Source organism: Canis lupus, chromosome 8 (genome assembly GCF_011100685.1).
Source record: "Canis lupus familiaris isolate Mischka breed German Shepherd chromosome 8, alternate assembly UU_Cfam_GSD_1.0, whole genome shotgun sequence".
NCBI lineage: Eukaryota > Metazoa > Chordata > Mammalia > Carnivora > Canidae > Canis > Canis lupus.
Genome location: NC_049229.1, coordinates 4,493,387 through 4,632,416, shown reverse-complemented (window position 1 = coordinate 4,632,416; position 139,030 = coordinate 4,493,387). Strand labels below are relative to the sequence as shown.

The 139,030-nt window shown below is 47.9% G+C and overlaps 7 protein-coding genes, 1 non-coding gene and 1 pseudogene across 19 annotated transcripts; 6 read left to right on the top strand and 3 right to left on the bottom strand.

The window, feature by feature from the left end:
• The first annotated feature begins 12,177 nt into the window (after window positions 1-12,177).
• On the top strand, window positions 12,178-18,128 carry LOC490629 (granzyme H). 2 transcript variants are annotated; one of them, XM_038544355.1, is made up of 5 exons: window positions 12,178-12,584; window positions 13,661-13,820; window positions 14,494-14,629; window positions 14,832-15,089; window positions 15,506-15,667. In XM_038544355.1, the coding sequence occupies exons 1-5, from the start codon at window positions 12,530-12,532 to the stop codon at window positions 15,647-15,649; spliced, it is 753 nt and encodes a 250-aa protein (XP_038400283.1). In that variant the 5' UTR covers window positions 12,178-12,529; the 3' UTR covers window positions 15,650-15,667. The 2 variants fall into 2 exon arrangements, with proteins under 2 accessions (XP_038400283.1, XP_038400284.1); XM_038544356.1 differs by lacking the exon at window positions 15,506-15,667 and adding an exon at window positions 17,749-18,128 and having other exon boundaries at window positions 12,198-12,584.
• Window positions 18,129-20,610: 2,482 nt separating this feature from the next.
• CTSG (cathepsin G) lies at window positions 20,611-23,222 on the top strand. Its single transcript, XM_038544354.1, has 5 exons — window positions 20,611-20,729; window positions 21,524-21,674; window positions 22,039-22,174; window positions 22,304-22,558; window positions 22,972-23,222. The coding sequence occupies exons 1-5, from the start codon at window positions 20,675-20,677 to the stop codon at window positions 23,131-23,133; spliced, it is 759 nt and encodes a 252-aa protein (XP_038400282.1). The 5' UTR covers window positions 20,611-20,674; the 3' UTR covers window positions 23,134-23,222.
• Window positions 23,223-65,368: 42,146 nt separating this feature from the next.
• CMA1 (chymase 1) lies at window positions 65,369-68,314 on the top strand. Its single transcript, NM_001013424.1, is given in 5 exon segments — window positions 65,369-65,457; window positions 66,120-66,270; window positions 66,970-67,105; window positions 67,339-67,593; window positions 67,990-68,314. Coding segments are annotated over 5 exon segments (750 nt in total). The 5' UTR covers window positions 65,369-65,399; the 3' UTR covers window positions 68,140-68,314.
• Window positions 68,315-75,883: 7,569 nt separating this feature from the next.
• LOC100684143 lies at window positions 75,884-76,692 on the bottom strand (annotated as a pseudogene).
• A 13,242-nt stretch (window positions 76,693-89,934) lies between these two features.
• On the top strand, window positions 89,935-90,038 carry LOC119873058. Its single transcript, XR_005363860.1, has one exon. It is a non-coding gene; the product is annotated as a U6 spliceosomal RNA (small nuclear RNA).
• Window positions 90,039-90,571: 533 nt separating this feature from the next.
• On the top strand, window positions 90,572-93,597 carry SDR39U1 (short chain dehydrogenase/reductase family 39U member 1). Of its 4 annotated transcripts, none has more exons than XM_038544350.1 (6): window positions 90,572-90,674; window positions 90,956-91,062; window positions 91,147-91,229; window positions 91,593-91,714; window positions 92,482-92,625; window positions 92,902-93,597. In XM_038544350.1, exons 1-6 carry the CDS (start codon window positions 90,659-90,661, stop codon window positions 93,246-93,248), a joined length of 819 nt encoding a protein of 272 aa, XP_038400278.1. In that variant the 5' UTR covers window positions 90,572-90,658; the 3' UTR covers window positions 93,249-93,597. The 4 variants fall into 4 exon arrangements, with proteins under 4 accessions (XP_038400278.1, XP_038400277.1, XP_038400280.1 ...); XM_038544349.1 differs by having other exon boundaries at window positions 92,836-93,597; XM_038544351.1 differs by lacking the exons at window positions 90,572-90,674; window positions 90,956-91,062; window positions 91,147-91,229 and adding an exon at window positions 91,236-91,437 and having other exon boundaries at window positions 92,836-93,597.
• A 1,259-nt stretch (window positions 93,598-94,856) lies between these two features.
• KHNYN (KH and NYN domain containing) lies at window positions 94,857-114,592 on the bottom strand. 6 transcript variants are annotated; one of them, XM_038544343.1, is made up of 9 exons: window positions 114,416-114,592; window positions 111,182-111,384; window positions 102,827-103,047; window positions 100,871-101,985; window positions 100,611-100,741; window positions 100,429-100,525; window positions 97,019-97,126; window positions 96,712-96,813; window positions 94,857-96,202 (listed from the first exon to the last, which is right to left on the bottom strand). In XM_038544343.1, the coding sequence occupies exons 2-9, from the start codon at window positions 111,288-111,290 to the stop codon at window positions 95,947-95,949; spliced, it is 2,139 nt and encodes a 712-aa protein (XP_038400271.1). In that variant the 5' UTR covers window positions 111,291-111,384; window positions 114,416-114,592; the 3' UTR covers window positions 94,857-95,946. The 6 variants fall into 6 exon arrangements, with proteins under 6 accessions (XP_038400271.1, XP_038400276.1, XP_038400272.1 ...); XM_038544348.1 differs by lacking the exons at window positions 111,182-111,384; window positions 114,416-114,592 and adding an exon at window positions 103,665-103,820; XM_038544344.1 differs by lacking the exons at window positions 111,182-111,384; window positions 114,416-114,592 and adding an exon at window positions 103,665-103,772 and having other exon boundaries at window positions 102,827-103,403.
• On the top strand, window positions 104,073-107,361 carry CBLN3 (cerebellin 3 precursor). The gene is made up of 3 exons (XM_038544353.1): window positions 104,073-105,117; window positions 105,422-105,541; window positions 105,878-107,361. The coding sequence occupies exons 1-3, from the start codon at window positions 104,818-104,820 to the stop codon at window positions 106,073-106,075; spliced, it is 618 nt and encodes a 205-aa protein (XP_038400281.1). The 5' UTR covers window positions 104,073-104,817; the 3' UTR covers window positions 106,076-107,361.
• Window positions 114,593-116,879: 2,287 nt separating the features above from the next.
• Window positions 116,880-137,574, bottom strand: NYNRIN (NYN domain and retroviral integrase containing). Of its 3 annotated transcripts, XM_038544341.1 has the most exons (9): window positions 137,317-137,435; window positions 136,977-137,077; window positions 127,655-128,322; window positions 125,937-127,535; window positions 124,929-125,059; window positions 124,687-124,783; window positions 122,920-123,021; window positions 122,595-122,696; window positions 116,880-121,463 (listed from the first exon to the last, which is right to left on the bottom strand). In XM_038544341.1, exons 3-9 carry the CDS (start codon window positions 128,164-128,166, stop codon window positions 118,610-118,612), a joined length of 5,397 nt encoding a protein of 1,798 aa, XP_038400269.1. In that variant the 5' UTR covers window positions 128,167-128,322; window positions 136,977-137,077; window positions 137,317-137,435; the 3' UTR covers window positions 116,880-118,609. The 3 variants fall into 3 exon arrangements, with proteins under 3 accessions (XP_038400269.1, XP_038400268.1, XP_038400270.1); XM_038544340.1 differs by lacking the exon at window positions 136,977-137,077 and having other exon boundaries at window positions 137,317-137,574; XM_038544342.1 differs by lacking the exons at window positions 136,977-137,077; window positions 137,317-137,435 and adding an exon at window positions 136,796-136,931.
• Window positions 137,575-139,030: the final 1,456 nt, after the last annotated feature.

Sequence of the window (139,030 nt, the reverse complement as noted above, 5' to 3'; positions counted from 1 at the left end):
TCTACATTGGACTCTAAACACCCATCCAGTCACACAACCCAGAAACATTCTCTGTTATGACCACAAGGTCCCACCTGTGCAGACTCGAATGAGAACCAGACAGGCTCACATGGTCTGGAAAGATGGAGAATCGCCTCTGCTCTTCAGGCCAGCATGGTCACTCTTGCGTTCACAAAGCCCAACACTGCCTGGACTCTTCAACATTAAGAAGTCCATGGCTTGGAGGAAACACAGAGAGGATGTGATTTTCTGCTAACCAAGGATCTCCTTGTGTTGGGCTCCCCTCCACAGAAACTCTCAGCAGCCATATCTCCAAGGTTCAGACACTAGTACAGGCGGGTGCTGCCTGGAATCTGAGCCTGAGTTCCAGCTCTGGGCTAAGGCCCTCCTGCACCCAGTACACACCACACCACACACTGTGTGACATAGAGTAAATCATCTGGGGTCGTGTAAGCCTCAAAGTCATGCCCCTTCATATCTCATGCCCAAAGCCTGAAGCAACACAATCTCTTAAGGACCTTAGGCACTTGTCCAAGGGAAGAGCAATGAGGTTACACAGCTTCTGCTTTGGAGCTGAAAAAAAAAGAAAACTCTGTGCATCTAAGGCATACTAAAGCCCTGGTTCCTTGATTGAAAAAAAGACAAAAAGGAAAATGCAGAAAGCAAAATTTAAAATACTATTTTTTAAAGTTGTCCAGCCACATGCATTTTCAGTTTAGGTGTGACCTTTACTTCGAGGAAATGGTTCTGTGGTTTAAAACAAGTTTGAGAACACTCACTGCAGTCTCTCCTCCTTTGAGAGAGAGATGAGGGGGAGACAAAATCCCAGAAAGGCAGAGTAACTGACTGAAGGTACCAGAGTTAGGACAGAGCCTGGACTGAGCCCCGGCCTCCCGACAGCCAAGCCAGCAAGAAGGCTAACACTTTCCTAATGCCCACTCTGTGGTGATCTTCTGCTCAGACACCTCCCTGGAGAGAAATCCTCTAGGCTCCTGTGGCAGCCATACTGTGACAAGTATTCAGAAAAACTTCCTTAGCAAGCTGAAGTCAACTTAAGCCAATTCCTTCAAATCTCCTTTGTCTGGGGGGACATCCAGCAACCCCCCCCCCCCACTTTGAGGAAAATTTCTTCTTTTGCTTAAAAATCTGTCGTGAAAACTAAGAAACGAAACAAAATAAAATATCTCTGTCGTGACCTCAAGGAATTGCCTCTCCTCCCCCCAAGATCTGCTTCTTCCCCTACCTGTCCTCTCCTCAGACTCACTGGAAGAGACAGGTCACTCTGTGACTAGAGAGAGAAATGTAAAGCCAGCTCCTGGTGGGGGGTGGGCCCAAAGGAATGCCACATCTCCTAATTTGTCTCAGGAACGTGTATTGGGATGGCTCTGCCTTCCAGTACCACTCTGTGGAGAACTTACAGGGTTTATTACCTATCTGTATCCCACATGACACTGCTTTTGACCATGAAAGAACTGCAGTTCTGGGTTCCTTTTTTCATAGGCCTGTTGCTAGATGACATTTCTCATCCACAGAGGCAGGAAGCTCAGTGACCCTCAGGTGGAGCACAGAAAGCCACATCTAAGTACACAATAGTCAAATTGGCATTTGATAAAGACAAAAAGTTGAGAGTTGAGGGAAAAGACACATTACTTTAAGGGAAACAACAGTAACAATGAAAAAAAGTGTTTTACCGTAAAAATTATAATAAGAATACTAATAATAACCAGCTTCTCACCAGAAACAGCAGAGTTTTGAAGACACTTAAATGACATTTTTACTCTTTTCAAAGATTTATTTATTTATTTTAGAGAGACAGAGCATGTAAGCCAGGTACCAGGACGCCTCATTGGCTCAGTGTCTGACCATCTGCCTTCAGCTTAAGGGCATGGTCCTGGAATCCCAGGATCAAGGCTCACACTGGGGTCCTTGCAGGGAGCCTGCTTCTCCCTCTGCCTATATCTCTGCCTCTCTCTGTGTGTCTCTCATGAATAAATAAATAAAATCTTTTAAAAAATAAAAAAAGAGTTTGGTACCAGCATAAGAGTAGGCATATAGATGAACAGAGAGCCCAGAAATAAACTCAAATATCTATGGCAAATTGATTTTTGCCAAGGGTGCCAAGACCATTTAGTGGAGAAACAATAATATCTTCAATGAATATAGCTGGGGACAACCAGATATCTATGTGAAAAGACCTGAGCCAAAGGCATGTGCTTAACCAACTGAGCCACACAGGCACCCCTAAGATAGCTATAATAAAAAATTGAAAAATAACAAGTATTGACAAGGATGTGCAGAAATAATGACCCTCGTAAAGAAGCCAGACAAAACAGGTCACATATTGCATGATCATTTGATATGAAATATCCAAAATAAGCAAATCCATGGAGACAGAAGATTAGTTGTTGCCAGTGGACCAGGCAGAGGTGGGGAAGAGAGAATGGAAATTTACTAAGTACCCATTAAGTTGTGGATGGGATGGATGGATATCTTGGAGTGATGAAAAAGTTTTGTAACTAGAAAGAGGTGGTAGTTCCACAACATTTCAAATGTACTAAATGCCACTGAATTGTACAGTTAGTGAATTGTATGTTACGTGAATTTCACATTACATCTCAATGTGTATTTGGATCATAGCCTTACTTTGAGCACAATCCTTTTTTTAATTTTAAAAAATGCAGATATATAAGAGGGAAGAATATGTTAGATCATACTTCGAGACATTAAAGATGATATCAGTGAATGATGAGAAATCAGATCATTTTTTAAGTAGGTTCCACACCCAGTGAGGAACCCAAAATGGGGTTGAATTCTCAACCCTGAGATCAGCACCTGAGTTGAGATCAAGAGTCAGAGTCAGAAATCAGATAATTTTAGGGGCCCTTGGGTGGTGCCATCAATTAAGCAGGGGATCCTCTGTTTTGTTCAGGTCATGACATGAGGGTTGTGAGGTCAAGTGCCACATCCACTCAGCACAGAGTCTGCTTAAGACTCTTTCCCTCTCCCTTTGATCCTCCCCTCTGCTTTCTCTTTCTCTCTAATAAAAATAGAATAAATCTTTAAAAAGAAAGAAATTAGATCATTTTCATTTTCTCTTTGCTTATATTAGTTTTCAAATTTTCCAACAATTGTAGGAAGTAATTGCATGCTAAATTTTTCACTAACTAGGAAGGAGAGACTAGTAGGTTCTTAAGAGCATGAAGAAAATACTTAAGTTATAGGATTAAGGGATTGTAATACTTAGCCGTTCTTTGAACTGAATGGGGCCTGGCTGTTTAGAAACCACGGCCCCTCACATCCAATGGTAGTGAGATCAGCAGCAGAGTTGGCTTAACAAATGTGAGACTAGTATGTGGCAAACCTGCTATCTCAGAAGTGTGGCTCTCTGGACAGACAACTGACAATACTCAAAGGACAACTCTTGGTTTTGGTTGCCCAGCATACTTTTCCACTTCATGTTATTGGTGATCTAGTCATCTGAACTTCTTTTGGGGAACCAACCTTTCCCCAATCTTAGTTGACTTGTCTTGGGGGGCTTGGCTGTGACTGCCCCCAGTCTTCACAAAGGAGGAATGACGTGGCCTTCAGTCAGTTGATTCAATCTCTAGGGTTATGGTGGTTCATTAACTGAAGCCAATTAGTGTCAAGTATAGGACTTTGGTTAAAAACATTGACAAGAGAGGTGGACTCTATTACTCTGAGTGTTTGTCATTTAAAAACAGTAGATAAAAATCCCTAGAATGGGGTGAGGAGTCCAAGATGGCGGAGGAGTAGGAGACTTTAGTTTTCTCTGATCCCAGGAATCCAGCCAGGTAGCTATTAAAGCATTCTGAACACCTGCAAACTCAACTGGAGATCTAAGAAAAGAATAGCTGCAACTCTACAAAAAGAAAAGTGACAGGGCAGCCTGGGTGGCTCAGGGGTTTAGCACTGCCTTCAGCCCAGGGCCTGATCCTGGAGACCCAGGATCGAGTCCCACGTCAGGCTCCCTGCATAGAGCCTGCTTCTCCCTCTGCCTGTGTCTCTGCCTCTGTGTGTGTGTGTGTGTGTGTGTGTCTCATGAATAAATAAATAAAATCTTTAAAAAGGGATCCCTGGATGGCGCAGTGGTTTAGAGCCTGCCTTTAGCCCAGGGCGTGATCCTGGAGACCCGGGATCGAATCCCACATCAGGCTTCCGGTGCATGGAGCCTGCTTCTCCCTCGGCCCATGTCTCTGCCTCCCTCTCTCTGTATGTGACTATCATAAATAAATAAAAATTAAAAAAAAAAACTTAAAATCTTTAAAAAAGAAAAAGAACTACTTTCTCCAAGGTAGGTGGTACAGAAAAGTGAATCCAAGTGATATATGGGAAGATAAACTGTGGGGGGTGGAGTGGGGGATAGGGAGCTTCTTCAGCCAGCAGGAAAGTGATAGAGCAGTGGATCACAAAATCAGAACTTTAAGAAGTCTGCTCTGGAGAGGGACATCACTGGCTGAAAGGTGCTCAGGCTGCAAAGCAGTGGTGAAATCCTAGGTGGGACAGTGTGGTCCCAGGATCCTCAGGGTCACAGGGAGATGGGAAGTGGGGGAGGCTGAGTGAGGCAGAGTTCCCAGGGATCAAGGCAGGGAAGCCAGCTGTAATCAGCAAGCCCAGGAGTAGGCTCTCAGCTCAGGGTTGCCATAAACACAGTCAGGCAACCACTCTCTTAGCGGGGGTCCAGCAAGCAGCAGAACCACTGAGACCCCCCTTCCTCCAGGAGGGGCTGCATGGGGCATGTCACATAAATCTACAGGGTTCAGGGACTCCAAACAGGGTGTGTGCCTGAGATAGAAATGCTCAGTCACAGGCTGGGTGACCACAGAGTCCAGGGACACACAAGTGATTGACTGCTTTTCCCTGCTTTTCAGGGTGCACTGAGCTCTCAGCTCCCAAGCTAGAGATTGGAAGGCCGCCATTTTAACTCCCATCCTCTAAAGATGCAGAAAGCCCTCAGGGAGAAAAAGCCTCATAGAGAAATCGGGAGCAGGTTACTTGACTTGGCCCCCTGACCAGGGTGGTGCAATTCCACCCGGGGCAAAGACACCCGAGAATCAATACAACAGCCCTCTCCCCCTGAAGGTAAGCAAGAACACCCAGCTAAGACCAAGTTTACCGATCACACAGAAATGCAACACTCCAGCACTATAGGGGAATATAAGATACAGAATTCATGTTTTTTTCCCCATGATTCTTTAGTATTTTAATTTTTTCTCTTTCCTTTTTCTTTTCCTTTTTTAAAGATTTTATTTATTTATTCATGAGAGAGACTGAGAGTCAGAGACACACAGACAGAGAGGGACTCAGTCCCAGGACCCCAGGATCACAACCTGAGACAAAAGCAGATCCTCAACCACCTGAACCACCCGGGTGCCCCTCTCTTTCCTTTTTCAACCAATTTCTTATTTTATCACCTCTTTTTTAAGTCTTTTTTTAGTTATCATTTTTACAGTTACATTCTCTTCTTTCAACATATCTAAATATATTTTGGTATATATATATATATATATATATATATATATACACACACATATATACCATATATATATATATATATATATATATATATATATATAAAACTATATATATATATATAGTTTTCTTTCTTTACAATTTTGGTATGTAGTTTCTTCCCACAAACTGACCAAAATACACACAGGATATAGTGTATTTCTCTGTTCTGTTGACCTGTCTATTTATATTCCTTCTCTTTTGTTTGTTTTTTGTCCTTTAATTTTCATTTTTGAAATTACATTCTATCCTCTCATTGTATTTAATTTTATTTTTGTTAGTATATAAGGTTTTATTTCTCTACGGTATGTGATCCAGTGTATTTTTTTGTTCTGTTCACGTGTCTAATTATGTTCTCTTTTTTTTTTTCTTTTTCTTTCTTTTTTTTTTTTTCAGTTTCAGGTCTCTTTGGATTTGTTTAGTGTCTATTTCTCAGGGTCTTTGTTGCCCCATTGTAGTATTTTGTTCTCATGTTCACTATTCTTCTCTAGACAGAATGACAGGATGGTAGTACCTCAAAAAAGAGAACAAGAGGTAGTACTGACTGCCAGAGACATAATCAGCATGGGCATAAGTAAGATGTCAGAACTAGACTTCAGAATAATAATTATAAAGATCCTAGCTGGGCTTGGGGAAAAAAGCATAGAAGACACTAGAGAATCCCTTCCTGGAGAAATAAAAGAACTAAAATCTAATCAAGTCAAAATTTTAAAAAGGCTATTAATGAGATGCAGTAAAAAAAAAAAAAAAAAAAAAAAAAACGATGCTCTAGGGACGCCAGGATGGCTCAATGGTTGAGTGCCTTCAGCTCAGGGCATGATCCCGGGTCTGAGGATCGAATCCTGCATCGGGCTCTTTACGAGCCCATTTCTCCCTCTGACTATGTCTCTGCTTCTCTATCTGTGTCTCTCATGATTAAATAAATAAAATCTTTTTTTAAAAAATGGATACTCTAAATTCTAGGATAAATGAGGCCGAAGGGAGAATTAGTGATATACAAGACAAAATGATGGAGAATAAAGAAGCTAAGAAGAAGACAGAGAAACAACTACTGGATCACAGGGGGAGAATTTAAGAAAGAAATGATACCATAAAGTGAAACAATATTAGAATAAGTGGAACCCAAAGGAGAGGAAAGAAAGTGGGGGGCAGAAGGTATATATTGGAGTAAATTATAGCAGAGAAATTCCCTAATCTGGGGAAGGAGAGAGCCATCCAAGTCCAGGAGGCACAGAGACCCACGCACCCTCACAATCAATAAAAATAAGTCAACACTTTGACATATATAATAGTGAAACTTGTAAATCTCAGAAACAAAGAGAATATCCTGAAAGCAGCCTTATATAAGAGGTCCATAACCTACAAGGGTAGAAATATTAGACTGGCAGCTGACCTATCCACAGAGAACTGGCAGGCCAGAAAGAACTGCATTATATATTCAGGGTGCTAAATAAGAAAAGTATGCTACCAAGAACACTTTATCCAGCATGGCTGTCATTCAAAATAGAAGGAGAGATTAAAAGCTTCCAAGACAAACAGAAACTATAAGAATTTGTGATCACTAAACCAGCCCTGCAAGAAATATTAAAGGGGATCCTTTATGCAAAGAGAGACACCAAAAGTAACAGACCAGGAAGGAACAAAGACAATATACAGAAACAATGTCTTTACATGCAATACACTCACAATAAATTCATATTTTTCAATAGTTATTCTGAAAGTATTTGGGCTAATGCCAATATAAGACACAGGGTATCAGATTGGATAAAAGAAACAAGACCCATCGACATGCTGTCTGCAAGAGACTCATTTTAGACCCAAAGACACCTCCAGATTTAAAGTGAGGGGGTAGAAAACCATTTAATATACTAATGGACATCAGAAGAAAGCTAGGGTAGCAATCCTTATATCAGGTAAATATACTTTTAAAACAAAGACTGAAAAAAAAAACAAAGACTGTAAGAAGAGATGAGGAAGGAACAATACCATGCATAAAGGTTCTATCCAACAAGAAGATCTAACCATTGTAAATATTTATGCACCTAACACAGGAGCAGCCAGTTATATACAATAATTAATAACAAAATTAAGAAACACATCAGTAATAATACAATAATAATAAGAGACTTTAACACTCCACTCACTGCAATGGACAGATAATCAACGCAGAAGATTAGCAAGAAAACATGGGCTTTGAATGACACACTGGACCACATGGACTTCACAGATCTATTTAGGACTTTCCATCCTAAAGCAACAGAATACACTTTCTTCTCAAATGCGCATAGAACATTCTCCAGAATAGATCACATCCTGGGTCACAAACAGGCCGCAACTGGTACCAAAAGATTGGGATCATTCCCTGCATATTTTCAGACCACAATGCTTTGAGACTAGAACTCAATCACAAGAGGAGGTTTGGAAAGAGCTCAAATACATGGAGGCTAAAGAGCATCCTACTAAAGAATGAATGGGCCAATCAGGAAATTAGAGAAGAACTAAAGAAAATTCATGGAGACAAATGAAAATGAAAGCATGACTGTGCTTTGGGATGCAGCAAAGGCGGTCCTAAGAGGGAAGTATATAGGAATATAAGCCTTTCTCAAGAAGCAAGAAAGGTCTTAAATACACAAGCTAACCTTACACCTGAAGAAGCTGGAGGAAGAACAGCAAAGAAAGCCTAAACCCAGCTGGAGAAGAGAAATAATACAATTTAGAGCAAAAATCAGTGAAACAGAAACCAAAAGAAGAGAAGAGCAGATCAATGAAACTAAGAGCTGATTCTTTGAAAGAATTAATAAGATAGATAAACCCCTGGCCAGACTCATCAAAAAGAAAAGAGAAAGGACCCATATAAATAAAATCATGAATGAAAGAGGAGAGATCACAACTAACACTGAAGAAATACACACAATTATAAGAACAACTTATGAGCACCCAAATGCCAACAAATTAGGCAATCTGGAAGAAATGGATGTACTCCTAGAGAGACGGATAAACTACCAAAACTGGAACAGGAAGAAATAGAAAATCTGAGCAGACCCATAATCAGCAAGGAGATGGAAGCTCTAATCAAAACCTCCCAACCAACTAGAGTCCAGGGCTGGATGGTTTCCCAGGGGAATCCTACCAAACATTTAAAGAAGAATTAATACCTACCTATTCTTCTGACATTCTTTCAAAAAACAGAAATGGAAGGAAAATTTCCAAACACTTCTATGAGGCAAGCTTTACTTTGATTCCCAAACCAGACAAGACCTCACCAAAGAGAGGAATTGCAGACCAATATCCCTGATGAACATAGGTGCAAAATTTCTCACCAAGATACCAGCCAATAGGATCCAACAGTACATTAAAAGGATTACTCACCCCAGCCAAGTGGGATTTATTCCTGGACTGCCAGGATGGTTCAACGTCTACAAATCAATGTGATATACTACATTAATGAAGGAAAGGACAAGAACCATATGATCCTCTCAATAGATGCAGAAAAAGCATTTGACAAAGTAAGAGCCTTTCTTCATTAAAACTCTTCAGAGTGTAGTGATAGAGGGAACATACCTCGATATCATAAAAGCTGTATATGAAAGGCCCACGGTGAATATCATTCTCAATGGGGAAAAACTGAGAGCTTTGTCCCTAAGGTCAGCAACAAGGTAAAGATGTCCACTATCACCATGGTGTTCAACATGGTACTAGATGGAATTCCTAGCCTCCATTTTAACCTCATATTCCAAACATTACAAAAAAGGAGCAGTTCAGTAATGTCTGGGAAACACAGGGGGAGAGAGGACCCACATACTATCAGGGAAAGGATCTTCCAGGATCTATGGGGACTTCACTGCTTATGCCAAATGCAAATTCTGTCCGCCACCATATGGGTCTGCAGCAGGAATTAAGGAACAAGGACTGTTCTTCTCTCTTTTAGAAGGAGAATCTTAGTCTTGTGGGTCTTTTGGCAAAAGAGGAATGCCATCCAAGGAGCCCTTCTTGGTTGCTGCTGACGCCTACAGACCTTGCTCTCAGCCACCCCAACTCCTTCCCACCTGCTCCCATTTATATCTATCTCCCCTTCTCCAGCCTTTGGCGCCATGAGCACAGCAGGCAGGGTAATATTTTTCTTTCAGGGAAAATAATCAGGGGCCATGAGGCCAAGCCTCATTCTCATCCCTCATGGCATTTCTCCGGTTCCAGGATCCAAATAAGACCTGTGGAGGTTTCCTTGTATATGAGAAGTTTGTGCTAACAGTAGCTCGCTGCCGGGGAAGGTGAGAAGCAGCGCCTGGAAGCCCGCCCTTCTGTTAACAACTCATGGGAAATCCTCTTCCAAGAACTGCTACCCAGCCTGGGCTGCCAAGAAGCAGAAGGTACAGAGATCCTCAGCCCTTGGGCCCTGTCCCCTGTGATTCCTCCCCATTCCAGTCCTGCCCTGCCCTGAGCTGTCCTGTTTCCTCCACGGCTTTTGGGCTGCACCTCCTGTGATCCCACCTCTCACTCTGTTCCCTGTGCAGCTCCATCAAAGTCGTCCTGGGCACCCACAACATCAAGAAGCAGGAGAGGACCCAGCAGGTCATTTCAGTGAAAAAAGCCATCCTCCACCCAGTCTATAATCCTAAATGCATCTTCAATGACATCTGTTACTGCTAGTAGAACCCTCGCTCCACTGGTTCTTGCACACTTTATTCCTGGGGGTTCTGCTTCCCCTGTGACCTCATTTCTGTGCCTCCTTCCCTGTATGACATTTTCATTTGTCCTGGGCTGTGAGGAAAGCAACCTCATGACTGTCCCTGTGAGTCTTTGTGAGCCATCACTAGATTAAAATTCCTCTCCTCTGCATTCAGCTAAAAAGGAAGGTCCACCTGATTGCCAATGTGAGCCCCCTCGGCTGCCCAAGAAGAGTGCACAGGTGAGGCCAGGGGTGTTATGCCGCGTAACCAGCTGGGGGCTCCTCAGCAGGAACAGCACCTCTAGGGTGAGGAAACTGCAGGAGGTAGAGCTTGAAGTCCAGAAGGACAAGCAGTGCATCTCATCTGTAAAGACCTCTACAACAGCACCACTCAAACGTGCATGGAGAGCCCAAAAAAGAAGAAGTCTTCTTTTAAGATGAGATTCCCCAGCATAATCCATGCCCAGTCTTGGGACAGCTAAGCTTTGAGGAGAATGGACAGTGAGAACTAGCTGTATCTCTATGTCCTCAGCCTTTCCATCCAATCCAGTCTCTGGTCCTGTCTCCCTGGGGGAGACCACCCTACTCCCACTGGTGGCAGGGAGGACAGCAGGCCCAGCTCAGTCCTTCCTCCTTCTGTCCACAGGGAGACTCCAGGAGCCTCCTCGTGTGTAATGACGTGGCCCAGGGCATTGTCTCCTTTGGAAAAAAGGTTGGGGAATTTCCACGTGTCTCCACCAGGATCTTGAGCTTTTTGCACTAGATAGAAAGAACAATGAGATGCTTCACCCTGCAGGGCCCAGACTGAAACACCCCCAGGATCAGTCTGTCCACCTTCTCTGAGGCAGAGGCCAGAACTGCACTGGGAAAGAGGGTGGAGAGGAGGCTGCCAGGGGCTTAATAAACTTCCTTCTCTGGAGTGGAAATTAGATTCCTCCTTTATTCACCAAAACAACAGTCGTTAGTTACCTACTGCCTGTCCCCCAACCATCTGTTCACATAGCCCTAGAATAAAAATCCTGCTGCTCTGATACCCAGCTCCTTCCAAATACATCTCCCAGCGCCCCCTCCCACTGACAGGCTGAATGTAAGCTCCAGAAGGAAAAGGGAGACACTGCCCCAAGAAAAATGACCCTCTTTAGGGGACCCTCTTTTCTCATCTGCATTGCCCTCCTACCTTATCCCACACCTACACCCCCACCTCATCCTACCCCAGTAAGGCAACATGAAGGAATCCACATTTGGAAGGAGGATCACCTAAGAAGCTCTGATATAGGGAGCCACTTCATCCTAATAGAAATGGGCAAGAAGATTCTAGAAAGCTGTAGCTCACCCCATGCAGTATTCCTTCCCCAAATCAGAGTGGCAGCTTGGGGGTCTAGGGGTTACAAGAGGGCCCTTAAGTATCCCCAGGCCTAGCCCAAGTGCCAGTCACAGCCTTGCTGTGGTCCCAAATCCCAGCACTGCCTCTGGTGTCCTGCCACCCATCTTCCAGCAACCCCAAATGACGTTGAGGGTGCTTTTCTATCTTGGTCTGATCCAGCCTCTTCCCACCTCATGCTATTTCCATGTGTGTGTGCATACATGTGTGTGTATGTGTGTGTGTGTCTCTAAAGGAAACTCATTACAATAAAAAGTTGTATTTCAAAGGTATCCTACGGTTTCAAAGATGTCTTATAGCCCATAGTTGAGTAAATTTTTTCTGCCATTTTTCAACAATTTCTAAGCCTCTTATATAAGAATGTATTCATAGAAGTAATCTCATTTTTAAAACATCCACCTTAGAGAAGGCAGGCTGAAAAGAAAAAGTGGTTTGCTGTCTGCCACTGATGAGTGTGCTTCAACTATGGGGAAATGTACACTCACCACAGAGTTTTAGTCTGCTCCAGACAACCATCAGCATCTCAAGGGCAAGAGCTATGTCTCTCTAACTCTGGACCTAGACAGCTAAATAAGTATTCACGATTTCCTCAGAATGGAAAAAGAGCCAAGAGCCAAGAAATGGAAACATTCTTGATTCAGTCATTGAGGGGTTCTGAGGTACCAGCCCTCCTGCTGGTTGTAGCCACAGCCTTCACTTTCTTGTTCTTTCTTCTTGCTTTCCCCTTATGACTCAGGAGTGGGGGTGCAAGTGTTGTGGCTGCACCATTCTCACCCAACCCAAGCTAGAGAACTTCGACAAACCATCTTATATGATAACATCCAGCTGTAGAGGAGCACAAGTTGAAGAGGCCTAGAAGATCAGTGAGCCACCCCTCCATTGTTCCCCTCAGGGCTTTGTATCTGGAAGGAAGAAAGACCAGCTTCTCTGACCTGGGCAGGCCTTCAGGGAAGATGCATCCACTCCTCCTTTTGTTGGCCCTTCTTCTGCCTGTTGGGGCTGAGACAGGTGAGTGACTGTCCCTATTCCAGAGACCTGAGCCCATTCCACAAACCCCCTGTACTCTTCTTGACCCTTCAGCCCAGCACAGTCAGGGATTGTCCTCAATTTGAGCCTGGGGACTTTCTGAAGCCCAGTTCTACCCCAAACCCAGACTAACAGGTCTGATGCTGGACAGATGCTCACCAAGGAAGGCCGGCAGCCAGGGTGCTCACTAAAAGGGTTGATAGGGGTTAGCCTCCCTCTTATCATTTGGAAAGTGAGTTGTTTGGAGAAAGGCATTTGGCAGAAGATATGAAGCTATGAAAGACAGGCAATCAAAAGCCCGCATTCCAACCCAGGAAAGGTAAGCTCAGGCAGACCAGTTGCAGTAACGGGATTTGTCACTGAACCCAGCATAAAGAGCCAGTTAAATTTCTCAGTACTTGTTTCTAGCCACTCAGTCCTGCCCGGGAGAGGAGCCCGGGGCGCCATTGACCTCAGCAGCAGCTAGATGACTACACCCAAAGCTCTGCCCCGCCCTGTGCAGCCCGTTGTCGGCATCACCTCCCCCTGCCTGCCCTGGCCCGTGGCTGCTCCACTGTCTCCAGCAGTGCCGTCTTCCATTCTTGTGGCATCGAATCCCACCAGCACTGTCTCCACCCAACCTCAGCCAGAAACTCATTGAAGGCCATCCCTTTGTGCAACCTAAAAATGTGTACTGGGACCCTCGGATGCTAGGCCCTAGAACATGGGGATATTCGAAAATCCAACTCCATAACTCATAGGTAGCTTATTAGAAAATGGCATCCATTGGGTAGTGAGCAGAGGCTCAGAGAGTCCTGTCCAGGATCCTCTGGGACTCCATCATCTTAAAGATAGATCTTATCTCCACCAAACATGTATCTGAAGTGGGATGTAGAGAACAGGCCCTGCCCCCTTCTCTGTGGGGTTCTGAGGCTTGAGGCTCAAGAAAGGTCATCCTGCTACAAGAACCGGGGATCCACAGGGCACTATAGACCCCACCCTCGATCACTACCTTCCTGAGCTTTCTCTCCTGACCACAGCCACCCCCAGGTACCCCATCTCCCAGTTTTTTCTTTCAGAGAAGATCATCGGGGGCCATGAGGCCAAGCCCCACTCCCGGCCCTACATGGCATTTGTTCAGTTTCTGGATAAGGACAATAAGAAGGACAGTAAGAAGAGGTGTGGTGGTGTCCTCGTGCACAAGGACTTTGTTCTGACGGCTGCTCACTGCTGGGGAAGGTGAGGGGCAGCAGCCAGCCCACACATCTGAGACACCTACAGGGATCCCTGTCGGATTCCCAAGGGCTACAGCCCAGGGAAGCACCTGGGGCTCCTGGGAACTAGCTGAGAGCATGGCTGGGGCAATGAAAGGCTGAGAGGTAGCTGGTAAGCTTTGGGGTCAGAAGGTCAGATGTGAGAGTAAGCGGCAAGGTTGAGAAGGGAGGAACCATACCAGGCAAATAGAGCAGCGATGGAGGATGCAAGCATGCCTTAGAGCCAAAGTGCAAACTCAGAGTGATTTCATGATATTGCCTGAGGGCAAAGGAAGCTGCCAAAAGCCCTACCTTCAGTGTCATTGAAAATAAAAAAGGATCCAGGACCCATCAGCCACTTTTTTTTTTTTTTAAGATTTTATTTATTTATTCCTGAGGGGGGGGTGGAGGCAGAGACACCGGCAGAGGGAGAAGCAGGCTCCATGCGGGGATCCTGACGTGGGACTCGATCCCAGGTCTCCAGGATCAGGCCCTGGGGCTGAAGGTGGCGCTAAACTGCTGAGCCACCCGGGCTGCCTCCCATCTATCACCTTGATTTCCCTCTCAGCTGCCCTGCCCTGGCTGCCACCTGCCCTCTCGACTCCCAGGCTGTACCCTGTGACTCCACACCCCCACACCCCACTCTGCTCTCTGTGCAGCTCCATCAAAGTCACCCTGGGCGCCCACAACATCAAGGAACAGGAGAAGACCCAGCAGGTCATCCCCGTGAGAAGAGCCATCCCCCACCCAGACTATAGTCCAAAGAACTACTCCAATGACATCATGTTACTGCTGGTAAGGAGACCTCCCTGCAGCTCTTGCCCTCCTGGGTCCAGACTGTTTCCCTCCCACTGGGACCTGTCCCTGCCATCCTTCCCATGCTGGCCACCTGTCCAGTCCCAGAGGCTCACGGGAGAGAGAAGACACTGCCGCCTCATCGGAGTGTCAGGCCCAGAAGCCACTGGCTGAGCTGGACTCTCTTACCTCTTCCCATCAGCTGGAGAGGAAGGCCAAGTTGACTGCGGCTGTGAAGACTCTCCCCCTGCCCAGGGGCAAGGCCCGGGTGAGGCCAGGACAGGTGTGCAGCGTGGCCGGCTGGGGCCGGATCTCAATGGACACCTTAGCAACCACCCTGCAGGAGGTGTCACTGGAAGTGCAGACAGATTGGGAGTGCAGATCCATCTTCCGCGACTATTATATCGGAGCCACCCATATTTGTGTAGGAGACCCAAAGAAGATGAAGACCGGCTTCAAGGTCAGGCTTCCAGCGTCCATCTAGACGGGCCCCAGGAGGGAGGAACCTGGAGAGGTCGGGGGTTGAGAGTGGCCATATATTCGTTCCTCAGCCTAGAGCTTAGGCAGCTAGGTCCACAAATCCAGTCTTCAGTTTTTCCCCAAGGGGGTCGGGCTGGGAGTAGGGGGAGGATCAGTCATCCCACAGCAGCATTACCACCTGAGGTTCCCTGGGGATTTGAGAGAGAGGTTTGGCCTGGGTGGCATTGGAAAGAGCAGTCAGTGCCAAGCTAGAGCCCAGGGACTGAGAGAGGGGACAGGGCCTGCCCTGGGCCCAATCACCCATGCAGCCCCCTAACACAGACCACTCATCCCCAGGGTAGTGGGGAGGGCAGGACCACCAGAAGCCAGCTCAGTCCTTCCTCCTTCTGCCCACAGGGGGACTCTGGGGGCCCCCTCGTGTGTAACAACGTGGTCCAGGGGATTTTCTCCTATGGAAAAAATGATGGGACACCTCCAGGGGTCTTCATGAAGGTCTCACACTTCCTGCCCTGGATAAAGAGAACAATAAAGCACCTCTAACAGCAGGCATGAGATTGACCTCCCTCTGTGCTTGGCCATCTTTTCTGGGGCAGAGGCAAGAATCCCTTGGGACTGGGGGGTCGGGGGTAGGGATTGCAGGGCCATAGTAAATGGATCTCTAGAGAGAATATGACTAAGATCTTACTGATTCACTGAACTACCTCGAGTATGCAGCAACATCGCTCCAGATAATCTTCTGCTGCCAATTCCAGGCTTTCCTGCCTCCTCCAGCCCTCCGCCCTCCCTAAACCCTATGATGTCCAGTTTCTCATCAGTTTCTCAATAACACCTCTTTGGTGCTTAGCCCTCTACAAAGGTTCAGCCTAAACACTACTATAGACGGACAATCCTCTGTCCCCAAAAAGTATCCTCTCTGGGACTTAGAAATTTCTCAACTTCTCTACGCCAACCACCATCACCAATCCAACAATTTGGTCAGTAACTCCAGGGATCCAGAAGGCCAGAGGGCCATGCCACAGGCACTCGGTGTCTTGTTTCCAGGGGCTCTCTCTCTCAGCAGTGGGGAAGGGGGGTGGGGGCACGCAGGTTTCTCCTACAGGCAGGACTGTGTGCAGGTTAGGAGGCTGAGAAACCAGCCTCACCCTGGTTTCCCTTCCATGCCTTGCCCAGGGGTCAGCACTGAATTTAGTCAAGCTCCTCCCTGGCTGGCCATCCCACAACAGCCTCTATTTTCTATCCTGGCACATCTGAGCTGCCAGCCTGCCAGATGCCTATCAGAGGAGCCAATACCCACCTCCCAAAGGGTAGGACCAGCTGAGCCCCTCAGTCCAAACCAGCATCCCCACCCCCAGGGGCTTATAGTGACCCTGCTATAGCCTGTGGAGTCACTCAATAGCCTCAGCCCCTTTCAGCCTGGCCTTGTCTCAGGACCACAAGTCTCCCTGCTGGCAGCCTGGGTTATGGCAGCTTTGTGAGCTAGAGCCTCCAGGCTCTGGGCCTGTAAAGTACCACATGCCATCCGTCAGCAGATCAAATGTCAGATCTCTGTTTTTGTGCCGGGCACAAGATGGGCTCTGTCCCTGCCATTGGGAAACTTAGTAAGAAATGTCTCCTAAATTCCCCTGGTTCTTCTCTTCCCACCAAGCAGTTCAGGTTTGGCACAAAGGATCTATATTTAGAATCTGTGAAAAAACTTGTCCTGAAAATAACTAAAATCTCTGAATTTTATCTGTATCACCCACTACAGTTTCACATGCATGATTTTGTTTGGTTCCAAAAGGGCAATGAGAAATTGGAAAAAAAGTTAGAGACTCACAGGTCCTGAGGTTTCCAATCTATGCATGGTAGAGGCCATGTCCTGAGACGAGGATAGGAGGGAGGAGTAGCAAAAGATGAAAAAGCAGACTTCCCACTGAGCAGGGAGCCCCATGCGAAGCTTGATCCAGGACCCCGGGACCATGACCTGAGGCAAAGGCAGACGCCACCACCCAGGCACCCTAATACGAATGAGATTTTAAAACAATATTCATCAACATATATTTAATAAAATGAGGGAGATGTTTATGTTGGATAATTTAAACTATGGGATTCAAAACCAATACATTGGGGATCCCTGGGTGGCTCAGAGTTGGATGGTCTAAGCATTTGGAGAAGAGAGTCTCAGGGAATATGCTCACCTCCACCTCTTATCTTACATTTACCCAGGGCCCCAGGGTCAGCTACTCAGCTCAAAGTAAGCTTTTCTGCCAGGAAATACTGAGGGCCTTGAACCTCTTTTCAAAGTTTTCTCTGCCACATTCAGGGTTTCTGGGTCCCTCTATCCCCTTCACTTACTCTGATGGGGAGATTGTATGCAGATCCCATAGAATTTCCTTTGTCACCTACTCCTTCCTGCTGGAGCACACAGCACAAGCCACTCCTTGGCAAGAAAGTATCTCACTCACAGCAGACATGTCTGTGTTTGTGTGTGTGTGTGTGTGTGCGTGTGTGTAGACAATAGAGAAGACACGGGCTTCTTTCCACACTGGCACTCCAGAAAAATATCACAAGCTCATCAGTAGACCTCCCAAGGAGCTTCCATCTGTCCTTCTTTTTTTTTTTTTTTTTTTTCCATCTGTCCTTCTAAATGTGATGTTAAGGCAGCACTGAGAATGTCCGGAATGGCCCAGTAGTACAACGGTCTCCCACAATGCCAAAAGCACCCAGATTGGTTTCTGACCAGAGCAGTATCAAAGGGAGGGAGAGAGGGAAGTGGCCCAGCCTCAGCAGGCAACTAACTGCCTGCCCAGAAGATTTGCATTTTGGCTGTATGCACAAGGGGGCCCCCCCAAGAGGAGGTGGGAAACATCCTACTTTCATGTCCCAACCTCCCAAAGGAGAAAAATATTGTAACTGACGGAAATGTAATAAAACAGTCAAAAGTAAATGTAACCACCTATGAATATTGTGAAATGTATCACAGTCTTACTTGTTCCAATATCACAATTTTTATTAAAGTAGAAAATAAAAACATTAAGAATATATGTGCCCATATTTATTCTCCCACATTCCATTCTCTGTCCAAATGTTCTCTCTAATCCCCAACCCTGGCAAACAGATTTCTAAAAAAATTTTTATTGCAAAATATACACACATGTAAAGTGAACAAAATTCAAACGATGGCCAAATTTCAGAAACTACCCTCTATGTGTCTCCTCCCAATCAAAATACCCTCTCTGCCCTTCAACCCCAGATTTAACTTACCATTGTGACTTTTTGGTTGTGGTTGTTTTAAGATTTATTTATTTATTTCTGAGAGAGAGTGTGTGTGTATTTGTGTACATGGCAGGGGAGGGGTAGACGGAGAGGGAGAGAGAAACTTTAGCAGACTCCCCTCACCCTGCTGAGCCCCTCCTACCCACCTCCTCTCACACACGCTCTCTCTCTCTCTCTCTCTCTTTCAAATAAATAAATAAAATCTTTTAAAAAAAAAAAAGTTAGGGATGCCTGGGTGGCTCAGTAGTTGAGCTTCTGCCTTTGGCTCAGGGCTTGATCCCGGGGTCCTGGGATCAAGTCCCACATCAGGCTCCCCACAGGGACCCTGCTTCTCCCTCTGCCTATGTCTCTGCCTCTCTCTGTGTGTCTCTCATGAATAAATAAAATTTTTAAAGTTTTTTTTAATTTTTAAAAAGTTAGATTAATGGTTTTAAAACAAAGTGTTGAAAAAGTTAAGTAACAATAATTTAAAATCACCTCTAATGCTAGGGCATTAATAAGGCATTATAATATTTTCTCTTTTTTCAGATGCATAAAGAAATTTCATGAGGTTGCAATCATTAAGCATGCATCAGAAAAGGGATTAAGTTCTTTGTAGCTGTGAAAATCATGTGTATTTATATGTAAGGAGAGGATCCTTAATTTTCATAAGCTTTTCAAGTGGAGCTCTCACATTCCATAAAGGTTTAAGAATTGTATTAGGATCCCTGGGTGGCACGGTGGTTTGGCGCCTGCCTTTGGCCCAGGGCGTGATCCTGAAGGCCCAGGATCGAATCCCACGTCGGGCTCCTGGTGCATGGAGCCTGCTTCTCCCTCTGCCTATGTCTCTGCCTCTCTCTCTCTCTCTGTGACTATCATAAATAAATAAAAATTAAAAAAAAGAATTGTATTAAATTTTAATTGAAATTTTTGCAAAAATTATACTGTATTACAATGTTTTTCTGTGCATCCACAGAACCTTCTGAATATTTTTGAGGGTGTCTGTGTTACTCTGCCATGATCTGCAAACGCCTTCCTCCTGATGTGGAGTGAGGGTTCTCTACGTATTACCAACAGCACAGCAGGCATGCATTTCCTTCCCAGAAGCCCCTGGGGCAGAGCATGGATGGGGATTATGTTAATTGGACTTCTAACTCCGATGAAAAGGAGTTTTTCTTTAGTTGTTTTTCTTCCAGCTACGGTCTGACAGTTCTCAACAAAAGCAAGTCTCTAGGCTTTTTCTGTATGCAAGATACCTTCTGGCACACAGAGGTCCTCACCTTGAGTAGGAAGCCAGAAAACAGACATCTTCCACTGTGTCATCATTTTCACTGAGAGTTTGTTGGGGCTCAAGCGTCCTGAGAAAGTAATTAGCAGCAGCACAGCCTTGTTCTTCCCTCTTCCTTCCCTGGGAATGCCCTGCGCCCACTCAGGAGAGCTAGTCAGTCTTCCTTGACACCTTCCAGAAAGAAGTGGGAGCAGCATGGGACACCTGGGTGGCTCAGTAGTTGAGCTTCTGCCTTCAGCTCAGGGCATGATCCCAGGGTCTTGGGATCAAGTCCCACATCAAGTTCCCTGCAGGGAGCCTGCTTCCCCTTCTGCTTGTCTCTGCCTCTCTCTCTTTGTCTCTCATGAATAAATAAATAAATCCTTAAAAAAAAAAAAAAAGAATAAGAAGAAGTGGGAGCAGCAAAGATAGCAGCGGAGTAGGGGGGAGGTGTCCAGGGGCCAAAGGGTAAAGACAGGCAGGCTTCCTCATCCCTCTTTTGCTTCCTCCAACTTACTCCAGGTGCCCTCACCGCATTCCACCACCATCCACACCCATCTGTCATTCACCCATGTCCACACCTTACCAAGGTATAAATTAAGTAATCTAGGAAATGTGCATTTATTAAGAGAAACTCTGAAGTTCCAAAGGACTAAGGCTCTAATCCTAGAGAGTTTGGAAACCGAGGAGATAGGCAGCTACTGGATTTCATACATTGTTAAGGTATTATTGAATTTGGTGGGTTTAGGGTTCTGGGACACAGCACCCCAAGTCCCCTTCTCTGTCGCCCCAGGTTCCCATTTGTGCTGCCAGCACTGACCTAGCAGCTGTGCAGGAGACTGTGGTGTTGACCTAGACTACACTCTTCCCTAGGTCACTGGCAGTTGGTGGGCCAGCCTCCTGGGCAGCCTTGGATGATGAAACCTATCACACCAGCAGGAGAATGGGACCGTTCTCGAGCCCCACCCCCACCCCCGCCCCGACTTCCTTCCTCTCTCAGGGGCTACAAGTCTGGCAGGAGAGAGCACCCCACAGCACCTGACTGGGGCAGCCTTCCCAAGAAGATGCCACTGTTCCTGTTCCTGGTGGCCTTTCTTCTACCCCCTGGGGCTGGGGCAGGTGAGTGACCATCCCCAATCTCAGGCCTGACCCTTCTCCGGGACCCTCAAGCCAGACTGCCTAGATAGCTCCTAACTCTGTATCATTGGGCAAGTTGTTTGAATTCACAGCGCCTCGGATTCCTCGTTTATAAATTAGAATACCAGTGCATACCTCCTAGAGTTCTATGAGGATTAAGTCAGTGTACATAAAAAAAAAAAAAAAAAAAAAAAAAAAACTCTTGGAATTGCCCCAGCAATTCCACCTACATATATGCTATGTGCAGTGTAAATCCATTCTGCAGTCCACCTGTCTGAGCGTAGGCAATAAGAATGCACAATAACTACCACTGGCTCATGTCTAGATTCTGAAAACTCAGACTGGTGCTGGTCATGAGCGGGCCCTGAGCAGGTCTCAGAGGGACCCGGGAATCTCCCTGAGGAAGAAAGTACCAAGGAACTTGGGGAGAAGCCTCTCCAAAGGGCTCCTGACTTGCCACCCTGCAGCAGAGCATCTCTCCTCACCATGGGAGCCCAAGGCTGACCCTGCCTGGAGCCGGGGCTGGGCTGCTCTCCTGGGAGCCGGGAGGAAGCCGAATTTCGGGATGGGAGCCAGCAGTGTTTCCTGCAGAACCCACGAGCCCTGTCCCAACGTGCGCTGCCCTGCAGACCCAGCTCTCACCACCATTCCTCCTTCCCAGTAGCTGTATCATCTCTCCCGCCTCCCCATCTGCCGGCCTTTCTGGAGCTGCCCTCCTGGTGCCCGCACTGCGGGTTCGGAGAGCACAGAGGTAAGTGCCCCACGCTTCCTTCCAGGGGACATCATCGGAGGCCGAGAGGCCAGGCCTCATTCCCGCCCCTACATGGCGTATCTCCAAATCCGGTCTCCAAACGGCGGCTCCAGTGCTTGCGGGGGTTTCCTGGTGAGAGAAGACTTTGTGCTGACCGCAGCTCACTGCTGGGGAAGGTGAGCGGCGCAGGGGTTCCCGCCGGGCCACCACCGCCGGCGCTGCAGAGCCCAGACGCACGAGCGAGCGCGGCGCGGTGAACGAGGGGAAAGGAGGGCGTGATCAAAAGAGCACGAGGGGGAGATGCAGACACATGCTGGGGTTCAAAATAGGAATTCAAGCTATTTCGCAGCTTATTCAAGGGGAAGCAAACCCCGGCCCCCACCACCCTCAGCTCAGAGCTGGGCCCCTGGGCCCCTCCTGTCCCCCCAATTGCCTCAGCCGCGGCCTTGCCGCCCTGGGCCGTCCACCTGCCCCGCGAGCCGGCGGGCGGAGCTCCTGGGGCTCACACCTACCGCTAGGCCGGCCACCTGTCCTCCGCAGCCGGATCGCCGTGACCCTGGGAGCCCACGATGTCGGGAGGCGGGAAAGAGTCCAGCAGCGCACCACTGCACGCAGGGCCATCCGACACCCCAGATACAATCCCCAGACCACAGCGAACGACATCATGCTACTGCAGGTACCGCCCCAGCCAGGCGGCTCCCGGCGCCGGGGGAGGGGGCTTCGGCGTCCTGGGAGCTGGGGCGGAGGAGGCCGCGGAGGGGGGCGGGCGGCGGGGCCGGGGTGCTGAGCGCTGCCCCCTCCCCAGCTGGCCGACAGAATGAGGCGCACGCGCCAGGTGAGGCCGGTGCCGCTGCCTCGGGCGCAGGCCGGGGTGAGACCCGGGGCCACGTGCACGGTGGCGGGCTGGGGCCGGTTGGGCCTCAACAGGAGAACGAACAAACTCCATGAGGTGCAGCTGACCGTGCAGAACAATTCGAGGTGCTCCCGTCGCTTCAATTTCTTCAACGGCCAAACGCAGATTTGTGTGGGAAACCCAAGGGCCGGGAAGTCCGCCTTCTTGGTAAGGCCGAGGGCACAGGGCCCCGGGCAGGCTGGGCAGTAGCTACATCCCCGAGGCCCCGGTGTGGTGCGGGCAGAGCGGAGTGCGGCGGGGGCTTAGCCATGGATCGGGTCCCTGGGGCGAAGGGAGGGGCACTGCCGTGCATCCTAAACATGTGCAGGGTTTTCCTGCAGAAGGTGAAGGCACTTTGACTTGGGCTAGAGGCGGTAACTGTAGCCAGGCTTGAAGCCCAGCCATGGAAAGATCCAGAAGGTTGACTTCCATACCTCCAGCGCCCTCCCATTTCAAAACCCACCACCCCCTACCCCGCACCACCACCGCCAGCAGCAGCAGCTTTCTCTGAGAGCCAGGCCTTAGGGCAGCAGGAGTCGGGGTAAGCCTGGCTTAGGGTCTCTTCCTCTCCATGCCCGCAGGGCGACTCCGGAGGCCCCCTGGTGTGTAACGGCGTGGCCCAGGGCATTGTCTCCTATGGAGATAGGAGGGGGACTCCTCCAGCAGTCTTCACCAGGATTTCGGCCTTCATGCCCTGGGTAAGGAGAACAATGAGACGCTTCCAACAGCAGTGCCAGCCCTAGACCCAGCTGTGACTGACTGCTCTGGGGCGGCTGCCGGGGTGGGTGCCAGAGCCTTAATAAATGTCCATGTCTAGGATGGAAATAACTGATTTCTCATGTGTTCATTAAACATCGTTCAGTACACAACAAACGCATCCTAGAACAGTCTGAGCTCCTCTAGGAAATGGGGTTCTTGAGCCGCCTGGGTGGCTCAGCGGTTGGAGGTCCACCTTTGGCTCAGGGCATGATCCTGGAGTCCTAGGATCGAGTCCCGCATAGGGCCTCCTGCATGGAGCCTGTTTCTCCCTCTGCCTGTGTTCCTGCCTCTCTGTGTGTGTCTCTCGTGAATAAATAAATGAAACCTTAAAGAAAAAAACAAAACAAAACAGAAAATGGAATTCTACCCCAGGACAAATTAACCCCTCACACCATCATGAGGATCAGGATGAGCTTCTTCCCCTGCTCCAAGCCAACCATTCCCCCATTTCTCTTGCCCACCCCCCACCATCATCACCATCACCTTGGAGAAGGTGGAAAGATGCATCTCCCCCCTGGGCAAAGCTCTCTACTCTCCACCCTACCAGAGAGTTCCCTACAAGATATTAAAATAGACTAAAACTGTATGCCAGTGCTATGTGTAGGACAAGCAGACCAAAGGGGCAGAATTGAAATTCCATACAAGACTCAATTTAATATTTGATAAAGGTAGCAAATCTCTAGGAAATGATTTTATGGGGAAAAAAGGTAAAATTGGACCCATTCCTCCCACTATAAGCCAAAATAAACCTCAAATACCTTAGATATCTGGATGCAAAAAAATTGGGTGCCTGGGTGGCTCAGTTGATTAAATGTCTGCCTTCAGCTTGGGTCATGATCTCGGGGTCTCGGGATGGTGCCTGGGGTTGGGCTTCCTGCTCAGTGGAGAATCTGCTTCTTCCTCTCCCTCTGCCCCTCCCTCCCCCTGCTCATGCTCTCTCTCTCTCTCTCAAATAAATAAAATCATAAATAAATAAATAAATAAATAAATAAATAAATAAATAAATAAATGCCAAAAAAAATTAAGCCATACATGTACTAGAAGGAAGAAAAAAATAAAGATTTGCTCACTTAAAATAGCTACCAAACACATTTATAGCATTGCTATTCACAATGGCCAGGAGATGCAAACAACCCAAGTGCCTATGGACAGCCAATGTTCTTCTCTTAAACCCTTAAGCCACATCAACCCCCACTGAATTACAGACCACTGCTCTCATTTTCTAATTTTCATATCTAAACCTATACCAAACTCCACACAAAATGTTGACTTGTACCCTAAAAATTAGCACATGACTGTCTATATCTATTATATTCCAATAAAACCTTACGAGGGCAGCCCCGGTGGTGCAGCGGTTTAGCGCCGCCTGCAGCCCGGGGTGTGATCCTGAAGACCCTGGATCGAGTCCCACGTTGGGCTCTCTGCATGGAGCCTGCTTCTCCCTCTGCCTGTGTCTCTGCCTCTCATTCTCTCTGTGTCTCTATGAATAAATAAATAAATGAAATATTAAAAAAAAACTTATGAAAATCACATACTTTAAGCCATACTCTAAACATCTTAAGATAACTGTACAGAATAAGTTGGGAGGGGGGCACCCAGATAGCTCAGTGGTTGAGCATCTGCCTTTGGCTCAGGTTGTGATCCCAGGGTCTTGGGATCAAGTCCCACAGCAGGCTCTCCTGCTTTTCCCTCTACCTATGTCTCTTCCTCTCTCTGTGTGTCTCTCATTAATAAATAAATAAATTTTTTTAAAAGAATAAGCTGGGAAGTTTTTTTCACATCCATCAGAATATTATAATTACTCCTTGCGGTGTAACGCTTACCATCTGAACTTTTGCAGTTTCCATAATCTTAAATGAAATAATCACTGAACACATATTTCATCAAGTCTAACTGGCTAGCTCCAAAAATACTTTGGTAAATTTAATCATTATTGTATGGCTATATTTTTATCAGAAAGTCATTTGCCTATAATATTCAGTGTAAGCCATGTATCAACAAAATTTTAATCAACATTGCATCTTTGACAATACTCAGGCACTCTCTATATTTGCTACCATCTACCCACAGGAATCATCTATTATTTGCTTGCTCTGGGGAATAATAGTCTCATTATTAAGCGTTTGCCCTGGCAAATAGAAAGGATATTTGGAGGTTGGGAAGGGGGAGGGGTGATGCAAAAGTCCATTCAGCTCTCCCTCTCTGTGACATTACTTAGAGCCCCAGAGCCTCACTTGGACTCAGTGCCAAGTAAACATCAGGGCAGACTCATCTCCATGTCTTTCTCTGCCAGTCAGCACTTCCAAGGCAGCTCTCTACCTCCAGCTGCCCTACTGGGAAGGTTTCTACAGACCTCACAGTGCTCATCTCAGGAAGACAATTCCCATCATGATCATCCCAGAAGCCAAGTGCATCCCCCACCCCTCCATAGGTCTGTACTCTTCCCTATTAAGTAAACCTTAGCAGCAGAACTTTAGTAAGAAAGTATTTTGCACACAAAACTAGTACAAGAGGACTCAGTCCACCCCACTTTCTTTCTTCAATGTAGATTCTGTGTTACAGGCCCTCCTGATTTGACCGAAAAGTCATAAAACCATGACAAGCTCACACGCAGAAACGTCACCAGGAACTTCTCTCCCAAACTAATAGCTCCAGCAGACTTGCTGCTTACAGAGACACCTGTGCCTCTGCCCCAGGGGACAGAGTCAGGAGAAACCAGACACTGGCAATTCATCATAACTATAGCAGAGTCACAGAGGTGAGGGCTGGTGACCTTGACAATGATGTCCCAGTTCGTTTAGGGGAAAGGAGGGTGCCCCAAGAGCAAGTTGGACAGGTACAGAGTGTTAGAGGATAGGGATTTGAGGGCTGGGGTTCTTTGAGTAGCATGGTCTCTGTCACCTCTGCAGGGGACCACAGGACAGCCCTGACCTTGAGTCAACAGAGATGCTGAAGAAATGGGACCAGAATGCGAAGGACCTGGGACCTCATCCCAGCCTGGAGAGAAAGTGCAATTCACCTCCAGACAGCTGCTCCAAAGAGCAGGGGTGCTGAGAGGTCGAAAACACCGAAGATGGGAGCACTAGGGCCACCCCATCTCTGCCCATCCAAACCCCACCATTTGCACTTGCACTTCTGCCCACCCAGGGTGGTGTGTTCTGCATCCTTCCCTGCCAACCCAGTCTTAGGAGAAACATTATGTTGCCCCCTCCAAACAGGTACAGAAGGTTAAAATTCACCCTAGTATATTTCTCCCAGGGACACTAGTTTTCAGAATGCTAACTGGGGACTTAGTCAAAATAGACAATGAAAAGCAAAACATAATAATATACGTAATAATTACACATATTTAAGTTACTTCTTTAAGATTGAACGTTTACCTAGGTGTTTTTGAAAATTTATTTTATTCTTTATTATATAATTTTCTCTTATCATATGCTATTTTTAAACTAATCCACAATAGGAGCATTTACTGTGGCCACTAGTAACTAATTTTTTTAAGAGATTTTATGTATTTATTCATGAGAGACACAGAGAGAGAGAGGCACAGAGACACAGGCAGAGGGAGAAGCAGGCTTCATGCAGGGAGCCCAACGTGATCCCAGGTCTCTGGGATCACGCCCTGGGCCAAAGGCAGTGCTAAACTACTGAGCCACCTGGGCTGCCCACTAGTAACTACTTTTAATATGAATTAAACCATTAACATGTATGATAAAAATATACTATCTTAAACAATTTTTTTCATCTTGTCCTAGAGATTTACATTTTGTTGGATATCTTATTGTGTTGTTTTAATATACAAAAAACTGTATATCATTATGTATATTAATGCTCTAAGGAACATTAAATACATGAAGACTAAGTAGACAGGGCCCACATATAATTAAAATAGCAATGCTGTGTTATCTCTGTCTTATGATAGAGTAAAATCTTGTCATGTTACTTGTTCCCTTTCACAGTGATACTAAATGATCTGCCTGCCTCTTTTTTTTTAATTATTTATTTATTTATGATAGTCACAGAGAGAGAGAGAGAGAGAGAGAGAGAGAGAGAGGCAGAGACACAGATCTGCCTGCCTCTTGAGAACATTCTTCTCTCTTTTGCATAGGAACAGAATGAATTATATTCAAGCATCATATTCATTTTGACTTGCAGCTCTACTCTTACAAGCCCACACTACACTGATTCCCGATTTCATCAAGCTAAACATCCTCTTGACAAACACCTGCATGCCACCAACTACTTTGATAGTGGGGCCTCTTAAACCTTTGAGATGTCAGGAAGTTGAGAACAACATTAGCTTCATCTGGGCAAGCTGGGACCACACCATGAACTCAAGTGTGTTGGTCTGTCAAACCCCTCCTCAAACTTTCCAACTCTGTCATTACCTTATCTTCCCAGAATTCTTGTCAACACTCCATCTCCACTTCATCCTCATTCTCTGGTCATCAGTCTCAGCACCAACACTTTGAAATTTTGCCTGAAACTACCCAAAAGTTGATGGACGACTAGGCTCCCGACTAGTGTGTTTTAGGAGAGACCGATGCTTGATACTCTTGGTTTATACCAAAAAACAAACAGACAAATGAAAAGCACTCAAACTATCAAAAAATGAAGCTCTACAAAGAGTAGGTTTGGGTAGATGCATGCTCTTTTAGGAAGTGCAACACTTACCTACTCACAAATCCAAGGCCTGAGTGGGTCCTCCTCTTGGAGGATCTGACTTAGGGAAAGAGAATACCATTTCTGGCTAATACCAAAACTCCTTCCTTCATTCAGAAAGTCTAGGGTTTTCTCCTGTGAATACGGTCTTCCTATCAACAAGAAATGTGGTTCCTGCCACAACTTCACCATAAAGACCTGTCTGTGTGAGGGAAGAGGGATATGGTGGAGGCTCATCTCTTGAGAATCAAAGAACCAGGAGGAAATTGGTGGCCACTGAGCCTGCCCCTTTCTACTCCACCTCTAGGATTGAAAAGCCTGGGAAAAGAAAACACACACCACTTCAGACCGAAATGGTCTGCTTTGGAGAAGATGCTGCTGTTCTTGTTCTTATTGGCAAATCCTGTTCTGGTTACCCTCCAGAAAGTTAAGTGACCACCCTGTCAAAAGAAAACCATAGGACTTCAAAATGGCTTCACTTAGATCGAGTCCCTAAATCAGCACTTGATACCTAACCCAGCTGCAGTTTCAACCTCCCCCAGAAATGTAGTCCTAAATAGTCAGGAATTTTTCAATCAATGCCAATAAATCTGCCTCGTGGGCCCTCTCCATGGAAGGTCCTTACCCCTAAGGAAGATGAGGTAATCTAAATGATAAGACCCTTTGCTTTTTCCCTAAGGAAAAGCCACCTTGTGGCTTGGAACAATCCTCTTCTTTTGCTTTCTTGTCCTACCCTCCTTCTAGAAAAACCCTCCATTTTGTGTGTCTCCACAGAGCTGCCTGATTCATGAATCATTTAGTAAAGCCAATTAGATCTTTAAAATTTACTCAGCTGAATGTTATACAACAATCCCTATCCTCAGAGGCCTGGCTTATTCCAGCAGTGACACTTCCACAGGGTCCCGGTGAGGTTATCTCTATGATCCTTTCTTGCCTCAATCCGCACCCCCATAAATTTGCCGAACCCCAAATCTATTGCTGGATATACAGAGTACAGAAATTACAAAGTAGAAAACTGCTCCCAGAGAGACCTGAGGGTCCTCTCCCTTCCATAGGTCACTCCCTGTTACCCAAAAAGTGACTGATTATTAGGATACAGGTGGCAGAGGAAAGCTGAAAACGAAGGCTGGAACTTCCCATTCTCCAAAGCTAAAAGTAGTTATCTGTCCCAGGAGCTATTGTCAGAAAGCCCTTGAAGTGAAAACAAGTAACCCCAAAACATCATAAAGTCTTAGAAAAGACAAAACTGTTTTTGACAATATGAAAGTTGTCAAATAGGGATCATTCGGTTATGGGGCCACAAAACCCCAGAGTCTAACAGCATTGAACTGGCAGCATCCAACCCAACTTAATACAACTAGCAAGACCCTAAAGTTAAGAGTCACTGAGAAGATCCTGACAGAGTGGTTCTCAGCCCTGGCTACACATCGTTAGCTACCTGAGGAGCTAAAAAAACTTCCAGTGTTGGGACTTCCAGATGCCAGTTCTGCATGTAAGGAGTTTGGAAGTTGACAAACCATCCAAATGACAACTCAAAAGTTGAAGAGACTAAAAAAAAAAAAAAAAAAAAAAAAAAATCAACTCTTCTTGAGACCATAAGAGATAGGAGGGACATGGGACAAATCACTACCCCCAGGATTGGAGAGACTGACAAGCAAATACAGGGAGTCATGGCTCACTGGAGGGCAGACTCAGGAGCAGAAACCACTGTGGGAACTAGTGCTGGTATAGGTAAACCTGAGCTATCCTTGACAAATTGCTCGAGGCTCAGTATAGACAGCCTGAGAGTTAAAAACTCCAGGAGGACTAGTCATAGGGGGACCTCACACTTCTGTGAGATTTACCTCCTAGAGCTTAACTAGGTTTTCACAGTAAATACTAGAGAAAAAATCCCCTCATGCTTCTGGCAGAGAGAGGAGAAAAACAAGCCACTCTGAAATAAAACAGAACACTCTGCTCTTCACAACAAGGCCTGCCCTCAGGAGAAACTAATTTCTCCTAAGCCTAACCTACTGGGGTACTATCGGACCTAACTGAACTGGGGAAAAGGAAATATCCAACTCCAGACCCTCTAGCTATCCTGTCCCACCTGAGGGACAACTGAGGAGCACATGTGAAGGTCACGGTCCAGAGGCATTGTCTTATGACAAGATGAAGGTGGAATCATAGGACAGTAGAACACTTCTCCTCCCCCAACACCTCACTGCCACATTATTAAAGGCCTAATTATAGTTTTTCCCTTAACCCAGTACATCATGTCCAGTTATCAAGAGAAAAATGACAAGGCATACTGAAAGGCAAATATTAAATTTTAAGGGATGCCTGGGTGGCTCAGCAGTTAAGCCTCTGCCTTTTGCTCAGGGAGCCATCCTGAAGTCCCAGGATCGAGTCTCATATCGGGCTCCTGCATGGAGCCTACTTCTCCCTCTGCCTATGTCTCTGCCTCTCTCTGTGTGTGTCTCTCATGAATAAATAAATAAAATCTTTTTAAAAACTTAAATTTTGGCCAGCGCCGGTGGCGCAGCAGTTTAGCGCCGCCTACAGCCCGGGGTTTGATCCTGGGGATCCTGGATCGAGTCCCACGTCGGGCTCCCTGCATGGAGCCTGCTTGTGCCTCTGCCCTTCTCTCTCTCTCTCTCTCTCTCTCTCTCTCTCTGTCTCTATGAATAAATAAAATAAATAAAATCTTTTTTAAAAAAACTTAAATTTTAAGAGACAGAGCAAGCATCAAAACTAGATATGGCAAGGATGTTAGAATTATCAGACCAAGAATTTAAAATAACCATGATTTATATGCTAAGGGCTCTTTGGATAAGTAGGCAGGGTGTAAGAACAGATGGGCCATGTAAGCAGAGGTGAAAAAGCCAAGAGAGAACCAAAAAGACAAGCTAAAGATTAAAATACTTCCATAGAAATGAAGAATGCCTTGATGAGCTTATTTGTAAATTGACACTAGGGAAAGGTTCTCAAAAAAAGCCCTTGGGAAAAAAAAAAAGGAAAAAAAAAAGCCCTTGGAAATGGAAAGAGATATACAGAATTTAAAAAGAATTGACCAAGGGATCCCTGGGTGGCGCAGCGGTTTAGCGCCTGCCTTTGGCCCAGGGCGCGATCTGGAGACCCGGGATCGAATCCCACGTCGGGCTCCCGGTGCATGGAGCCTGCTTCTCCCTCTGCCTGTGTCTCTGTGTCTCTCTCTCTCTCTCTGTGACTATCATAAATAATAAAAATTCAAAAAGATAAAAAGAACTGACCAAAAAAACACAAAAAAACCTTCAGCTGGAACTAAGAACCTTAAAACAAGGTTGCTGGGTACAAGGTTAGTAAACAAAAATCAATCGCTTTTCTGTATACCAGCAATAAACAAGTGGAATTTGAAATAAAAAACACAGCATCATTTGTATTAGCACCAAAAAAAATGAAATACTTTAGTATAAATTTAATGAAATATACATATGATCTGTATAAGGAAAACCACAAAACTCTGATGAGTGGCATCAAAGAAAAACTAAATAAATGAAGAGGTATTCCATGATCATAGATAGAAATACTCAAAACTGTCACAATTTCAGTTCTTTAGCTCATTGGTCCTAGAAATCTGTTCTATTGCACTAGAATGGTAGGTTGTCTGTGTATTTATCATTTTGTTCTACGGCTTTTGAGCTGCTCTGTGAAGCCCTTGGAGATGGAAAGGAAGGTAATGAATGAAATAATCTCAGGTCCTAGTCCCTGACTTCAACCAGAAGAGCATATCCCTAATTCTTCTGGGGACAGACATAAGTATAAAATTTTCCTTCAAAAAAGATAATACTGGGCAGCCCGGGTGGCTCAGAGGTTTAGCGCCACCTTCAGCCCAGGGCCTGATCCTGGAGACCTGGGATCGAGTCCCACATCCGGGTCCCTGCATGGAGTCTGCTTCTCTCTCTGCCTGTGTCTCTGCCTCTCTCTCTGTGTCTCTCATGAATAAATAAATAAAATCTTTTTTTAAAAAAATGCAATAAGATACTGATACACAGTGTTCATGGCAGATCTATTGCCAATAGCTTAAACTCTAGAAATTCCAATATCCAGTAGAATGGATATATAAATTGTAGAATAATCATAATAGAATACAAATCATGTAGGAGAACAAAGGAACACCATTCTAAACAATCTATATGGATGAGTCTTTTAAAAATGTAATGTTGAATAAAAGAAGCCACACACAAAAGAATACATACTAATTGATTCTAATTACATAAAGTTTAAAAACAAATAAGCAAAATTAATCTAAGGTGATAAAAGGATAAAAGTTACATTTAGGAAAAAGATAGCGATTGAGAAGAGCAGAGAGGAGCTTCTGGGCTGCTAACAGAGATCTCTTTTCTGATCTAGGTTGTAGTTTCATCATGAGTGTGTCACTATGTGACAGTTTATTGGGAATATATATATATATATTTTTTTTTTAACTAAAATAGTTGACATTTGGGGTTTCTGGGTGGTTCAGTTAGTTAAGCATCTGCCTTTGGCTCAGGTCATGATCCCAAGGTCCTGGGATGGAGCCCCACATGGGAGGGCTCTCTGCTCAGTGAGTAGTCTGCTTCTCCCTCTACCCGTCCCTCATCTCATGTTCTCTCTTACACATGTTTTCTCTCTCAAATCAATAAAATCTTCAAAAAATAGTTGACATCTTCTTCAGGGAATATAAGGGAAGGGAGAAGAAATGTGTGGGAAATATCAGAAAGGGAGACAGAACGTAAAGACTGCTAACTCTGGGAAACGAACTAGGGGTGGTAGAAGGGGAGAAGGGCGGGGGGTGGGAGTGAATGGGTGACGGGCACTGGGGGGTTATTCTGTATGTTAGTAAATTGAACACAAATAAAAAATAAATTTAAAAAAAAAAAGAAAATGTATATTCAGTTCCTCCACTCATTTTTAAACCAGATTGTTTTGGTTTTTGCTGTTGAGTCGTATGAGTTCCTTATATATTTTGGGTATTAACCCCTTATCTGATATATGTTTAAATTTATTCCTAAGTATTTTATTGTTTTTGGTATTATTATGAGTAGGATAGCTTTCCTTATTTCTTTGTCAGGTATTATGTTGTTAGTTGTTAGTATATTATCGACAAATAACAATTCTGCTTCTTCCTTTCTAATTTGGATGCCTTTTATGTCTTTGTCTTGCCTAATTACTCTACCTAGGACTTCCAGCACAAGATTTATATACTTTGATACGTTTGTGTCATTCTCCAATAAAAAATTTACTTTAAGAATATCTGGTGGCACCTAGGTGGCTCAGCAGTTGAGCATCTGCCTTCGGCTCAGGTCATGATCTCAGAGTTCTGGGATCAGATCAAGTCCCACATCGGGCTCCCTGCAGGGAACCTGCTTCTCCTCTGCCCATGTCTCTGCCTCTCTCTGTGTGTCTCTCATGAATAAATAAATAAAATCTTTTTTTTAAAATCTAAACATGCTATATGTTAGTGCAGATATAGAGCAAAGAGGAGTCCTGTAAGCTGCTGGTGAGAGCATAAACTGGTACAATGATTCTGGAAACAGTTTGGCATTTCCTAGTAAAGTTGAAGGTATGCATATGCTTTGACCCAACGATTGCATCCCTAGTTACAGCCATAAAAAAACTCATGTAAAGGGATCCCTGGGTGGCGCAGCGGTTTAGCGCCTGCCTTTGGCTCAGGGCGTGATCCTAGAGACCCGGGATCGAATCCCACGTCAGGCTCCCGGTGCATGGAGCCTGCTTCTCCCTCTGCCTGTGTCTCTGCCTCTCTCTGTGTGTGTCTACCATAAATAAATAAATAAATAGATAGATAGATAAATAAATAAATATTTTAAAAAATAAAATAAAAAATAAAAATACATACATAACATCCCATTTACATAAAGTTCAAAAAAAGTTCAACTAAATTCTATTGTCTAGAGGTACATACATAGGCAGTAAAATATGTTTATTCTTGTCCAAACTTAGGAAACAAGTAGATACAGGGGGGAAAAAAAGAATAATTATCCCAGAAGTCAGGTTAGTGGTTACCTCTAGTGGGACTGGAAGGTTGTTATCAGCACACAGAGATTTTGGGTGCTGGCTATGTTCTATTTTTTTTTAAGATTTATTTATTTATTTATTCATGAGAGACACACAGAGAGGCAGAGACACAGGCAGAGGGAGAAGCAGGCTCCATGCAGGGAGCCCGACGTGGGACTCGATCCCAGGACTCCAGGACCACGCCCTGAGCCAAAGGCAGGCGCCAAACCGCTGAGCCACCCAGGCTTCCCTATGTTCTATTTTTTAATCTGGGTAATAGTTACATGAGCATCTGCTCTATAATTGTTCACTAAGTCATACATGTAAGTTATAAGCGCTACATGTCTAGGTGATCAATTTCACAGTTAAAAAACAAAGAACAATCCAATAAGTGGAAGCAACTGAAATGTCCACTGTAGATGAATAGATAAAGAAAACAGGATAAATACATACAGTGAATATTATTTAGCTCCCAAAAAAGAAGGGAATCCTGTTTCTTTTTTAATTTTATTTATTTATGATAGTCACACAGAGAGAGAGAGAGGCAGAGACATAGGCAGAGGGAGAAGCAGGCTCCATGCAGGGAGCCCGACGTGGGATTCGATCCCGGGTCTCCAGGATCACGCCCTGGGCTGAAGGTAGGCGCTAAACCGCTGAGCCACCCAGGGTCCCCTCTTTCTTGCTTTTTAAAGATTTTATTTATTCGTGAGAGACACAAAGAGAGAGGCAGAGACATAGGCAGAGGGAGAAGCAGGCTCCACGCAGGGAGCCCGACGTGACTCAATCCCGGGACTCCAAGATCGCACCCTGGGCCAAAGGCAGGCGCTAAACCGCTGAGCCACCCAGGGATCCCCGGGAATCCTGTTGTATGTTACAACATGGCTGAACCTGAGTGAAATAAGCTGGTCTCCAAAAGACAAATACTTCACTTATATGCACTTATATGAAGTATCTAAAGTAGTCAAACTCTTAGAGACAAATAGATTAGTGATAGCCAGAAGCTGCGGGAAGGAGGAGAGAGGGCAGTTGTTGTTCAATGGGTGTGAAGTTTCTGTTTTGCAAAAGGAGAAATTCCTAGTGAATATTGCACAATAATCTGCATATGATTAACATCACTGCTCTGGGACACCTGGGTAGTTCAGTGGTTGAGCATCTGCCTTCAGCTCAGGTCATGATCCTGGGGTCCTGGGATCAAGTCCTGCATCAGGTTCCCAACAGGGAGCCTGCTTCTCCCTCTGCCTGTGTCTCTGCCTCTCTCTGTGTGTCTCTCATGAACAAATAAACAAAATCTCAAAAAAAAAAACACTGTTCTCCACACTTATAAATGGTGGAGATGGGTAAGTTTGGCATTAATGTGCTTCTGACCACAATATTTTAACTGCTGACCTAGAGACAAACTCCACACTTGTGTGGCAGACGACCCATTTCTAAACTGGCCCCTATCCAGCCTCCTCTTCCACCATTCCAGCTGTTTTTCCATTAACCTTATGCTTCAGAAATACTGAGTGACTTGTAGTTCCCCCAGTCATCCAACCTTTTCTCTGGCCCTTTTTGGACATGTTGCTAGCTCTGCTCAGAAAGCCCTGCCTCCAGGATGCCTGGGTAGCTCAGAGGTTGAGCATCTGCCTTTGGCTCAGGGCATGATCCTGGGGTCCAGGATCGAGTCCCACATCAGACTCCCTACAGGGAACCTACTTCTCTCTCTGCCTCTCTCTGTGTGTCTCTCATAAATAAATAAAATCTTAAATAAATAAATAAATAAATAAATAAATAAATAAATAAATAAATAAATAAATAGAAAGCCCTGTCTCAATTTGTCCAGTGACAAAATGTATCCTATCCTTGAGTTCCCAGGTGGAATGCAGCTGTCGCTACCTTCCCAGGATAGACTGGAGAGCTTCTCTTCCCATCGCACCACACTCCCTCTCTCCATTGCAGCACTTTGCTATTTGTGCTGTAATTATGAGACTACAGACTCATCTTGTATCACCAGGGTCTGGCATTTACCAAATGTCCATCAAACCATTTTTTGACTGATAAAGTGAGTGAGTAAATGGCATTTTATTTAGAAACCCAGAGCCTGAGAGAAATGGAGAATTTTGATATCCAGACAGAAACAAATATCATCACTGAAAGAGCTCACATGTTAGTAAGAGAAAATGAAGTTGGGATGAGAAAGATAGTGCCCATCATGTGTCATGTGATTATCAAGGGAGTAAGACTGGATAGAAAAGGCCATGAAATCAGAAAGGAGGGGCAACGGAGTGGCTCACTCAGTTGAGCATCTGCCTTTGGCTCAGGTCATGACCCAAGGGTCTGGGCTTGGAGCCCTGAGTAGGGCTCCCTGCTCAATGGAGTCTGCTTCTCCCTTGCCCTCCGCCTACCTCTCCCCCTGCTTGTTCCCTCCCTCCTTCTTTCTTTCTGTCTTTCTTTCTTTCTTTCTTTCTCTCTCTCTCTCTTTCTCTTTCTCTCTCTCTCTCTGTCAAATAAATGAATAAAATCTTTTAAAAAAATAAATCAGGAAGAAGTTGAGCAACTTGAAGAACCCACAGAAATAATAGCACATGAGTTCCCAGAACATAAAATGAAGATGCAACCAACTGTCCCAGCACTCAGCTCCCACAGCAGTGCACAGACAAGAGGATAACATTCTCATGGGGCTGCGATACCCCAGAGCACAGAACCACCAGTCCTGTGAGAATCACCAGTCCTCTAGGCTGGTGGAGACTCTGTGGAGGGTGCCAGAATTGCTCAGACATTATAATAGGATTGGGGCAGGTAGGATACTGCTCCCAAGTGCTCAAAGGTGTTTTTTATTTCCATTGGCTTTTTAGAGTCCTAGCACAACTTAAAAGAAGACAATTCTGGTTCACAAAATCTTCGAAGAGGCATGTGATCTTAACCATCCTAATACTATTAATAACTAACTTTGGGTACTTACTGTACCTGATAGTTTACCCAAATAAACTCTCTTATTTCATCCTCACCATTCTTATGCCCATTTACAGATGAATTGCTGAGTGTGAGAGGCTAAGAGAGATGAAAAAACATGTCCAAAATCACAAAGCTAGTAAAGGGTACTATGAGGATTCCACACAGTCTCTTTCCAGAACTCTTAACTATGTACCTACTCCACCTAGCTCCCAAATGCATGGTCTGAATAAGGTTTCTATAAGAAAAGGATAACCTGGGGCACCTGGGTGGCTCAGTTGGTTAAGTGTCTGCCTTCAGCTTAGGTCATGATCTTGAAGTCCAGGGATCAAGCCCCATGTCAGGCTCCTTGCTCGAAGGGGATTCTGCTTCTCCCTCTCCCTCTGCTCCTCCTCCTACTTGTGCTCTCTTGCATGTGCTCTCTCTCTCTCTCTCTCTCAAATAAATAAATAAAATATTTAAAGAAAAAGAAAAGGATAACTCTTTCCCAAGCCTTCATAGTGAGATCTTTGCATTTAAATGAAAGATGTTTGCCCTAAGAGATGCACTCCTCTCTTCTTATTTTTTTTTAAGATTTTGTTAATTTATTTAACAGAGAGGGAGGGAGGGAGAGAGAGCAAGCACAATCAGGGAGAGTGGCAGAGGGAGAGGGAGAAGCAGGTTCCCCACTGAGCAGGGAGCTCAATTTAGGGCTCAATCTCAGGACCCTGTGATCATGATCTGAGCCAAAGGCGGATGCTTAACCAACTGAGCCACCCAGGTGCCCCCTATCTTCTCCTTATGACAATCCTTTTTGAAGCACTAAAAAATCTGTCCTTCACAGGAGACGTTGATGCTTAGGTCCCTCCACCATGGCGGTTTCAATATGCCAGCCAAATGTTCAAAATTATATCGATCATATATGGCACCTAGAGAACAAATGAAGTTATACCTGGATGATTCTGTAAAGAGATAAAGAAATGCAAGAAGAAGGAGCAACCAAAAGGAAGAGTGAGTACATAGGAAAACATCCTGGAAGGTTAAATGAAGAGCCCTGAGTAGCACCCCTTCAGTTAATCAAATCCACAAGTGGGAGAGCATAAAAGATACCTTGAAGCTATGTTCCTGTCCCTTGATCCTGTGATGGCTCAGAGCAGTTGCCCCACCCCATTCTTGGCAGCAACCACAAATCAAACTTCAAGTAGGCACGTGAAAAGGACAGTTAGTACAAATAGATCTCCAACAGCCATCAGATATGAGAAGACTGCCATTGATAGACTTGATTCTAAGATGCAAAGAGCTATCTCTTGCCAGTCTAGCCAGTGCTGATTGCTGATAGACCGGCAGCATTATAAGGTTTATGAAACAAACATCCCAGATTTAAGGGACTACCCAAGCCCTTGGGAAGGGGATGGCTTGAGGACTGCCTAGCATGACTGCCGGATAAATTTAGAGGCTATTGAAAGGAGATGAGGGATGCCTGGGTGGCTCAGCGGTTTGGCTCAGAGCCTGATCGCATAGTCCTGGGATCGAGTCCCATATATCGAGTCCCACATCGGGCTCCCTGCGTGGAACCTGCTTCTCTCTCTGCCTCTCTCTGTGTCTCTCATGAATAAATAAATAAAATCTTTTTAAAAAGAAGAAAGAAAGGTGATGAGACAGAGCAGAAAACAACACAAAGCCAACGGTTCTCAGGTCTGCAGTGAGCCTACAACAGAGGTGAGAAAGTAAAACAAAAAGCTCTCCTGCCATCTCTTACCCTAGAGGGTAAATTCTCCCCATGAGAAATTACAATCCACCTCCCCCTCAACCTTTTACTTCCCTGGCTACTTTGTTCTCTAACACCTTCAAGCACCAGCACAATTTAAAAAACAAAAACGGGAGTTCCTCATACATAAGACAGAAAGCCCGGAACCCCTTTAACTAAAGACCAAATAGACCAAACAAGTGATCCACATGGAGGTGTGGTAGGAATCATCACTCCTGCATCCTTCTATAATTTGGTGATTGCACTAATCTCTGATGTCTCTAGGAACATAATATTGCTCTTAGTTTGCTATCTTTGTAGGTAAAGACAATTCTGGTGGCTCCACTAGGTCTTGTCTACCATAATAGCTCTTACTCCGTGAATCAGGCAACCATTTTTCTGCCACATTTTAATACATCTATTCTGCCTCTGCATTCTGGCACTTGGGAATTAGTCAAAGGTTGATTTGGGAAGCCATTGGGCCCACTATGAGCTGGACACATGCTGCAAAGTTGTTGATCACTCCATAAACCCCTCCTCTGACTGGTGATTCACATGGGCATTTTGGGTCTTTGAGAATTCATATCAGTTCAGAGCTAGGGCCCAGTAACAAAACACAAATAAACAAAGGCATGATTAAGACTCAGTTTTTTTTTTTTTCCTAATTCAGTCACTGGTGATATATGGAAAGGCTGCGTGAGTGAAGTCAAACAGATATGTGTTTGACACCTAGTTCTGATATTTATTGGCTTTGATATCTTGTCAAGTGACTCAAATTCTGCAAGCCTCATTTTCCTCATTCATAAAGTGAAAATAATAATACTTTTCAGGGTTGTTGTAAGAGCGAATGGGACACTTGTAATATATCATATTTCATTGATTCCATTTGCAAAATGCACAGTATTTTACTTTTTAACTTCTTTACAACACAAATGAATCTTGTAACCAATGGCATGTTATTATTTAATTAAGAACATTTTCCTTTCTCAAGGCACATAAAAGAACAAGAGCCCAGATTAATATCTCAAATGACAAGGGCAGATATCATTTGTCATAAGTGTGACTCTCAATGCCCAAGAGAAAAACCCCAACACTCCCTAGAGAACACAACTATCCTCATTTATGCATTCTATTCCTTTCTGTAATTATTGGACTAACCCTTCATCCCACATCCCTCATCACTCAGATTAGTGGAATGGAAAAAGTACAAGTTTCAGAATCTGACACACTAAATTTTGGATCTTGCTGCCTGTGATATCCTGAGCTTTGGTTAAGTGCCCCATAATTGTGTATAATGATACTTACCCAGAAGGACTATTACAAATAAGATGATGCATGTAAAGTCATATCAGTGCCAAACATATTGTGGGTAATCAGTAAATTCTCCATTTTTCTTTTCTTTCACTGCCACATTCTGTTGTTCTATTGATTATTTAGAATGAAGGAAGGGCTGATCTTCTGTTGGCAAACTATGGCCCTCAAGCCATATCAGCCCACCACCTGTTTTTATAAGTAAAGTTTTGTTGGAACACAGTCATACCTACTTGTTTACATCTATAGCTGTTTTGTACTACAACAGAGTTGAATAGTTTACCACAGAGACAGTATGACTTGCAAAGCTGAAAACACTCACTACGCTGCTATTCACAGAAAAGGTTGGTGATCCTTATTCCAGATTCCTACATCACCTAAACGAACCACTCGTTGGCAAGGGTATGGAGAAAAGGGAACCCTCATGCACTGTTGGTAGGAATGTAAACCACTGTGGGGAAGAGAATGGAGTTTCCTCAAAAAATTAAAAATACAAAAATCATATGATCCAGTAATTCCATCATTGGGTGTTTACCCAAAGAAAATGAAAACACTAATTGAAAAAGATACATGCACCCCTATGTTTATTGCAGCAATATTTACAATAGCCAAGATTTGGAAGCAACTCAAGTGTTCATTGATAGATGAATGGATAAAGAAGCTGCAGTAGACACACACACACACATGCATGTGCAATGGACTATTACACATCCATTAAAAAAGAATGACATCTTGCCATTTGCAAACACATGGATGAACTTAGAGAGCATTATACTAAGTGAAATAAGTAATACAGATATAGACACCATCTGATTTCACTTATGTGTGAAATCTAAAAAAAAAAAACAAATAAACAAACAAAAAACAAATTCCTATATACAGAGAACAAACTGGCAGTTGCCAGAAGGAAAATAGGTAGGGGAGTGGGCAAAATAGGTGAAGGGAATTAAGAAGTATAAACTTCCGGAGGGGAGGGGCAGGATGGCGGAGGAGTAGGGTCTCCAAATCACCTGTCCCCACCAAATTACCTAGAAAGCCTTCTAATTATCCTGAAAATCTTTGAATTCGGCCTGAGAATTAAAGAGAGACCAGCTGGAATGCTACAGTGAGAAGAGTTCGCGCTTCTATCAAGGTAGGAAGACGGGGAAAAAGAAATAAAGAAACAAAAGGCCTCCAGGGGGAGGGGCCCCGCGAGGAGCCGGGCTGAGGCCGGGGCGAGTGTCCCCAGGACAGGAGAGCCCCGTCCCGGAGGAGCAGGAGCTGCACCGACCTTCCCGGGCGGAAAGGGGCTCGCGGGGAGTTGGAGCAGGACCCAGGAGGGCGGGGATGCCCTCGGGCTCCCGGGGACAGTAACAGAGCAACTGCGCGCCCAGGAGAGTGCGCCGAGCTCCCTAAGGGCTGCAGCGCGCACGGCGGGACCCGGAGCAGCTCGGGGGGGCTCGAGGGCGGCTCCGCGGAGGGGGCTGCGGGGCGGGAGCAGCTCGGGGGGCTCGGGGGCGGCTCCGCAGAGGGGGTTGCGGGGCGGGAGCAGCTCGGGGGGCTCGGGTGGCGGCTCCGCGGAGGGGGCTTCGGGGCGGGAGCGCGAATCCAACAGCGCAGGCCCCGGAGCACAGGGCGCCGGGACACAGCCCAGGATCCGGCCTCCCCCGGGACAGGCAGAGGCCGGGAGGGCCCAGGACAGCGAGGACGCTCCTGCCCCAGCTGAGCAGATCAGCGGCCCCGCCCCGGAGCCTCCAGGCCCTGCAGACTGAGAGCTCTGGAGTTACTGCGGGGGCTGAATCCAGGGCTACAGAGCTGGCCCCGCCACTGGGGCTGTTCCTCCTGGGGCCTCACGGGGTAAACAACCCCCACTGAGCCCTGCACCAGGCAGGGGCAGAGCAGCTCCCCCAAGTGCTAACACCTGAAAATCAGCACAACAGGCCCCTCCCCCAGAACACCAGCTAGACGGACAAGGTCCAGGGGAAGTCAAGGGACTTAACGTATACAGAATCAGAAGATACTCCCCCGTGGTTTTTTTTTTTTTTTCCTGTTTTGTTTTGTTTTGCTTTGCTTTTTTATTTGTTTCCTTCCCCCACCCCTTTTTTTCCTTTCTTTCTTTTTCTTTCTCTTTTTCTTCTTTTTTTTTTTTTCTTTTTTTTCTTCCTTTTTTTTTCTCTTTCTCTTTTCTTTCCTTCTTTCTCTCCTCTCTTTTTCTCCTTTTCTCAATACAACTTGCTTTTGGCCACTCTGCACTGAGCAAAATGACTAGAAGGAAAACCTCTCAGCTCAAAAGAAAGAATCAGAAACAGTCCTCTCTCCCACAGAGTTACAAAATCTGGATTACAATTCAATGTCAGAAAGCCAATTCAGAAGCACTATTATACAGCTACTGGTGGCTCTAGAAAAAAGCATAAAGGACTCAGGAGACTTCATGACTGCAGAATTTAGAGCTAATCAGGCAGAAATTAACATCAATTGAATGAGATGCAATCCAAACTAGAAGTCCTAACGACGAGGGTTAACGAGGTGGAAGAACGAGTGAGTGACATAGAAGACAAGTTGATGGCAAAGAGGGAAACTGAGGAAAAAAGAGACAAACAATTAAAAGACCATGAAGATAGATTAAGGGAAATAAACGACAGCCTGAGGAAGAAAAACCTACGTTTAATTGGGGTTCCTGAGGGCGCCAAAAGGGACAGAGGGACAGAATATGTATTTGAACAAATTTTAGCTGAAAACTTTCCTAATCTGGGACGGGAAACAGGCATTCAGATCCAGGAAATAGAGAGATCCCCCCCTAAAATCAATAAAAACCGTTCAACACCTCGACATTTAATAGTGAAGCTTGCAAATGCCAAAGATAAAGAGAAGATCCTTAAAGCAGCAAGAGACAAGAAATCCCTGACTTTTATGGGGAGGAGTATTAGGGTAACAGCAGACCTCTCCACAGAGACCTGGCAGGCCAGAAAGGGCTGGCAGGATATATTCAGGGTCCTAAATGAGAAGAACATGCAACCAAGAATACTTTATCCAGCAAGGCTCTCATTCAAAATGGAAGGAGAGATAAAGAGCTTCCAAGACAGGCAGCAACTGAAAGAATATGTGACCTCCAAACCAGCTCTGCAAGAAATTTTAAAGGGGACTCTTAAAATTCCCCTTTAAGAAGAAGTTCAGTGGAACAATCCACAAAAACAAGAACTGAATAGATATCATGATGACACTAAACTCATATCTGTCAAAAGTAACTCTGAACGTGAACGGGCTTAATGACCCCATCAAAAGGCGCAGGGTTTCAGACTGGATAAAAAAGCAGGAACCATCTATTTGCTGTCTACAAGAGACTCATTTTAGACAGAAGGACACCTACAGCCTGAAAATAAAAGGTTGGAAAACCATTTACCATTCGAATGGTCCTCAAAAGAAAGCAGGGGTAGCCATCCTTATATCAGATAAACTAAAATTTACCCCAAAGACTGTAGTGAGAGATGAAGAGGGACACTATATCATACTTAAAGGATCTATCCAACAAGAGGATTTAAAAATCCTCAATATATATGCCCCGAATGTGGGAGCTGCCAAATATATAAATCAATTAATAACCAAAGTGAAGAAATACTTAGATAATAATACACTTATACTTGGTGACTTCAATCTAGCTCTTTCTATACTCGATAGGTCTTCTAAGCACAACATCTCCAAAGAAACAAGAGCTTTAAATGATACACTGGACCAGATGGATTTCACAGATATCTACAGAACTTTACATCCAAACTCAACTGAATACACATTCTTCTCAAGTGCACATAGAACTTTCTCCAAAATAGACCACATACTGGGTCACAAATCGGGTCTAACTGATACCAAAAGATTGGGATTGTCCCCTGCATATTCTCAGACCATAATGCCTTGAAATTAGAACTAAATCACAACAAGAAGTTTGGAAGGACCTCAAACACGTGGAGGTTAAGGACCATCCTGCTAAAAGATGAAAGGGTCAACCAGGAAATTAAGGAAGAATTAAAAAGATTCATGGAAACTAATGAGAATGAAGATACAACCGTTCAAAATCTTTGGGATGCAGCAAAAGCAGTCCTAAGGGGGAAATACATCGCAATACAAGCATCCATTCAAAAACTGGAAAGAACTCAAATACAAAAGCTAACCTTACACATAAAGGAGCTAGAGAAAAAACAGCAGATAGATCCTACACCCAGGGATCCCTGGGTGGCGCAGCGGTTTGGCGCCTGCCTTTGGCCCAGGGCGTGATCCTGGAGACCCTGGATCGAATCCCACGTCGGGCTCCCGGTGCATGGAACCTGCTTCTCCCTCTGCCTGTGTCTCTGCCCCTCTCTCTCTCTCTCTCTCTCTCTCTCTCTCTCTGTGACTATCATAAATAAATAAAAATTAAAAAAAAAAAAAGATTTAGATCCTACACCCAGCAGAAGAAGAGAGTTAATAAAGATTCGAGCAGAACTCAACGAAATCGAGACCAGAAAAACTGTGGAACAGATCAACAGAACCAGGAGTTGGTTCTTTGAAAGAATTAATCAGATAGATAGACCATTAGCCAGCCTTATTAAAAAGAAGAGAGAGAAGACTCAAATTAATAAAATCATGAATGAGAAAGGAGAGATCACTACCAACACCGAGGAAATACAAGCGATTTTAAAAACATATTATGAACAGCTATATGCCAGTAAATTAGACAATCTAGAAGAAATGGACGCATTCCTGGAAAGCCACAAACTACCAAAACTGGAACAGGAAGAAATAGAAAACCTGAACAGGCCAATAACCAGGGAGGAAATTGAGGCAGTCATCAAAAACCTCCCAAGACACAAGAGTCCAGGGCCAGATGGCTTCCCAGGGGAATTCTATCAAACGTTTAAAGAAGAAACCATACCTATTCTACTAAAGGTGTTTGGAAAGATAGAAAGAGATGGAGTACTTCCAAATTCGTTCTATGAGGCCAGCATCACCTTAATTCCAAAACCAGACAAAGACCCAACCAAAAAGGAGAATTACAGACCAATATCCCTGATGAACATGGATGCAAAAATTCTCAACAAGATACTGGCCAATAGGATCCAACAATACATTAAGAAAATTATTCACCATGACCAAGTAGGATTTATCCCTGGGACACAAGGCTGGTTCAACACCCGTAAAACAACCAATGTGATTCATCATATCAGCAAGAGAAAAACCAAGAACCATATGATCCTCTCATTAGATGCAGAGAAAGCATTTGACAAAATACAGCATCCATTTCTGATCAAAACTCTTCAGAGTGTAGGGATAGAGGGAACATTCCTCAACATCTTAAAAGCCATCTACGAAAAGCCCATGGCAAATATCATTCTCAATGGGGAAGCACTGGGAGCCTTTCCCCTAAGATCAGGAACAAGACAGGGATGTCCACTCTCACCACTGCTGTTCAACATAGTACTGGAAGTCCTAGCCTCAGCAATCAGACAACAAAAAGACATTAAAGGCATTCAAATTGGCAAAGAAGAAGTCAAACTCTCCCTCTTCGCCGATGACATGATACTCTACATAGAAAACCCAAAAGTCTCCACCCCAAGATTGCTAGAACTCATACAGCAATTTGGTAGTGTGGCAGGATACAAAATCAATGCCCAGAAATCAATGGCATTTCTATACACTAACAATGAGACTGAAGAAAGAGAAATTACATTTACAATTGCACCCAAAAGCCTAAGATACCTAGGAATAAACCTAACCAAAGAGGTAAAGGATCTATACCCTAAAAACTATAGAACACTTCTGAAAGAAATTGAGGAAGACACAAAGAGATGGAAAAATATTCCATGCTCATGGATTGGCAGAATTAATATTGTGAAAATGTCAATGTTACCCAGAGCAACTTACACGTTTAATGCAATCCCTATCAAAATACCATGGACTTTCTTCAGAGAATTAGAACAAATTATTTTAAGATTTCTGTGGAATCAGAAAAGACCCCGAATAGCCAGGGGAATTTTAAAAAAGAAAACCATATCTGGGGCCATCACAATGCCAGATTTCAGGTTGTACTACAAAGCTGTGGTCATCAAGACAGTGTGGTACTGGCACAAAAACAGACACATAGATCAATGGAACAGAATAGAGAACCCAGAAGTGGACCCTAAACTTTATGGTCAACTAATATTCGATAAAGGAGGAAAGACTATCCACTGGAAGAAAGACAGTCTCTTCAATAAATGGTGCTGGGAAAATTGGACATCCACATGCAGAAGAATGAAACTAGACCACTCTCTTGCACCATACACAAAGATAAACTCAAAATGGATGAAAGATCTAAATGTGAGACAAGAGTCCATCAAAATCCTAGAGGAGAACACAGGCAACACCCTTCTTGAACTCGGCCACAGTAACTTCTTGCAAGATACATCCACGAAGGCAAAAGAAACAAAAGCAAAAATGAACTATTGGGACTTCATCAAGAGAAGAAGCTTTTGCACAGCAAAGGATACAGTCAACAAAATAAAAGACAACCTACAGAATGGGAGAACATAGTTGAAAATGATGTATCAGATAAAGGGCTAGTTTCCAAGATCTATAAAGAACTTATTAAACTCAACACCAAAGAAACAAACAATCCAATCATGAAATGGGCAAAAGACATGAAGAGAAATCTCACAGAGGAAGACATAGACATGGCCAACATGCACACGAGAAAATGCTTCGCATCACTTGCCATCAGGGAAATACAAATCAAAACCACAATGAGATCCCACCTCACACCAGGGAGAATGGGGAAAATTAACAAGGCAGGAAACCACAAATGTTGGAGAGGATGAGGAGAAAGGGGAACCCTCTTGCACTGTTGGTGGGAATGTGATCTGGTGCAGCCACTCTGGAAAACTGTGTGGAGGTTCCTCAAAGAGTTAAGAATAGACCTGCCCTACGACCCAGCAATTGCACTGCTGGGGATTTACCCCAAAGATTCAGATGCATTGAAACGCCGGGACACCTGCACCCCGATGTTTCTAGCAGCAATGGCCACGATAGCCAAACTGTGGAAGGAGCCTCGGTGTCCATCGAAAGATGAATGGATCACGAAGATGTGGTCTATGTATACAATGGAATATTCCTCAGCTATTAGAAATGACAAATACCCACCATCTGCTTCAACGTGGATGGAACTGGAAGGTATTATGCTGAGTGAAGTAAGTCAGTCGGAGAAGGACAAACATTGTATGTTCTCATTCATGTGGGGAATATAAATAATAGTGAAAGGGAATAGAAGGGAAGGGAGAAGAAATGTGTGGGAAATATCAGAAAGGGAGACAGAACGTAAAGACTCCTAACTCTGGGAAACGAACTAGGGGTGGTGGAGGTGGAGGAGGGTGGGGGTGGGGGTGAATGGGTGATGGGCACTGGGGGTTATTCTGTATGTTGGTAAATTGAACACCAATAAAAAATAAATTTTAAAAAAAGGAAGTATAAACTTCCTTATTTGGGAATCCCTGTGTGGCTCAGTGGTTTAGCGCCTGCCTTCAGCCCAGGGGCATGATCCTGGAGACCCAGGATCAAGTCCCACATCAGGATCCTTGCATGGAACCTGCTTCTCCCTCTGCCTGTGTCTCTGCCTCTCTCTCTCCTCTGTATATTTCATGAATAAATAAAATAAAATCTTTAAAAAATAAAAAAATAAAAATAAACTTCCTTATTTATAAAATTTATATTTATATTTTATAGTTATATCTTGTTTTTATATCCTTATATTTTATAAATATTTTCTATTTATACATCCCTATATTTCATAAATATATTTTACATATATTTATATATTCTTATTCATATTTTATAAAATAAATAAGTCATGAAATAGAAAGTACAGCATAGGGAAACTAGTCAATAATATTATAAGGGGGGATCCCTGGGTGGCGCAGCGGTTTGGCGCCTGCCTTTGGCCCAGGGCGCGATCGTGGAGACCTGGGATCGAATCCCACGTCGGGCTCCCGGTGCATGGAGCCTGCTTCTCCCTCTGCCTGTGTCTCTGCCTCTCTCTCTCTCTCTCTCTCTCTCTCTCTGTGACTGTCATAAATAAATTAAAAAAAAGAAAAAAAAGATTCTCTTTAAAAAAAAAATTAATAATAATAATAATATTATTATAAGGGATCCCTGGGTGACGCAGCAGTTTGGCGCCTGCCTTTGGCCCAGGGCGCAATCCTGGAGACCCGGGATCGAATCCCACGTCGGGCTCCCTGCGTGGAGCCTGCTTCTCCCTCTGCCTGTGTCTGCCTCTCTCTCTCTCTGTGTGACTATCATAAGTTAAAAAAAAAAAAATGATGAGTTGAGAGGATCCCTGGGTGCCTTCAGCCCAGGGCGTGATCCTGGAGTCCCCGGATCAAGTCCCACATTGGGGTCCTTGCATGTGGAGCCTCCCTCTGCTTCTCTCTGTGTGTGTGTCTCTTGTGAATGAATAAATAAAATCTTTAAAAAATTTTTTAAAAATTAAAAATAAATAAATAAAAACATTGTATGGTGATGGATGGTGAGTAATCATGGGGAGCACTAAGCAATGTATAGAATTGCTGAATCACTGCATTGTACACTTGAAACTAATGTAAGATGGTATGTAAACTATAATTCAATAATAAAAAATAAAGGGCCACCTGGGTGGCTCAGTTGGTTGAATGTCTGATTCCTGATTTTGGCTCAGGTCATGATCTTAGATTCCTGGGATCAAGTCCCACCTCTGGCTCCACACTCAGTGGCGAGTCTGCTTAAGGATTTCTGTCTCTCCTTCTGCCCTTCCCCTGCTCACTCTCTCTCTTACTCCCTCTCTCTCTCTCTCAAAGAATCTTTTAAAAAATCAAAAATTAAATTTAAAAAAAATTAAAATATATGCCCCAACTGTGTTACTATTCTGTCTGCCTCAAGAGGGCTACATCAGATGAGAAAGGTGCATGCCTTGTCCTAGTAAACAGGATTCTTGAGATCTAACCACAGCCTCAACATTAGCAGAGAAGACAGGAGGGTTGCAAGAATTTCTGATGAGGAAGATAGCCAGGCCAAAGTGAAAGACAAAGATGTGACTAGGTTGTTTCTGTGGTTTCCAGCCCTCCCTCTCTTCTACTTTTGGGGTTATAAAAGCAGGGGCAAGGGAGGGCAGAGACAGAAGAAGTTCACCATGGACACCATCACTGGGAAAATGCAAGCCCTACTTCTTTTATTGGCCTGTCTCTTGCCTCCTGAACCTGGAGCTGGTGAGTCTAGGGTGTAACTCCCTGTCAAAGAAGACTTCAAGTGAGGGTACAAGATCCCATTGCAAGCATTCTAGGAGGGTATTTCTAACTGGAAGAGTCAGACTTTATCCCTTTAATTGATGATAGTTTTCCTGGGATGAGAAGTCTTGGGTGGAGAAAGAATCAGAAAACTGGCTTTAGAAGCTCCTCCTAACCTGCTTTCTTCAAAATAGCCACCCTCTGGTTCACAGTTCTTGGTGCTTACTCTCAGGCAGAGGAAATCAGGACAGATACATGAAGAGAAGTTTAGGGGTACGTGGGTGGCTCAGTCTGTTAAGTGTCTATCTGCCTTTGGCTCAGGTCATGATCTGAGGATTCTAGGATAAGCCCTGAGTCTGGCTCTGTGCTCAGCAGGGAGTCTGCTTCTCCCTCTCTCTCTGCCTTTCCCCATGCTCAGGCACACTCTCTCTTATTCTCTCTCAAATAAATAAATAAAATCTTTAAGAAAAATAAAGAAAAGGGACACCTGGGTGGCTCAGTGGTTGAGAGTCTGTCTGCCTTTGGCTCAGGGCATGATCCTGGAGTCCCGAGATCGAGTCCCACATCGGGCTCTCCATATAGAGCCTGCTTCTCCCTCTGCCTGTGTCTCTGCCTCTGTGTGTATGTGTGTGTGTGTGTGTGTGTCTTTCATGAATAAATAAATAAAATCTTTAAAACAAAATAAAGAAGAAAGAAAGAAAGAAAGAAAGAAAGAAAGAAAGAAAGAAAGACCTAAATGACAGCTCAGAATCAAGACTAACTATTGAGTTCTGAAGGGAGGCTGAGAGTTGGTTAACCAGGTGGATTGGGGTTCTGAAGACTCATGGAGAACTGAGCTCCATTAGAAGTAAGAGAGAAGCTCTGTGGGCCCTCCGCTTCCACCTCCTTTTCCTCATCCAGTACTCTGTCTGAAGGCAAGTGAGCCTGTGTTTAGGGACCTGAGATTCTATTTCAGTGGAAATTACCAGTGGCATTGAGTCCAAGCCACACTCCCGCCCCTACGTGGTCTATCTGGAAATCGTCACTAACGAGGGTTATATTGCCAGCTGTGGCGGGTTTCTCATAAGTCAAGAATTTGTGATGACAGCTGCTCATTGTAAAGGAAGGTAAGAAAACTTTGACTTACTCTCTTTTCATGTGAGGAGCTATAGGAACCAGAGTTGTACACAACTTCAAAGTAGCCTGAGGAGAGATTCTTGTGCCCTATTCATCTCAAGATGGTCAACAATGTATATTGGAAGGAACCAGTCCATTTTCATTTGCCATCTCCACCTCTAGAGCCCACAACTTTATCCAGGGCAGCCAGGTCACAGCAGGCCAACCCTTCCCCTCTCGTCCTGGTGCCAGCTGAGCTCTCTCGGCCCCCTGTAGCTGCCAGGGCCTGACCCTTGCTGAATTGGCTATGATCCCTGGGGAAACTTCTGTCCTGAGTAAGACCTGAGTTCTTCAGGTGGCCCTGCATTGGGGAAGAAGAGAGCTTAGTGTCTCCTTGCTCAGAATGGACCCTTTCCAGGAAACTAGCATCCTTTCCTGCTTTTCTCCTCCTTCTCAACAGGAAAATTACTGTCACCCTGGGAGCTCATGACATGAAACAGGAAGAATCCACATGGCAGAAGCTAGAAGTCTCAGAACAAATCATTCACCCAAATTATAACACTTACACCAAACTCAACGACATCATGTTACTGAAGGTGCCATTAACTTCCCAGGACATCTCCATCCCCCCTTCATGAAGACCTGTGCATTTCTCATTCTCTCTCTTCCAAACCATTTTCTTGGGACCCCCCTCCCACTCTGTGTCATCACCACCCCACTGGGGAGCAACTCTTGGCGCTGCCCAGGGCGCATCTACCACAACACACCCCCACTTTCCCTGGGATGAGAGGTCCATCTACTGTCCCTCCCTCACAGCTACAAACGAAAGCCAAGCTGACCCACGCCGTGGGAACAATCCCCCTGCCACCTGGTCTACCTTTATCCCACCTGGGAGAATCTGCAGGGCTGCTGGCTGGGGAAAAACAGGAGTGATGGAGCTGGTGTCAGATACGCTGAGGGAGGTCAAGTTGAGACTCATGGACGCCGCGGCCTGCAACCACTATTCGTTTTACAACCATAACTTACAAAGCCGTGTGGGCAATCCCAGGAAGACAAGATCAGCATACAAGGTGACTGCACATCTACACTTCCTCCTCACAATTGAGTCCCTGGGAGACAGCATCCTCCTGGGAGGGGGAGGGGTCAGGAAATCCCTGAGGATAGTGACTGGTGTCTGAGTTTGTGGGTTTCTAGCAACATGGAAACTAAATCCTGCCTCTGGGTTCCATCCTCACATACTCAAGCCCTGCCTCTAACCCTCCCTTCTAGTCAGCTGAACAGGGCTCCAGGAGAGAAAGGAAGAAATGGAAGGGACAAGATCTAGAGTTGTGGTTCTACGCCAGAGAGGAATAAGACAATCCCCTAACTTTGGACCCCATGAGGAGCCAGGATTCCTGATTTGACTCTGGGGTATCTTAGAGCTGGCTGGGGTGCTGAGAGATGAGGATGAGGCAACAGCTGGGAGAGGACATTCTATGCTCATGATCTGCTTTCTCTAACCCACAGGGGGATTCTGGGGGCCCCCTGTTGTGTGCAGATGTGGCCCAGGGCATTGTTTCTTATGGACGTGGAGATGCAAAGCCTCTTGCTGTCTTCACTTGAATCTCCCCATATGTGCCCTGGATTAATAAAATCTTAAAGAATATATAGCCACAGAAGGCTGGCCAGCCTGTGTGAGAAGCCCAAAGCCAGAGGCTTCCCTGGGCCGACCCCCGTTCCACAGAGCCTGGCCCCAGCCGGAGCCCCAAGGAGGCTGTTGGAGGCACACAAAACCCCTGCTGACTGTATCCCCAGCAAACTTCAATAAAGACGCTGCCTTCAGCATGTGTGTGTCAGACTCCCTTCTCCCACGGAGCTGGTCTGCTCTAACAGAGGAACTCCCCGTGACTGTTTCTAGAAATGGCCCCAGGCCTGGGCTGTTGTTATCTTGTGTCCTTACACCAACTTCTATCTTATCTTATCATCCCCCTCAATACTGGCTTTGCAGCCAGGGGAGCATGTGCCAAAGGGGAAGGAAGAAACCTTCCCAAGCAGCTCAGGAAGGAGAGGGGAGGAATGCCTCCTCCAAGTCCTCAGGATGAGTCTGTGTGTTGCAGCAGTAGAATCGAGCCACATGTGGGGCAAGGCCATTCTAGCTGAGGGGAGAGCCCCAAGATTATCAGTGTCAGCCTAGCCTGTCAACTACATCAGAGCCATTCAAATTCAACTGTCATTTTCCTCCAGAAATGACACAGGGTCTCAGGCCTTCCAGAAGAAGAATATCTGAGTTAGGCCAAGTTCTCCAAAGTTTCCTTCTCCAAGTTATCTGCAACACTCTGAACCCTATACCTCCCAGCATCTGATCTGGGTGAGCACACCATAACCACACCTGCCTGAACACAAGGAAACAGGGCATGAACTCCACCTAACTCTCAGGAGCCTGCAGTTCAAGGGCCTCCTAACAGGTCCCATCACAGTTCCCTAAATACCTAAGAAGATAGTCCGGGCCCGAGGCAGGAAAGAGCTACCATTGCTGGACACAGGGAACCCAGCACATCCATCTTCCCCACTGCCTGACCCACAAAGCAAGGCTTCCAGCTTTGCCATGATGAGACAGATGTAAAATAAAGCAAACATAATATATAAAACTGATAATAAATTCTATGTGTAAAACAGGCATAAGTGGGTAAATTGATACAGCCACTGCAGAAAAGAGTACAGAGGTTCTTCAGAAAATTAAAAATAGGGATCCCTGGGTGGCGCAGAGTTTTGGCGCCTGCCTTTGGCCCAGGGCGCGATCCTGGAGACCCGGGATTGAATCCCACGTCAGGCTCCTGGTGCATGGAGCCTGCTTCTCCCTCTGCCTGTGTCTGCCTCTCTCTCTCTCTCTCTCTCTCTGTGTGTGTGTGTGTGTGTGTGTGTGTGTGTGACTATCATAAATAAATAAAAATTTTTTAAAAAAAGAAAATTAAAAATAGAAATACTGGGGGATCCCTGGGTGGCTCAGCGGTTTGGCACCTGCCCTCAGCCCAGGGTGTAATCCTGGAGACTCGGGATTGAGTCCCATGTCAGGCTTCCCGCATGAAACCTGCTTCTCCCTCTGCCTGTGTCTCTGCCTCTCTCTCTGTGTCTGTCATGAATGAATAAATAAAATCTTTTTTAATTAATTAATTATTTAATTAATTAAATTTAAAAATAAAAATAGAAATACCATATGATCCAGTAATTCCACCATTGGGTTTTTACCCAAAAAACCAAAAACACTAATTTGAAAAGACACATGCACCCTTATGTTTATTGCAGCATTATTTACAATAGCCAAGATATGGAAACAACCCAAATGTCCATCGATGGATGAATGGATAAAGAAGATATAGTATATATGCACACACACACACACTAGAATATTACTCAGCCATAAAATAGAATGAGATCTTTCCATTTACAGCAACGTGGATGGACCTAGAGTATATTATGCTAAGGGTAATAAGTCAGACAAAGACAAATACCATATGATTTCACTTATATGTGGAATCTAAAAAAACAATAATAAATGAACAAAAGAAAGCAGAAACAGACTCAAACACAGAAACCAAACTGACAGTTGCCAAAGGGGAGGCTGGTAGGGGGATGGGTGAAATAGGGGAAAGGCAGTGCAAGACACAGGCTTCCAGTTACAGAATGAATAAGTCATGAGGATGAAAGGCACAACCCAAGGAAGATAGTCAATGGTACTGTAATTGCCTTGCATGGCAACAGTTGGCAGCTACACTTGTGAGCCTAGCATAATGTATAGACTTGTCAGTTCACTCTATTATCCATCTGAAATGAATGTAGCATTATGTGTTAATTATACTTCAATTTTTTAAAAATCTGTAAATATAAAAAAAAACCTAGATGAAGCTCTTTTTTTTTTTTTTAGATGAAGCTCTTGAAGGCTAAAATGAAAAGACAATAGACAGAAACTTGAAGAAATAAAAAGCACTGGTGAAAAGCACTCTAAATACAAAATTTAAAAGCAATAGCAAATATTATAGTTTTTATGATTTTAAAAAAATTCATAAAAATAATAATAGATCTATGTTAATGGTCACACAACATATAAAATATAATTGTGATATATATTTGTGGTATGAATAAAACATGATTGTGAAAAAAATAATTTAATTACCTCTTAAAAAAAAAAAAAAACAGGGGCACCTGGGTAGCTAGGTTGGTTAAGTGGCCTACTCTTGGTTTCAGCTCAGGTCATGATCTCAGGGTCATGAGACCAAGCCCCAAGTCAGGCTCCACATGGAATCTGCTTAAGATTCTCTCTCTCCCTGTCTCTCTGCACTTCCCCAGGGCACTTGCTCATGCATGTGCTTTCTCTAGATATATAATAAATAAATAAATTTTTTTAAAAAGAAAATAAAGGAAAAAAACATGTAAATATCTCAAAAATAAAAGAACTTATGCTGAGAATGGTAATTAAAAGATGTGGTTTGGGGGGCACCCAGGTGGCTTAGTCGGTTAAGCATCTGACTCTTGATTTTGGCTCAGGTCATAATCTCAGGATTGGGAGACTGAGTACCTCCACTCCTCCTGTGAGCCCCTGTGGGACTCTGCACTCAGCACAGTCTCCTTGAGATTCGCTCTCTCTCTCTCTGCCCCTCCCCACCACTCGTGTGCTCTCTCTTTCTGCCTCTAAATAAACGAAATCTTTTTGAAAAGATGTGTTTTTTCTTTTAGCCCTAAATCTCCCTTTATATTTGTATAATTAGGGATCCCTGGGTGGCGCAGTGGTTTGGCGCCTGCCTTTGGCCCAGGGCGTGATCCTGGAGACCCGGGATCGAATCCCACGTCGGGCTCCCGGTGCATGGAGCCTGCTTCTCCCTCTGCCTATGTCTCTGCCTCTCTCTCTCTCTCTGTGACTATCATAAATAAATAAATAAAAATTTTTAAAAAATTTTATATTTGTATAATTAAATAATAGTTTTAAAATATGAAAGATAAGGAACAGGGACTTTATACATAATGTTTGCTTAGGAGACCAGAGCACAAACTGAATCAGTGCTAAGGCCCCACCCACTCCTGACCCCTTAGGACAGCACGTTTTCAGGGCAGCTTTTCTTCCCGGGAAGCTGGACCACTGGAGAGGTGGAGAGTGTAGACACTCTATCCTCAGCCTGGCCTCCAAGAAGCACTGGGGCCTGTTAAGACCACAGGCAGCTGGACTGAGTCTGCAGGCTGAATCGGACCCCCAGGGGTTGCCAGGCACTGACTCTGAGCACGGCCACCACACAGACCAAACAAGCTGCTACCAGAGCGCTTGGTGGCCCAGCCACACCCGAAGTTAAGCACATGGTCATCCCTGCAGCATCAGTTCCACAGTAGGGATGATAGTGTCCAAGGAAGGAGCCTCCCTGGCTGCCACTGAGAGCCATAAGAGAGTCCCAGCCTCACAGGGTTAACAGGAGAAACCATCCAGATAAAATGGCCTTGCCCAAACACATGGGAAGAGGGCCTCTGGAAAGCTGAGGATGGCACACAGGGAAATGCTGAGGAACCAGATCCTCCAGGGCCACAGTTGTTGGGGCCCAGGTCCAAATGACCAGCAGGAAAATATTTGCCCCTCCGCCCCCACACCAGTGTTACGCCCTCCCCTGAGAACCTGGGAATTGTCTCTCCTACACCCACAGTTCCTCTGGCACCTCTCACCCTCACGCAGTCATGCACAGGGTCATGGGCTGCCATGTGCACACACTGACACAGTTGTTACTGCACACGTAGTTCATGAAGAGGAGGCCATGCAGAACTCAGGTGAGCCCTTCATCCAATATGGCCCAAGTGCTCATGGCAGCAAAGACCCACATACAGGGAGAAGACCATGTGAAAACACAGACTGAACGAGGTATCTGCGGACAAAGCGACGCCAAGGACTGCCAGCTAGCGCCACAGCTAGGGAGAGGCACAGGGCAGATTGTCCCTCACAGCCCTCGCAAGAACTCCACACTGCCCACACCTTCGTCTCAGACTTCTAGCCTCCACAACTGAGTGGATACGTTTCTATTGTTTTTTTAAGCCACCTAGTTCATGGTACTTTGTTATAGTAACTCTAGAAAATTAATGCAAGAGTTAAGGCAGAGTTTTAGGAATTTGAAATTTTGCCAAAAGATCACCATTTACTTTATTTTTTTTCATGTTTTATCTAAATTCAGTTTAATTAATATATACTGTATTCTTAATTTCAGGGGTAGAATTTAGTGATTCATCAGTTGCATATAACACAGAGTGCTCATGACTTCAAGGGCCCTCCTTAATGCCCATCACCCAGTTACCCCGTCCCTACTATTTAATAGACATCTTATATTAGGAGTGGGCATTAAATTCATAAAAAGCTTTGCCATTCAAACATAGCAAGGAAAGACTCTACAGTGAGCAGTATAAAGAGCTTGTTAAAACCACATTTATAGAATGTAGCTCCAGCCTGCTTCAGAAAATTCTTTTTTTCAGTTTTATGTTTGTTGTGGGATTTTTTACAGTAATTAGAATACCAGGCCCAACACTTCACTCCCATCTTGTCCCCACAATCTACTGTTCCCTGCTCCTGAGCCCACCCCATGGGCTGCTCTATCTTTCAGGCCTTTCCCTGCAAGATGCTGCCACCCTGCAGGAGGCCTGCCTCAGAGTGAGGCAAGAAAATCACCTGGCTGAGAAGCTTAAGGAGATAGTTGCATAGGAAGGCACTTGCAGGACTCTGAGAGTGAGCATCACCTCCATAGTGTACCTTATGTGCCTCTCTTGCTGCACCCTAGTCTGAGTCCTGGCCACCACATTTGAAAGTAGTCATGGCTCCTGGTTGGCCTCCTCTTGGCCTCTACATAGTTCAAATGAATTTTGACTCAAGGTCACTGTCATAAGGGACATTTTTTTTTTAAGATTTTATTTTATTTGAGAAAGAAAGCTAGTGAGAAAGAGCATGAGTGGGGGGAGGGACAGAAGGAGAAGCAGGCTCCCTGCTGAGTGGGGAGCCAGACACTAGGCTCCATTCCAGAAACCCAAGATCATGACCTGAGCTGAAATCAAATGCTCAACCAACTGAGCCACCCAGGCACCCCAAGGACATTTCTATTCCTCAATACCAAGGTGAGTGAGAGCCACAGTTACAGATGGAGGAAAATCTAGATCCTAAGGAAATACATTTATAAAAAGCTGGCAATGGGTGAAAGTTGATAACCATTCTGTGGACTTGTAATTCACCCAGAAGATCCAATAGAAATGTAAGGTGAGCTGTACCTCTGTCCTTGTAGGTCCACAGTCTCTAGGAGTCAGCACCATATCCATGAAGAGGTCATTTTTCCCAAGGCCAAACAAAATTCAAAGGCAAAAACTAACTTCTATTGCTATTGTTTTACCTGCTTTTCTTCATTTAATTCTCATGACGCCATATGCAAAAAGAAAATCACAAACAAAAACCCCACCTCAATCTAAGTATCATACCTTATACAAAAATTAACTCAAAATGGATCATTTTATGATAAATAAATGTAAATGTAAATGTACCATAATGTAAACATAAATGTAAAACTATGAAACTGTTAGGAAAAAAATAGAGAATCTTCATGATCTGGAGTTAAGCAAAAAATTCTAAGGCATGACACCAGAAGCACAATCCATAAAAGAAGGTATCGACTTCTTTTGGACTCATCGATATTTAGAAACTTTTGCACTACGGAAGGTATCTGTTAAGAGAATGAAACGACAAGCTACAGACTGAAAGAAAATATCTGGAAATCACAAGGCTGACAAATGACTGGTATCCAGAATGTAAAAAGTACTGACAAAACTCACCAGGAGGAAAACAAAAACCCAGTTAGAATATGGGCAAAAGGCATGAGCACACTTCACCCAAGAGGATTTATGGGTGGCAAATAAACACTTGAAAATGCTCAACTTCATTAGCCATCAGAAAAATGCAAATTAGAAACACAATAACACACTGCTACACACCTATTAAAATGGCTAAAATTAAAAATACTGAGGGTGCCTGGGTGGCTCAGTAGGTTAAGTGTCTGCCTTCAGTTCAGGTCATGATCTCAGGTCCTGGGATGGAGCCCCAGTTTGGGCTCCTTGCTCAGCAGGGAGTCTGCTTCTCCCTCTCCCTCTGCCTCTTCCCCCTCCCCACTCATGTGCATGTGCTCTCTCTCTCTCTCTAATAAATAGCCTTTTTAAAAATACTGAATACCCAGGGCTTGCACAGATGTGGCCCAACATGAGCTCTCATCCATTGCTGGGGAGTGCAAAATGGTATGGCCACTTTAGAATATAGTTCAACAGTTTCATAGAAAATTAAATATACACTTATTATATGATCCAGAATCCTATGCCTGGCTATTTACCTTACAGAAATGAAAAGTTAAGTTCACATAAAAACCTGTCCACAAAAGTTTATAGCAACTCTATTCATAATTACAAAAACCTGGAAACAACCCAAACATCTTTCGGCAGAAACACCAGTGAAAACTCTCGGTGACACCTGGAGGGCTGGTCCTCCCCGGAGCCACCGGGGCTGTACACCACCTGTCTTTAGTCTCACAAAACTTCCCTTCACGCCTCCCCCAGTAGCCTCACCAGAATCTGCCTGTAGCTGGGCAGCATTTGCCACTCAAAGAAAAAAGGAGGGGCACCTGGGTGGCTCAGTCGGTTAAGCATCTGCCTTCGGCTCAAGTCATGATCCCCAGGTCTGGGATGGAGCCTCTCATCGGGCTCCCAGCTCAGTGAGAAGTCTGCTTCTCCCTCTCCCTCTGTCAGCCCCTCCCCCTGCTTCTGTGCGCTCTCTCTCTCTCTCTCTCTCCCCCTGTCAAATAAATAAATAAAATCTTTTCAAAAAATTAAATTAATGAAAGGAACTAAAGGAATCTCCTTGCAACTAAGAACATAGGATGTAGAGAAAAAACAAGACAAATGAGACATCCTCAACATAGAATGGCAATCCCGGTAGAAGGAGGATAGCAGGCCACTCTAGGACTATCAGAAGACAGTCACTCCGAATCCAGGAATGATACCCCAACAGCATGGCCCACAGGAAGCAGCAGTAGAGACTGTGCAGAGCCTGGCGGAGTGTGGCTGAGCCTCTAGGTTCTGACTCCCCCATCGGCAACAACCACAGAGCAAATGAGCATCATGTGGACCCCTGGAATGGAAATAACTATTGTTGCCAGTCTCTCCCACAGCTCAACCAGAAAAGGTAAGGCCAGCAGAGCCACAGTGTTAATTTGGAGATGCAGAAGACGATGGCCTACATGACCGATGCTGAGAGCGATGGGGGAGTGGTAGCATCACAGGGACCAGGAAAAACTGGCAGGGAAAAGGGGTTGCCCAAACTCATGAGAAGGGGCACTTCTCAAACCCCAGTCTGTCGCTAAAATGGTAAATGGAAAAGAGGCACAGCAGAAGGAAATCCAGAAAAGAAGCAACCTTGAGTGGGGAGTGGTTCTTGCTGAAGAGCCTGTATGAGGCCATGAGACATATTCTGGCAAATCCAAACCTTAGGGTCACCTCCCAGGACCTCTCCATTCATCATTCTCTGTCCACTAAAAAAGGTCATGATCATTCAAAAAGGAAGTAGCATGTTAGAGGAGTCGAGGTCAGGGTATAGTAGACTAAATCAGCTTATATCCTTGCAAATTACTTTGCAGATATTGAATGTAGGCTAGCAGCAGTTAAATTCAGAAAACCTTGGTTATTTGGAAACATCACCTAGAGAAGGAGGTAGGGCTTATTGCCAGAGCAAGTGCAGTGAGCTCCAGCCTGCTTCAAGAAAATGTGGCCATGCTGTAAAGGATATACTACTTTTCCTGTCCCATGGCACTGCTAGTCAGTTGGATGCAAGATGGCACAAGCCCGTACAATCAGTTGTCCCTCTCCATAGTATTTCTTATAAAATACATCAACAGGTGTGAAAATTTACAGCCCTTGTATCCCTTCCTGGCAACTGGAGGGTTAAAACCACTCTTGGTCACATGCTCAATCAAGACAGACACAGCTAACACTCAAAGAACAAGGTTAAGAAACAACCTGGCAGGGGTCCCTGGGTGGCTCAGCGGTTTAGCGCCTGCCTTGGGCCTAGGGTGTGATCCTGGGGTCCCGGGATCGAGTCCCCACATCGGGCTCCCTGCATGGAGCCTGCTTCTCCCTCTGCCTGTGCCTCTGCCTCTTTCTCTCTGTGTCTCTCACGAATAAATAAATAAGTAAAAACTTTAAAAAAAAAGAAAGAAAGAAAGAAAGAAAGAAAGAAAGAAAGAAAGAAAGAAAGAAAGAAAGAAAGAAAGAAAGAAAGAAAGGAAAGAAAAAGAAACAACCTGGCAGGGGCACCCAGGTGGCTCAGTGGTTGAGCATTTGCCTTTGGCTAGGTCGTGATCCTGAGGTCCTGGGATGGGGTCCAGCATCAGGCTCTCCAGAGGGAGCCTGCTTCTACCTCAGCCTGTGTCTCTGCCTCTCTGTGTCTCTCGTGAATAAATAAAATTTAAAAAAAAAAAAAAAAGAAAGAACGTGGCAGCTGAAAGTTCAAAGAATAAAACAAGACTATACAAAGCAGGATGTGACTGAAGTCTGGTAAATCTGATTAACCTGTACTATGTTTAGGGGGATTTAGAGGAAAAGATAAATAGCCTCCATGAGGACATTCGCACCACCTACCCATCAAATGGCTACACGGCAGCACAAGATAATATAACACAAAGGGACAAAAATCAATGTTTCTTAAGGACCAACCATGTGGCATTTTTCATTTAACACCATATTTAATTCTCCCAAAACCCTGTTTCACATCATTCTTCATATTTTACAGGAGAATTTGCTAAGTCTGAGAACTCCAGGAACTTTCCTAAGGTCAGACAGACACTTAAGTGGCAGAAGCTGGATTCAAGCTCTCCCATCGAACTGCAAAGCTGGTTGCATGCCTTGAATGTCAAAACGAATAATGGCACAGGTGATCAATGCTTCAGGAACTCAGAGAAGAGATGATCCCTCGGCCTCATAGTGGCTAAGGAACACTGCCATCATTAAATGCCAGTGCTTTTATATCATCCCCAACGCCTTCCCTCCCACTAACCGTGAATCTTAAGCAAGACTGTCCAACTTCTACTTTATTATCCTTAGCAATGGGGAAATCACTTAATTCCAGTGCCCACACATTCATGTTGTAACAACAGATTATTAGCAAATTCTTCCTTATATAAAGTCAACATTTTCCTCAGATGCTGTGGAATCAGATATGGAGTCCACATTGCCAGAAACAATGGCAAACCACACCACAGGATTGTTCAAGAGAGGCCTCCCAGTCCATTGGCTTGACCCAGACCCTGTAGGCAGCACCAGACACATGAACCATAACTAATTTTTCCCCAAAAATCAAACCCTCGGCCACTCACACTCATTAGAAAAATTAATTCCAATGGTGCCTGCTCCCCCAGTTTACACCTTTATAAATCAAATTGTATACCTACTCATCTGATTGACAGAGTCTCAGTCACAAGATTGGGGCCTACATGCAAGAGAAAGGAAGTTTACGGAATCCACCTTAGTTAGGAAAGCAAGAATCATAGTTGGGAGTTCCCTAACATAAGAAGGATGTTCAAGACACTAAGGATCCACTACATACATGGCAAATGTCTGCTACACTCCATCACTTGGCTGCCCAACATGAATGCACACTCCTTCTCCATGCTTCACCTTCCTAAAACAAAAGTGCTCCCATTGAACGTAATCCTATCTCTTGTACAAAGGAAAATGAGGTCAACTTCCCCCAGAACTGAAATAATCCAGTCTCAGCACCTACTGCTTTCAGCTCCAACTATAGGATCTCCAGATGATACCCATTCCCCCTCTATTTAGTCAGCTCCTCCCACCAAATTGATATTCTATAGACCATGGGCTAACCCGAAGGTTCACCACCAACAGCATACTATATGTAAAATAGCAGGAGGAAGGTAGAGGAAGGAGAAAAAGGAAATTGGTTCAAATATTCAAATACACACAGGACAGAGCAAGGAAGAAAATATGGACAGAGAGTGGCCTCATTATTTCTGAAATTGGCCCTTGACCGGAGCTATACCTATTCCAGTCTCTTGCCCTCAGCCAATACAGGTGAAACAGAAGTTGAATGTTAGTGAACCTGAGCCTTGGGAACACCGTGGAACTATCACACTAGCCTCTCAAATTCTAACTCCAAGAGTGAAAACTAGAAATGCTTCATTTATTTACTCCTCTGATTTTGGGTGCAACTGATACAGGACTTCTCCAGGTCCAGATTCTCCTCTGTTCTGCTGATGGTAGAATGCCCAGAGTAAGGTTGCCATCTTTAGCAAATAAAAATGCAGGACTCCCAGATAAATCTGAATTTCAGATAAACAATTTATCTTATTTTGTCTCATTTAATATTGAGATATACTTATACCAAAATAAATAGTTTCTTGTTCATCTGAAATACAAATTTAACTGGGTATTCTGTATTTTTTAAAAGATTTTTATTTATTTGTTTGTTTGTTTGTTTGATAGAGACAGAGAACACAAGCAAAAGGAGTGGCAGTCAGGACAGGGAGAAGCAGCTTGATGTGCGGGGAACCCAACACAGGGCTGAATCCTGGGATCATGACATGAGCCGAAGGCAGATGCTCAACCACTGAGCCACCAGGTGCCCTTTTGTATTTTTTTAAAGATTCATTTATTTATTTGAGAGAGAGAGAACGTGAGTGTGAGCAGGGGAAGGGGCAGAGGGAGAGAGAGAGAAAGTGAGAGAGAGAGAATCCTCAAGCAGACTTCCTGCTGAGCACAGAGCCTGATGCAGGGCTCTATTTCAGGACCTTTAGATCATGACCCAAGCAGAAACCAAGAGTCAGGGATCCCTGGGTGGCTCAATGGTTGAGCATCTGCCTTTGGCTCAGGGTGTGATCCCAGTCCGGGGATCAAGTCCCACATGGGGCTCCCTGTGAGGAGCCTGCTTCTCCCTATATCTGTGTCTCTGCCTCTCTCTGTGTCTTTCATGAATAAATAAATAAAATCTTTAAAAAAAAAAGAAAGAAAGAAAGAAAGAAAGAAAGAAAGAAAGAAAGAAAGAAAGAAAGAAAGAAAGAAACCAAGAGTCAGCCCCTCAACCAACTGAGCCACCCAGGCACCCCTGGGCATTCTGTATTTTATCTGGCAGATAAAGAGAATGAAAAATTAGTACAGGGATTCATCAGACATTACAGATAGGTGTAAATATAACTATCCTACAGAGAATCAGAGCTTGGGGCAACTGAGTACCTAACCAATACTTACTAAGGAACAGATTCCCCCAGTCACAAGCTCAAGCTAAGACCAAGGGCATGGTAGGATGATTTAGGGAAGGTATGTTTTCCCTGTGATTCCTTATCTCTGAATTAAATGGCTTCTGAATCTCCAAAAGAGTGGCGCCTGGGTGGCTCAGTCAGTTAAGCATCTGCCTTTGACTCAGGTCATGATCCTGGGGTTCTGGGAGAAAGCTCCATGTCAGGCTCCTTGTCAGCATGGAATCTGCTTCTCCCTCTTCCTCTGCAGCTCCTCGTGATTGTTTCTCTCTCTCTCTCTCTCTCTCTCTCTCTCTCTCTCTGTCAAATAAATAAATAAAATATAATAAATCTTCAAGAGAAACGACACTCTGCCTGTTATCCATCTCTTCCCTGGACTCACTGTTCCTCCAACCTGGGGAAAACAACAGATATGTACTTGAAACCTAGTTACAACAGTTATGAGTTATATGATCTTGTTCATGTTAATGTATCTGAGCCTCAATCCTACATTTGTAAAGTGACAGTAATGGTACTTCTTGGCGGGGGGGGGATCCCTGGGTGGCTCAGCGGTTTAGCCCCTGCCTTTGGCCCAGGGCGTGATCCTGGAGACCTGGGATCGAGTCCCACGTCAGGCTCCCTGCATGGAGCCTGCTTCTCCCTCTGCCTGTGTCTCTGCCTCTTTCTCTCTTTCTGTGTCTCTCATGAATAAATAAATAAAATCTTAAAAAAAAAAAGAAAGGTACTTCTTGGGGTTATTGTGGAATAAAAGAGTAAAACCTCAGATACTGACATCTGTATACATTCTATTTCAGAAAAATAAGTTTGAATTATAATATGGGAGTAGAAAAGCCCAGGATCCCAGAGCAAACCACTCTTCTACATGTACATCCCCACTAGCGGGACTCTGTTTCTCTTAGGTGGTAGAGCAGAGAGGGCTCTGGATTTGGAATCAGGAAAACCTATTTCTGAACATAATACTCCATAAAACCGAGCTAATAATATCCACTTCACAGAGTCATTATGTAAATATATCTAAGAGTTGGGACAATAAATGATGCATAGGCTCTCAAAAAATGCTAATTCCAAGCCATTTACTCTTGTGATGATGTGTGTAAAGTCCTACCATAGGTTACGTTCCCTTCCTTCATCTACTCTCCAAGGATCTTTCTTATGCCAGTGAACATTGGTTCAGAGGAAGCAAGAGATCCAGATCAATGTTTTTCAAATTGCAGGCAATCATCCTTTAAGTGGGGTGCTGTTCATATTTTAACGTGGAGTGGGATGGAATGAAATAGAAACTGAAAGCACCGCACCTGACAAGGATAAATATTGTTTCCTGAAACTTGATTCATTTGTATGTGTGTACGTTTGTGCTCATGTACTCACACAAACATATAAATGGACATTGGGTCCTTCTTCAAAATGCATTTCCTACTCTCGGCCATAAAAGTGCATGTTTCGGGGCACCTGGGTGGCTCAGTGGTTGAACATCTGCCTTTGGCTCAGGTCGTGATCCTGGAATCCTGGGATCGAGTCCCACATCTGGCTTCCTCTGAGAAGCCTACCTTTCCCTCTGTCTATGTCTCTGCCTCTCTCTGTGCGTCTCTCATGAATAAATAAAATCTTTTTTAAAAAGTGCATATATTTCTGGATGCTCCACATAAGGACTCTCCCTACCCATATTTCTAAAGAGTCTTTAACAAAGTGCCCTAACTGGGAAAGACATGATCCTTCCACCCCCTACGTCCCAGATAAGGCACCATGGTTGAAAGCTCATCCTGGAAGCCAGAACTTCGGGGTCAGGACTCCACTTCACCTCCAGCAAAACAGAGCATAACTTGGAAGAAACATCTGATCAGAAAGATAGCCTAATATGGGAGAAGAAAAACATGACCACATAGTTCCTGTGGTTACCAGCCCAGCCCTTGGCTCATTGCTGGAGTTATAAAACCCAAGACCAGAAAATAGAAGCAGCATCTGCCCAGGGCAGCCTCACTGAGAAGATGCATTGTCTTCCTCTCACCCTGCTGCTCCTTCTCCTATGTTCCAGAGCAGAAGCTGGTGAGTCTTGGGATCCTTCCCCCTGGAAACGGCAGGATCAGCACCCCAAAACCAAGTTTAGTCTGAATATAGCTGACTCATAAGCAAGGTGGCAGGATCTCTCTGTAGGAGTCCAGAGTGAAGTTCCAATTGGGATATACCCACCCAATCTCTGTAGCCTGTGGTAATTCCCAGGGACAAGGAACCCCACTGACTAGGGGAAAGCCCAGAACAGGTGAAAGGAAGAGGGATATCTTCTCACTGTGAGATACTGTGTAGAAGGCCCTAAGTTCTCTTTATCTTCTGAGCTTCGGGGCTACACTTTATCTGTGGCCATTCTGTGACGCTGCTCACACAACCTGTGGAGAAGGTCAAGACAAGAACCTGGGGAGCTTGCCCTACACGGTGACAAAGGAGCATTAAGGCCTGGGCAATTTTGGAGTAGGAGAAATCTGAGGTAGAAAATGCCTGAATGGTAACAGAGGCCAGATTGGCTGTTGTACCCAGAAGAAGGAATGAGAATTTATATGGGAGGTTGTGGGTGGGGAGACCAGATACTAGAGCCTCCTGAGGGGGATGATGGGCCGAGCACAGGGTGAGGATGAGATTCAAAAGAAGCCCTTCCCAACTCCAGCCCAGTCTACGCATTCTCTGTATTCAGGCCCAGGGGCTCTCTGTTCCAGAGGAGATCATCGGGGGCACAGAGTCCAAGCCACACTCCCGCCCTTACATGGCCCACCTGGAAATCCTCACTCTACGGAATCACCTGGCGTCTTGTGGTGGTTTCCTGATAAGGCGGAACTTCGTACTGACAGCTGCTCACTGTGCAGGAAGGTGACACAACAGGGTCCTGTTTATCTCCAAAAGGGGGATAGGGTAGCAGGGTAGCAGTGAGGGATGCACACTTAGGCAGCCTGAGGAGGGGCTCCTGGGACTGGGAGAGGCAAGACTTGAATTTAAGGGAATTGGTCCCATAATTGATGGATGCCCTGATCTTCAATCACTGTGAGCTCGGCAACCCTTCAAAGGAAAAGGAGCCCCTAACCAAGTGTCCCTCCTCTAAAAGTAACTCCCTTCTCCTCGACCCCAACATATGAGACATGTGACTTTCAGGCCACTTCCTCTCTGCCCTTTCCAAGAACGCTGGCCTTTAGTTCTCAGGGACTTGACCCATCCTTTCCATGGGAAGCAGAGAACAGGGTCTACCAGGGAAACCCCACCACCTCCCCCTTTCCTCTGATATCTCTCAGAGGGCTGGCCCTCACATAAGGCCCCCTGAATTAGGAAGCACTAACCCTGCCTCTGGATCCCCCATGGCCGACTCGGTTCCCAGCAATTCCTGAGGGTCCTGGATATTGTCACCATTTCCCTAGTGAAACCTAACCCCCCAAATGCCACATGTGGCCCAGGGAAAGGAGGGGTGGGTAGAGTCCAGTAACCCCTGTGATAGACTCCAGTCCTCAGTGGGCAGATCCCAGGAGGAACCCTAGACCATCACTGTTTCTCCTTGTCCTTCCTTCTCTCTCTCAACAGGTTCATAATGGTCACCCTGGGAGCCCATAACATACAAAAGAAAGAAGACACGTGGCAGAAGCTTGAGGTCATAAAACAATTCCCTCACCCAAAATATGATGACCTTACTCTTCGCCATGACATCATGCTACTGAAGGTGATGACTTCTTTCTCCCCCTCCTCCACTTCCCATTCTCTTAGTTTTCTCTTTCAGGTCCCCAGTGCCCTGAAATTTCCTCAACCTGCCTATGGACTCCAACCCCACCAAGTCCCACCCCACCCCCGGGGGGCTAGTTTTAATGTGAAACAGTTTGCCCTGTCCTCCCCTGATTTCCTCCACCTACCCCATCAGCCCTTTCTGGCACTGACAGCCCCTCCTGCCCTTCACAGTTGAAGGAGAAGGCCAACCTGACCCTGGCCGTGGGGACCCTCCCCCTCTCACCCCAGTTCAACTTCGTCCCACCTGGGAGAATGTGCCGGGTGGCTGGCTGGGGAAAAAGACAAGTCAATGGATCAGGCTCTGACACTCTGCAAGAGGTGAAGCTGAGGCTCATGGACCCCCAGGCCTGTAGACACTACATGGCTTTTGACCACAACCTCCAGCTGTGTGTTGGCAATCCCAGGAAGACAAAATCTGCATTTAAGGTAATCCTCCAACAAGGGTTCTTTTCCATAAATCACTGTTTGTTTGGGGTCCAGAATGTCTCCTGGAAGAAGAGGGGGTGGGTAGACTGTCAGGTGGCCACAGGGTTTCAGATCATAGGCCTAAGGAACTGGAATCACCCCTCTCCAGATCTATCCCCCCACCCATACAGTCTCTAACCATCCCTCCAGGCTGCGGCACAGGGCACACAGGGTGGCAAGAAGGAAAGGGAGAAGGGGCATCACACTGAGACATATAACCCCATGAGGAGCCAGGGCTGCTGGGTCTGACCTGAGGTCTCACTGTGACTCGGAATTGGAACCCACAGGCAGAAGTGGATGACTTCTCTGCTGACCTTCTGTGCGCTCTCTCTCCCTCTTTCTCTCTCTGCCCCACAGGGAGATTCAGGGGGCCCTCTTCTGTGTGCTGGGGTAGCCCAGGGAATTGTGTCCTATGGGCAGAATGATGCAAAGCCCCCTGCTGTCTTCACCCGAATCTCCCACTACCGGCCCTGGATCAATAAGGTTCTGAAGCAGAATAAAGCCTGAATGGAGCCTGGGCAAGCCTGAGGGGAAATCTGGAACCAGACCTGAGCAGGCTCTCTGCCACTTACTCTGGAGCTGCCTCTAGTCTCTACTGAGGCCCCACTACATCCCTCAGACCCAAGAGGGCTCCTCCAGGTCACAGAGTCCTCAGTAAACCTCAATAAAGATCCAGCTTCCAGACTTGAGTGTGTGTCCTCTCTCTGACATTCCTTTCTCCTGGCACAAAGCAACCGGCCCCCAGCCTAAAGCAGCCTACAAGTTTGGAAGGAGTGGGAGTGGGGGTGGGTGGGGAATGTGAGAGACACAGAAACAGAGAGAAAACAATGAAGAAAAATTAGGGAAAGAGAGAGGGAATCCCTGAGGAGGCAGGATCCATATTTTCAACTTAAACAAGACATTACACCAGATCCTTGCTATAATCATCAACTTTATACTAATTCGGATTTATCTCTAGTAAGAGTCAGAATCACTAAGGTCAATGTGAATCATAAGCAAAGATATTAGATGTTTAGAGCAGCCCTGACCTCTCCACACTAGGTACCAGGAGTAGCACCTCTCTGCACTAAGTTACGCCAACCAGAAGTGTCTCAAGGCATCACCAAGTATTCCCTAAGGGCGCAGGGGAGCAGGAATCATCCTCAGTGAGAACCACTGGTTTATTTTATTTTATTTTATTTTATTTTATTTTATTTTATTTTATTTTAGAGGGAGAGCATGAGTAGGGGTTGGGGAGGGACACAGGGAGAGGAAAGAAGCAGGCTCCCCACTGAGCAGGGAGCCCAGTGTGGGGCTGGATCCCTGACTGAGATCGTGACCCAAGCCAAAGGCAGATGCTTAACCAAATAAGCCACCCAGGAGCTCCAATACACGATAATGTTTAAATATGCGATATTGGGAAGGCAGTTGGTGCCGCATAGAGCCCTCCTCACAGTCCATCTCGATACGAGAAGATCTACCATCTGTGGAGCTTTGATCTGAGATGCAAAGATTGTCTCTCACTCCCTGCTGCAAAACAGAGAGCTAGAGCAGATAAGATGAGGGACAGCATCACTAGTTCTGCATAAGCAACACCCAGCCCCAAGGGCTGCACCCAAACCAGTAGGAAGTCAAAAGCCTAGAGTCTACTCAGCACAAAGGCTTCCCTTTTGAGGGACTGGCTGGAGGAAAGAAACCAGGGCAGGAGGACAGGGATGGGTACAACAGAAGCTTGAGGCTGACAGCAGTCCTGGCCTCTGAGGGTCTAGTTAGTCCCTGCCCAAAGTGAGTTCTCTCTAGCAATCCGTCTTTAAGACATAATCAGAGATAATGTCTTATACAAAAATTAATGAATAAAGATTTTAATCTCAGCATTGTTAATTATTGAAAAATTAGAATCCTGGCTGTGGGACAAAGTTTAAATGGTAAATTCATATGATTGCATATTTTTAATTCATTAAAAATTTGTCTTCAAAAACAATCATGTGGGAAAATTCCAAACTTCAGTGTAATGTAATGCAGGATTTGTTTTTCCTGGGAAGACCCCAGACTTTTCCTCTTCTCACTGTAAAATATCCCTTGACTGAACATCCCTCTACCAGGCCAAGAGAGATTAAGAGGAAGCTAACAGATCTCTGCCTGAAATATGTGATTTGTGACTGGGGCCATTATTTACTGAGTCTACATTTTGTCTGCTTTTCTGTTTGTTTAAGATTGATTTATTTAGGGACACCTGGGTAGCTCAATGGTTAAGCCTCTAGCTTCAGCTCAAGCCGTGACCCTGGAGTCCCAGGATCGAGTCCCATATCGGGCTCCCTGCGTGGAGCCTGCTTCTCCCTCTGCCTATGTCTCTGCCTCTCTCTCTCTCTGTGTCTCTCATGAATAAATAAATAAAATCTTTTTAAAAAGAAAAAAAGATTTATTTATTTGAGAAAATGAGCAAGGGAGGGGCAGAGGGAGAGGAAGAACCTCATGCACACTCCCCACTGAGCATGGGCACCCCGTCCTGCTCCCCAACTCGGGGCTCAATCCCAAGACCCTGATATCATGACCTGAGCCCAAACCAAGAGTCAGACGTTTATCAACTAAGCCACACAGACGCCCCTACTGAGTCTATGTTTTTGATTAAATGATGAAAGGCTTCTGTCCTTACTCAACCTTTCAATACTTTCAATTTATTTGGATACTTTAAGCCTTTGGAGTTTTGTGTTTTTGTTTCTCCTACATGACTTTAGGGCTATGAAACACCATGGCTCCCCAGAAGAGTTGGCTACATTACCGTTAAGTTCATTTCATCACTTAGGAAATGTTGCAGGAGTAGCAACCAAAAAACTGAGATCTTTGCTAGTGTTCATGATGGTTTTCCTGATGCCAATCGTCTCCGATATTCATCTCACACATGAGCTTATCTAGGTTGGGCTTGCGGGCTCTGAAAAGTGCAACATGACCAACTGCAAGTTTTCCACTGCTGGCCCCACCTCTGGGCTGTGAAACAGCCACATCAACGTGTTCTTTTGGCCTTTATCCTCAAAGGGTCTGTCTGTCTGGTCCCAGCAGTAACAGATGGCACGGTCACCCAGGGTAATTTAGGAAAAGTTCAATGACACCTCTATGTGCGAAGTGAATAGGAAACCAATAGGGGATGGTTACACACCCCAGGGTTGGCAACGGTACGAAGCCACCAGTATCCCTGTGGCATGAAGGGGGCTGGGGGAGGAGTGGTTACTGGAACACAGGAGAGCTGAAGCTCCATCTCCACTAGCTGGATCTGGAGCTTCGGGGCAGGAGCTATGGGCTGCAGAAGGGCCCACAACCAACCAATTCGAAGTGGATTCCCATGGAAGGACTGTGTGAAAAACTTCTACCATTTCACTCTACTTCTGCTCCCCAATTCCTGCCAGGGCTCCCATTGGCCAATCCCAACTGAAGGACAGAGGACAAGGGGGCTTTTGAAGTAGCCCACAAAGGTTTGCTCCAGAACAGGATGGAGAGTAAATCTAATAGATCAGAGAGGATCTGCACAATCCCGAAAGGAAGCTTCCATCGAGTCCTTTGACCTCTTCCCTGTCCCATGTCTTTGGTTGAAAGTTCTAAAGCCATCCCCCATTCTATTCACAGCAGCCTCCTTAACTCTTCCTCTCCAGAAACAGAAGGAAAAGCCAAAGGTCACATTACCAAACCAAAAGTAGCTTTCAATGCCAGAGAGCAGCAGGCCCAGGAGGGACACTGCTATGATTCAATTCTATGTGAGACGCAGGAACTGCGAGTTTTTTAAGGCAAACCCTCAAGAGACTTCTGGTCCCTAGGTGACAGAAGGCCACCAATGGGGTCAGAGCTGTTGTAGGAGACAAAAAGACATCTTTTGATTACTGGATGACAATGAATTGCCAACAATGGCTCCTAGAAACAGGGATACAACCTGGATCCCACCATTCCATCCCAGAGAGGGGATACACTCCTGTGCTAGGAAACATAAGCAGTCCTCCCACCACCCTTGATCTGACTTTAAGATGTTCCTCTAATCCTTGGCCAATGGAACCCACAAAATATCCAGCACTTCTTTTTTAAGATTTTATCTATTTATTCATGAGAGACACAGAGAAAGAGAGGCAGAGACACAAGCAGAGGAAGAAGCAGGCTCCATGCAGGGAGCCTGATGTGAGATTCAATCCCAGAACTCCAGGATCACGACCTGAGCCAAAGGCAAACATTCAACCGCTGAGCTACCCAGGCATCCCAATATCCAGCACTTTTGAGGTCTCTTGCATTATAGAATATGGCTGAGAGTAATACTTGGGAACCCAATATGCAATCATGGCCCATCTATTAGAGTTGAGAGCTACATGCCAAGTGACAAATGAGGTACTCATCCATGTCCATCTCACAGTAGGTCATTTGAGTTCTTGACCTCACCCTGTGGTCAACTCTTTGGTCTCTGAACTCTTTGGTCTCTTGGAATGTATATATGGCACTTAGAAGTGGACAGAACTTTCATAATGATACCCTGATTTATGAAATAAGGTTCATTTTGGTAAGAAAGGCTAAAAGGAAGCCTGTATAGCTGCCTCCCCACCTCTAGCCAGAATGATAAATCAGAAACATTACAACATCCCAGATGAAATGGCATAGTGTAATGGCACTCTTTTTGCTTGTTTGTTTTGAGAGAGAGAGAGACCATGTGAGCCAGTGGAAGTGGTACAGGAGAGAGAGGGAGAGAGAGAGAATCTTAAGCAGGCTCCATGCTCACTCTGATCTCACAACCCAAAGATCATGACTTAAGCTGAAATCAAGAGTGCTTAACCGACTGAGCCACCCAGGTGTCCCTGTGGTGACACTCTTAAAGACTTAAAGGATGGAGGAGATAGTATCCTGGAAAGCCAGATATACCATGGCACATGGCAATGGACTCCCATAAACTTCAAGTGGTAGCCCCACTGCTGCTGCTATTTTGCATATGTCATATCTTTGCTAGAATAGTTTAACACAGACTCTAGCATTTTACATGTGACCTTGGATCAGGCAAATGTGTTCTCTCAGTCCACATCAGGAAGAAGGATTGCAACAGTCCACACTCACCTGAGGAGGAAAGTGGTCTGCATTCACTATCTTGCCTCAGGATTATGTTAACTCTTCAGTTCTCTCAGGATACCCCAAAGGGGCCTTTATGTCTGGACATTGCACGGAACATCAAACAAGCCCACTATACTAAAGGCATAGAGCACTAAGAGGAGCAGAGCTTGGTAGGCCTCTTTGGATTTGGGAGATAGCATATAAACACTTGGGAATACTGCTCTGGCTCATTTACTGGGTGTCTCAGAGAGCTGATGACAGTGTTGAGAGAAAGTATCCCAAAGCCAGAGAGGAATCTGCTGCAGGTTCAGGCCCAAAGAATCCCAACTGACCCATGGGTGTTATAAGCTTTCCTGATAGATAAGAGTGAGCATTTATGAAGTGACTGACAAGGCCTGACTGGTGAATTACAGCCCAGCCCTCTAAGCCTCCCTGTCGTGAAGCTGCACCTTCTGAAGCAGAGAGTTATTTACCATATGACAAGTAACCCCTGGAAAGCTATTGGGCCCTAATAGTCACAGAGTATCTTATCTTGGGACGTGAGTGACTGCGATCAGACCAACTGAATTAAAAACCCTGGTTCCCAGGCATTAACTGGAGGATTAGTCCACCAGGACTGAGGACATAGTAAGGGCTTCACTAGTTACGGCTGCCAGCTGTCACGTCAAGCTTGTCTCGATAGTGCGAATCCCTAGGCAACAGTGAACTTACCTCACTGGCAGGGGTAACTCACCCTTTTTATTATACAAAAATGGAGTCGTTGCCACATAGTAAGAGCAGGAAGGAGGAGGAGGCACTCCTTGAGGCTTCTATGCCTGGTGATAACTTAAACACGTAGCTGTAACCACCCTACCCTGAAGAAAAGGACAGTAAGCTCAGAGATAAAGGTCTGGGTTACCCTACTGGTTAAACAATTTAAACCAACAGAAGACTTGCCAACAAGTGGAGCAGAAGGAGGGTGGCAGATAGGTGGCCAAGGAGGAAGACAACTACCAATGATGACCCTAGGACAAGCTGCAACCAGAGGGACTGTGGCCTGTCCTTACAAAGTGATTACCATTCACATCAGTAGACTTTGTGAGGCGTCTGTGTGGCTTAGTAGGTTAAGCGTGCCTGACTCGGTTTCTGCTTAGATTGTGATCTCACAGTCCTGGAATGGAGCCTGGCCTCGGACTTCCTGCTTGGTAGGGAGTCTGCTTCTCCCTCTCCCTCTGCTCGCAGGCTCTCTCTCCCTAAAATAAATATATTTTTTTAAAGAATTTATTTATTTATTCATGAGAGACACGGAGAGACAAAGGCAGAGACATAGGCAGAGGGAGAAACAGGCTCCATGCAAGGAGCCTGATGTGGCACTCAATCCTGGGAATCCAGGATCACAACCTGGGCCGAAGGCAGGCGCTCAACTGCTGAGCCACCCAGGTGTCCCAAAAAGCACTTTCACTGTTTTTGTTTGTTTGTTTGTTTGTTTTTTAAAGATTTTATTTATTTATTCATGAGAGACACACAGAGAGAGACTCCATGCAGGGAGCATGTGGGACTCGATGTCGATGTGGGACTGCATGTGGGACTCAATCCCGGGTCTTCAGGATCACACCCTGGGCCAAAGGCGGCGCTAAACCACTGAACCACCCGGGCTGCCCCTGTTTGTTTGTTTGTTTGTTTGTTTGTTTGTTTAAGATTTTATTTGTTTATTTGAAAGAGAATGAGCATGAAGTAGACTCGCCACTGAGCGGGGAGCCCCATGCAGGGCTTGATCCCAGGACCCTGGGATCATGACCTGAGTTGAAAGCAGACAACTTAACCAACTGTGCCACCCAGGCACCCCTCCCTAAAATAAATAAATAAAACCTTAAAAAAAAAAAGTCTTTCAAATGGGTAGACTTTAAGTAAACCTCTATAAGGCAAGGGGGCTTCAGACAATCAGGTGACGGCCTTACAAGCAAAGACAGGTTGCCTGACATAGAAGGATTCTTAAGACATAGAAAACCTGCCCATTTCCAGATGGCTGCCCTAAGGAATTCAGATTCAAGACTGCAACATCAACTCTTATCTGAACTTTGAGCCTCCTGATGTGACCTACAGATTTCAAACTTGCCAGTTCCTATGGTGGTGTAAGCCTGTTCCTTATATCTCTTATAGAGGGCACCGGGGTGATACAGTCAGTTAAGCAACTGACTCTTGGTCTCCCCTCAAGTCATGATTTCAGAGTCATGATCTGAGTAGTGGGGTTGAGCCCCGTGTCCAGGTCCCCACTAAGTCCAGAGTCTGCTTGGGATTCTCTGTTTCCCTCTCTCTCTCTCTCTCTGCCCCTCCTGTTCACTCTCCCCTCTCTCTCTCTCTCTCTCTCTCTAAAATAAATAAATAAAAATTTTAAAATAACAATAATAATATCTCTTATAGATAGATTGTTGTGCCCAAGATTGCAAATCCGAGAAACCACCAAGGAGCCGACACCGATGCAAGGACAAGAGGGTTTATTTGCAAGCTCAAGCTTGGGTCCAAGTACACCCAACACAGCGGAGCAGGGACTTGGACCCCAAAGTGGGTTACAGCTCGGTTTTCTATAGGCTGGTCTAGGGGATTTTCAGAAGGGATGGAGGAATTTCTCAAGTTCTGTTTACATTTTGATATGGGGCTTTCAAGGGCATTGAGCTCTGTTCTCATTCTAATATGGGACTTTCTACCACAGGTGTGGGCTCTGTTGTCTTTCTGATACGGGATTACCTGCCAAGGACATTGAGGACATTCTGCAGTTTTTCCCATAAAGTTCAGCTCTTATTCACAGGGGCCTAAGATGGCTGTACTTGTGCTAATGCTAAACTTTAGGTGGGATGGCCTTAATTTTTCTCGGCCTCCACATTTCCCCCTCTCAGAGGAACCTAAAGAAGGACCCAATCATGGGTCCAGGTTGGTCTCAGAGTGAGGCAGTGGGAATGATTAGATCATGATTCAAACCAACCTTGTTGCTGTTCTCGCTCCTGTTTGCGTCTAGCCAAACCTTTTCTGACTTTTGCCATAGATTCCCGGACTATTCCTGAGTGGTCAGTAAAGAAGCAACACTCCTCATTTGGGGCAACACATAACCCCCCCCCCTTGCTTGCAAAAGCCTCTCTACAGTTAAGATGCTCCCATCTTTTTAACCCTTAAAAGACTTTAAAAGCAAGGCTGAATTGGGTGCACATTTTTATTTTTATTTTTTTTATTTTTTTTAACAGAGTATTTATTCAAGTTGTTTACTGTATAATTTCTCATGTGCCATTTTGGAAGTTCTTTATTGTAAAGACTATTCTTTTGTCTGATGACAAACAGCAGCCACACTGTCAGTGATTATTCCGGACCTCCACGTTGGATAAATTCAATTTCTTCTTGAGACACAGGTTTCCTTCTGTATTTCTGAGGTAATGTTTTTATTATTTCTGCAGTATCTGGTGGACCATGATGCATCAGCAAATCTGGTGATTTACTTCCCTTAGAATGCTGTGAAATTGAAGAAGAATGAGACGGTAGTCCTGCTGATCTCAAAACTTCTGATACATTAGGTTTAGGATTGTCTCTTCTGTCAGGGAACTTTATTAATGGTGTATGTGGCTTGACTACCTGAACGACCCTGCTGGCGGACACCATCTTGCTGCCCATCATGACCCGGGTGCACATTTTTAAATGGCTAACAGGGAAGCAACATTAGTGGGGTAAGTGAGAATGGCACAGTCTTAGCTTTGGGGATTGTCCTTGTCTGGTTGGCCTTTCCATTCTGGAACAAAGTCCTTGAGAACAGCGTGTGAGTCAGCTGGCTGGACGTGGGTGTAGTGGACCCAGGGAGTAATCCCGTCGACCTTGAGAGAGGTGGGAGTGGTCAGGCTCATGATGTAGGGTCCCTTCCAGTGAGATTGAAGTGTCTGGTGTTGGTATCTCCGCATGTACACCCAGTCACCCGGCCAATACAGATGGGGGCCCAGGGGTGGCCCAGTCTTGTAGAGGGCCCTCAACTTAGGCCACACCTGCTCATGAGTTCATTGTAACATTTGGAGGGAGAAAAGGAGTTGGTGATCAAATTCAGCAAGCACCTCGGGTTTTAAATTGGGGATAATAGGTGGAGGAAAACCAAACATGGCCTCGTAGGGAGTCAGTCCCATCTTATATGGGGAGTTCCTCACCCTATATAGGGCGAAGGGGAGGAGAGTCACCCAGTCCCCGCCAGTCTCCAGGGCTAATTTAGTTAAGGTCTCCTTTAATGTTCTGTTCATCCTCTCTACCTGTCCTGAGCTTTGGGGCCTATATGCACAATGTAATTTCCAATCTGCCCCAAGTACTAGTGCCACTCCCCGTGCTACCTTAGAGACGAGTCCTGGTCCATTGTCTGATCCAATTCTAACAGGAAAACCATACCTCGTTAAGATGTGGTCATGGTCTGTGCTGTTTCATGTTTGGTGGGAAATGCCTCTGTTCATCCTGGAGGACAGTTTGTGGCTGTGGGATCCTTAAGACGGTTTCCTTCCATGCATCCGTCAACCATCTTTATCCATCCTTTAATTTGTACCCAAGGTAGCTCACCTCTGCTCTGCAGATCTAGGCTTTTTTAGCTGAGGCCCTAGAGCCGCTGTGGTTTGGAGCAAGTCCCTGGTGCTTCGTAGGCATGTGTCCTGGTCCTCCACCGCCAACAGGATATCAAATGAGCGTGCTCGGAACAGAACTCCCCCAAGTCTTCGTGTAAGGCCTCATCGAAGATGGTCGGTGAATTTTTGAATCCTTGTGGTAGTCGAGTCCAGGTGAGCTGGCCAATGATGCCTTTCTCAGGGTCCATCCATTCAAAGGTGAAGAGGTCTTGGCTCTTGGGTGCTAAAGGCAGGCTGAAAAAGGCATCTTTTAAATAGAAGAGGTGTATGGGTTTGGGACCGTAGGGTGCATATCCTCTACTCACCAGTTGACTTCCCTTAAGTCCTGGGGTGGCCTGTAATCATTACAGTGCGGTTTCTGAACTGGCAGCAAGGGAGTGTTCCATGCCAATTGGCAAGGCCTCAATATGCCCGAGTCCAGTAGTCGCCGTATGTGGGGTGTGATTCCCCTACGTGCTACGAGAGGCATGGGGTATTGGCGGACCCTGACAGGGTCTGCCTCCGGCTTTAGTTCTAGGTATATGGCCGGTCGGTGCCAGGCCAGCCCAATTCCCCCAGTTTCTGCCCACACTTGGGGAAATTCCTGCAGCCAATGGTCAGTGTCATTCATTGGGGCTGAGGGCATTTGGTGGAGACGATATTCGTCTTCTAAACTCAGGAGAAGCACCTGAATAGGGTGCCCCTCCTTGTTTAGGATTTTTGCCCCTTCGGGGTGGAAGCAAATTTGTGCCCCCATCTTGGTGAGCAAATCCCGACCTAACAACAGGTAGGGACACTCAGGGATGGCCATGAAGGAATGGGATACCCGGCCCATGCCGAGATCCACGGTTCTTCGGGTAGTCCATGAGTACTGTTTGGTGCCCGTGGCCCCTTGCACCCATGAAGTCTTGTTTGCCAATTTCCCTTGGGGTTGTAATAAAACCGAATCATGTGCTCCAGTGTCTACTAGGAATTCAACAGGTTGCCCCTCCATTCTGAGAGTTACCCTGGGCTTGGGGAGGGGTGCCAAACCCCAGCTCCCCTAGTCGTCCAGGTCCTCCATCTCCAAGATCTTGTCAGGGGCCTGAGGTCTTTTGTTAAGACAGTCTTTCACGCAGTGGCCCTCTTCTTTGCAATAAGAACATTGGTTTTTGTTCAGCTTAGGGCGCTCCCAACAGGGACCAGGGCCATCCTCCTTACCTGTCCCTGAAGCCAGCTTCTTGAGGTGCCTCCGTCTTTCCTGTGGGTCGTCCATGGTTGTGGCCAGTAGGATCTTGGCCAGGTTTCGGGTCTGCTGGTCACTTAGTTTGGTTTATTGCTCTTCCGGACTTTATTATTATAGACTCTTTCTGCTACTATAAGTCCTGCAAGCTCTTCTCTCCTAGTATTCTCTCTAGGAAGGCTGCTGGACTCTCGTCCTTACCCTGTCTTACATAACCATACCTCTGCCAGACTGGGAGACTTGTGCGCGGCAGCCTGGAGACCTGCCATTAGAGTCTGGCAGTGGACCTGGAGTCTCTCCTTACCTTCAGCCGAGTTGTGCACTTTGGAGAGTAAAAATGGTTTTAGCCAAGGAGGGGGATTCTCACTCATGTCCTGCCAGACCAGGATGTAGGGAACCTGGTCAGAGTGGCCGTCCGGTTTGTTCCTGAAGATCGCAGCCTTAACCTGTAAGATAATAGGTAGGTGAAAAGTACCTTCTCGGGGCCATCCCACGTCAAAGGTTGGCCATTCTGATATGCAATAAATTTGGAATCTCTCTCTCCATATGTCTATGCTCAGAATACAAGCTCTTTCCCTAATATCCGAGAAGTGGGAGAACATAAGAGACAGGGGAGTGGTTTCTGTCTCCCCCATTATGTCCCCAATCCACACCAAGACACAGACAGTAAAGACGATTAACAAGGACCCAACAACACAGACAAATGCACAAACAGTTAACAAGGACATAGTAACACAGACCAGCCCGCAAACAGTTAACAAGAACACGGTAACAGACAAACGTTCCTGTGCGGCTGCGGAGACAAAACAGAAAGCAACCCGAAGGGCTGGCAGCCGGCCCTCCTTACAGATGAGGACCCCCGTCCTCCTTTACAGATGAAGACCCCATCCTCCTAACAGATGAGGACCCCCGTCTTCCTTTACAGATGAGGACCCCATCCTCCTTACAAATGAGGACGCCCCGTCCGCCTTACAGATGAGGATTCCCGTCCTCCTTACAGATGAAGACCCCGTCCTCCTTACAGATGAGGACCCCGTCCTCCAGGCAGGGGCAAGGGACGTCTCCTCAAGACCCCCAGTGGATGGCCCACCAGCGCGCCGCCTAAGCCAATGCCAACCCAATACACATTGGAATTCCTACAGGTAAAAGTACAGTTTAGAGCTCTCAGAGAATATGCACGCAAAAAGTGGAAAAAGTTGAGTGCACTCACCACGCGTGAAAGTCTCCGGATAGGGTCCTGGAGGTCTCTCGGATCCCAGACAAGCCCCCATATGTTGTGCCCAAGACTGCGAATCCAAGAAACCACCAAGGAGCCGACGCCGACACTGATGCAAGCACACGAGGGTTTTTTTACAAGCTCGAGCTTGCGTCCAAGTACACCCAACACAGCGGAGCAGGGACTTGGACCCCGAAGTGGGTTACAGCTCGGTTTTCTATAGGCTGGTCTAGGGGATTTTCAGAAGGGATGGAGGAATTTCTCAAGTTCTGTTTACATTTTGATATGGGGCTTTCAAGGGCATTGAGCTCTGTTCTCTTTCTAATATGGGACTTTCTACCACCGGTGTGGGCTCTGTTGTCTTTCTGATACGGGATTACCTGCCGAGGACATTGAGGACATTCTGCAGTTTTTCCGGTAAAGTTCAGCTCTTATTCACAGGGGCCTAAGATGGCTGTACTTGTGCTAATGCTAAACTTTAGGTGGGATGGCCTTAATTTTTCTCGGCCTCCATAAGATACCCAAAATATATATATGTGTGTGTACATTTTATGTAAATTGAAATGACCGCTACCTTGAAGAATCAATGACAAGGCAAAATGAACTCAGTGTAAGGCAGGAGTGGACCTGACCATTTCAGAGGGAAGAGATGATCTGACTCTGTCCCTACTCCGTCCCTGCTCACTGAAGGGTGCTTCCATAGAAGGTTTCTTACTCTAGTCATCCACAACTCGTTCCCTAAAAGCTTTCCCTGGAATAGGTGCATGTTTAGCCAATGCACACAGCAGAAGAGAAGTGGCCCCTAAAGTAGCTTCAACCCATAAGGGATGGAAACTGGTGTTTAATTAACCCAGTGTCATCACTCGGCTGATGAGACAACTCTGAGGCATGTCTTACACCATCTCCCCAAAGTCCCAGGTGAGATGAAGCCCCAGGTGTCCACAGCAGTTATCTGCTCAGTAACATACCCTGTATTTTCTTTCCCTCTTTCCTTCCCTACTCTACTTCTCTCCACTCCTCTGTTGACACTTCCAGGCATCACATCACAGATGAACTACTTGCACTCAAATCTTTGTATCATGGTGTGTTCTGGGAAAATCCGATCTGAAATATTCCCAGAAACCAAGATTTATTAAATCTGTTGTAATTAGCACAATGAGATGTTGATGCAAAGACAATTAATTAGAGCAATTAAACAGAATTGACTCTAGAAAGAGACACATTCATCTATGGACACTTGGTCTAAACAAAGGAACAACTGCAGGATAGTGGGAAAGGACAGTCCTTTCAGAACGCACTGCTGGGCCAAGTGAATATCCATGGGGAAAATGAAATTTGACCTCATCTCACAAACACACAAAGATCAATTCCAGGTGGTCCACACATGACAGGTAAAACAATGAAACCCCCAGACAATGTGACAAGAGAGTATCTTTTAACCTTGTGCTTTGGAACGATCTCTTCCAGGCACACAAAAACCACTAAAGTAAAGCGAGTTTCTCAATCTTGCACTACTGACATTTTGAACTGGATAAATTTTTGTTACGGGGGCTGTCCTGTGCATTGTAAGATGTTCAACAGCATCCCTGGCTTCCCATTAGATGCCAGTACCACTGCCAATACTACCCCAATTATGACAACCAAAAGTGTCGCCAAGACATTGTCAAATGTCCCCTGGGGGTACAGCTGCCAGATTTAGGGAGAAAACAGAACACCCAGTTAAACTTGAATCTTAGATAAACAATAGCAAAATAGGGATCCCTGGACAGCTCAGTGGTTTAGCACCTGTCTTGGGCTCAGGGCGTGATCCTGAAGTCCCAGGATCGAGTCTGACGTTGGGCTCCCTGCATGGAGCCTGCTTCTCCCTCTGCCTGGGTCTCTGCCTCTGTGTGTGTGTGTGTGTGTGTGTGTGTGTGTGTGTGTGTGTGTGTGACTCATGAATAAATAAATAAAATCTTAAAAAAAAACAGCAAAATAGTATGTGTACCAAATATTATCTAGGAAATATTTCTATTAAATTTGTTTCATTGTTTATCTGACATTCAGATTTAACTAGATGTCCTGTATTTTATCTGAAAGTCACCTCTAGTAAAGAACTACTGTCTCAAAAGAAAAATGATTTGATATATTGGACAACAAGAATCACCTTTATTTATCAAAAGACATCTTTTAGAGAGTGAAAAAGCAAGCTACCAAGTGGAAGAAGATCCTTGTATCTATCACATATGCCCAGCTAAGGGCTCACACGCAGAATTTATAAATAATGCTTTATGAGCAATAAGAAAAAAACCAGACCATGCAATAGAAATGCAGACAAGAGACAAGAAATTCACAAAACAAGATATCCAAGTAGCCAATAAACATGTGAAAGGCACTCAACCTCATTTGCAATCAGGAAAATACAAATTGAAACGACAACGCAATACAACTACACACTCACCAGAATGGCTACAAGACTAATAATATCAGTACCTGCAAGGAGAGCAACAGGAACTCGTCTAAACAGTGCGGGAGGGGCAGCCCCGGTGGCACAGCGGCTTAGCGCCGCCTGCAGCCAGGGCCGTGATCCTGCATGGAGCCTGCTTCTCCCTCTGCCTGTCTCTGTCTCTGTCTCTGTCTCTGTCTCTCTCTCTGAATAAATAAATAAATAAAAATATTTAAACAGTGCGGGAGGGCCTGTAAACAGACTCGACCACTTTGACAGCATCAGTTGAGAAGCAGAAAACATGCACATCCTCTGACCTCTCAATTCCACTTCTTGGAATATACTCAAAAGGAAGACCTGCATCATAAAGCATGAACAAGAATCCTCATAAGAACATGATACTTGAAAAAAAAAAAAAAAAAAAGAACATGATACTTGGAAACAATCCAAAAGTCCATCCACAGTAGAATGAGTGAATACAACTGCACTCTGGTATACTACAGGGGAGGGATACTCAGGTAACCCGTGGCAATTAAAAGTTTGGGCTCCCTGCATGGAGCCTGCTTCTCCCTCTGCCTGTGTCTCTGCCTCTCTCTCTCTCTCTCTCTCTCTCTCTCTGTGTGTGTGTGTGTGTGTATGTGTGTGTGTGTCTCTCATGAATAAATAAATAAAATCTTTTTTAAAAAATAATTAATTAATTAATTAATTAATTAACGTTTGGATTTTGCGGGCTCCTGGATGGCTAAGTTGGTTGAGGCCTGCCTTCGGATCAGGTCATGAGCCCAGGATCCGAGGATTGAGCCCTGACTCGGGCTCCCTGATCATCAGGGAAACTTCTTTTCCTTCTCCCTCTGCCCCTTGCCCTGCTCGTGCATGCATGTATGTTCTCTGTTTCATTAAATAAAATCTTAAAAAAAAAAAAAGTTTGGATTTTTTGTTGTTGTTAAGTTGTTCCCAGTCCCTCTCAGTGTTTTGGTTACCTTATTTCTAGTTGATATCTAACTCTTGCCATCCAGTGACCTCTGTTTTTCCTCACCCAGCCAATTTGACCATATTTTTTTTAAGCTTTTATTTATTCATTTGAGAGAGAGAGACAGAGAGTATAAGAGAGAACACACACATAGGAGCAGGGGAATGGCAGAGGGAGAGGGAGAAGACTCCCCTCTGAGCAGGGAGCCTGATGCGGGACTCCATCCCCAGGCTGGGGTCACAACCTCTGAGCCACCCAGATGTCCTTCGACCATAGTTTTCTTTTTTTCTTTTTCTTTTTCTTTTCTTTTTTTTTTTTTTTATTTATTCATGAGAAACCCAGAGAGAGAAGCAGAGATACAGACAGAAGAAGAAGCAGACTCCCTATAGGGGCTCCATGTGGGACTTGATCCTGGGACTCCAGGATCACACCCTGAACCAAAGGCAGATGCTCAACTGGTGAGCTCCCCAGGTGTCCCGACCATAGTTTTCTTAAAGATTTATTTATTTGTTTGAGAGACAGACAGCACGAGCGGGAGGGGCAGAAGGCGAGGGAGAGAATCTCAAGCAGACTCCATGCTGAACCAAGAGCCCCACGAGGGCTCAATCCCACAACCCTGAGATCAGGATCTGAGCCAAAACAAGGAGTCAGGTGCCCAAACAACTGCACCACCCAGGCACCCCTGACCATATTTTTTAAAGACTTATTTTTACCTGTACCAGCCTCTTTGACTATGCTGGTTAATCACCAATGAGGATTTTTTTTTTTTTTTCCGTAAATGCCTGAAAACATCAATGCAGACACTTTCTTTCTTAATTTACAGGGTGGTTACCTTTAATATTTTACCTTTCAATTTGTCATTAATTAATTTTCCTACTGTATCTGTGATCTCCCTTCTCCCACAAGGATGCTGCATATAATTGGGCATAAAGGCTACTACTAAAGGAAGTGCAGCTCACACCCTGCCTGCCTGCCTGCGGCCTCATCCCAAACCCAAGGTAAAAACAGCAGCTCTAATTCCACCCTAACAAAACCTATTCCACCCCTTCCTCAAGCAGCACAGTTTGCATGAAAGTAATGGCTGCTCTAACCTCTCTGTTTACTCCTTGGACTGGTCAGGTGATCCCTGGTGGAGAGAGCTCTGTGTTTTAGATTCATGTTTCATTCTTTCGTCCATTCCATCTGGAATAATAGAAGCATCCTTTGGCTTCTCAGCACCTCACCCCCGCCTTTGAGAGTTTCCCCAAATGGGTGCCAAATAGTACTAACAGGCCAATGAATAAATAACAGAACACTGGTAACAGTCTGCCGACCATGGCGTCCCTCTGAGAGGGCAGGAAATGGAATTTCTGGACTAGTGAGGCCTCTGGTGGTACAAGAAGAGCTGTCGTTCATACTGAACATTTCCCTTCAGCCTGACAAGAGTCTAATCTCTGTGGGTGTGTCTCTGTCTCTTTCTGTCTCTGTCTTGCTCTCGCTCTTTTTCACACACACACACACACACACACACACACACACACGCGCACATAGACTCCAGCACTGGCAGAGTCCATAGGAGGGAGGGCAATCCTCGGCTCATTTCATTTCTCACTCACTGCTCTGGAAACTAGACTCAGAGAGATCTCAGGAAGCACTTGGTCTTCACAGCAGGTCCAGACCAAGGACAGAAGGAGATGGGGCTGATGCTGGAGGTGAGAAGGTATCAACTCCTGAGTAAGGCCCCAATGTGAACAGATGCCTGGATAGAGGTCTGACAGGAGAGGGTGGCATCTAGAACTCTCATGGAGAAGAGAGGAGAGAAGAGAGGATGACCCCCCATACACACCCCGGGGGGGAAAGCTGGCATTCCCACAGAGGGTGAGACTCCAGGAACTCTGCTTTTTTCACCACAAACCCTGGGGTCAAAGGAAACTATCTTTAAAGGGAGGGAGGGGGTTCTAAGATCCTTAATCTTCTATGTCTCCAGTATTAGGATTTTGATTGGATGGTCAGCGGCTTCTACCATATTTTAATAAGAAACTATGTGAAATGACAACGTGAATGCAGTTAGCAAGTAACATCCCAGAGCCTAAGAGAAGTTGCAAAAATCTGCCCAAACAAAATGAAGCAGGAGACATTCACACACCTAGAAGCAGCATAGGGGAAGGGCAGAGGTGCCCGTCACCAGCAGAGCCCCCATCCTGCCCTGCCCCTGCCCAAGCTGAGGCAGCAGCCAGGACGCCCCCTAAGTCTTGGCTCCCTGGTGTGCCCTGGGGTGATGGCCTTACCACCCAGAGGGACCATGCTTATTATTGACCACCTCTTCTTTCTCTCCTGGCTTTGTCTTTTACAGTGAGCTGGGGACTGGGCAGAGGGAGGGGAGGTCCTGTTAAACCAGATGCCTTTAGACCATGGATTCAGGACAGTGGAGTTTCATCAATAACTTCATGGCGGTAAGGCAGGAGTTCCTTCCGGAGCTTTGTGTCCTCCGTGGGAGGGGATATAGACAGGGACAGTGCTAGCTCCCAGCAACCACTTCTCTTCCGGGGGCTGCTGGGGAACAGGTCCTGGCTGACCATACTCAAACTCCTTAAAGTCTTTCTTTGTCTGGGTCCCGGGGATGAGTGAGTTGACTTCTTTCTTAGCCTCTCCTCTTACAGCTGAACTAGTTACGTTGAACTGTTTGCAGCTCTCACAGTCTACCTGACTGACCCTTCAGCAGCTAAAATATTCAAAGCTAAAAGCCAGACAACAAGACATGAGACATTTCTGCCTGTATCTGGGTGTTGGTGCAAATGCAGCTGGTTTGCCCTTCAGGAAGCAAGGGTCTCTGCTGAGTCTGTAGCAATCACAAGGATTTCACTCACCAAAACGAGACAGCTTCCCCCACAGCTGCTTCCTGCAACAGCAAAAGGAGCTGAGCACGGTACCCACCACTTTACCTAAAAAATAAGAAGTCAGGTCCCCCAGTGCTCCTCCTTGACTGCTTTCCTGCTAGCCCCCACAGGTAAATGCTGTCCTGGGATTTTTTTCACTTTCACTCCCATGTATTTCTTTTACTTTAACCACAAATCTGTCTCCTCAATAAAAAGTGCATTATTTTGCCTATATTTAATCTTAAAATAAATAGTATCATACTGTGAACACTTTCCTGCAACTTCCTTTTCACTTTAACATTATAGTTGTAAGATCCATCCATGGTGAAATCTGTAACTCCAGTGCATCTAGTTATTTCAATTTCTTAGTCTGTTAAATCTATAGATACTGATTATCCCTATTACCTTACTTTGAGCTTTCCAATTTTGTCTAAGCTTTCGTTTTTTATTATTTCTTGATAACTCTTTTGAATTGATTCGATTATTCTCTCGTTTCTACTGACTTGGAAGTGCACATTTTATTTCTAATATGTAATAGTTGCCTTCATTTTTCAAATGTATATGTCACAAAGTTTAATATTATTCAGTATTGTTATTCTTCCCCAGCAACTCAGCTCCAGTTCCATTATTGGTGACTCATATTTTAGTTCCGTTTCAATTTTTACCCACAAATCAAATATTATTGTATTGCTTTATATGGCCAATATTTGCTTATATTTACACATTTGTTTACAAATTTTTTGAACATTATTCTTTTGCATCTCACACCTTCCTTTGGAGATCATGCTCTTTTTTCCTGCAAAGTTTATAAGTCTGATGATAGTAAATGCTCTCTTTTTTGGCTTGTCTAATAGTACCTTTGGTGTACCTTCATTCTTAAATTCCAGTTTGTAAACAGTTCTAGGGTGGCAATTATTCTCTCTTCGCATTTGAAGCCTTTATTTTATTACTCCACTGGCTCCTATTTCTTCAGCAAAGGTGTCTGTTGCCCATCTAACTGTTATTTCTTTTTTTTTTTTTTTAAGATTTTATTTATGTATTCATGAGAGACACAGAGAGAGAGAAGCAGAGAAATAGGCAGAGGGAGAAGCAGGCTCCATGCAGGGTGCCCCATGCTGGACTCGATGCCAGGACCCCGGGATCACAGCCTGAGCCAAAGGCCAACACACTCAACCACTGAGCCACCCAGGCGCCCCTGTTTATTTCTTTATAGATAATCTGTCTTTTATTTCTGTCCTCTTTTAATACTTGTTTGTCTGTTTTTATAGTTTTATTATGGTAAATAAATCTATGGATTTATTTTTATTTATTCTACTTGAGATTCATTTTGCCTATTTAATCTGAATATTCATATATTTCATTAATTTGGAAAAATAATCAGATATTAGCTTTTTAAATATTTTCTGTGTCCCCTCCCCTGTCTCCTCTCTTCTGAGTCTGCCAATAGAAGAGTTTGAATCTCTCGTTTTATCTTGTCTCTTATGCCCTCTTTTATATTTTTTACCTCTTTGACTCTCTCTGCTGCATTCTGGGTAATGTCTTCAAATCCTGGGTGGCCTAGTCAATTGTCTGCTTTCAGCTCAGGTCATGATCCCAGAGCTCTGGGATCAAGCCCCACATCAGGCTCCCTGCTCAGCAGGAATTCTGCTTTTCCCTCTCCCTCTGCCCCTCCCTGATGCTCACCCACTTTCTCTCTCTCAAATAAATAATTTTTTAAAAATCAAATTAATCATTTCTTAACCAATACCAAACTTATTCACTGCATTTTTAATTTTCAATCATTTTATTTTTAATTTTTTATTAACTTTTTATAAATTAACTTTTTATCAATTCCACTGGAATTTTTTAATAGTATGTTGTCTCTATCTCATGTTTTTAATGTCTTCTCTGGAAACATTTTAGACTTGGTGGGTTTTTTGTTTTGTCTTTTATTTTTTTATAGATTTTATTTATTTATTCATGAGTAACACAGAGGCAGAGACAGAGGGAGAAGCAGGCTCCTTGCAGGGAGCCCGATGTGGGACTTGATCCCCAGACCCAGGATCACCCCTGAGCCAAACCGTCCAACCCCGTCTGCCCAACCGCTGAGCCACCCAGGCTCCCTTCACAATGCATTTAAATGGGAATGTGTTAAATTGTATCCAGCATATCCAGGAAATTTGCAATGCGAGATTTTTTAGGAGTACAGCCAACATAGTGTTCTTCCAGAGGGTTTTAAATCATTCTGTTTGCAACGTGGAACAGTTTGGAGAGGAGAAACCCTTCGAAGCAGAGAGACCTACTAGGAGCCTACAGCAGAAATTTACACGAAAGAGGATAACGACTTGAAGAGTAGTGGTGGCAGAGATAAACAGAAATAGATGGATCTTGGAGATATTTAGTAAGTAAAATCAGCAAGGTTTCAGACATCCAAGAAGACATGTCTAGTAGGAAGGTTTTTTTGTTTGTTTTTTATTTATTTATGATAGTCACAGAGAGAGAGAGAGAGAGAGGCAGAGACACAGGCAGAGGGAGAAGCAGGCTCCATGCTGGGAGCCCGACGTGGGACTCGATCCCGGGTCTCCAGGATCTCGCCCTGGGCCAAAGGCAGGCGCCAAACTGCTGCGCCACCCAGGGATCCCTAGTAGGAAGTTTTAATAGGGGTCAAGAGGTCAGAGGAGAGGGCAGCCCCTGTGGCGCAGCGGTTTAGCGCCTGCCTGCAGCCGGGCGTGTGATCCTGGAGACTCTGGATTGAGTCCCACGTTGGGCTCCCTGCATGGAGCCTGCTTCTCCCTCTGCCTGTGTCTCTGCCTCTCTGTCTCTGAATAAATAATTTAAAAAAAAAATCTTAAAAAAAATAAAAATAAATTTAAAAAAAGAAGAGGTCAGAGGAGAGATTTCCCCTGCATAAGATCTTGGGAAGTCTCTGAAAAACTGGTAACTGAATTTGTTACAGAACTGACACCTGTTGGTGCACCCAAAGTCAATGTCTGAGACACCAGTTTTGTTTTTTGTTTTTTTTTTTTTTTTTTAATTATTTATTTATTTATGATAGTCATACAGAGAGAGAGAGGCAGAGACACATGCAGAGGGAGAAGCAGGCTCCATGCACCGGGAGCCCGACGTGGGATTCGATTCCGGGTCTCCGGGATCGCGCCCTGGGCCAAAGGCAGGCGCCCAACCGCTGCGCCACCCAGGGATCCCGAGACACCAGTTTTGAAGCAAAGAAAGTTTTATTATCAGACGGGAAGGCAGGGGTCACTCCCAAAGCTGCCTTGTTCTTTTGGGCCTAGGGACAGCTTACTATGTTTGGGGAGAGAGGGAGTAGTTAAGAGGAAGGTGAGGGGTTTCTTGAAACTCTGAAAGGGGGCAAACTGGAGGTAGGCGTTTTTCCAGAGAATGAGGGGTTGATCAGGATCTGGTATACCAGGTACATCAGATAACTTCAAGACAAATGTTACTGTCCAGTCCTCATTAGTTTTCTACAATCAGCGGTAAACAGGGAGTAGGAGTGAAAAAAGCAAAGTTAATGGTGGATAAGAGGTGCTAAGACAATTAAGTAGGGAACAAAACAGAAAGTAGACCTAAGGCAATAATGCAGCTAACAGAACTATAGCTCTGCCTATGCTTTCAAAGCAGGTCCAGGAACCAGGTGTCTGGACTCAAACTGACCAACGTAGATCACCTGGGAGGAAGTGCAGAGGGAAGAAAGGAAGGTCCTAGGAGCCAGCTTCCAGAAATACCAACATTTTAAGACCTGAGGGGAGGCAGAGGAAGCAACGGCAACTGAAAACAGACTGGAGCAAGACCCAGAAGAGAGTTGCGGCTTTAGCTGACGCCAAGAGATGAGCATTTCCAAAGGAAGCAAGTGTCCAGCAAGTGTCCAGTGAAACAGAGGTCCAGAGAAGTGACTGAAAACCGGGCATTTTGGTGACACGCGGACGGTGACCTTGGCGAGAGAGTCAATGAATGATGAAGGCCAAAGACGGGCGCGGTGCTCCCTTGAGCGACACCAACACTAAAATTGGAGCTTTACTGAGACTAGCATGTCCCCTACAAAAGGATGACACGCAAATTCGCAAAGCGTTCTATGCTTAAAAACAAAAAAAAAAAAAAAAAAAAAGGAGTGAATTGGGGAGTTGAAAATGGGCACCACTCCATTGAGAAGTTTGGCCATGCAGACAAAGACAAAGAGAGGGCATCAGCATTCGAAGAGAAGGGCTGGAGCTGCCTTATTTTACAGGAGGGGAACTTTAGAAGACGGGAAGGAGCCTTCCAAGAGGGAGAAGCGATAAACCAAGAGGCCGGGTCGAAAGAAATCCGTAGCACGGGCAGACGGATTCTCTGGCTTCGCTACTGACCGACCCAGATTCCGACGCTTTGAGCCGACAGGCTTCCGGTCCGCGGGTCGGTCGCGGCTGCTGTTTCGTTCCGTTTCTCCACTAAAACTTTCCCTCCCCGGCCCGCCTCCCTCCTTCCTCCGCCCACTCGCCCGCCCCCGCCGCCCCAGGGCGACGCCGCGGCCTCCTCCGGGAATCCTTCCGGGTCGCCGGGCGGGGCCACGCCCCTTCCCAATCCCGCCCGCCCCCTCCCTCCCTGGAGCGCGCTGCCCACCGACGCATGCGCACAGAGGTCGCCTTCGCCGCCACGCTTGGGGCCTCCCCCCTCCCCGCCCTCCACATCTGCCTAACACGCAGGCGCGTTAGGTCCCGGTCGCTATGCGGGTGCTTGTGGGTGAGGGAGGGCGGGAAGGGCCGGGGGCGGCTTCGCGGAAAGGTTGAGACCGAGGTTGGGAGGTGGGAGGCGCGTTCTGAGGGAGGGCGCTGACCCGCGCTCGGGCGATCGTGCACCGGCCTTGGCCTCCTGCCTCAAGACGCCGAATCTCCCCAGTCCCAGGGCCCCGAGTCTCCTCAGCACCGCGAGCGGGGGCGAGGAGGAGCGGAGCAGAGGAGGGGGCCGGATGCGGGGACGGAGGGCGACCCCGAGAGAACAAATACTTTGTATTTTCTGGTCAGGTGGCGGGACGGGCTTCATTGGGACGGCCCTGACCCAGCTGCTGAGAGCCAGGGGCCACGAAGTGACTTTGGTCTCCCGAAAGCCCGGGCCCGGTCGGATCACGTGGGTATGTCCGTCCTCCGGAAGCCGTGGGAAGGTCTGGCTTGGCGGCGCCCCCGCCCACAGAAGAGCGCTGCGTTTTCTCTAACAGGATGAGCTCGCCACGTCGGGGCTGCCCCGCTGCGAGGCGGCTGTCAACCTGGCCGGGGAGAACATCCTCAACCCCCTCCGAAGGTCAGCCGGGGCCCTGGAGCGGAGATCCTTCAGAGCAGGGGGAGGACGGCGTGACCCTGATGAGAACCGGGAGCCCTGGAGAATGTCAGATTGAGAACGAAACTACTGCGAACCACGCATCGCTCCCCGCTCCTCCCTCCACACCCTCCTGCCCTCCTGCCCTCAGCTGTTGACTTTCATCCTCACTTATACTCAGGATGCCCAAAACGTATACCTTTTCTTTCTTCAGGAGAGATGGACCATTTCTCTAAGCCACAAGGCAGGGGTTTGCTAGAAATGGGTCTGGATGAGCCCCAGGGAAAGAGGAAGGGATATGTTCAAGAATGTATTTAGTGGCTTATTTCCCTCTTGTTTCTCCTGCAGATGGAATGAAACCTTCCAAAAAGAGGTTCTCAGCAGCCGCTTGGAGACCACCCAGATACTGGCTAGAGCCATCAACAAGGCCCCTCAACCCCCTCAGGCCTGGGTCTTAGTCACTGGTGTAGGTATGTCCCAAATCACCACCCTTTATATTAGCCAGAGGAAGAGAGGTTGCACAGTGAGGGGCTAGCTCAGGCTCTTCTAGCTGTGCATATCCCAGAGCACTGGTCTTATCCAAGCATAGGAATTTCCTAGGCCCTCAATCCATGCATATTTCTCCAGGCCTTTGCATACTTTCACTGAGAAACGGGGATCTCTAGAGGAAGAGGGGATAGTGGCACTGCTCCCGATGCCTGAAAAAGTCCCAACTGCTGCCAAGTCCCTGCACAGGAGGACTTGTCACACCACAGTTCTTCAGGAACAGAACTCCTGATTCTTGTATTTCACCATTGAGACTAGATAATTACAAACAATTTTAGAATATATATCAGCCTCTATTCTAAGTGTTTTACACATATGACAGTGTTTAATCCTCACAAGAACCCTATGAGATAGCTACTGTTATTATTCCCATTTTAAAGATGCAAATAGGTTATATAACTTGCCTGAAGTCACAGGCTTAATAAATGGTGGAGCTAAGAGTAAATCTCAGGCAGCCTGGCCCCCAAGTCTTTACTCTTAACCACTACACTCTAGCAGCCCCTCAGCTTAGCCCTGCAACTAAAGATAAGTTACCCCAGGGCAAGAACAGGTCAACCCATGGAGTAGCTCAAAGGGAAAAATAAGGCACTGTCTTCCCATGGGAAGATCCCAGGGGGGCGAGGAACATCGGGTGCAAAAAGCCAGCCAGGACCAAGGACACTGGGGCAAACCAGTGCTGTTCCACCGGCAGCTTACTACCAACCCAGCCTGACTGCGGAGTATGATGAGGACAGCCCAGGAGGGGATTTTGACTTTTTCTCCAACCTGGTAACCAAATGGGAAGCTGCAGCCAAGCTTCCTGGAGAGTCTACACGCCAGGTGGTGGTGCGCTCCGGTGAGAACCAGGGGCCGGGGTTGGAATGTCTTCCCTGGGCGGGGGGAGTGGGGGAGCTGAGCTTTCAGAGAATGATTAGAGGCTGCCATTTCTGGCCAGCCTGCAGGTGGGAGGACCGAAGGCCCCAGAGAGCCACACCCCTCAGCTGCTACAGAGCTAAGTTGGCATTGGCTGAGGAGCCTCCTGCATCCTCCCTCTTGCCTGCTCTAGGGGTTGTGCTGGGCCGTGGGGGTGGTGCCATCCATCACATGCTGCTGCCCTTCCGCCTGGGCCTAGGGGGCCCCATCGGCTCGGGCCACCAGTTCTTCCCCTGGATTCACATCCGGGACCTGGCAGGAATCCTGGTCCATGCACTTGAAGCAAGCCACGTGCAAGGGGTCCTGAATGGAGTGGCTCCAGCCCCCACCACTACAAATGCTGAGTTTGCCAAGGCCTTGGGTGCCGCCCTGGGCTGCCCAGCCTTCATTCCTCTCCCCGGCATGGTGGTACAAGCTGTCTTTGGGCGAGAGCGTGCCATCATGCTGCTGGAGGGCCAGAAGGTGGTCCCACGGAAGACACTCGCCTCTGGCTACCGGTATTCCTTCCCAGAGTTGGGGGCTGCTTTGAAGGAAGTCGTAGCCTAAGTGGGAGGCTCCTGGCAGGGCCTGCAGCCTGTCCTTCTACAGAGGCTTGCTGGTTACAGACTGAATAGGTTCAGGTACTCCTCTGAGACCTGAAACTATCTGGTTCTTAGGGGTTCCTCACCCTGCCCTCCTCCTCATTGCTCTGTTGCTCCACCTTATTTAACTGATTGTCCACTGTCTCAAGGTTGCAGTCTCCTCAAATTGGGTCCTTAACCTCTTGACTCCTTTTAAAAGAATTTCCAAGTTTGGTTTCCCTTCCCTACATGTCCCATTACTATCCCAGTTATCCTTTGTGTTGTGTAGAAAATGTTCTGCGACTGAGACAATAAAGATAAATTATCTCACAGGCTTCAGTTCACCTCTCTGGCCTAGATTCTCCTGGAATTTATGTCCAAGAAAATGCCAGATGACTCTACATGGGGTTTTGAATGTTCTAATGGACAACATCTCTCTCTCTCTCTCTTGGTTCCTCCATTGCCAAGAGCTGGTAATAAATCCAGGGCATGAGGTTATAAAGGTGGAGACTAGAAAATGAGAGAAATGATGATCCATTTCCAGTAGGTTCTCTGGTCACCCTGCATACTTAATCCACACAGTGTCATTAGGGTACCATCAGAGGAAGAGACAAGGCCCCAGTCTAGAACAGCCTTCAATCTCACTGAACAGCAGTGAATTGATAAAGCAATCACACGCTGGTCTCCTAGATCATCAAGCTGCGGTAGGACAAAGCCAACATCCCTGTCTATAAGATGCTTAGGACTTACCTCTCATCTGATTGAGGCCACTTAGGCATTCAGGGTCCCTAGGACAAAAGGGCAGAGGATACCCCTGGCCTACTGCCCTGGTTATCTGCCATAACTTAACCAGTAGTTTCCCTAGCCCAAATTTGGGCCATATTAACCAATCTCCTTTCTTCCCAGAGGACTATGGGCTCTTTGAGTCATTGTCACTTCCTAACTAGCTTCTTCCCAACACACTTGCCCCCAGCTCAGGTCAGTACAGGCTAGTGGTGTAAAACACCACTGGGGAGGAAGGGTGAAGACACTGGGACCCTGAGACTCTCTCCATTGTCATCCAGCTCCCCACATTAGTTGCTAGAGTGAAGAACTGAGGTGGCAGTACTCAACTTGCTGTGCCACCCAGGGAGAAGTCACAGCCTGAAAAGGACCATGTCCAGGGATCTACCGCAGAGCCCAGACAGTACAGAATCCAGGGGCACCTGTCCTACTTCTTTATCTGATCTTGGACTCTTCAGGAAATTGGTGGGCTCTGCATTGTTCCTGAGGGAAGGACTGGCCTCAAAGGTAGAGGTCACAGAAAAGTACAGTGGGGGGCTGTGCTAAAGGAAGGTCTACTGACCAATACTGTCCACAGATGAAATTGTACAACTTGGAGGTAGTCAGTTTCCTGGCACAGGAGTTTAAGCAGATAAAGGACAGGATGTAGGAATCAGGATGGAGAGGCAAAGTCCTTCTGTGACAGTGGTTGATCTGGTGGCCAGTCAGGTACCTTCCAACTTGGGATTCTTTGGTTTTCACTTTCCAGAAAATTGGTTCATCTCCATATACCTCTATAAACCCTCCCACCCCCAAACACACACACACAAAGCAGAAGTGGGGCTCAGTTTATGGAACATGTGTTCTGTAAAGAAAATGCTGGGGTCAGATCACATTAACATTGTCATTGCAGAGCATGGCTTCATCAGTTTGGTGAACACTCAACACTTCAACAAGTGCATCTAACCAGGGACTTTCTGACACATTCGTTCATCTGTAAACACTTGAATGCAACAGGAGAGCTGCCATTTATAGGAACCCTGAGAGTATTTTGGTAATGCAAACAGTCACCCCTAATTAACTGTTTTGTAAATGTGGATTTGGGGGATTGCCCAAAAGGGACGCAGCCATTATAGGGCACGTTATACTGAGGACGCAGTGTTAAAATCTAGGGCCTGGGCCCTGGGGACAGAGGATCCTCAGCTCTGGGAAAGAGGTTTTGGTTAGGCAGCCTGTACAGCCACAGACAGACACACCTGAGACTTGATGCAAGTAACTTTCCTCCAAGGAGCTTTCCTCTATGTTATTTCTCTTCCCAGCCGCCACTTCTACCCCTGATTTACAGGCAGAAGTAAAGGCCAAGCAGCTCCATCAAGGTCACAGACAGACATAGCTGAGACCAGAAGCCAAGTCTCCCTCCCTCTGCCTTCTCCACCAGCTCCCTGCTGCCCCACTGTGACCCAGACCCCATAACACTACCCTCCCCGGGGCCCAGCATCCCGTTCAATGCACGCAGGAGCCCAGCCAGGCCTGGGAAGAAACCTGTCCCCGTGGCCATCCAGAGCCACAGCCAGGGGAAGGAAAGGCTTAGCTTCCTTGCCACCTGCTCTTCGTTTGCTACCCACCTCAGCCTCCATTCCAAATTCAGTCTGAAGGAGGAGCTGGTGGTCCCCATCTTCAGGACCTGCTCTTCCCAGTGGGCCCCCACTCCCTACAGAAACCCTGTACGGCAAGGTCAACAAGTTAAGGCTGAGCAGAACCTCCTGAGAGCTATCTGAGGTCCCAACTCAAGATGAAATCAAGTCACACCAACTCAGAGTGAGTCTAGGTCAGGGTCTGAGCAGCACAAGGACCCTCACAGAAAGAGCTGAGCTGGGCCAGGCTAGAGCTGATGGGGTGGCAGCCACTCGGGCAGGTGAGGCTCAAAAGTTGAGGCTCAGCAGGGCCTCTGAGAGCTGGTTGATGTCCCGGCAGTATGGCTCCCGCTGCAGGATGAAGTCCACCTTGTGGTCCTGGCCCCAAAACACCTCCAGCAGCTGACGCCGGAGCCGCTCTGTCTCCCGGGTCTTGCGAATACCACCACTGCCTTTTTCCTCCTCCTCTCTCCCTTGCTGCTGCTGCTGACCGTGATCTGTGAAGCCCCTGGAAGGATGCTGAGCCTTAGAAGCCCCCTGTGCCCTGGGAAGAAGCAGAGGGAACAAGAAGAGCGGATGAGCATCCTGAAGGGCTCAGCTGGGCGATTCCTGGCTTGGGAGCAGGGGCTGGGGACACCAAAACACAGTCCTGAAGTTCCCCCAGCTGACCACTGAGTGGCAGTATCAACCCACTTCTCCACTGAAGGGAAGCCCTGTCACTATTAGGATCTAGCTCTAGTCTAAAACATTGATTGCTTACTTAATGGTCCAGCAGACGGTGTGCTAATAAATTCAACTGACTGTAAGTAAAAGCAACCCTCTTCCAAATAACCCACCAAAACTACAGATTAGGGGAAGCTTCCCTCCCAGCCAAGAGGGCCTACGTCAGGATTTCCTGAAAAGCGGTTAAAGGCCAAGCCCACGGCAACTGGAACCACTACAGAATTAGTGGCCCAGATGAAGTCACACTGCCTCCCAAGTCTCCAGGTCTGCAAGGAACCTGCAGACAGAGGGCCAGGGCTGGGGGCTGCCTAGGAGAACCTGGGGCATTACCTGACTGGCTTCTTCAGGAACTCATCCAGCGTGGGGCCATTTCGCCCTAATGGGTCATCAGGAACCATGAAGAGGTTTCCCACAAAAGTGAAGGGCAGCAGGCTGGGTGCAGAGAGACAGTGTATGATCACAGAGGGGCCCTTATGAGCCTCCCAGACAGCTGCCACCAGCACCACCAGCCGTCTACTGGCCACCATCCTTCCAGATAATATCGAGCCCCTTCCCAGTCTTCACCCAGTGGCAGAGCAGAACCGGTTTAGAGAAAGATCTGACTATGCGCCCTGTCCTCAGGGGAGGGCTCCCTCACCGCTCCCTGATGATCGCCATCCACTTCTCAGACTCCTCCGCAAGGTCCCGGAACTGATCATTGGAAACAATGACCCCATCGGTCTCTTCAGCCAGCTTCACCATGAACCTGTCTCAAAAATCACAGCAGCCGTTCTGGGATTCTCCAAGGGCCCAACCCCAAAGAATATTATCAGCTCCCATAACCTACTTCTGGGGATGGAGATCTGCCCCCTCCCACCTCACCTTGACCCAACCACCACGTGACTGCCAGACTCAGGTGCCACAGGTTAAAGAGGAAACAAAGACGAATCCAGTGTTGTGTCCCAATGGCATCCCCTCCACCCACCACAATCCTCCACCCAACACTTTGTGCCTCATTAGTGAGAGACAATGAGATCTGGCCCCAGCTCTGTCTTCCACTCTGCCCCACCAGTCAGTCACAAGTCCATCATGTTTTCCCTCTGAAAAGCCTTCCACTCTACCCTTTCCTCTCCATTCCTACCATTACTCAGAGCTATTTGAACACTGCAGCTGAGACACTGCAGAGTCTCCTGAGAAGGGGATCCCCTGACCCCAACCATTTACCACCCTCCAGTCTTTCCTGACTTCCCCTAAACAAACCTCTGCCCTGCTTGCCCTTTATCTGCCGAACAAAGTCCATATGCCCAGGCCTGGAAGCTGAGGCCTTCTAGAACCTAGCTGGAGCCACCCTTACAGCCTTTTCTCTCCTGATATTCCTAATGTACTCTCAACCCTGCCAAGATCAATGATCAGATAACACCCCGTTCTCCAAACATGTCCTGTGCTGACTGCCACCATGTTTCTCAAACTATTCCCTCTATCTGGAGGTGTTTCCCTAACCTCACTGATGAACAGATTCATCCAGGGAGCTCTTAAATCATCCAGGGAGAGATGCCTCGACCCCGCTTTAGTAATTCTAATTCCACGAAACTGGGATAGGACTCATGAGGCAGTGGATGGGGGTCTTTGTTTTTTTTTTTTAACAGGTTCAGAAACCAAAAGATGGGGGCACTTGGGTGGCTCAGTACTTGAGTATCTGCCTTTGCCTCGGGGCGTGATCCCGGGGTCCTGGGATCCTGGGATCGAGTCCCACATCAGGCTCCCCGCAGGGAGCCTACTTCTCCCTCTGCCTCTGTCTCTCATGAATAAGTAAAAATCTTAAAAAAAAAAAAAAGATCCAGCCCATCAATCAACAATCATCAATGATGACTGTTGTCATCAATCAACAAAAACTGGCCAATCCCTCTCTTCCCACAAAACCAGAAGGGGGGCTCTCTGTCCTCCAAGTTGCCACTGTGTTTGGTTCAGGGTTTGTGTGGGGTCTGAAGTCGATGATCAGGCCCTCCCTAATTCCCAGCATCCCCACCTCCTGCTGCAGGCCATGTGCCTACTGCTAGCTGCTAAGTGAGCAGGTGGTATTTGAAAGATAGTGTGGCATACAGGAGACTAGTGATCAGGATTCAGGGTAACAGATGTCTGGTTCTGAGTTTCTGTCTGGGAAACAAATGAAGGACATGACATATAAATGTACATGGTATCGTACAATATACAAAAGGTATTTGCAGGTTAAGGGTATTTTGCTATCGTGTTATATCATCTGTTGCTCAGCTGTACTCTTTCAGTGAGCCTATGCCACGCACCACTGTGTCACCCATTGTAACCAGACAAAATTCCAAATTCACATTGTGCTGTCTGCCTACTGGGACCTACATAACTGTACAGACACGTGCCTTTAAAATTCATTACAACTGACTCGCTCTTCAGTTTCAATTCTGTGTCAGTGCTGGTGTGGAAAGGTTCCATATCTTGGATAATCTGTGAAATCTAGACATAAAACAGAAGAGCAGTGGGAGAAAGTGAACTGCCTTTTTATAGAATACCATTTGCTTGTTAGGGAGAAAAAGTTAAGTATTCAAAAATGATAAAATATATCATCACTACAGTTTGAAAACTAGTCTCTTCTTTAACACTAAAAATCCTAGAGAATAAAGAACTTGTAGTTGTAAAAGATTTTAACTTGTTAATTAGGTTTTAAAATCTGGATGTGAGGGCGATCTGGCTGTGACATCTGTCACCCCATTGATCGCCAGGGTTGATTCGGCTGATCTGGCTGGCTAGGCGGGTGTCCCCTTCCTCCCTCACCGCTCCATGTGCGTCCCTCCCGAAGCTGCGCGCTCGGTCGAAGAGGACGACCATCCCCGATAGAGGAGGACCGTTCTTCGGTCAAGGGTATACGAGTAGCTGCGCTCCCCTGCTAGAACCTCCAAACAAGCTCTCAAGGTTTTAAAATCTGCCCACGTCTGGGGTGCCTGGGTGGCTCAGTCGGTTAAGCGTCCAATCTTGATTTCGGCTCAGGTCATGATCTCAGGGTCATGGGACAGAGCCCCGCATCAGGCTCTGCACTCAGCGTGGAGTCTTCTCCCTCTCCCTCTGCTCCCCCACCCTACCCCCCCCCACTCCCCACGCTCCCTATCTCTAAAATAAACAAATAAAATCTTTAAATTCTGCTCATTCCCCACACTGGGTGTGTACCCAGCGGAGGGAATGTGCCCTGTATTTTTCATTTAAACAATTTGACATCTTTAAGTTCTCACTTTTCCTTTGCCACGTAACAACCTTGGTCAAGAGAGTAAACTCTCTTACCCTGTATCTCTAATTCTGTATGAGAGATGCAACTCACTACCACACTTGATTGGTAAGTGAACAGTTAAGAAATATCACTGTACTCTTAAAAAAAAAAAAAAGAAAAGAAATATCACTGTACCCTTGCCTAGCACCTTGAGTGAGGCAAGCTCTTTGGCTTGCTCCTTTTGATATTCACAAGGAGGGTGACTGCATGAAGAGGACCCAGAGATAAAAAAAGTTAGCCCACTAAGAGACTGGTGTCCACAGGCCAAGTCAATGAATAGTACAATATGGGGCTCAAATTCAGATCTTCCTAAGATCTAAGTCTTAGGAAGTCTAAGTTCAGTGATCTTTCTATTAGACCATGTTTTGTACAGTCTTAGCATGCATGGCTTGTGTCTCTTCATTTGACTTGTGATTTTGAATGTTTACTCTGGTGCTGCCAGAATGTTGTGGAATTTCTCTTCGTGTTTGGAAATCTGTGTTGTAAGAAGGTACCTGTCAGTTACTTACGTCACCAGCTAACATAAATACAAGACATCACTCAGTTTGATGAATGAAAAATGAATGAATGGGCCAACACAGTTGTCTACCACCTGCCTCATCGCGCCTGCAGGGCAGGTTTACTGGCCCATTCGTACAGGCACACGGAGGAATAACTGGCCATTTTCCCGTTACCCAGGCTTAGACACAGCACAGACAGGAGCTTCTGTCTCTCCCCCAGGCGCCCACCGTGGGAGGGGCCTTGAAACTCAAGACTGGGGCCAGGAGAGAAGCAAGTACCTATCGTCATAGGAGGAGATCCTCTTGCCATCCATGACTCGGGAGGGAGTGAGGGAGAGCAGACTGAGCGAGTACAGCTTTTGCAGGAAGTGGCCCTCTAGAGAAACAGAGGAGCACAACGGGGTTATCCTCAAGCTGAAGCGGGGCCTCTCCCAGGTTACAAAAGACCAGGCCCAACTCACCTCTGACCTTGGCATCCTTACTGAAGCGCCACTGAGGCACAAAGACAGTTATGTCACGGTGACCCCGGTCCCAGAAGTACTGCACAGCAATGGCAATGCCCCGACTGGAGAAGTAGTGCTGGAGGCCATGCCTGCGGTGGGAAGGGGTCAGCACTCTAGGGCCCCAGAGCAGGGGCCTCGCGGCCCATGTCCCCAAGGTCAGCAACACTGCTTGTAGCATTCCCCCTCCCCAGGATCCTCAGGCCCACCGGGGTACTCACACCATGGCCACATTGCTGCCATCGATGACAATGTGACGGAGGTCCGGCTGGCCAGGCACATTGGCGAGGCACAGGGTGAAAGGGTCCTGCAGGGCCTCCTGGAAACGCTGAGTGCCAGTCACCAAGTTGCCCCCTCGAGTGCCTCGTTTCCATGGAGACCCACGACCTCGAGCCACCACCTGCTGCTTGTCTCCCCTGTCTCCTCGGTCCCCACAGTGCCATGGGGGTTCGGGTGCAGGCGGAGGGCTAGGCACCCTTGGGGGTGAGGCTCTCCCATTGTGTAGCCGCTGGAGGAGGGAGGCTCCCCGGGGCTGAGCTGCCCTCTGATAGGGGCCCTGGGCCCCAGAAGGCTCACCCTGGACACAGAACGAACTTCCTCTGTCCTGAGGCATCCCCTCTTGCCCGAGGGCCTTTGCTGTCAGAGGTCCTACCTGCCCTGGCACTCCTCCTTCTGACTGTGATCTGAAAGCCCCTTCTTTCTCCCAGGCCCCTTCCCCAGGCAGCTCCTTCCACCCCAAATCCATCGCCCTGGGAGGACCCTGCTTCCCTCCCTCCTTCTCCATAACATGTCTCTCACCCCTTGACTCTCGCCACCCCATAGGTCCAGGGTCCACGGACTCCCTGTCTTCACTCAAGGGAGCTCTGACTCCCTGGTACTGAGCACCCAGTGGGCCTGGGCTCCCCCTATCCCAGAGGGGTGGTGCATGGGGCCCCTGCCCCCTGGATGCCTCCCGCACCAGGCTCAACAATTCCTCCTGGACAGCCGGGGGCAGCTGTAGCAGGGCCTCTCTGTGGGCATCCCCACAGGGCTGCAGCAGGGCAGAGAAGTCTCTCAGCACGCCAGCACCCTGAGAGGCTCCAGGGGCTCGCCCTGGCCGAAAGTCCCAGCTCAGCCGCTCCACCAGCTCCTCCACTCTGCTCTGAGCCATGACAAAAGCCTCGGTCAGGCCACTGACCATCAGCGAGCCGGGCGGCCCTGGCACCAGGTGAGCTGTTGTGCTCCAGACCAGACAGTCAAGGAAGAAGCCCTGGGCTCCCAGGAAGATGCAGTGCAATTTGGGTGGGTAGTGGACTTCATCCTGCAGCTCCGGGCTGCAAAGACCCTTCAGGAATTCCTAGGGGAGCAATGGAGGAGTGGGGGGAGGGGGGAGAACGAAAGGAAAAAAGGAGATTGCTGGAATTCTACATGGCCCAGTAGCCTCTTTAAGCCCATTGCACCCCCGCCCCCAACCAAGTTCCAGGAAGCCTGGACAGAGCAATGGAGCCCCACAGATCCTGAAAAAGGTAAGGATTAAAAAAGGGATCAAGAATCTACTTTTCATTTTTAGCTGATAGTCTATGGTTCATACTTCCATTTAGAACTTGACTCAATTTGAGATACTATTATAGTTAACTGAATATAATTAACGAGGCTGTCTCTCTAAATATTTATGCGTATATGTATTGTTTATTTCCACCATAATGATTGTCATTGCTAACTTTTGCTGAACTCATGCTTTATCCCATTCACAGTAAGCCTAATGAGGTGGACACTGCAATTATTCACATTTCATAGATAAGGAAATGGGAGACTCCCCCACAGGGCTGGTAGGTGGTGGAGCTGTACTGGAACCTCTGGTGGAAGGAAGCAATGCGGCCTGGCCTCCCATCCCCCAGTGAATTCCTTGGTAGGGCCTGCTTGCCCAACTGGATTATCTCCAATCTCCCAAACAGCACAGCTGATTTGAGTGGAATCACCTGTCTAAGTCTTGGCAGAACCTGGCTCAACACGGCTGAAATGAAACCAAAACTCCAGATAAATACAGATTTGCAAAGTCCCTCAAAGCTCAGAGCCACTGAGGTTGCCAGTAAGACAACCAAGGAGTGGAGAGATCCTCCCCAGCAGCCCCTCCTCTCCTCTGGCTCTGTGTGGGGGAGGGAGTCATTGTTCCCGAAGGGTCAGAGAGGGGTGTTCACCTTGGCTCTGCTGGCGTTCTCCTTGGGGCCCTCCAGCTGCAGCCAGATGTGAGGGTTCTCGGGACAGTCCTTCGGTAGGACACTCATCCCCACGCGGAAGATACGCTCCACGTAGTGTTGCTGCTCCCGCACCTTGTCCTCAGCCTCCGCAGACACGGCAAAGCGATCAGGGGACGGGGAGCCGGCCCCCCAGGTAGGCATGGCTGCCTGGCCACCCAGCCCTGGAAGGAGGGAAGCCAGCTCAGCGCCTCCTCATCCCCTCAAACCAAATTTTGCTCTCCCGGCCTACAGCAGCTATCAACAGGTCGCACCTAGTCACCAATCTAGTAAACAACCTGGGTCCGTCTAGGAAGGGAATGTCAGATTATCCAGAACCGAGTCTTCTCTCCGGAGAGGAAGTCCTGAGCACACAAGGCTGCCTACTAGGGATGGGCATCTGGCCTTTGGAAAAGGCTGACCACAGCCCCAAGCGGGAAGAGTGGGGGGCTCCAGCTCGGTCCGGAGGCCAGAAGTGCACAGATGACAAAACTGTTCCTCTCCTCGGGGTCTCCGCAGTCTCCGGGTCCAGCGCGGCCTCCTACGCACGGATCTGGGGCTTGACTTGGCAAGTCCTCCGGAGCCCCCGGTCTGCCATTTCCAGGGTTCTAGCCCCTCCCACCGCCCCCTCCCTCCGCGGCCCGCAGCCCGTCTCGGTGGCGCTCCGGCCCCGCCCGGGCCCCGGGGCCGGGCCGGGAGCCGCCCACAGCCGCCGCCCCCGGCCGCCCCTCCCCCCGGCCGCTCGGCCCTGGGGCGTCGGGCTCGGCTCCCGGAGCCCCGGCGCGGGGGAGAGCGCGCCTACCCGGCTCGGCCGCCCGCTCGGGCCTCGGTCCCGCCGGCGCCGCCCGGTGCCTGCAGGCCCCGCGGAGAAGGGCGGGACGGGGCAGAATCTGGGCGGGCCCTCTCGGAGTCCTCCCCCAACGGGGACCGGTCTGCACGTCGCGAACAGCTTTTTGAGTCACTTCCTGGCCCGGGGTGGAGTCAGCCAGGCCCCCCCCCACCCCCACCCCCCACCCCCGCCCTGGGCCGGCTCCGGGCCCTAGCGCGCGCCAGCCTCCGGGCTCCGCCCCGGCCCCGCCCCCCGGCCTCGGCCCCGCCCCCGGCCCCGCCCCGCCCCGCCCACTCGCCCGCAGTGCCCGCGGGCTCCACCTCCCAGCCTGCCTGAGCGGCTCGCCTCTGCCTGTCAGTCCGGTTTCTCGTGCGTTCTGAGCCGCTGTTTCTCGGGAGAGAAGAACCGCTCGTTGAGAGCTGGAGGCGAAGAGGGCCTTAAAGGGACTAATCCAGTACCCTCAGATGAAGATGTGGAAGACCAAAGAGAGGAAGAGACTGGCCCACGGTCACAAGATACGGATACCGTTGGCCCAAGCACTTTCCACCCAGACAGTTGTAGGGAAAAGACAAGGGCGCCCACTTTCTTCCAGCCCCAGAAAGGGGCCACGGAGAGGGCTGTTGACTAGTGAGGGATTTTGAAGATAGATAGGAGGAACAAGGAGAAAGAAGGGGCTGTAGGGCTGTCTTGTGCACACGTGCACACTCACACACACACATTCCAATAGGCACATGTACACTGTTAGATGCATAGCAAGTTCTCTCTTGTCCCAGATGCCGCCTTCAGAGCCCTCCAGAAGGGCTGCCCTGGGCTCTGGCTGTAGCCCTCCTGAATGGCTGCTTCATCCCTCCTCTCCCTCCTGGAGCCCAACTGCTGCTGTCACTTCATACCCTGCCAAGGAGGAGGGAACTGCAGTGACAGCAGGAGAGAGAAGCAGGACAGACAGAGTCGTGGGGCACAGAGAGGTATGGAGAGAGATGCTGAGCCCAGGGAACACGGAGCCCCAGAGAGAGAGGGCTGAGGGGCGGAGCTAAGGTAGTGAGAGTCTGAGGGAAGTGGGAACTGAAAGGAACAGCAAGAAGGGGCAGGAGACAAGAGGATTTGTGGGTCACAGAGCCCCTCGGCCATGCTGGGAGCAAAGCGACACTGGTTACCAGGTCTCCTACTCAGCCCCAGGGTGCCCTTGGCACTGATGCTCCTGACCTTAGGGTGTGGATGGGCCCAAGAGGGGGCAGAGCCTGTCCTGCTGGAGGGCGAGTGTCTGGTGGTCTGTGAGCCTGGCCGAGCAGCTGCAGGAGGGCCTGGGGGAGCAGCCCTGGGAGAGGCACCCCCCGGAAGAGTGGCATTTGCTGCAGTCCGCAGCCACCACCATGAGCCAGCAGGAGAGATCAGCAATGGCACCAGTGGAGCCATCTACTTTGACCAGGTAATCCCCTTGCCCTTGCCCTTGTCCAGACAACCTATAAGGACCTGGAATCCACCGCCCAAAACCACTTTGCTCTTAGGGAAAAGTCCCCTTCTGCAACCAGCTGCCCCTCAACCCTACTGCCTGGCTCCTTTCCCTACACTCCCACCCACATCCCACCTTGTCCTTTCTCACCATTTCGTTTGAATCTGTGCATTCCTCCCTGTTCTTATCTCCTTGCCACCCTTTCTTTTCCTTACTCACTGCCCCACTCCACAACCTAGTGGTTTCCTGAACCCTACTCAGCAAAGTCTACTTCCCACAGGTCCTGGTAAACGAGGGTGGTGGCTTTGACCGCGCCTCAGGCTCCTTCGTGGCCCCTGTCCGTGGTGTCTATAGCTTCCGGTTCCATGTGGTGAAGGTGTACAACCGCCAAACTGTCCAGGTGACCTGTGTGCTGGGGCCCTGTCGTGGGTCAGGAGGGGAGGAGAGGGAGGGGGAATAAGTGGAGTCCAGCTGACTCATAGGTAGACCCTCCATTGATGGGGTGGGGAGGAAGCGGGTAGGAACAAGGGAGGAAAGGGCCAGCCTAGCAGCGAGGGTGGAGGAAGTAGAGTCCAACAGTGACCACCTCTCAGCCCTCCTACCAGATTGTACTGAGCCCTTGGGAACTGTGAAAAGTTCCTGAGAAAAGAAGAACTGAGAAAAGAAGAAGACCTTGGGAAAGTGGGGTCTTGGGAAGAGGGCTGCGGAGAAGAGCTAACTGGACTCACCTCCCCAGGTGAGCCTGATGCTGAACACATGGCCTGTCATCTCAGCCTTTGCCAACGACCCTGATGTGACTCGAGAGGCAGCCACCAGCTCCGTGTTACTGCCCCTGGACCCCGGGGACCGGGTGTCCCTGCGCCTGCGTCGGGGGAACCTACTGGGTGGCTGGAAATATTCGAGTTTCTCTGGCTTCCTCATTTTCCCACTCTAAAGGTTCAAGCCTTTCAAGGACCAGAATCTAACCCCTGACCTCTGACTTCTGTCCTCTCCTGCCCCTAAAGCAGCATCTTTGGGGAAGAAGAGAGGTTCCCTCTGGCTGCCTATATTCAACCTTCTTGCATGGGACCCTGTGCCTAACACCCAAGGTGAAGACTAGAGCTGTGGTGTCTGGGGACCTGGCCCCTCTTACCTCCCCTCCCACCCCCAGGCTCCCACTGCATCTCTTTGTGCCTGCAGGGTTTGGCAGGTAGGGAGGCCTGTGCTACTTTGCAGACTCTGCTCTTCCTGTTCCTCCACCCCCAGCTTTCTGCTCAGTGCTATTTGGGGACAGGTGGCACAGGTGAGCCTGACAGGCCCCCACAGGGGCCCAGATGGACCAGCCTCAGTGTAGCCTGCAGGCTCCTTCCTATGAGGTGTGCCAAGCATCACAGATCTTGGCCAGCACAATCAGAAGCTGAGCCAGCACCATTGGGCTAAGGCAGCAGAAGAGTTGGGAGGGCCACAGAGTGGCCCAGAGCCTGTGGCCAGTGGGGCAGGAAGAGCTTGTGCCCAGCCTGAACACAGTATACGTGTTTCATTGACATTGGGGCAGCCAGCAGGCAGTGAAGCCAGGTATCTATCTGTTCTAGGTTCCAGATGGACTCTGGCCCTCCCCTCCCCATCCACGACATGGGGTGTGTATGTTTGCTCTAGCCAAGAGTGGGTGTACTGAGCTTCTTTAGACAGCTGGGGGTAGGGGTAGAAAGTCATACATGAGCAAGTATAGATCTCCAGGCATGGAACATGTCAGTGACAAGGCCACCACCCAGAACTGCTCCACCTTTGTGATCTGAATTTAAGCCACTCCATACTCTGACAGCCACCTCCGTCCTCCCAGCTCTCTCAGCTACCTTCACTGTACCTGCTCCAGACTATCCCTCAGACTCTCTTCTTTCTCCTGATTTGTGCTGCCTTGTCCTCCTTCTTAAACTTCCCACCATCTTGGATGTGACTCATCCCTTCAAATGCTCTCCTGCCAGTATTATAAAATTTCTCTGTCTTACCATGCTGTCCCGTTCTCCCAGTATGGATGAACCTATCAGTAAAGCAACTAGAGAATGATGGTCAATGGGAAACTGCAGGATCACTGAAGAGACAAGATGCCATTACAATTTGGATCAGGGGTTACAGGATACAAGCAGGTATGTTGTTGAGAAGATAAATGTAAACTTGCATATTCAAGTCAAATAAAAAAGGAAATTAGTAATGCTTGCATTAAATAGGAAATACCAATGTGAATTTGTGGTTTTCAAAAGAAATAATTCTCTCAAATGTCGCTAAAGCAGCCTGGAAACAACATACATCAGGAAAAATCTGATATGCATTCTTAGCACCTAGATTTTAGCACCTCAAATATTATTCACCCTTAAAATAACTCAGGGGGCAGAGCTCCTGGCTGGCTCCATCAGTGGAACATAGGATCCTTGATCTCAGGGTTGTAGGTACATACCCCACATTGGGTGTAGAGATTACTTAAAACTAAAAATCTTTAATAAGCAAGCAAACAAATGAATAAAAAGAACTCCGTGTTCCTTGGAGAATAGCTCCATGTCTTAAATAACTCTAGGTTTGGAACATGTTGTTAGGGTGTCTCGGTGGCTCAGTCCATTTAGCATCTGCCTTCAGCTCAGATTGTGATCCCAGGGTCCTGGGATGGAGCCCCGCATCAGGCTCTCAGCAACATGGGAAGCCTGCTTCTCCCTGCCTTGGTCTCCCTTCTCTCTCTCTCACTCTCTCTCTCTCATGAATAAATAAATAAAATCTTTAAAAGAAAAAAGGAACATGTCAATGACAGAAAGCAAGGATACTTTTTAAACTATATAAGGGAGAGCTGAAAAGACAGGAATCCGTCTTAAAATGCTCCCACCTGACATGTTGTGACAATTTGATCATCAAAAGAAAATAATAGGGGTGCCTGGGTGGCTCAGTTGGTTAAGCTCCTGCCTTCAGCTCAGGTCATGGTGTCGGGTTCCTGGGATCAAGCCCCGCCTCAGGCTCCCCACTCTATGGGGAGTCTGCTCCTGCCCTCTTCCCCTCCCTCTGCCCCAACCCTGCTTGATCTCGCATGCACTCTCTCTCTCAAATAAATAAATAAAATCTTAAAAAATAAAAAATGAAATAATATAATTAATTGGAACAAGTGAATTTTTAAAATCCGTACTCTGTAGCAATATTCAAAAAGAAAAAAGTCACTATAAAGTGTGCAAAAAGATAGTTAATATACCAAGTGGAAAAGAACAAATATAATAGTGTATTTTTAGTTAATTCTGATAAGTAGAAGAGTATAAATATAGTAGGCATTTTATCTCTTCATAAGGCACACTCATTTCTCTTATCTGTTTAAGTAGCAAGGGGTGAACATAGAGCTGTGAGTAATTCCAGAGAAAGTTGGAACTGTATCAAGAATGAAGAAGACTGATTGGCACCATCTGGTCATATATTACAACTAGGAAGAAAGGGAGTCCAACAGTGTGTTGCAAGATGATGAATTAGCCAAACATCCAAAAGATAACTGCTCATAGCTCAAACTTGACCCATCATCTCCTGGGAAAGGGAGCCTCTATAGTACAATACTAATTACAATGAGATTGCAGTAACAGTAAACGCAAAATAATAACGGCTTAACCAAGAAAGATTGTTTCTGTCTCACATAGAAGAATTTGCAAATAAAGAGTCTAGGGCTGGCTCGCAGTTTATGATGATCACAGCTGAGTTTCCCTTCTTGCCGTTTTACCAACTTTAGCATGCTGTCCTCATGGCCCAAAATGATTCCTTGCACTCCAGCCATTACATCAGCCTTCCAGCCCCCCAGGAAGGAGGAAGGAAGAAAGGGCACACCACTCTCCTTTATAGAAGCCTTCTGAAAGGTGTATCCCTCTCACTGCCTAGAATTTAGTCACACCTGGCCACACCAGGCTAGAAAGACAGGCTAGGAAGTAGAGTCTATTCCAGGCAGCCATGCTCAGCTGAACATCAGGAGGTTTTGGGGGTTTTTTTTTGTTTTGTTTTTGTTTTGTTTTGTTTTGTTTTTCATCAGGAGTTTTATAATGAGGAAGAAGAAGAAACTGCATATTGAGGGGAAAACAACTAGATGTTTTTGAAAGTGCAAATGGGCTACATAAATTTGTAAATAATGACAATGACGTTATTGTATTGTTTTTCCATTGCTGTGTAACAAATCACCCACACATTAGCTGCTTAACACAACACGTAGCAATTATCTCACAGTTTTCTGTAGGTCAGAAGTCCAGCAGAGTATGACTGGATTCTCTAGTTGCCGTTTCATAAGGTCAAAAGCAAGGGCTGCCTTCCTTGCTGAAGGGGAAGAACCCACTTTAAAGCTCATTTACAGTTTAGTTCCTTATGGCCGGAGGACTAAGGTCCCTGGCACCCACCATCTTTGAGCCAACGGTGTTGGGCCAAGTCCTTTGTACACTTTGAATTTCCCTGTCCTATCCATGTCTCTGACTTCAGTGGAGAAAGTTCTCTGATTTTATGTGATCATGTGATTAGATTGGGCTCACCTAGATAATCCGGGGCTCACCTAGATAATCCGGGATAGTCTCCCTATTTTAAGCTTAATTACATATGAAAATGTCCCTTTTACTGTGAAACATAATTCAAGTTTCCAGAGATCAGGGCATGGACATTTTTGGAATATCCTAGTCATTAAACTTATAGATGGAATCATCTAAAGGAAAAGCATCCAGCTACAACACACTAATCACATGGAGGGACACCCGGGTGGCTCAGTGGTTGAGCAACTGCCTTTGGCTCGATCCCAGGTCGAGTCCCGCATCAGGCTCCCCACAGAGAGCCTGCTTCTCCCTCTGCCTATGTCTTTTTTTTTTTTAATATTTTATTTATTCATGAGAGACAGAGAAAGAGAGAGAGAGAGAGAGAGAGGCAGAGACACAGGAAAAGGGAGGAGAAGCAGGCTCCCGGCAAGGAGCCCGATGCGGGACTCGATCCTGGACCCCAGGATCACATCCTGAGCCTAAGGCAGATGCTCAACCAGAGCCACAGAGGCGTCCCCCTTCTGCCTATGTCTCTGCCTCTCTCTGTGTCTCTCATGAATGAATAAATGAAATCTAAAAAAAAAAAAAAAAAACACTAATCACATGGAAAAAGTGTGGGCTTGAGAAATCTCCACACTACACAAGGTAAGCACTAGCTCAGACTTTAGTCATTTTATGTGATCCGATTGTGATCCCAACCAGGTATTTGTTGATTAGTAATAAAAAACTTCATTTGCACTGAGATAATGTTCTTTTTTGAATATATAAACTGAAATAGTGTCCATCTCTTGAGTCTACAGACACATTTTTATGATAAGTGTAAGTATAGGTGTGATAAATGTCATGGTCCTTGTAAGATGTGTGTGCTTTACCAAAATAATGCTTTTAGAGCAGTTAATACATTATACTGGTGATCTTATCTAAATATATACAAAGAAGGGAGGCGGCCTGGAAAAAAATAAAAAATAAAAAAAATAAATAAATAAATAAATAAATATATACAAAGATTTAAGTTTACAATCAAAGTTTAAATAATTTAATTTGTAAAATATGTCTATTTTGATTTATTGGGCATATCAATCAGGTTTAAATGTTTAGACAATTTTGCTAAAGTAGGTTTGTGAGGTAAATAAACAACAAATAAAGCACGGATGGTGGTTAGTGTTTATCTCCAGGTACAAAAACTCCTCAGACTTTAAGGATCCTAATAGAATCCAGCTATCCTACTTCCCTGTGCCCACATCCCAGCAACTGATTGCAGCAGAAAAATCCCACCACTGAAAGATATGCTGTAGATCTAAATTCATGGTGTCCAGCCACCCCTGGTCCTCAAGCCTCCAAGCAAGTCTTCTGTGGTTTCCTCTACCAGGTATTTCTCTTTATCCTCCTCTGCATCCAGAGACTTCTGTTCTCTCCTTAAACCTTTTACACCTCCCAACTCTGCCCTCACTGTCAGCAGCAGACAGCCCCTCTTTCTACTTCACAGAAGAAACAGAAACCCCAAACAGGAACTCTTCCCACCACCATATCTAGAAACTCACCATTCTCCTCTCTGCTTCCTCCTATCTGGCTCAGTAGAAGACGTGTCCGTCTTCTTGTCAGGGCAGCCATCTGTATGCACCAGTCATGGAACTCGCTTCCTCCAAACATCCCCTCTTCTTTTCCTCACTTCTCTCTTGCAGGTGCAACTTCTCTCTTTCTCCCCCTACCTGGCAGTTGTTAAAGAGACTCAAGTATCTTAAATCTGAAAGAGAAAAAGACGGGTATGGAAATAAGTGGAGGTCTATAGTTATCCTTGGCTCTATATGCCCCTCAACTGGTTGGCGTCATCTCTCCTCCCCTTTAAAGTCGGAGTCAACTATGCTCACCAGTTTCTCACCTCTTAAGTCAACTGTGGCCTTCCTGCTCCACCTAAACTGCTCTCTGCTGGTCACTCACAACTTCCATGTCACTTAAGTAAATGGACACGTCCTCGTCTCTTCTGTTACTCAGGCTCTCCCTAACATTTGCCCTTGTTGACCACACCCTACTACTAGAACTCTGCACCAGTCTCCCTGACTATCCACGCCTTCTGGGCTTGCCCTCTATTCTCTACCTGGTCTCCAGTTTCTTTTTCAGGCTCCTCTACCTCTGCCCATGTCTTAAATGTTGGTTTTCCTCAAGATTCTGCCCTAAGATCCCTTCTGTCCTGACACACCCCCAAAAGTTTGAATTCCCATCCATGTGCTGATGGCTTCCACATTCATTCTCTCTACCCCTATCTCCCTCCTAAATGTCAGACTTATACATTGAACATCCCACCGTAAAGTCAACCTAAAATTATCGACTTTCCTCCCTAGATCTGTCCTCTCTGCGTGTCTATTCTCTGTAAATGGAATCTCCCTGTTGCCCTAACCCAGCCCTAACCACTGTCTTCCCTTCTTCCCTCTCCCTTTCCCCAGTAGCCGATCACTTACACCCATGGGTTCCATCCATTGTTTTCCATTCACCCTGGCTCAAACTACGAATCTCCCAGGTGGAGTTTCCCAAAAGCTTGCTTGCTTGTTTTTTGTTTTGTTTTGTTTTTTAGGTGAGAGAGGGGCAGAGGGAGAGGGAGAGAGATCTTAAGCAGGCTCCACACCCAGCATGGAGCCTGATGCAGGGCTCAATCTCCTGACCCTGAGATCATGACCTGAGCCAAAATCAAGAGTCGGATGCTTAACAGGCTGCACCACCCAGATGCCCTAGCTCCCCAAAGCCTTTCTCCAGTTTCACCTCCCTCCGCCCATTCTCCACACTGGGACTGCCATAGTGATCTATCTAAATGAACTTCACTGCTCACAGCCCTGTACGGGATGGGGCGTGGGGGAGTCTCAGAAGACTTTCTTAGCGTGGGTTTTGAGATGCTTGGCAACACAGCCACTGCAAACTCTCCTGCTTCATTTTCACCATCTCCAATAATGTGGAGGCTTACAAAGTAGCACCAGGTACTAGCTGAGGGAAAGTAGCACCATCCTCTGTTGGGGGACCTGGAGCTGGAGTATTAATTAAAAATATGCAGCTTATGACTTGCTGAATGAGGAGGCACAAGCCACCCACATAGGCATCCTAGGCAGGTAGCTAGCCCCTTCCCCGTCTGAGCTCTCACCCGAGGTAAGTGAAAACCCCAGGGCCATTTTCACTGAAGGTGTGATTTCAGCACAGGACACACAAAGGAAGTAAAGACACAAAATTTATGACTTTCAAATCCCAGAATTGGGGGGCCTGGGTAGCTCAGTCAATTGAGTGTCTACCTTCAGCTCAGGTCATAATCCTGGAGTTTCAGGATCGAGTCCTGCATCAGGTTCCCCGATCAGCAGGAATCTGCTTCTCCCTCTGCCCCTCACTCCACTCATTCTCTCCCTCTCCCTCTCTCTATATATATGTCTCAAATAAATAAAAATCTTTTTTAAAAAATCCCAGAATTGGGCGAGGGGGCACACAATGAAGCAAGGGAAGAGCAATCATCTGTCCCTGGTCCTGAGTGAATGAGCAGAAGGTAGAGAGCAGGGTAATAAACCCCTATTATTCACAAGGTGGTTGGCACGGAAGTCACTAAAATGTTTATGGGCTCAACTCTAAGTGGTTATTTTCATAGGTGTCCCAGGAAAAGCAAAGCAGGAACTTGGGGAGGCGGCATCCTAAGCCCTGATCCTTGAAAATGGCCGAGCCTCTGGGCATGAGCAGGGTGGTCATACAGTGAAATGCCCAAGCAACAATTCAAAATTGCTGTTTTTCTCATCACACCTCAGATTTTTTCAAGTCAAAATTTGTCACGACCACATACCTGGGTGGCTCAGTGGTTAAGTGTCTGCCTTTGGCAGACACGTTATGATCGTGGGGTCTGGGATCGAGTCCCACGTCCGGCTCCCAGGAGGAACCTGCTTCTCCCTCTGCCTATGTTTCTGCCCCCATGTGTCTCTTGTGAATGAATGAATAAATGAATGAATGAATGAATAAATATCTTAAAAAGTCGTTCTTAGACCCACCCAAGGGAAATCGGGACCTATTTTAGTTTGTAAAGCGTCTTAATCTGCACCAACCTGAATTGGAGAAATCTTAACTGACACTATAACACATTAATGCAAGATGGTGAGGCCACAGATTGAAGGCAGATAGAGGCGATTAACTCTAGCAACCAAGTGAGTATGCTCGCGTGAGAAGCAGTGAGCATAGTTGTTAAGATGGTGGCACAAGAGCCTCTCACTTAGTAGCCACACCGTGACCTTCCATGACTTAACTTCTCTGTGCCTCATTTTCTTCCTCTGTACAATGGAAAAAATAATTGTATCTACTCCACAGGGTTTGGAAACACTGAGACCAGTGCCTGGCACAAAGCAAGTACTTGGTACATGTAAGTTACTGTTATCATTTGGATTTAGTAGCTAAGTTAAAACTGGTGCATGTCCCAAAGATTCTTGGGCAATCTTTAAAAAGCAGGTAGGAGGGTGCCTGGGTGGCTCAGCAGTTGAGCGTCTGCCTTTGACTCGGCGTTATCCTGGTCCAGGGATCGAGTTCCACATCCGGCTGCCTGTGAGGATCGTGCTTCTCCCTCTATGTCTCTGTGTCTCTTAGGAATAAATAAATAAATAAATAAATAAATAAATAAATAAATAAATAATTTTTTTAAAGAGGCACTGAGATCCCAGGCGCCTGAGCCACAAGCTCCTCTCACATTCTCTCTTACTGCCCTGTATTTGCTTGTTGAATCGTCACCCTCACTGAGTGTGGATACCAAAGAGGCAGAGATTCATTACCTGCTACCCACGCCACACCTGGACAGGGCCTGGCACATAGTAGGTGCTCCATGGATATGAATGACAGTGTACACACGAACTGCAGAGTTCTCCGGGAAGACATTTCCTTCTTGCCACTCCATACCCCTGCCAGTGCTGAACAGAAGTTTGGGCAGGTGAGGGGCACCTGGGTGGCACAGTCAGTTAAGCATCTGCTTCTTGCTTTTGGCTCAGGTCGTGATTTCAGGGTCCTAGGATGAAGCCCCACGTCAACCTCCACACTCAGTGTGGAGTCTGCTTGAGATACTCCCCTCCCCCCACCACACACGCGCTCTCTCTAAAATAAAGAAGTAGGGGATCCTTGGGTGGCTCAGCAGTTTGGCGCCTGCCTTCGGCCCCAGGCGTGATCCTGGAGACCCGGGTTCGAGTCCCACATCGGGTTCCCTGCATGGAGCCTGCTTCTCCCTCTGCCTGTGTCTCTGGCTCTCTCTCCCTCTGTCTCTCATGGATAAATAAATAAAATCTTTAAAAAAATAAAGAACTAAAAATAAATTGATAGATAAATAAAATCTTAAAAAAAAATAAGTTTGGGCAGGTGAAAAAGGTAGCAAGAAGCAAAGTCCCAACGTTGGGAAGTTTGGCCACCGTTAAGGAAAGTCTCTGAGCCTGAAAGGCAAAAGCAGCAATAGTCCAGGAGCAGGAAGAGAAATGTTAGCTGGCGTGTAATTGGTGTAGTCAGCTTAGGCTATTACAAAATGCCATAGACTAGGGGGCTTACACAACAGGCATTTATTTCCCATAGTCCTGGAGGCTGGACATTCAAGATCAAGGGGCTGACAGATCCAGAGTCGGCTGAGAGCCCACTTCCTGGCTTGCAAATGGCCGTCTTCTCACTGTACCCCACATGGTGGAGATAGAGCAAGCTCTAGCCTCTTTCTCTTCTTATAAGGACACTAATCCCACCATGGAGGCTCCACCCCAATGACCTCAACTAGCTCTGGTTATCTCCTGTGGGCCCTTCTAATAATACCTCTAATATCTAATAACCTCCTAATAGCATCCTACTATAGTTTAGGGTTTCAACATATGAATTTGGGGGGACTCAAACACGGAGTCTGTAACAGTGATGAATGCTTATACCATACTCGGCACCACAGTACCTCTTGGCAGATTATTTCATGTAACCCTCTCACCGTCCCATAACTTGGGAATCGTTACCCTGCAGCAGATAGATGGGAAAACTGAGGCTTCAGGAAACAAGGCACACAGTAGCAGACACCGAGTCAACATCCAAACCTAATTCTATCATGTTTCCAATACAACTAAGCTTGGCCGGCGCTGACGCCATTCTCTCAGGCCAGCCTTCATTCATCCAGTTCTTCCAAGACAAGAACTGGAAAGAGCACCGGCATGGAAGTACATGGCCTGGGCTCCCCTCCCACCCTGGTTCCACCTGGGTGCCAGTCTCCTCATCTGTAAAATAAGAGCATGGGTCAGATAAGCTCAGAATGGTGATGCCTGGAAACTGAGTGGCAAAAAAAATTAGAGAGGAAAACAAACCATGAGACTTCTAACTCTGGGAAACAAACGGTTGCAGAAGGGGAAGCAGGTGGGGGGTAACTGGAGGGCATTAAGGAGGGCATGTGCTGTGATGAGCACTGGGTGTTATACTATATGCTGGCAAATTGAATTTAAATAAATAAATTTTTAAAAAGAGAGAAAGAAAGAAGAAAGAAAGAAAGAAAGAAAGAAGAAAGAAAGAAAGAAAGAAAGAAAGAAAGAAAGAAAGAAGAAAGAAGAAAAGAAAGAAAGAAAGAAAGAAAAAGAAAGAAAAAGAAAGAAAGAAAGAAAGAAAGAAAGAAAGAAAGAAAGAAAGAAAGACTGTTTCCTGGCTGGCTCGGTGGTTGAACGTCTGCCTTTGGCTCAGGGCATGATCCTGAAGTCCCAGGATCGAGTCCCGCATCGGGCTCCCTGCATGGAGCCTGCTTCTCCTCTCTCTGCCTGTGTCTCTGCCTCTCTCTCTGTGTCTCATGAATAAATAAACAAAATCTTTTAAAGGGAAGGAAGGAAGGAAGGAAGGAAGGAAGGAAAGAAAGAAAGAAAGAAAGAAAGAAAGAAAGAAAGAAAGAAAGAAAGAAAGAAAGAAAGAAAGAGGGATCCCTGGGTGGCGCAGCGGTTTGGCGCCTGCCTTTGGCCCAGGGCGCGATCCTGGAGACCCGGGATCGAGTCCCACGTCGGGCTCCCGGTGCATGGAGCCTGCTTCTCCCTCTGCCTGTGTCTCTGCCTCATTCTCTCTCTAAAGAAAGAAAGAAAGAAAGAAAGAAAGAAAGAAAGAAAGAAAGAAAGAAAGAAAAAGAAAGAAAGAGCCCAGGCCTTCAATTCTGCAAGTCAGCCTGGGAAACCTGCAGCAGCCATACCCCACAACTGCCCCCACCCTCCCCTCTCCCAGAATTGAGTCTGCAGCTAAAAAGAACTGGACATTGGCTCCGTTTGGATCCATTTATTGACAAATCGAATGAAAAAAAATCATATAAAAGGGTATAAGGTCATAAACGTACGTGGTTAACAGTTGGGGTAGGGGAAGGGGAGAGGGAGGAGGTGGCATACAATTGCAGGGAGGAAGTTAGAGAAGCTGGGGAGCTGAGGGAAAAGAAAAAAGGTACCTGCTAACAATCCCACAGCTCACTTTTCCATCTCTCAGCTGTCACCCAATCATTCTCTCCGGGACAGAATGAATACCTGGAAATGGTTTAAGGGCAACATCGAAGCAGTTTGTCTACAAGAGTTGGGAGGTGGGGAATTGGGAGGGGATTCTGAAGGATTATCTCCCTTGAACGTGTTGCCAGAACCCTGTTTAAAGTGAACCTAGAGTCAGGAAGCTTAAACCTGGTTCCAACTCAGCCACCAACTAGCTGTGACTTTGGGCACATCACTTCCTCCTCTGGGCCTCTTCCCTTGGCTGCAAAACACAGATTGAACGCAATGGAAGGCTACGCCTAGCTCTAGCAATGCCCAGTTCGTTGGCAGCCCGGGCTGGGCCAGCAGACTGGCTCCACTTTGTAGAAATAAACTACTTAGAGGCCCCGCCAGAGTGACACGGCGTGCCAGCCTCCACCTGGAACTACTCTGTCGGTGGCAGCATCAGCAACTCACAGGAGTAAGCGTAACCACACATGCCTATGAGAAATTCACTCTCCCTACAAGATAATCTCTGCAGAGACTGGCTCTGAGGGAGCTGGGTCTTGCTCTACGCAGAAGGCAGGTGCAGGGGATGGGGTGATCCAACAGAAGCAGTCACACACTGCGGGGTCTGGGGATGCAGGCTACAGTAGACACGGGGAGAAAAGAGGGCGTGGGCTTTGGGGTGGGGTTGGGAGGTAGAGCCATGCCAGACTGTTCATTTTAGATGCCCTGTTCCCTTGAAACAGAGGCCTGGGCCCCTCGGTCCAGCTGAAGTAGCTTGTTAAGATGCCATGCTCGGCATTGAGATCCTTGATTTCTGTATGGTTGATGCCACTGAAGCAGGGGATGGGGACTGGTCTCCATGGGCTGGAGCCAACTGAGGTAGGCTGTCTCCCCTTGCCCTTCCCCTGCTGACAAGCAGGATGCTCTATGTGGCAGGCCCTACTCTTACCCCAGCTACAAGCCTCAGGCCCAGAACTGCCAGCCCCTCTTTGGCATCAGGGCAGGCCAACCCTGGCCTGAGGACAGCAGCTACAGGATGCAGGATGGGCTGTGACAAACTCATGAATTTGTGTCAGCTGTGACACCTTGAAGGGCAAAAGGTCCCCCAATGAACAGTTCAGGTAAAGAGTCCACATTGAAGGAGGGAATGTAGTTCCGACTTTGAGGCCCAGAGCCACACCAGAAGTAAAGTTCTGGGAAGTATGTGTAAGATACCTCCACCCGTGTGACAGGACGAAGGGGATGCTTGGGGAAAGACACTGAGCCAGGACTACCCTTACCCCAAGGTGAAACTGCCAGAGGCCTCTATCTCACAGCCTTTGACAGATGCTCCCAATACCCCCAACTGGGGAGGTCTCTGTAGGGACACTGCCCCCCCCCCCCCCCCCCCCGCCACTTCAAGGCAATTCAGCAAAGCTTTGTGAACTAACTTCTCCACAGAAGGCACAACCAAGGCTCTCAGGGGACCATGAGACCACTTCCCGGGGATGGGGTAGGCCTAGCAGCAAAAGCCCAGGACCTCGGACCAGGTCATTGCTCCAAGACCTTGAAGGACAGAGGCGTGCCACTCTTGGCGAAGGCCTTCATCAGACTGCTGGGGTAGATGCACCCAAGCTTCTCCGGAGTTGGGAAGCCCCAGACTCTGTAGAGGGACAGGCTCAGCCGGTCCCCAATGTAGAAGGGGCCCACCCATTTGGCACTGCTGCCATTCCTGGGAAGGGACAGCAGAAGGACCTGATCACCCACATTCCACTCCTTCTCCTGACTCTCCCGCTTGAAACGCCTGTTCTCTGCCTTGTCACTAGCCTTTTCGGCCACCCGCCAGTGCAGCTCCAGCAGCTCCCCGAGCAGCCGCAGCAGGAACACGTCCATCTTGAGCCCTTCAATATTGGCGCTGCTCATCTCCCACCACAGGGGCTCGCTCAGCCTCACGTCGCCCCCAGTCAGGATCTGGACCGGCGTGGCCTGGGTGGAGGAGGCCCTAAAGGCCAGGTGCAGCAAGGGCAAGGACGCAGCCCACCTCTTGCCATGCAGGAAGATGAACTCCTTGAGGGCCCTCTTGAATTCCCAGTAGGCGTCTGAGCTGGTCAAGCAGGGGAACTGAAGGTCCCGGCTCAGGGACGCCGCCTGGGCTCCCAGGGCCAGCCCGCAGCTCACCAAGACGTGCCGCGCGAACTGGGGGCCCTGGGCCGCCTCCAGCCTCACGGGAACGCCCCACCTGGCAAACACGTGCTGCAGCAGCACCTGTGCCACCGCTGTGTGTGTGTAGGGCTTCAGTGGGAACGCCTCCACCCACCTGGTGTGGGGGTCAGCCACGATCAGCACATGCTTGTGGCCCTCCTCGCTTACGGTGACCGGGCCCACCACCTCGATCTGCAGGGTGGACCAGGGGGCAGTGGACCGGAGGGGCCACGGGGACTCGATCACCTTCAACTCGCCGCCCGTGACGTTTCGGGGGATGCAGAACAGGCAGCTCCGGCAGTAGTCCCTCACGTGCTCCTGCATCCCAGGCCACCACCCCAGCAGACGCAGCTTCCGGTAGGTCTCCTCGGGCCTCTGGTGGGCGCCCAGGGGAAGGTCGTGCACAGAGAAAATCAGGTCCCTCCGGAGTTGCCTTGGGACCACCCAGACCCGGGGCCTCTTCTCCCCCTTGAACATGAGCAAGCCGCTCTCCTGGTCGAGGCTGAGTGAGTTAAAGACGGAGCTGAAGGGGGAGGAGCCAGGCAATTTCTGCCCGGCCCGCAGCTTGGCAATAATCTCAGCCAGTGTGCTGTCACTGCGCTGTAAGGCCAGCAAGTCGGGCCGCTGGCCCATGGTGTGGGGGGACACTGCGGGGACGGGCACATCCTTTGGAAGGTTCCACCACTGCCCACCACCCTGCGCACCCTGCTTGGCCAATGTGTCCACCGTCACAGCAAACAGGGAGCCCCGGTAGGAGGTTCGGTAGATAAACGGGAGGGACGAGAGGCCAGAGGTGAGCGATATGATGTAGGAGAGCAGGCCTGGGTGAGGTAGCGGGGCGCCGTCCGAGGAGAGGAAGCCTCGAGCCTGCCACAGGGGCAGGAGCTCCCACAGGAGGCTGAAGATCCAGTTGCAGTGTGTGAGGAAAACCACGGGGAGGGGGGACTGCCCAAAGCGCTCCAGGCCACAGGCCACGGCCGCCAGGTGGGCGTAGGTTGGGGTGTAAGGGGAGCAAGAGAAGGAGAGGGAGACGGGGGCACTGGTGGGGGACAGCACATAGAGGCCGAAGCCCGCGCACCACTCATCCTCCCGGTAAAAGCAATAGCCCGACATGTGGATGCAGACGAAAGTGGACAGGTCGGAAAAAGGAGGCAGAACCTGGAAAAAGCGAGGCATGGAGGAGGCGGGCGTCAGCAGTCGGTTTTCTCCGAGCAGGCCCTGGAGGAGGGTCAATTCCAGCGCCCTCTTGCCTTTGTCCTGCACCAGAAGGGACCATCGGATCAACCACGCTTTGGAAACCCTGCGGCCCTCCCGCATCTCGGGACCCACAGCGGTCCTAGAGGCGTAGGAAAGGTCCAGGACCACGGGGGTGTCTCCAATGCAGCGGGAAAAATGTTTGAGGGCCCAGGCCACAGCGTAGGGGCTGTCTCCCCCCGACTGGGGGCCCTCACTCTCCTCGTCAGGGAGGAGGGGTTTTGAGGTATAGGCTATGGGGTGCTTCCTCCCTGAGTGCTCCTGATAGACAACAGCCGTTAGGGCCACCTGGCTCACGGTCACCTCCAAGCGGAAGGGCAACTGGGCGTTGGGGGCCGTCAGACAGAGGGCAGACACGAGGGCTCGCTTCAGAGCCAGGAAGGCCTTCTCATGCTCCCAGTCCCACTGCCAGTCTGGCTTCTGCTTGAGGAGGCTGTGCAGGGGCCCCACGAGAGCTTCATAGTCAGGGATGACATCCCGGTGGGAGTCCATGAACCCCACAAAGAAGGAGAGCGCAGTGAAGTTGCTGGGGATGGTCAGCTGGGCCAGCTGGGCCAGCACCTGCTGACAGGGAGCCTTCCCGTCCCAGGGGATGCCCAGATAGGGGGAAGCCGGTGCCGGCAGGAGATCGATATCCAGGGCCCCGTCGGGGGGATCCTGGAGGCTGAGGCACCGGAGAATTTCCTCTGATAGGGAAGGGCACTCGGCCCTGAACACTGATGCCAGGGAGGAGTCCAGGGCATCTTCTTCAGGTGGCTCCCGCACCCCCTGCCCCTCCCTCTGCTCCCCGTCCTGCTGCCTCTCCTCCTTCTCCGCCCTGACTTCCTCTGTGTTCTGCAGACTCTCCACAGGTACAGGGTCAGCACCATCACTCGGCTCAGAGGCGCTGGCCAAACTGGGAGGAAGCGTCTTCCACACCTTCAGGAAGTTGCCAACATCGGTGTCTAGCCTACACCGGAAGGGCAGAGGAAGAGCAGAGGAGAGGCGCTAAGGGGCCGAGTGGAGGAGGAAGGGGGCCCCTGAGGGAGAAAGCGCATCTGCAGAGCCTTGCCCCATGGCCATGCATCCCTGAGCCTGGCCAGGTGCCAGCCTGCAGCACAGCAGAGCCTGCAGCACAGCAGAGCCTGCATCAGGACCCTGCCCGCAGGTACCTCCTCTAGCTCCAGCACCTGCCAGGCCTCCATATTAGAGATTCAGCTATGACTTGGACGCTCATCTGATCAAAACCTCATTATCCAAGTGACATTTTCAACCAGTTCTAAGCCAATGACTTGGTAAGAGGTAAATGACTGACACTTCCATCCGGCCCCTCCGATGAGCAAGCCAGGGGAAGGCCAAGACAGGGAACGAGGCCCGACAAGGGACATGGGAGAGCACAGCAGACAAACGTCCTCCACATCACTTTCTCCCAAACCAGGGAAATGAGACTGAGGGACCTGGCCCAGGACGCAGTGGCCCTGACCACAGTCCCGGGCTGGGCCCTGGGAGCTGTGGAGTGGGCAGTGAGGCTGCTCAGAGCAGGTGGATGCCAGGTCCAGGATAATGGTCATACATGTCTAACTCAAGTTGTGAGTGTGACAATCAAAGATAATAGATATGGAAAAAATTCACCCGTATATACTCTAGCACAGCTCCCCCTGTTCACCATGAAATAAGAATGACGCTGTCCACCGCAGCACTGATGCCAACAGCATAATATGGGAAATGTCAAATGGCCCACAACAAAAAGTTCAATAAGTCCGTTGGATACTTATGGAAAGGAATATCACAACACCATTAAAATGAGCCACGTGCATTAACATGGCATATATCTGGGGAAAAAAACAATAAAACGTAGAGTAGTCCAGATGCCAACTGTGGAAGGGTGCATGCAGTATTCAAGTATGCATGCAAAACTGTAAAACTAAAAAACCATACCACAAGTGGCTTATGGAGGCATCAATATGTGGTAGAAGTGCAAAGAGCTGAAAAATCAAATCACTCTGCTCTTTGCTAAGCACTACTAGACAGACTTTGGCTAGCACTAAGCTTCTGGTCAGCCCCAGGAGGGCCTCGGAGGCAGTGGAGGCCGGCCCATTACCTGTTTGGCTTCTTCAGAAACTCGTCTAAGGTGGGGCCGTCACGGCCCAGGGGGTCATCTGGCACCATGAAAAGATTCCCCGCAAACGTGAAGGGCAGCAGGCTGGAGCCAAGAGAGAAGAAATATGGTCATAGAGGAGGCCCTGACTCATCTACAGCCCATTGCCCCCTGGGTGTCTGTACAGGGCATTGAGACCCGTATCTCCTCCCAGGAGGTGCTGGTGGGCATGGCTCCAGGGCACCTCTCCCCGACCCAGCACCCCCTTGCCAGAGACTGCCTGACATCAGCAGAGAAGGAAAAGCTCAAGTCCCTGGGATCGCCTCACCGATCTTTCACCATCAGTTTCTTGGAATTATTCATCAGGATATGGAGCTGCTCATTGGTGACGATGATGCCATCCGTCTCCTCTGCCAGCTTTACCATGAACCTGCAGGAGGAGGGGTGCTGCTCACCACCCAAAAACCCTCACTCACGGGGCCCTCTGGGGGAAATGAACTTGCAGTGACACGCTGAGGTGTGCTGACCAAAAATGCTGCCCTTGGTGGTTGGGGAGCCAGATCAGGAGCCCATCCCCTCGTCTCTGCAGCCATCCAGGGTCACCACAAGCCCCCGGGAGTGTGAAGTTGGATGCACACCCCCAACTGTACACACAAACGCAGACCCCTGTTTAACAGGCAGACATACGCATGCACAGACACGCGTACGAGAAACTGCATACTCATCCATGTTCACGCATGCATTTTTGCAGCTTCAGTTTCCACGTCTGTAAAATGGACAGAAGATACCTACACTGTATTGCTGTGAGGATTAAACTGAATGAGACAGCACACTGACGTGTCTGCCTCAGGGCCTGCCACGCAGCGTGCACACAGATATTCCATTATCTTTCTTCACCAAGGCACAACATTCCCCATACGTGCCAAGAGACATACATACATCTACATGTACGTACACACGCGGCACATACACACGTGTACTATGTATGTATGTATATACACCTAAACATATATAAAAACACATACCTGAATAAACAAATCCACTTTTCCAAGGACCACCTCTCCTTGAAAGAGGACTGTGACCAGGAAAGAAAGCAAAGGCCACCTACTTCTCGGCATTCCCTGAAGGTTGCCATCCTGGCGGCCCCAAGCATGCCATTCCATAAGTGCCCAGCAGAGGGCCCTATGCGGATGAGCCATCTTCCCTCAAAGCCAGCCCAGAAATTAGAGGCACTTAAAGACCTTACCAACCGGTCTAGCTCTCAAAGGAAGGACGCCTGGGTGACCATGCCCAGCCCCTGTAAGATGCCAGGTCTTGGGAAAAGTGGGGAGGCACAGAACTTCTCAATGCCCAGCCCAAGAAGTGCCTCGGGGCAGCAAGACCCACGTGTGCCCACCAAGACCCACATGTGCCCAGCATCATCTCCGGCCTCGGACGGTGACTATGGCAGGGCCTTCTCTGCCCAAACAGGGGCAGCATCACAGGCTCCCCCTGTGCGTACTAGTCCTGCAGCCATGCTGAGCACTGGGTGCTTAGGATTGCCAAGTAGGTAGGCACTGGGGCTTTAGCAAGGAGACAGGGCCAGCCTAACTCCATTTTCAGAGCCCACCAGGGCTCTGACCACATACAGTCGCACGCACATACCTCCTCCCAGTGCCAGGGCTGAGGGGAGGAAAAGACTGTGAAGCAGTTCCTTGAGACATGAACTTTAGCCCAAACTGTACCAAGACAGACAGACAGACATCTTGGGCAACAGCTCACTGGAAGTACCAGAAGTCACCTGGGCTCGTCCTATCCAAAGCGCGTCTCAGGCCATAGGTAATGGGGGAGGAAAGCCTGTTTACCAAGGGAGTGGAGCTGCAGAGTCTCAAAGTCAGGACTCCCCCTTGGTGTTGGGAAGAGCCGATCTCGGAGCCCTGTCCACACTGTCTCCCTCCCTCTCCCTACAGAGGGCCTGTGCACCAGGCCGTCCTCTCCAACACGCCCCTCTGACATCTGGCCTCCATCTCCCCAGAGTTCGCAGAGGCAGGATTCCACATGACACACCAGCCCAGCCCCTGGAGCCCTGCAGAAAGAAGGCCTGGGACTGGCACACCTATAATCGTAGGTGGTGATCTTCTTGCCATTCTCAAGCTGGGAGGGGGTAATGGAAAGCATCTTGAGGGAGTGCAGCTTCGTCAGGAAGTGGCTCTCTGGAGGTGAAAAGCAGAAGACAGATGCTCAGAAGAAGGGCTACAAGACACCATGGTAGGGACAGAGAGGCAGGGAAGAAAAAGCATGGTGACACTAGAGGGGCCGGGGTGGGGGGAGGCCGGCAGTGGGCAGGGGACAGCTCACCTCTCACCCTCCGGTTCTTCTTCAGCTGCCAGGTAGGTACGAACACAGTGACCTCTCGGTGGCCCCGGTTCCAGAAATACTGAACCGCCATGGCAATGCCACGGCAGGAGAAGAAGTGCTGGAGGCCATGCCTGTGGGGGTGGTGGGAAGTGAGGGAACAACCTCCCCCTGAGGAACAGCCTGGCATCTCTCCCACTCCCTCAGAGCCAAGCCCGGCAGTTCAGCAGGCAGTGCCACACACCTGCACCAGCACCAACGATGCCCTTCTCCCTTTCCTCCATCATCAAACATTCTGTGAACACCTACCGGGCTCACTCACCCCTGTGTGTGTTCATGTGCACTTGCGGGGTGGGCGCATATGTTTGTGTGTAGGGACCTCCAGGGCAAAAGGAAAAAGAAGGCAACTTAATTTCTACACAAAGAAGTCAATTCAGGGCTGGAAGCAAACAGTCTTTGCACTTACTGTGCGCCGGGAGTGTGCTCAGCACAGATCACTACCATCGTGTGTGGGAAAAGACCACAGGCCTTCCATACATTTATGCTAACACGTGTACAGCAGTAAGTGCCATGCCGGAAGGATCGTCTCTACAGGCTGATTGGCACGGTCAGGAAAAACCGCATAAAGGACACTGTGCCGGGCCATAAGGTGCGGGCTCAACACTGAGAGCCAGCCGGGGGTTGACAGACACCATGCCATGTCAGGTGCGCTGCAGCAGCAAGAGTGTAGGCCTTGGCGGTGGACAGATCAGAAGCCAATCTATAGGCTGGCCAGGCCCCTTAGTAGACTCTGGAATCTTGGACAAGATTCATCACCTCTTTGAGCCTGTTTCTGCTTCTATTAAAGAAAACAAAAATCTCCCTTCGCAGGGCTGTCTTAACAACTCCGCCCACACTCCTAGCATGCCGCTCACCATTGCCACCTCCCTCCCAGTTTCCTCACTGGATCCTCACATCACCCATACCCAGAGGTCAAGAGCAGACGTCCACCCCACGTCTGTGGGTACTCACACCATGGCCACACTGCTGCCATCAATGACCACTCGCCGCAACCCCTGGTTCCCGGGTTCCCCTGACAGGTTCAGCTCAAAAGGTGTGTTCAGGGCCTCGTGGTACCTCTGGAAGCTGGTCACTGTGCTGTTTGCCTGTGGGTGGCGAGGCTGCTGCCTTGCAGTCCCCTCGCGAGCCCCCAGGAGCCCCTCCATCTGAGGTGGGTGCTTACTACTGGGAGCAAAGGTGCTGCCAGAATGGGGACCCTGCCTCTCAGCCTCCCCCTGGCCCTTTGGGAAAGAGGCACCACCCCTTGACGAAGGCTGGCCTTCGCTCAGTTTGGCCGCATCCAAGACTGGCCCTGGATCTGTGGGAGTCTTCTGAGCTGCAGGTGTTTTGGGAGCTTTGGAGGCCTTGGGGGCAGCAGGTGCTTTGGGGGCAGCAGGTGCTTTGGGGGTGGCAGGTGCTTTGGGGGCGGCAGGTGCTTTGGGGGCGACAGACCCTGTTTTAGCTGCAGGCCCAGTTTGAGCTTTGGGTGTTTGGGGCCCTACAGGTAATGATTTTGCCGCAGACGTTTTCTGAGCTGCGGAAGCTTTTGGAGTTGCAGGTACCACGGGAGCTGCTGATACCGGCAGACCCTCGGCTGCCTTCTGAGTTGTGGGCACCCCTTGAGCTGCTGGCTTTGTTGTAGCCGAAGGCACTTCGAGAGCTGCAGGTTCTGTGTGGACTGCCAGCGTCGTCTGAGCTGTAGGCACTTTGGGGACTGCAGACAGCCCTTGATCTGCGGGTGGGGTTTGAGCTGTGGGCACTGCTGCAGCCATGGGCACTTCGAGAGTTTCAGGCACTGTTTGAGCATCGGGTACTGACTGAGGGGTCAGCCCCCCTTGAGCCACGGGCCTCCCCTGAGGTGTAGACACTCCTTGCTCAATTGGCAGTGCTGGAAAGGGCCCCTCTTCTGGCCCCTTACAATCCCACTGCAGGCTTCCTTGATCCCCTGGCTCACTTCCAGTTTGCAGCTGGGGTACAGAGGTCAAGGGTGGCCCTATCTGTGGAAGTCCTGGGCTGGTCTTGTCCTTTACTGAGGCCCCTGAGACCACCAATAAACTCATGACCTTCTGGGGGGTCTCTGGCCTTGGGCAACTCTGTAGGGCTGCATCTCCTCCTGGTCCCCCATCTGGTCTGCAGTCTGGGCTTCCCATGCTGGGCAAAGGAACCAGCTCCTTCTGCTTCCACTCGAGATTTAAGGGCAAAGGGTTCTGGCCTGGCAGCTTGAACTGAATGGGGCCCAGTGGCCTCTGCCAGAAGGGGAAACTGAAGCACGCCTGGGACAGCAGCCAAGCCAGGTGGAGGGAGTGCAGCTCATTGATCCTCCAGAAGGTGGCGGCAATGGCACCCGGCCACAAGGGCCCAAAGGCTGGCCCTGGGGTCCAGGCCTTCCAGGGTGGGCACACACCCAGGGCTGACACAGGAGGCTGGAAGGGGAGTTTGTCTTCCACTCTCAGGCCCTGCCTTGGCTGGGACAGGGCCTGTGTGTGGTTTGCAGAGTCCTGGCTGCCGGTGGCACGCGCTGGGCCTTCCTCTCGAGGGCTGTCCGTACCACCATGGCTGTTGGAATCGACTCTGGAAGAAGCCCAAGTTTGTTGGAAAGGTGGTTAGACCGCTTAAGTCCCCAACTACTTCCTTGGGGTGGGGGAGCACGAACAGGATTGGAAAAGCCAGACACATTCTTCAGAACTTACCGTACCAGCTGGTTGGTTGTTTCCTGCTGTATGTTCTGGCCTGGGGTGCCCGAGACCAGGGCCCTGGTGGCTCCCAGGCTGGTCAATCTCTTTGAGTGTTCTAGACTCTTGTTCTGGAAGGCCCCCACCTCCAGGAAGGGCCCAGGACCGTCTCCCACAGACACCATAGCCGGGCCTTCCTTCTGCTGGTGGGGAGGGCAGATCAGGACCTCGGGGTCAGAGCGGGACTCAGAGGTGCCAATGCGGCCAAGCCACTCGATGATGTCTTCCTTGCCCGCAGCATCCCGCACCAGGCTCAGCAGCAGCTCTTGGACCGCTGGGGGCAGCTGCAGCAGATCCCCTGCGTACTGGTCACCACGGATCCAGACCAGGGCCCCGAACGCCCTGGTCACCTCAGCCTCCCAGATCCCCCGAGGGGTGAGCAGAGCGGCAGGGCCCCAGCGCAGCCTCCCCACCAGCTCTTCCAGCCAGTTCTGGGTCATGATGAAAGACTCCGTCAGCCCCCCGACCATCAGGGAGCCGGGGGGACCAGGCACCAGGTAGGCCAGGGTGCTCCAGCAGAGACAGTCGAGAAAGAGGCCCTGGGCCCCAAGGAAGGCGCAGTGCAGGGCCTGCGGGTAGCGAACCTCCTTCCACAGCTCCGGACTGCACAGGCCCTTCAGATACTCCTAAAGCCACAGTGAGGAGAGCAAACACAAAGAAGTCATCCCTTTATGGGCCTGCACTCACTGGCTGGCACTGCCCACTCCCAAGGCCGGCCCTTCAGCAAGAACACGCCCTCCCCTTGTCTACCATAATCCAAATGCTACCCCCAAGGCCAGCCCCTCTCTGCTGGTCCTACCTCCTCACACATTCGTTTCTTCCCAGGGAACTGTGACAGAATGAGACAGGCACCCAGGGAAAGGGGAAACCATCTAGGCTTACAGTCGAGGGCCCCGCTTCTAGTTCCAACTTGACTACAACAGGTTAGGTAGGTTAACTGTGGGAAATGTACCTTCTTCTCAGGACCTCTGTCCCTTCCTTTGTAAGATGGCAGGTTAAGTGAGATACCTCTAAGGTCCAGCCCTACCTTGGTGTTCTAGAAACATCAGCTAGCGGAGAAAGAGAACTGCACACTACTGAGTATCCTCCATGTGCCAGGGACTTATGTGACCTGAGGCAAGTTATGTGCCCTCCCAGTGCCTGCGACTCATCTGTAAAATGGGGGTAACAGGTTCCCCCCTCCTCAGGCTATTATGAAGCTTCAATGAGTTAATACAAAGGAAGTGCTTAGCCTAGGGTCTGGCATCGCACCGCCCATCCCCATTCTGCATGCTCAGAAGGGATACACCACTTGCCCAATGACACACAGCTAGAGGGTGATGAACCAGGACCACAATCCACATCCGACTCTGCAACCAGAGCTCTTTCCACCTCCTCCGATCGCACAGTGACTACAGGGTAATCTTGTGGGATTCTGGCTTAATCCCCCCTCTAGAAGGTCTCTAGCACAACCTGTACCTGTAACCATGGTAACTCTGTTGCCCAGAGGGAACAGAGGAGGTAAGTCACTGGGCCAACATCCAGGGGAACCCCGCAGATATGCACAATGGCTGAACCAGAACGAAGGCCTCTGGCTCTCCAGGCAGACCAAGTCCTCATGTTTACGGGGCTCACACACTCAGTCTTCAGCAGTCACTGGGATGAGAGAAGTTGGGTTTCTCCTCTATACAGCTGAGTTGTACCAGCATGGCCCCATGAACTCCATGCGAGCATGGGCTCTCGCTCGTCATCAGCCAACCCATGTTGATTGCATTCACCCTCATGTCCTCCTGTCTCTCCATATCCCCACATCCATGACAGTCATCCCTCTTCCTGTTTTTCCCTAACAGTTGCATAAGGGAACAAAGGCTCCATTTCAGATCTCCAGCAGCCATCCTAAAGCCCACTCCAGCCCCCTGCTCAGGCCTATGCTTACCTCTTCCACCTGGATCAGGCCACAGACCTCTAACCCCTTCCCCAAAGGGCCTAAAATACACCTCACCTAGGCACTTAGGCCCAAGTCTGAGCCCTTTTGGATCAGTCCAAAACCAGCTCAAAACCTGATAGACATCCTGAACCAACCCCTCCCACACAGAACCGTAGCAGGTCCCACTGTCCGGCAAGGGTGAATCTGACCAAGGGTAGGGTAACAGTCATAAGCCTTAACAAATGCCCATCCCAGTCCCCCTGCATTCCAATTACTTGAAAACAATATATAAAAATGAAGAGATGTGCTGGAGAAGATTGCGGGTGGCTTCTTTCTCTTTGTGCAAAGAGCTTAAAATAGTTATTGTTCCATTAACTGTTTAATATTTTTTAACTAAAAGATATTTAAAAACTAAGATTTTTTCCAAATAATAAATGTGAACTAATATTCACTGAACACTAACTTTGTTTTGGGCTCTTTATACACATGATCACATTTATTCCTCCCTCAGTCCTATAAGGAAATTACTACCATCCCCCTTTCAGATGAGCAAGCAAGGGCACAGGTTCAAGGTTACACAGATTGTAGGCCGGGATACTCAGGCACTCTGACTCCAAAGGCTGGGGTCTTAATTACAGTGCCATCTATATCTTACAGGAAAAAAAAGTAAAGAAACAACAGGCAAGGAGCACCTGGGTGGCTCAGTGGTTGAGCATCTGCCTTTGGCTCAGGTCATGATCCCAGGACATCGGGCTCCCTGCAGGAAGCCTGCTTCTCCCTCTGCCTATATCTCTGCCTCTCTCTGTGTCTGTCATGAATAAATCAATAAAATTTAAAAAAAAACAAGAAGAGGAACAAGAAGAAGAACAAGAAGAACAATAAATAGGCAATTACATCCAGAAAATACCTGGAGCAATTTTCCTGCTTAAAGCCCACCCAGACCTTTTTCCTCCAGAAGGTGACAAAGTAAAGAAGAGGTAGGAACGAGGTAGGAACAAAATAAGCACAGAAAAAGAGTGGTGTATTTGTAAAAACACATTGCCCAGTGTCCCACAGGTCTTCTGTCAACTTGTAGGTTAAAGAAAAACAGCAACACCAAATAGTTTAATGTCAGTCTATACTCAACCAAGGTGTTTTATTATTTAACACCTGACTTAAGATTCGCTTTTTTCCTAAGTCAGCTACCATTCATTAGGTGCCTTCCAGAATCACCCTCAAATAACCCTGCAGAATACTCAAAAGGCTCAGAAAATGATAGCAATGCTCTCTCTGTGTGTGTGTGTGTGTCTCTCATGAATAAACAAATAAAATCTTTACAAAATAAACAAACAAACAAATAAATAAATAAAATTTAAAATATAAATAAATAAATATAAAGGCAGACCGAGTGGGGCACCTGAGTGGCTCAGTTAGTTGAGCATCTGACTTTTTTTTTTTTTAAGATTTTATTTATTTATCCACGAGAGACACAGAGAGAGAGAGAAGCAGAGACACAGGCAGAAGAAGAAGCAGGCTCTATGCAGGAGCCCGACGTGGGACTCGATCCCGGGTCTCCAGGATCACACCCTGGGCTGCAGGCGGTGCTTAACCGCTGCACCACCAGGGCTGCCCAAGCGTCTGACTCTTAATTTCAGCTCAGGTCATGCTCTCAGGGTTGTGGGGTAGACCTGGGTCAGGCTCTGTGCTCAGTGGAGGGTCTGCTTGAGATTCTCTCCCTCTGCCTGTGCCCCCCCCCATACATAAATAAAATCTTTTTTTTTTTCCAATCTTTTAAAAAATTCAAAAATAAAAAGGTTGGAAGAGAAACTTCAGGAAATCTCCAGAAAACAGAGCAAAGTCAGAATTAGAGAATGGGAGAAAAAATAAGAAAAAGTACAACCAGACCAGAAAGCTCAATGTCTGCTGAGGAGTTCTAGAAAAAGAGAGAACACAGGGGTGAAAATCATCAACAAAATAGTTCCAGAAAATGTTCTAGATCTGAAGAACATGAGTGTCCAGATGGATGAGCCCACAGAGTGCAGCAGGAGTAACCCAAGATGGATGAAGACAAACCCACACAAAGGGGTCTCACTGAACCCTTTCCCCACTCTCAAAACAGTGGGGAAAACCTCAAACTTCCAGAGAGAAAACTTCACACACAAAGGACCTGGTACCCGAAGAGCTTCAGCCATCTCAAAAGCAAAACTTTAATGGCATAATGGCTCCATACTTCTGAAGGAAAATCATTTTCCAGGGCGCCTGGGTGGCTCAGCGATTGAGCATCTGCCTTCGACTCAGGTCAGGAATCCCCGGGTCCCAGGATCGAGTCCCACATCAGGTTCCCCACAGGAAGCCTGCTTCTCCCTCTACCTATGTCTCTGCCTCTCTCTCTGTGTCTCTCATGAATAAATAAATAAAAATCTTTAAAAAAAAGGCAAAAGAAAATAATTTCCCATTGATAATTCAATACCAAACTATCAATCAAGTGACCTTCATATGTGCAATGTAGATATGCAAAGACACATCATTTTACCTCCTCCAACATTTTACCTCCTACAAAATCTTTCTGGGGTAAGGATGGGGGAGACCTTTCTCAGGAAGGTGCTGGGAGCATCTTCCAGCTAATCAACAAAGGAAACCCGACATATGAAAAAAAGCAAAGACCATCCAGGATGATGGTGAAGAGAAATCTTAGAATAGATTGAGCCATTCAACAAATTATCACTGAGCACCTACCATATGCCAGGCATTGTTTTAAGACCACCAGCACCAGGCAGCCCCGGTGGCGCAGCGGTTTACCGCAGCCTGCAGCCCAGGGCATGATCCTGGAGTCGCGGGATCGAGTCCCACGTCAGGCTCTCTGCATGGAGCCTGCTTGTGCCTCTGCCTGTGCCTCTCCCTCTCTCTCTCTGCATCTCTATGAATAAATAAATAAAGTCTTAAATATATATATATATATTTAAAAAATAATAATAAGACCACCAGCACCAAGAGGCATGGGGGTCTGCTACTTCATACTGGAGGGTAGAACAAGAGACAAGCACGTTGAGAGCAATCAGCAGCATACTCTATAGCACTGTACCATCTTTCTCACTTGATGCGACCAATGGATGTGCTCCACCAACCCAAGAAAGAGAAAGACATGTGGTCCAGGAAATAAGACATTGGACAAAGAAAAAAGACAAAGGGATGCCAAGCATGACAGCAAACTGAAGTCTCGGATGACAGCTGTGCAGTCATGGCTAGACAGAAAGAAAGATGTCTCCAAGAAAAAAGCTGGAACTGCAAAGACACCCGGAACCCATAGATTGACCTTCTAGAAAACTGGAGTGAGAGACTACTAAAGTTGTAAGAATCGGCTACAAATAAAAACAAGCAAATTTAAAAACGAGGTCCTAGTCTTAGTGAAATAAAAAAAGTAAGAAAACATAAGCAGAGTCCATGGCAATGCCCAGATGTGAATGATACATGCACAGGCATAATTTTTTTTTTTTTTTAAATGATAGTCACACAGAGAGAGAGGGAGAGAGGCAGAGACATAGGCAGAGGGAGAAGCAGGCTCCATGCACCGGGAGCCCGACGTGGGACTCGATCCCGGGTCTCCAGGATCGCGCCCTGGGCCAAAGGCAGGCGCCAAACCGCTGCGCCACCCAGGGATCCCTGCACAGGCATAATGATGGCAAAAGGAAATGCAAGTTTGACAGAAAATGGAAATATAACTATACTGGGAAAAAAGAAGGGATGGTCATGTAAAGGGACTAAATCCCCACCTACAACACAGGAAATAAAAAGATATCTAGGGCAGCCCCCGTGGCGCAGCAGTTTGGCGCCGCCTACTGCCTGGGGTGTGATCCTGGAGACCCGGGATGGAGTCCCACATCGGGCTCCCTGCATGGAGGCTGCTTCTCCCTCTGCCTCTCTCTCTGTGTCTCTGTGTCTCTCATGAATAAATGAATGAATGAATAAATAAATAAAGTGATTGGACTTTTTAATTGTGCATTACCTTGACAGAAGAAAAATTAAATTTTAAAAAAGAGAGAAAGATTAATTGCCCAAAACACAATTAGGTGTGCTGGTAAGTATTCATCAATCAGCCTGGGGTGGGGGGAGGGGAACAGAGCCCTGATTTGTGGCATTCGACAATTTCTATGGCACAAATACTCCCACAATGGCTGATTTCAAACTACCAATGGGACTCCACTGGTTTTGCAAGCTTCCTGACATTTTAACAGGGGGTCAGTAGCAGCCAGCTCCAGCATATCCTCAGCCACCAATTTCCATGTTAGTGCTCACAGTGTGGAGCAAGGGGACAGATCAGCTTCCATCTGACAAGCCAAGTCAAAAGTCGGCCAACTACACCCTGTGCCACAGCTCCCTGAACCCAGTCTCTGGCTCCCCCTTCACCTCCCTCCATCATCTCTAAAAAAGGAGAAGAGCGAAATGTCTCTCTGTGCTCAACCCTCCCCCACATGGTGGCCAAGCACAGAGGGTGAGCAGGGCTTGTCCATGGGTAACTCTGATCATTATGAAAACCCTCCTTTACACTTGCTGATTTCACCTCAGAGGCCAGGCCACCCCACTATTTGTTTTTGCTGCCCGGGGAAGGTGATTTCCAGTAAATATCTTCATTATTGTTTAAATCCCACCACAAGATAACAATTTAAAGGCACTCTTGAGTTCTACAGAAATCTTCCTGGAAAGCTGGTGCATGTAATTTAGAAACATACCCAGGCCTCTCTCAAGATGAGCCTGTTTCCCCACCGACCTCACAATCCAGCCACCCCCATGCTCACCCCTTTCCCATACTTCAGTTTCTGGTCTCACTAGGTCCTCTCTGCCATTGACCTGTATATCATGGGATGTTATCAAAATGCAAGATTCTGTGTCCCTACAGCTGGGAATAGTCAGCCACAGCACCTCCACATGGAAGCCACAGACATCCTTATACTTGAGAAATTGTCACATATCAGATTGTTGGACCCTAGAGAGCATTTAATCTTACTTTAATTTAAGCTTTTCACTTTATAAATAAGGAGACTGAAAATCAGAGACAAAAGCACTCCTTCAAAGTTACACAGAAATAGGGACACCTGGGTGGCTCAGCGGTTGAGGGTCTGCCTTCGGCTCAGGGTGTGATCCCGGAGTTCCAGGATCGAGTCCCACACTGGGCTCCCTGCATGGAGCCTGCTTCTCCCTCTGACTGTCTCTGCCTCTCTCTCTGTGTTTCTCATGAATAAATAAATAAAATCTTAAACAAACAAACAAAAAAAAGTTATACAGAAATAAGTGACATCTGGGCAGCCCCGGTGGCATAGCAGTTTAGCGCCGCTTGCAGCCCAGGACGTGATCCTGGAGACCCTGGATCGAGTCCCAGGTCGGGCTTTCTGCATGGAGCCTGCTTCACCCTCTGCCTGTGTCTCTGCCTCTCTCTCTCTCTCTCTCTCTCTCTCTCTCTCTCTGCATCTCTATCAATAAATAAATAAAATCTTTAAAAAATAAATAAATAAATAACTGACATGTATGGGGCGCCTGAGTGACTGGTTGAGTTGAGCATCTGGCTCTTGGTTTCAGCTCAGGTCACCATCTCAGGGTCCTGGGAACTGGAGATGGAGGCACTCCCCCACTCACATGGAGCCCTCAGTGGGGAGTCTGCTTGAGGAGTCCCTCCCTCTTTCTCGGGCCCTCTCCTCCTCTAAAGTAAATAAATCTTTTAAAAATAGTAATAACTGACATCTATACCCCCATAGCTCTCCAATTTGCGAGCGTACTTAAGAATGCATTATTTCAGCTGACTCACAACCCTTCCATGATGTGGGTGTCATATTTTATAGATGAGAAAATAGGCTCAAGGGAGAGTAAATTATTTGACCCAGGTCACCCAGTTAAAGGGTAGCAAACCCAGATCTCAAACTCTCGCTGCCACACCCCTCTGTCCCAGACACAGCTTGGTGACAACAGGTTGAGCCCAGATCTCCTAACTCCTGGGACAAAGCCTTATCCTCCCACCTTCCCTAATCTTCTGCTCCAAACCTCCAACCATCTCTTCTTTCTGCTCATTCTGTGCAATAAGAGAGGGACTTACCCAGAAGCCCCTCATGCTGTGTTTCTATTTTAAACAGGGCCCTTCCCCGAGGGAAGACAAAGGGAAATGAGGTGACAGGGTAAGGGAATTGAGGGAGCCACTGGTTACATTAGTAGGGTTACTGGTGAAGGAGGGATCAATGGCCCAAGGAACCCTGAGGCAGCAGTGGGAACAGGAGCAGACAGGCCTGGAGAAGCTGATCTGGGATTTAAAGCAGGGGGCAGGGCGCTGGGCACCTCTTAGAGTGCAAATCCCATAAAAAGGTGAGTTGTTCTATTTCAAATTAATGAAAAGATTAAGAACCCAAAACAACTCCAAAGGCTGCTCTTGTTAACTGCTTCCCCCCCTCCCAGCTACTGAAAAGTCGGAATCACAGAGGCTCCTGCCCATCCATTCTCTAAGCAGGCACCCCCTTCCCTCCCCCAGCACCTCTGTCAGAATTGGAAAAACTGCTGACCAAGCAGCTCAGTGGAGGGGCCAAGGGAGGAACTTTCCAGCCTGCCTGCCTGCCACTGGCCGGTGTATCCTGGGCTCCCCCACCCATGGCCTTGACCAATTAGGATACTGGTACAGACCCAGCTGGGGAAGCAGTATGTGTGTTGGGGAGTGGGGGGGGAGGGAGATGGTGCACAAGGAGTGGGTGGCCTGGGACCCAGGGAAGCTGTAGCATTTCTACCAGGAAAAGATAAGGGAATCTGGGGGAAGAGGGAGACCTTGGCCATGACTGGGGGGTCAGAGGGAATCTGAGAGGCCCAAGTGGAGGAGAAGCTTGTGAGAGAAGCCAGGGAGAATGCAAGAGAGGTGCACTGTGACCAGGCCCGTCTGGTGCCCAGCCCCACACAGCAGGCCCTTTCATCTGAAAGCCCACGGCCTTCCTCCAAGATTCCCACCCATCCCCAAGGGCTGCTGCCTTCCAGAGCAGCTGCATACACACACACACACACACACACACACACACACACACACACACTCACATACATCAGGCCCTGCAAGAGGCTGCCTGGGGCATCAAGAGTGTGGGGCAGGTAGCCCAGATCCCTGGGTTCTGGTCCTAGCACTTGCCACCCACTCCCCACCTGACACTGTGCGCTCAGGCAAGCCCCTTAACCCTCTCCGGTCCCCAATACCTCACCTGCAAAATGCCAGCATTGCTCTAGAAGCATCTCTAAGGGCCCCTCCAGCCTAGCCCTCCCAGAGGCTCCAAGGGGCAGCTCAGGATTTAAGGAGGCTTAAAAGGAGACAGAAGGACCTGAGCCTTCCAGAGTCTTGCTGAAGAACAAAGAGGTGTTGCAGAGGCCATAGAAATGCAGGACCTTAAGTTGTTCCCCAGATGGAGGCGCAAGCTCTGGACGCTGGGGTCCCGGCCATGGAAGGCTCACGGGGGAACACACACCATGGAGGCTCTCTCAGCGCACTTTAAAGACAGGAGTGACACGCCAGAGGGGGGTGAGGCAGAAAAGAAAAAGGGAACCGGAGGGAAAGAAGTGGGATGTGAAAAGGCCGGGGATCGGCCCTCTACCTGCCCGCCATAGTGCCCAATCCAGGTCGAGGGACCTCTGGGGACCCCCGTCTCCCCGGGGCAGGGGAGCGCGACAGGGGTCTGGCTGGGGGAGGGGGAGGGGGAGGGGGAGGGGGTGGGGACGGGCTGTTTACCTTGGCTTTGCTCATGTTCTCCTTGGGCCCCTCGAGCTGCAGCCAGAAGTAGGGGGTGTCTGGGCGGCTCTGGAAGGCGTTCAGCTTGACCCTGAAGATGCGCTGCACTTGCAGCCGCTGCCGCTGCACCCGGGGCTTGGACTTGGTCTGCACCATGAACCATTCCTGCGCCGGAGGGTCGCCCCCGGACAGGAGCATGGCGGCCCCGCCCGCCCCTGCAAGCTGGGCCCGGAGGGTCACCCGGGTCCCGGCGGGAGGCGCCCCGGCCACGCCCCCCGTCGCAGCGGCGCGCCCCCCGCCCGGGACGCGTCCTCCCGGCTCGCGGACGCGGACCCACCCGCCACCGCCGCGCGCCGGCCCCGTGGGCCGCGGCTCCCGCGACGATCCCTTCCTGCCGGGGGCCGCGGGGGGGGGGGGGGCGCCGAGGGCCCTCGAAGCCTCCGCCTTCCCCCGAGCTCCAGGCCCCGAGCCGGAATCAGGGTCAAAGTTAATTTCCTTCCACGTTCCCCTTTCCCGGGTGGAAGGAAGAGGACGCGAAGGGGGGCGCTCGGGCGCGGGAGTGGGAGTGGGGGCTTGGCTTCCAGGACTTTCTGCCGGCTCCTCCCACCGCGCCCCTCCCAGCCCTCCCCGGAGGCGCGGACCCGGCCACTCCCTCCCCCCGAGGAAAGGGTTAAGGGAGCGCGGGGGGAGCCGGGGAGGCCGCGGCCTGAGGAAACTCCGGGCTGGAAACCCGGCAGGGAGCCGAGGGCGACGGCGACGGCGAAGGCGACGGCGACGGCGCCGCCTCGCCACCCCCTCCCCAGTCCGGGGGCCGCCGCGGCTGGCGGGCGGCCCGGACCCTCCTGAAGCCCCCGGGGCTGGCGGCGGGGCGAGCCGCCCGAGTGGCCGGACCCGCGTCGTTTACGCCAGCCCCGTCAGCCCCGGCAGCCCCGTCAGCCCCGGCAGCCCCGTCAGCCCCGCCAGCCCCGTCAGCCCCGCCAGTCCCGCCGGCCCCGCCAGCCCCTCAGCCCCGCCAGCCCCGTCGGCCCCGCCGGCCCCGCCAGCCCCGCCAGCCCCGCCAGCCCCGCCAGCCCCGCCAGCCCCGTCAGCCCCGCCAGCCCCGCCAGCCCCGTCAGCCCCGCCAGCCGGCTGGAGTAATGGCCGGAGGGGAGGCTCGGGATGCAGGGGGTCCGGTGTGTCACGCGGCCTTTGAGGGTTCGTCCCTCAACCCGGGACCCGCAGCCCGCGCTCGGCAGCGGCGCTCAGGGACTAGCTCCGCGAGGGCACCCCCCTCCGACACCCTGTCCCCGACTCATCCTCAGCCCAGACAACGCCGAATGCAGCCGTGCGGAAGGGCCCAGCCTGGGTCCGGGGCCGCACTGACCCTTATTTTACACACGCACCCCAAAGGAGCCCCGCGTCCTACCAGGCACAAGTGTGCCTATGGGGGCAAAGTGCGGTGGACTTTAATTGGGGGCCGGCCCTGGAACATCTGGCCTGCCCCGCGGTGGAGCGTTTGGGTCCACGCAGGCAAGGAGCCAGGAACACCCCACTGCAAGGAAAGGGCCCAGCTGGGGAGACGAGGGTGTTGGCTGCTCCTGGTCTCCCCTGGGCTCAGCCCACCCCCCACTCCCGCTGCCCCTCCTAGACTGGAATCCAGAAAAGGAAAAGGTGATCTGTGTGGCCTCTGGCGCCGTGGCCTTCTGCTGTGCTCCATCTGATGTCCCTGTCCTGC

What these genes read in the sequence shown, in the direction of transcription:
- LOC490629 (XM_038544355.1), top strand. Translation starts at nt 12,530, where the DNA reads ATGCATCCACTCCTCCTTTTGTTGGCCCTTCTTCTGCCTGTTGGGGCT. An exon ending in GCCTGTTGGGGCTGAGACAG is followed by an intron (nt 12,585 to 13,660) that starts GTGAGTGACTGT and finishes TTTTTCTTTCAG; the next exon opens with AGAAGATCATCGGGGGCCAT. An exon ending in ATGACATCATGTTACTGCTG is followed by an intron (nt 14,630 to 14,831) that starts GTAAGGAGACCT and finishes TCTTCCCATCAG; the next exon opens with CTGGAGAGGAAGGCCAAGTT.
- CTSG (XM_038544354.1), top strand. Translation starts at nt 20,675, where the DNA reads ATGCCACTGTTCCTGTTCCTGGTGGCCTTTCTTCTACCCCCTGGGGCT. An exon ending in GCAGCTCACTGCTGGGGAAG is followed by an intron (nt 21,675 to 22,038) that starts GTGAGCGGCGCA and finishes TGTCCTCCGCAG; the next exon opens with CCGGATCGCCGTGACCCTGG. An exon ending in CCGGGAAGTCCGCCTTCTTG is followed by an intron (nt 22,559 to 22,971) that starts GTAAGGCCGAGG and finishes CCATGCCCGCAG; the next exon opens with GGCGACTCCGGAGGCCCCCT.
- SDR39U1 (XM_038544349.1), top strand. An exon ending in GGCCCGGTCGGATCACGTGG is followed by an intron (nt 91,063 to 91,146) that starts GTATGTCCGTCC and finishes TTTCTCTAACAG; the next exon opens with GATGAGCTCGCCACGTCGGG. An exon ending in GGTCTTAGTCACTGGTGTAG is followed by an intron (nt 91,715 to 92,481) that starts GTATGTCCCAAA and finishes TTCCACCGGCAG; the next exon opens with CTTACTACCAACCCAGCCTG.
- CBLN3 (XM_038544353.1), top strand. Translation starts at nt 104,818, where the DNA reads ATGCTGGGAGCAAAGCGACACTGGTTACCAGGTCTCCTACTCAGCCCC. An exon ending in GAGCCATCTACTTTGACCAG is followed by an intron (nt 105,118 to 105,421) that starts GTAATCCCCTTG and finishes TACTTCCCACAG; the next exon opens with GTCCTGGTAAACGAGGGTGG. An exon ending in ACAACCGCCAAACTGTCCAG is followed by an intron (nt 105,542 to 105,877) that starts GTGACCTGTGTG and finishes TCACCTCCCCAG; the next exon opens with GTGAGCCTGATGCTGAACAC.
- KHNYN (XM_038544343.1), bottom strand. Translation starts at nt 111,290, where the DNA reads ATGTTTGGAGGAAGCGAGTTCCATGACTGGTGCATACAGATGGCTGCC. An exon ending in GGCAGCAATGTGGCCATGGT is followed by an intron (nt 100,742 to 100,870) that starts GTGAGTACCCCG and finishes TTCCCACCGCAG; the next exon opens with GCATGGCCTCCAGCACTACT. An exon ending in ATCTCCTCCTATGACGATAG is followed by an intron (nt 97,127 to 100,428) that starts GTACTTGCTTCT and finishes TTTTTGAGACAG; the next exon opens with GTTCATGGTGAAGCTGGCTG.
- NYNRIN (XM_038544340.1), bottom strand. Translation starts at nt 137,514, where the DNA reads ATGCTCCTGTCCGGGGGCGACCCTCCGGCGCAGGAATGGTTCATGGTG. An exon ending in ACAACCAACCAGCTGGTACG is followed by an intron (nt 127,536 to 127,654) that starts GTAAGTTCTGAA and finishes GGCTTCTTCCAG; the next exon opens with AGTCGATTCCAACAGCCATG. An exon ending in TTTCTGAAGAAGCCAAACAG is followed by an intron (nt 121,464 to 122,594) that starts GTAATGGGCCGG and finishes CTTCCGGTGTAG; the next exon opens with GCTAGACACCGATGTTGGCA.